This window comes from Choloepus didactylus, chromosome 18 (assembly GCF_015220235.1).
Source record: "Choloepus didactylus isolate mChoDid1 chromosome 18, mChoDid1.pri, whole genome shotgun sequence".
NCBI classification, from domain to species: Eukaryota; Metazoa; Chordata; class Mammalia; order Pilosa; family Megalonychidae; genus Choloepus; species Choloepus didactylus.
The window spans coordinates 69,837,269-69,959,164 of record NC_051324.1 but is presented as its reverse complement, the minus strand read 5'-3'; the positions used below and the strand labels follow the sequence as shown (position 1 = coordinate 69,959,164).

Here is a 121,896-nt window from a genome sequence, read left to right as displayed (position 1 = left end):
CACACTTGAAATGACCTTGAGCCCCACAAGGGCAGAGACTGCCTCTGAACCCCAAGTGCCTGCCAAAGAGCAGCTGCTCAGCAAAGTCTGAGGAATGGAGACAGAAGCGGAACCTCTGCTGAGCAATTCAACCCTCCTCTGGTGAGGGAGCCCCCACATCTCTGGGCATCACCCCTCCTCAGCAGCACCCCACAGTCCTCCCCTGATGCCCGGAAGAAGCCACCAGGTCTGAAACCTTGCGGGGTCTCCTCGCCTCGTGACAGCAGGAAAAGGCCACAGCAAGGGGACCCCTGGCTCGGACAGAAGGCAGGACAACTCGAGAAGGTTGAATCTCGCCCTTTATTCCAAAGCAGAAGGCGTGGTAGTGTCAGGCACAACCAAGAACAGTTTGTTTGGATTCAAATGGCTTCAAACCCAGCTTCTCCTGAGCACCCTCCTGCTGCAGGGCACGGGCCCTGACGGGGAGACAAGGCACTGGCTCATGGGCCTTTCCACATACGTGGAAAACATCTACGGCTACAAAATTAAAGCCGGTGGGCCAGTCCAGTGAAGAGGTAATAAGGTGTTTATTAAAAACTCTTTTTCACCCAGAGGCAGTTCAACTTTATAATTTAAAACCCAGCCCGCTACAAAAACAGGGAACGGGAGAATGACAAATGTGCAACATTGACTAAAGGACCAAGACAGACCAGGCCCCCCAGAGACGTGGCCCCAGAAGGGCCTGCAACCGAGGCCTGGAGCAGCAGCAGAGCAGAACCCGGGGCGCGGCCCAGCCCTGGCCTCGAGCGGGGAGGGGGCGCCCCCGAGGAGCCCTCAGTAGTGCGTGTTCACTGTGCAGCACGGACGCCAGCCCTCACTCGGCTGTGGAAGGAGATGGAGGGGCAGCAGCTCAGGGTCATCCGCAAGGCTGGGCACCGCTGCCCACCCTGAGCCCACAGACACGGAGGTTTCCGGAACCATGGAGGACACGGGTCAGGACTCGGAGGGGGGCCCTGCTGAGAGGGAGAAGGGTTCCTTCCTCCCACCCCTCCCAGGAAGCCTGACCGTGCCCTGCCATCCCCCCTACCTCCTCCATTGGTGAGGCTGTACCCCACGGCCACTCTCCGAGAATGCCAATCACCATAGCTCCTGCATGGCAAAGACGGGCAGTCACCACTCTCAGGGCACTCGGGGTGGGCACCTGGCAGCTCTCTCGGGGCCCCGGGGCCCAGCCCTGGGCAAGGTGACCCCTGAACAGGTGACTTACCCTCGGCCTCCCTCCAGTGTGCTCTGGATCTCCTTCAGGACTCCTACGGGGCCGGGGTGGGGAACACAGGGCGGTGAGAGCAGGAAGGCCGGGCCAGACTCGAACCCCGGGCCTCTGCCTGGAATACCCCTGCCCTCCCTCGTTTCCACCCCCAGACCCCGACTCACTCTCGTCATTGAGCAGCGCGTGCTCCATCACGGGGCCAGGCCTCCTCTCTGGCAGGTAGAGACCAGGTGAGGTGAGCCCTGCACCCTGCACCTGGCCCTCCTCTTCCCTGGCTCCCTCCCTCCAGGGTGGGGGGCTGGAAGGAATGTGCTTCTACTCCCAGTCCAGACACCACCTGCTCACCTGGGGGGGCCCTTCCCTCCTTCCCGCCCCCAGGGCTGGGCCCAGGTGCGGCCCAGGTGTGCTCAGGAAGTCCCGCCCCCATCCACCCCCAGGGCAGCCAGCCTGTCTTACCTTCTCCATCACTCTGACCCCCCGAGTTCCTGTGGGGTGGGGGTGGGGGAGAGTGTCAGGATCGGGCCCCGAGGCTCCCCATCCCAGCTCTGAGAACCCCGCTCCCATGAAGTGGGAGATGACCAAGCAAGAGGCTCTGGCAGGGGAGGGAAGGGCCACCTGTCCTGCCCACCTGGCTCGGCCCAAGGCCTTCTCGGGGCCTGCCCCGTTGCGGTGGGGCCTGTGCTTCTTGTTTTCCGCCAAGGCCACCAGACACCGGGGCTCAACCAGCCACTTGGTGGAGAGAGAGAAGCGCTCGAACTCCGAGGGTGAGATCAGGTAGAAACCTGGGGAGAGGAGGAAGGGGCCCGGCAGGTGAGACCAGCCCTGCCGCTGCCCCGGGAGATTCCCTCTCAGGGGCCAACAGGGGCCTAGGCCTGACCTTGGCGGCCCGGCCCTTCCCATCAGCCCTTGGCAGCACGGCTGGGGAGAGGGGACGCCCCGTCCAGCCCATCCTCACCCCGGGGCAGCGCCTGCAGTCCACACACCTTGTCCGTACTTGGTGAAGACGCAGGAGGCGATGCCGCTGACGTCCTCCCGGCGGATGCAGCTGTAGCGCACCTGCGGCTTGAGCAGGGGCAGCGAGACCACCTGGATGTCGCCCAGGTTGGTGAGCACGGCCAGGTGGTGCTCCCCATAGCCCTCGGCCCGGCAGCTGCCGAAGTGGGCCACGCTGACCCGCCGCACCCGCGAGCCCTCCAGCGCGGTCAGCTTCAGCTTCAGCTTGGCGCTCACCTTGGGCAGTGTGAACACCTGGGGCACGGGGCAGACAGTCACACCCACGACCAGGGCACAGCACCCCCGTGTGCTCGGCCCTGCGCCAGGCTGGCACGCCTCGCTCTCCCGCCTGACGCTGCCTCTGGGCCTCGGCCTGGGCCAGCCCCCACTGGGGTCCCCCCACCTTCCCAGCCAACTTCCCCCGGTCCTTGGCACCCCTGAGCTCAGATGCACGGTCGCTGGCACTCGGTCTAGAACGCCAAGATCACTATTTCCCCGTCTGGATCTTATAAGCCAGTCCCAGCCGTGGTCATCTGTGCCTAGGCCCTGAGACCCCTGGATGTTCCAGGGGTTCTTGGGGACGCTGCCCTCCCACCACGCCCAGCACCTTGAACTGCTCTTCAGACACGACGAGCAGCTGGTGGCTGCCCTGCATGTCTGGGCTCTTGGACAGGTCGTGGGCCACTTCCAGGGGCTCGGGAAGGGGGACGCTGCGTCCGTCCAGCACCACGATGCCCACCACAGGTGCCCGGTGCATCAGCTGGATCTCCTTGGCTGCGGAGGAGAGCAGTGGGGCTGGTGGGGTGGGTGGGGGGCCGGGTGCAGACCCCCCACCCATGCCCTCGTCCCGCCCACCACTCACCTTGCTCTGCCCGCACTGGCTCGTCCATTCTCCGCTCTGCGGGGGGCACGCGCAGGGAGAAGGCATAGACGGTTCCGCCATTGGTGCCGGCCCACAGCGAGGGGCAGTGGCGGGAACCTGCCAAGAGGCCAAGGTTCAGGGGGCCCCCCGGCCCTGGCCCTACACCCCAGCCTCACCACTCTCTCCCCAGGTGCCTGCAGTCAAGTCAGCAAACCGTAAAACCGAGATGTGGCCCTGCACATAGAATGTCCCCAACCCAGGACGGCCCAGCCCTGGACACCGCAGCAGGTAGCCTCTACCCACCCCTGCCCTTGCCCCAGGCACAGGGGTGCAGGGACGACCGGCCAGTTGAGCTGGTGCTTCCACAGGGCCCATTAGGAGCCAGCAGGTGCTGGGCCACGTGCATTCTGTGTGTCACCCCCAACCCCCACAGCCCCCATCAGAGGGGGAAACTGAGGCCCAGAGAGGATCAGTGACAAGCCCAAGGCCGCTCTTCTACCAAGCGGTGGAGCCTGGATATGCCCTGGGCAGGCTGACCCCGATGTCCAGGGGAAATGCCGCATGGGTCCCACCAGCCAGGCGGGCAGCTGCCTCTACGCTGTCCCCCTCGGGCTGGCCACTCACTGTCTCTCAGGTAGGTGTCGGCGAAGTAGAGGGTCCGGACGAAGCCCGTGAAGGAGTCCTCGGCCGAGCGGGCCTCGATCTTGCGCTGCACGGGTGCCAGCTCCATGTTCTGCAGGCCTGCCCGCTCCACCTTGGCGCCTGCCTCCTGCCCCTGTGGTGGGTGGGCCGCGTCTGAGCGTGGGGCTCTGGACCCCCTCCCTGGGACATGGGATGGCTCAAGGCTGCTCCCCCTGGGGGAGCACCAGCCCCAATCCGATGCCAGGCCCCACCTGGCCTGGAATTGAGGAGGCTTGGCGGACAGGAACGGCCCCGGGCTTGCAGGGAGAAAGCAAGCAACCAGGACTCGCCCCTGAGGCAAGCAAAGCAGGCTCCTCGTTCCCGTTTACACCGGGGGAGCCGAGGCCCAGCAGCAGGGGGATGTAGCCAAGGTCACCCGCCAGCTGGCAGAGGAGCAGGGCGGGAACCTCTGCAGCCGGGACCCGGAGGCTGTGCCCACCAGCTGCTCGGGCCTCACCTCCCCAGGGAGGCCAGGGGGCTGCCGCTTCCGGCTGGACACCCTGCTTCGGCGCATCCTGCGGAACGACTGACGCAGCGACTTCTTCAGGGACTTCACGCGGGACAGGGGGCCCTCCAAGGCCAGCTGGTCACCGGGGTGCAGTGTGCACCTGGGAGGGCACCAGCCGGGTCAGTGCTGCTGGGGCCCAGGACCCCCCATCATGTGACCCCCGGCCCCGCCCGGGGAGGGCAGCTCACTTGACAAAGACCTGCCGCCGCTGCTGGTGGTCGAAGAGGCCAAAGCCATGGCTGGTGCCAAAGGCCACGAGCCGCCACTCGGAGTGCAGGGCCAGGGAGGTGACCACGGCCGGGGGCTGGCACTGCACCAGCACGAAGGGCTGGAAGCCGGGCTCAAAGTGCACGGGCCCCGGGCGGGCGCACAGGCGCTCGTGGCCCTTCCAGCGGTAGCCCTCCTGGTCCTGCAGCAGGTCGGCCTCCACCTGCTCCACCACCTGCTGCGCCTCCTCGTCGTTCAGCTCCAGCACCAGCACCTGGGCGGGGCGGGGGGGCGCCATGACATCAGGGGCCCTGGCTGGTGGGGACCAGAAAGGACCCGGGATGCATGCCAAGGTCCGGGGCCCCAGCAGCACCCACCGTCCGAGGAAAATCGATCACCCCAAGGGCCTCCTTCTAACAGGATCAAGCCACCCCCATTTGTGGGTACAGCCTAGAGAGAAAGGGGTTTGGTGATGTCCCTGGGGTGCCACTGGGGTGGGGGAGCTTTCAGAAAGCTGGTTCCTGTCCCTGCTTTCCCCCCATCCTGAAAAGGAAATCTGGGGGCCCTGGATGCTGCTCAAAGTCACCTGCCCGACCCTGTCCTCCACCCTGGGCCTGTCACCTGTCCCGCCGTGCCAGCCACAGCCAGGTAGCCGCTGTATTTGCAGAGGAAAATCTTCTGGATGCCCAGCCGGGGGTCGTCGCTGTAGGGGTCGAAGGAGCCCACCTGGCAAGTGCACGGGGCCCTGTGAGCGGCCGAGGGTCCGGGCACAGCTGGCCCCGCCCTGCCCGGCTCCGGGCCGCACCTTGCGCAGGGGGGGCCACTCGTCCTCGCCCTGGGCGTGGAGGCTCCCACTGGGGTCCGTGTCGGTGAGGAACACCCGGACCGTGCTGAGCCTGTAGAGCAGCCGCAGGCAGACGCCTGAGGCGTCCCAGAAGCGCACCGAGCCGTCCTCGTGCCTGTGGGCAGAGCCGCCCGCCCGCTGTGAGAGCCAGCAGGGCCGGGGGTCCCAGGGCCAGGCTCCCGCCCCCACCCTGCAGACCCGACCTGGAAGGAGGCGCGTGGCACCCGAGTCACCTACCCCGTGAGCAGCAGGTCCCGCTGGGGCGGGGCGGGGGCCAGGCTGGTGCCCCCGTCGATGGGCCACTCCTAGAGGGAGACTCAAGTCAGCGGGGGAGGGAGGCCCAGAGCCTGGGCTGGTCCGGAGCGGGACCCACCATGCTGGAGAAGTGCGCATTCTGCCGGCTGCCGGCGGCGATGATCCGCTCCCACAGCTTCAGGGGGATGTTGGAGACGTGGTGGGAGCAGGTGATGGCCGAGCAGTGCAGGGAGGCGAGGTAGGGGGGTGGCACCAGCGGCCAGCCGGCCGCCCTCAGGTCGATCACCACCAGCTCCTCCTCGGCCAGCACCACCAGGGCGTAGGGGTCATCAAAGGCTGGGGGCAAAGGGCAAGGGTCAGGGGGTGCAAGAGCCAGTGGGAAGCGGAGGGTGCCCTGGCCTGGCCCCGCAGAATCAGAAGCTCCAGGGCAGGGGCCAGAGAGTTGAACCCGCATTAGGGAGATGCAGGTGTTCAGCCAGATTGGGGGCTACAGCCTCGGGTGCCACAGACACCTTTGGAAACAGCCAGAAAGTCCCAGCTCTTGACTGTTGAACAAAATCTTTTTCTCCCTCCCAGGAGAGGCATCTACCCAGAATCTGGGCTCTGCCTGGGGTCCCAGGGGTCCCACAGGTGAGCCTGCCAGCCCCTCTTCCCTGGTACCCCCTTGACAGATGTTCTGAGAGGCTGGGGGACCAGCCCTGGTTCAGGTGCGCCTGGTGACACTCTTCCCAGCAGGCAGTGGCTAGCTGTGAGGGGCGGCATTTAATTGCTGCACAGCCACAGGCAGGCCTCGGGAGCATCCAGCCAGCACTCAATACATGCCCACCAATGATTCAATGAAGCCAGCCCCACACTACAGTGCATCCTGGGCAGGGTGCAGCTGGGGACCCGTCTCAATTGAGATGACCCCTTCTTTTCTTTATCATCTGGCTCCCCCAGACCAGGCTCATCTCCCCAGGTTCCCACCAGCCCACCCTCTGGGGCACCCACGCCAGAGCAGAGGCCCAGCTGACAGCCTCGATTCCTCCTGCAGTCAGCATGTTCCGGAAGCCTCACCTGGCAGGGTGCCCCTCGCGGGCTGGCATGGTGTACCCAGAGCCTGGTACCACCAGCCCTCAGGCCCAGGGAAGCCCCCGTAGCAGTTCCCGGGGACGCTGGCCCTACCCTCGCTGCCTTGCATGGCCCTTGGGGGTGGCCGTGGTCTCTGCCTCGGCGTCCTGCCCCCTCCCATCTTTTCTTGAACCCGAGACAATTAGGCTTTTGTCCCCAGCAAAAAGCTCCGGCCTAGGTCCTGTGGCCACAGTCGAGTCGCGCTCTTCATCTTTCTTGAACTGCCCAGGCCCCCCTTCCTCTGCTTCCTTCTCGGCTCTGCTCCCACCTCACTGGCTGCTCCTTCTCAGTGTTTCTTTGCCAGGTCTCCCTCGATCCTCTGTACCTGTCCACGTTTTAGAGCACCCTGGGCTCGGTCCTGGGACAGCTCCCTTCTCTCCCCCGCCTCACTCACTCCCCGGCAGCCTCATCTGGTCCATGGCTTTACGCATCTCTGTATCAACGATCCAAGTTTATACCTTCCATCCAGTTTACCCACCCAGCTCCTCCCACCCCGTCGGGACTGCGAATTCGGGACACAGAGAATCACGTCTCCACGATTCTGCCCCCGTGGGGTTCTCTCCTGCCCCCCCAGCCCCGCTGTGGGAATCAATCAACGTGCCAGGGGCACTCAGGGCAGCCAGGGCTCAGGGGACCCCAGCTCGGTGCAGCAGGCCCTGCCTGGACCTCTGCTCTTGCCAGGTGGGCTCCTTCGACTGCTCCAGCAATGACCCCCGGCTGGGCTGAGGAAGAAGGAAAGCAGGCCTGGGGTCTCCTTGCATTGGGGCTGCTGGAGAGCACAGCCCAGCCCTGTCCTGGGGCCTCTGAGTCTTTAGGAGAGGAGCCCCCCTGCCACCCCCAGGCTCCCTTTCTGGTCCTGCCTGTCACCCATTTAAGAGGTGACTCAGGACCTCAGTGTTCTGCCCAAGCCCCAGGAGGCCCACCCAGCGCTCAGCCAGACTGAGACCTTAAGGGAGGCTTTGAGGCAACAAGGACCCTTCACCATGTTCAAGCCAGGACCCCCTTGCCTAAGCTGGTGGGTGTTAAACTGATGACACTGACCTGCCCCATTTGTGCTAAGTCCCCCCAGAGCTCAGGGAAGGGCCAAGAGAGCTTGGGGACAGGCAGGTGTTGGCGGTGGGGACAGAGCCCAGGCTGGGAGGGAGGGAACGCGGGTGCTGGGGGCTGCTGGCCTTGACACATTAAGGAGGGAGCAGCGGGATGGGGCCAGGAGGGTGGCAGGCTTGGGAACAGCTGTGCAGGACCCTTCTGTTCATTTACAGACCCGCCCTGTGTCCCTGCACTTCCCAGGCCTTAACCCCCCAACCGCTCCCAAAGCTCGCCCACCAGCCGCGGGGTCTGCCTCGGCGAGGACCGTGAAGTCGATGACTCGGGAGGTGAAGTCGAAGGCGGTCTGCTGGCCATCGTGGGCCACCGAGATGCAGTGGCGGTCCCCGAAGCTGGCCCGGGGCATGCCGCCCTGGAAGATGGTGAAGGGCAACCTGGTAGACAGAAGACAGGGGGTAGGCCGGGGCTTCCCAGTACAACCCACAGGCCGGACCAGGGGCTTGGAGTTTTCTGGAGCATGGAAGGCAGGGCCCAGCCTCTGCGGGCCGCCTGGGGAGGAGGGCCAGTCTCAATGAAGAGTGGACCCCGTCTCTTCCCAACTGCAGCAGCCCAGGAGAACCTGGGGGTGGGGAGTGGGGGCACTAGGCAGACGTGCCTTTATCCACCTACATATCAGGTCTCCCCAAGAGACTCCGAAGAGATTTCAAACAATTTGAAACCTGCTGCTCTAAGCGCCTCTCTGGGAGGACGGGAGGGAAGAAGGGGACAGGACCCTGCAGGAGCCACCGAGAAGTCCAAATGGCCAGCGAGTCTGCCCTTCTCTCCCATCCCAGGAGCCCGAGACCCCACGTGGGGCCCCAAACTGTTCACTGGGCACTGTCGCCCCTGGCAGAGGCCCGAGCAGCCTTTCCAGCCCTCCAGGAAGGCTCGGGAAAGGGAAGGGGACAGAGGGCTCATACCTACCCCTTCCGGGTGGTCAGCCAGAAGATTTTGGTAATAGCTTTGCAAGGAAAGGGACCTGAAAGGAAAGAGATTTGCTTGAACGGATCCCCCCACACTCAGACACGCAGGAGTGGACCCCTCACCTGGGCAGGGACCCCTCACGCCCATGCCCACGCCCATGTACCAGACCTCCACTTGGGACTCTCGCTCCCAGAGGTTCCCTGAGGCCACACCGGGCACCAGAAAGCCTGCTGGGTGGCTTTGGACCCAGCCTTTACCCTCTCCGGGCCTCAGGTTTGGCTTCTCTGAGTCATGCTCCTACCCTTGAATCCAGGAAAGACCCACTGGGAGTAGAGATGACCTGGCTTTGCACCCCGAAAGGCGACTGTCGGGTGGGGGGCAAGGCAGGGCCCTTCTCGGCGACCAAGTGGCACTGACCGTAAGGCACGCAGCTGGGCAGGGGTTCCGGGTGCTGGGTGTCGCCCGACACGGGCCACTGGCAGTAGCTGCCGTCGGAGTGGCAGCTGACGATCAGACGGCCATCCCGCTGCCAGCAGACGTTCTCCAGTTGCTTCAGGGGGGGGAAGCGGAAGAGCGGCAGGAGCAGGTCAGGGAGGCAGCCCCTGCGCCCGCACCCCCAGGCCTGGCACAGTGCCTCGGGCTCCCAGGGGGTGCAGCCAGCGGGTGCGACATGGGGGTACCTGGCTGCTGAGGAAATGGTCAAGCACACAGCCAGCCTGCAGGTCCCAGAGGACGAGGAGGCCCCGGCTGTAGCCGATCAGGATCCGGTTGGGGTCTCGAGGGTGCTCCTGCAGGGCCTCCACCATCTCAAACACCCGCCGGTGCCGGGCCTCCTCTGGCAACCTGGGCGAGGGGAGAGCTGTGAGCCCACGCCGCCCTCCACCAAGGGAGCATGGCCCGGCCGGGCCACGGCATTGCATGCTGCGGCGGGTGCTGAGTGTCCCAGCATGGAGCAATCACCAGGACACCACCAGAGGGAGAAAAGCAGCGGGTATGACAAGACGGTGGTATTTATGATTTAAAAAACCTCACAGGGATGCAAACATATGAGGTAAACCTATGAGAAAAGGCAGGGGAGAATTCTGGAAAAGATTTGTGTGGTTACCTCTGGGAAAAGGGCACGTGGGGGCTACTGGGGGTTGGCCACATTTTATTTCTTTACCCAGGTGGTAACCTCACTTTACAAAAATCCACTAAGCTGTACAGTCATATCTAGCACATTTGTGTAAGCACGCATTATTTCATAATAAAAGTTTTAAAAATCTACCCACAAAACAAACTCTCTATGTGAACTGCTCTGGCTTTTGAGCCTTGACACCCTCCGGCTTCTCCAGGCCTGGAATGCTGATGTAAAGTCTGGAGGGGCAGCAGCCAGAAAAGACCATGAGGCCTGGGACGCAGCCCCGACACTGAGGACGGAGTGCGGACCGTGAGGGTATCTCTACGCCAAAAAACAAAAGAAAACAAAACTCTCCACATTTATATCTGTCCCCATATGTCACTGGCCTCTTGGGAGTTAGAACTGTAAGACTTTAACCTTACTGTAAAGGTTTAATTTTTTCAAAGGATTCTATCATGATGTACTACTTACATAATTAAAAAACTGATTTTAAAATAAAAGTAAACAATTCAAGAGTTACGCCATCTTGAAAAATACAGAAAGGCTTCAAAGAGAACGTCAAGAGGACACTCCATGGCAAGGCCCAGACTTGCCCTCCTGAGTGTGCGCCCAAACCCACCTTCGATCATCTATTCCAAAACAGATTATACTGCAAACGCTCTTTCGTAATTTACTTTTCCCCCCATCCAAAGAGCCCACGGCCATTTTCTCCTGTGTTTAAACAGTCCTCAGGATATGCCTCACGAATGCAAAAATGCCCTTAGGAAAACTGGTCAGTTAGATGGCTTCCAGCTTTTGTCATTAAAAAAACAGTCCTCTAACGGTCACCCTTATGCTCGTACCTTTTGTCACTATTTCCCCCCTTGGATGGACACCCTCTCAGACAGATGCTAGACCAAATGGGTGGATGTTTTAAAACGTTTGGATTTAGACAGGTGAGGAGGATCCCCGAGTACTTGGGCTGGGAAAGCCCCCTTGGCTGCCAGACCCAGGGGAGGACCCCTCCCCAGCTAGAAGCCCACCAGCGGGGTGGGGCGCGTGGGGGGCAACAGCAGGGCCTCGGTGGGCAGGCGGGACACCACCACATGCTGAGCAGCAGTCCCCCATCCTGCCCACTGTCCTGCAAACCATCTGCTCCTACCCTGCGCTGCTCGGGGGAAGCACAGAGGGCCGTGATGAGAGGGAGCCGGCCCACTACAGGGACCCTCCTCCCAGCAACAACCTGTGTCCGGGCAGACGGGCTCACGGGCTCAGAGGCTGGATGTGTGTCACCTGCCTGCCCAGCCCCCAACCCATGGGGCAGCAGCCAGCCTGGTATCGCCCGCCCGCCCGCCTGAGCCCGAAGCAGCTCCTTGTCCCAGCTCTCTGGGCTCCTCCCTGCCCTCTGGAACCACAGATGGCTCCTCCACGACTGAACCAGAGGAAAAGGGACTCCATCTCCCCACTGTGTGGGCCCAGACCCCATCAGGCTCCCTCTCCGCTGTAGACACCACTGCCAAGGAGCAGAGCTTCCGCAACTGTCTCAACAAACCTACGGGGCCGTGGCTGTCAAGGCTCTCGAGCCCCAGAGCCCATGTACAAATGGAAACTTCGCACAGAGCCCAGAACACGTGTGGTAGACGGGAGCGCTCCCTCCGCTGCTGAGCCCCTGGGGTTCAGAAATATACGCTCTCAGTGCAAAGGACACTGGACCGAGAGAGAGAGAAGTCACACAATCACTTGAGTCTTGGTTTCTTCACTGTAAAATGAGGTGACAGGTTACCCCCAAGTCCGCCTTGTGGGGCTACAATGCTAACATATTATGAGGTGAGGGATTCTCAATTTTGGAGTCAGAGGGGAGCTGTGACTTCCGCTTCCCACCCCTAGAGTCGCCCCAGGAGAGAAATTAAAAGCCGGTGAGAGCCGTGACTGGAGGCCAGAGGGGAGGCCATGCCTCAGCCGAGGACGTGGACGGACAGGCCCGGGGTCCCGGCTCACCGCTGCAGCACGGCATCCGAGCTGATGGTCCGGTTGTCCAGCACGCGGAACGCCGGCAGCTGCACTGCGAACACGCTGCCGCTCTCAGTGCCCAGGTAGAGCAGCTCGCGGGAGGAGTGCGGCAGGACCACGGTCACCTGGGTGGCACTGGGGGCAGCCCTGCCAACGGGAGGCCTGCTGTGAGATGCCAGGGTCGGGGGAGATGCCCGGGACGGGGTCCCCCGACCTGGGGCTGCCCTTGCTGTCCCCGAGGAAGGCTGTACTTGGGGAAAACAGGTCCACGGGGCCTTTACCAGGGCCCGCAGTGTCTCAGGCCAGGACAAACTTTGAAACTTTCTGCCAAGATGGGAGACAGATGGCAGAGAGCTTGGACCAGAGGCAGGAAAAGACCCCAGACCCACCAGCACGGACACGTGTGGGGAGGGTGGGAGGCAGGGAGGCTGCAGCTGCCCGCCCAGCACAGCAGCTGCAGACGGACAGACACCGGCTCACATATCAGGCTCTACCAAGGGCTCCATGGGTCTTCAGAGGGTGCGGGAGAGGAAGGGGCCCCAGTCCTTACCCTGGGGGACCCCGCAATGTGAAGCTCTCCTCTTCCTGCAGCTCCGACACCCCGCCCTTGACCTTCAGGCTCCAGAGGTGCAGGCTGTTGTCATCCAGCAGGGTGATCAGCTGGCACTAGGGAGGAGCAGGGATGGGCACGGGGCAGGAGGACACGAGCGTTAACCAGGAGGGACGGGCATCCTCCGTGACCTCTGCACCCTGGGGCAGCCCAGCCTGGGCAGGCTGTTTCAAAGAGCCCCAGGATGAGAGAGAAAGGCCCCAGCTGCTCTTCGGGCACCCTGTGAACCCCCAGCTGCCGGGGAGAGGGAAGTGGCCCCAGGTCCTCTCATCTGTGCCAAATGCAGTGACCAGGCAGCCCTCCCCGGCCCCCTCACCTGGCCAGGCAGGAAGTGGATCTGCACCACAGCATTGTTCTCCCGGTGCAGGCCCATGAACTCCACTCCAGGGGCCCCGTAGCTGGCAGGAGGCTCAGGAAAAGCTCTAGAAAGCTCGGCACCATTCCTTGCCTGCCCCCGAGGGCCGGGACTTGTAGGCCCACATGGCAAGGGGTGTGTACACCCTGGCAGCAGAGGGGGCCCACCCACCCCCACTGGACAACAGGACCTGGTCCAGGGCCTGGGCTGGGGAAGGACACAGCAGTGGCCCTGGCCGAGAGTACTCGGGCTCTGAGGGTGGAGCCAGCTCCAATGGGAAAGCGTTCCCAGCCAGGCAGGTGGGGGCAACTCCCTTAGACAGGTGAAGCCTTATTTTGGCCACTGCTAGGCTGCCTCCTCCCACCCCCCACCTGAGCTGCAACAGATCCATCAGGCACTGTTTGCTGGCACCTGTGAGAACCCCCCAACACCCTCCCACCCCGAAACACACCCCTCACCCCCTTCCCCCAGCAGCCATGGCCCACGTGTCTTGACACCAAGGACTGGTAACCAGGATATGGCCATGGCCTGGCAATGATTAACCAGCCGAGGGAAGGCTACACCCTCCCGTGTATACAGTCCCTCCAGCCCAGCCCAGGCCGGCCCTGTGACCCAGGGACCCCCGCCTCGCCCCATTCCCCATGTTGCCGAAAAGAGGACCAGGAGGGAGGTGCAGCTTTGCTGGAGAAGGTGCAGCCCAGCTCTCCAAGGGTGGTACCCTGTCACCCAGCTCCCCTAGATCCCACCCTGGGGGCTCAGGTTGGATAGGGGTCGGGGTGGGGCTCCAGGACTCCTGGCCCAGCTGGGGGAACCAGAGGCCCGAGGAGAAGTCCAAGCAGCCGCCCTCCAACCTGAACCCGTGGGCCTGCCTCGAAAGTGACCCGGACGCCTCGGCCGGCCCAGAAGCCATCCTCTCCTAAAATACCCCACTGGACCCCACCCCCAGGCCGGGCGGAGGGATGGGAAGGATACAGCTTGACGGCTCCGGAGCGGGTGCCGATGGCCAGGATGCACAGGCAGGGGCTGAAGCCGAGGGCGCTGGGCTGGTGCGGGAAGCCATGCTCCACCGTCTGCAATGAGAGCCCCAGGCGCATCTCAGGCGCCATCCTCTCCACCCACGGGCTGGGGGCCAGGACGGCCGAGCCCCCCGTGGAGCCCCTGCCAGGCCTCTGGGGCAGCTGCGGCAGGAAGGAAGAGGTCAGTCCTACTGCCGGGCCTCGAACCATCCAGGCCCAAACTCTGGTGGCTTTCGGATCCCGCCTGTGGCCTGGTGGCCATCCCGGTGGGCTCCTTCTCTCCGACGCCATGTCAGCCATTTGATGATTACAGGAACTCTCGACTCAGTGCCTCCACCGTGCACAGTGCAGTAACTGACTCAGACCTCCTAAAGGGGCCTGGGGGGATGCACAGGGGGATTGGCAGCATGCAGGCACAGGTCCCTCTGGAGGCCTACTTGCACCGCAGCTCCTGGCCTGCCCCTGGACCTGGCCGTGCCCATGATGGCCCTTCCCAGCTCTGGCTCCCTGAGGCCCTCCCAGCCCTAAACTTCTGCTCTCTCCCAAGTACCCTCCTTGTCACTGGGAGTTCTCCTTCACATCTTCCCAGAGAGACTGTTTCTGTAGTGTTGGATATGCTTTTTGCCTTTTCTTCTTCTTTTGGTTTAATACAACTTCAACACTTAGTTTGCTCATGAATCTGTAATTTGGCTGGAACAGCAGGAAGGCGGGGGGTGGGCGGTGGGCTCAGAAGCCACGTGCACCCGCACGTTTGGCAGTTGATGCTGGCTGTGAGCCAGGACCCCAGCAGGGGCTGCAGACAGGAGACCTGGCTTGGGCTTCCCCACAGCACCTCTCGCTACAGGAGTGAGGTGCATGCAGTGTAGGAAATTTGCAACATGGAAAGGAATTTGAAAAAGCAAACAAAAGCGCCCATACTCCCACAACCAGAAGCAACCCTAGTTAGCATCCCTTATGAGTCCCTCTGGAACTTATAAATGTATACATGTGTGTGTCTATATTTAAAACATGTTCCTTACGTTTAACATATTTAAAAACACAACTAAGAACATGCCAGGTGTACATACGTATACGCACGTGTGCATACACATACACGTATAGCCCTGCAGCCTTTCCCCACTTAGACCCATTCCAGGCTGCTGAAAGCTCTAAAACTGTTCACCTTTTGAAAGGCTGGAGAACGCTTCCTGTGGGAGGTGCCCTGACTCACCAGGCCTTGGTTTACTGACCGTTCACTTTATTTCCAGCATTTTTGTAATTGCCAGCCGCACGTTGCTGACTGTTCTTGGACTCGTCTTCGCCGGCAGCTCTGGGCTGGTCTTCAGACAGATGTCCCCGAAGTGGAGTTACAGGTCATAAGGTGTGAATGTAAACGCTTGAGACTGAGACTGACAAACCATTTTAATCAGCGACCCCCAACCCCACCCCACCCCCCAATGGTACTGAACCTATAGAGCTAGATCAGAGGAGAGCAAAGCTTTAAAGGCATTGAAAAAAAAAGAGGAGATTCTGCCTTACAGAAAAAAAGCTGCACCGATGAGGCGGTCTTGCCAGGCCCCGGGCTCTCTTGCTCCTCCGCCGGCCTCAAAGCAGAGAGAGGAGAGGGCCGGGGACGACTGGCCCGACAGCCCAGCAAACTCAACTGCTGCCTGCTGTCCCCACCCCCAGCCCAGACTGCGGAGCCAGGCAGGAAGGAGATCGCCAACCAGTGCCTGTTCTGGGGTGTCTGGGGCCTAAGGGGTGCAGGGACCCCCAAGTCTGCCCTCCAAATGCATACCTGGGAAGACAGACATGTCAGGCCAGAAGCCACAAAGCCATCCCAGGCCCCTGCTCAGCTATGTAAAAAATGCAGAGCCTGGAGAAGCCCTGGTCAGATACCAGAGTGTGTGGAATGTAAACACTTCCCAGGAAACGGAGGGCAGGGGACAGGATGGGGCACATGGGACGAACTTCCCCAGGGGGCCCCGCTAGGCCTCGGCCAGCCCCAGGTTGCTGGGGCCTCAGGAAACCGGCAGCCAGGACTGGGGAGAAGGTTCCGGGACAGCAGCACCCTCCCATCAGCACTGGCGGCAGCTGGGGTCTCTGGGAGGGGGCTGGGGGAGCTTCCTGCAGGAGACCCCCACCCACAGCTGCACCTGGGGTGGCTGAGCGCCCACGAAGTGGCCAGTGCCACAGAGGAACTGAATTTTAAATTGCATTTCATTTTAACTGACAAATTTAAAAACCGACACTCAGTTCAGTTACTGGAAAACTTTCAGGTTGGCTTGAGACTGCTGGGGTTCTAAAGAACGGGGTGGAGTCAGTCGGCCTAAGCTCGAACCCCCCTCTGCTGCTTAAAAGGTGTCTGGACTTGGGCCTGAGACCCCCTTAGCCCCCCAGCCTCGCTCCCGTCGGACGAGGCAACGACCGCCACCATCAGGCCTGTCCACGCGGGGACACCCGGCAGCGGTGGGGAGCCTCAGTGCCCCCCCACACACGGGCCCACCCATAGGGCCCACAGTCCTTCTAAGGTTTTCCAGCACTCCGTTGGGTCCCTTGGGGCATCTTTTCCAAGCTGCCAACTCCCAAGGGGCGAAGGCTCCCTCCAGGACAAAAGGAGAGTGAATTTTACAGGGACCTCACCTGGACCCAAGAGTTTGGTCAAAGGCAAATAACATGGCACCCAGGCTCCCAGGGCCTTCCCCAGGTCCGGGGAGGGGAGGCGGTGCCGTTTTAACACGCAAATGAGACCACAAATCCCTGAATGAGGCAGAGAGAGGACAAGGTGAAAGGGGTCTCCAGGACAGGCACCTGGGCTGGGCAGAGGGGTCTGGAAGTTGAGGGACATAGGGGCATCTTACTGGATGCAGGGAAGGAAGGGGGTTTAGATTTGGGGAGCGGACCAAGGGAACAGGGCAGGGCTAGATGCCCAGGACTGAGTGGCCAAGGAAAAAGGCAGGACCTCTCACCTGCGGCCTGTGTGCCAGCCCCTCCTCCTGACCCTGGATGCCCTTCCCACTCCCTTGTGCCCCCACCGCCTGACCCCCACTGGGGTACAAAGTCCACGGGGGCAGAGCCACCTCCCACCCTCAGCTCCTTTAGGTTTTAGGAAGGTCCCAGGTTTCTGGAAGAGGAGGGCCCAGCCCCAGCTGCCCTAGTACCTCATGCTCTGCCGGGAGACTTCAAAGACCCACACCACCTCGGAATTGTCCCTCCACCCAGGAGACGGGACGCCAAAAGGTATCGGGACAGAGTCTGGGCTTGAGGACAACAGGGACAGCCTTGCATGGAACTCGGGGGCTCAGCCCTCCCAGCTTAGAACCGACCACCTCCAACTCAGGTTCAAACTAGGAGACTGACCAAAGCCAACAGGTCAACCTGGCAGCCACCGGCACCATCTCCCCCAGCCTGAGCTTGGCGTCTGGCCTACCCGGGCCCTGCCCCCAGCCTGCTACCTGGCTCAAGTGACTTCTGCCAAGGGAGGGGACAACAATGAGCTCTTTTGACAGAGAGTTGGAAAAGGAGAGCAAAGATCTGCAGGAGCCGCCAAACTGCAACATTAGCCCCGTGGCGGAGAGAAAGCCCCATCTGTCTCAGCCTGGCGCTAGGACCCCATTTTGGGTTTCCGGAAGGGAGAGAGCTGAGGTTGTCCATCAGAGACGGCGGGGCCTCTCGTTCCCTGGGTGTTGCCTGCCCTCGAAAGGGGGACCCTGCCCAAGAAGGCGGGCCCGGAGGAGTCCCCAGTACTGTCAGGGGTTGGGAGGCGGGGAAGGCTGCCCGGGCTTTGGGGTGCACACCCAGCCGGCTGCCCTGGGTGGCTTTGCTGATACTGGGTGTGGTCAGCTCAGATTCCTGGCAGTGGCGGTGGGGCAACCTGGCCCTCCCTGTGCCTTTGTCACCTGACACCAGGGGCCCTGAAACGCAGAAGCCAAGACAAAACAACCTGGCCCTCCTCGGGCCAGCTGGTCAGGACACTCTGTTCGGCCTGGGGTGGGGGAGAGTGGGCAAGGGTGGAAAGGGCCCGAGGCGGCCCGGTGGCCAGTGCAGCACCTCGGACTGGCCTGTCCACCTTGGCCAGCTGGTTCAGACAGGCTTCGGATTCACGGGGAAGGAGCAGACCCAGAGCTTTCACGGTACAGGGTTTATTACTGGACAAGAAGGTCACGACCCCCTCCGGGTCATTTTCTCCCTTCTGAGGTGCCCGGTGGGTCTCCAGCAGGTCCCATGGTTCCATTTGGTCCTCCGAGGCCCTGTGCTGGCACAGCTGGCTGATATGTCTGTCTGTCCATCTCTCCCCATGGCCCAGAAGCCCCCCCCACACAAGGACCCAGAACCCCCCTCACTTAGCAAATGCAGGGGAAGATCCTGAGGCTCAGAGAAGTGAAGTCACCAGCCCAAGACCACACAGCTCAAACGGCAGGTGGAACGGGGATTCATGCCACGGAGGCCCTCACCCCAGCCAGTGCCCTGTGTGATGGCCCCAGGCTGTGCAAGCCCCAGAGCCTCAGTTTCCTCACCTGCAGATTGAGAATGACACATGTCTGTGAACTCAGCACATCAACCCTGTGACAGATGCAGGGACTGTCACGATGCCCATTTTACAGATGAACCAGAAACAGAGAGGTTATATAACGTGCCCACGGTCACACAGCGAGGGTCAGGACCTAGACCCAGCGGCCCCCTCCTACCCTCTGCCCCATGTGGAGCCCCTCTGTTGCCGGCACACAGCACTGGGTAAGCTGGAGGGCCCCTCCAATGGCCAGGAACTGGCAGACAGTTTCGAGAACTTGTCCACGGTCACACCTCCTTCCCAGGTGCCAGAGCCAAAGGAACAGGACGTGCCGTTCCCTGTGCCCCTGGGCGATGCCCCAGCCTTCCTCTTTGAGGCCGCTCGCTTGGTGGGGGTTGGAAAACAGTGTGGCCAGGAGGTGCTGGAGGCAGAGGCCCAGCCCACACAGCTCAGAAGCTGGTGTCTGACCATAAGGTGCTTGGGGCAGGCCTGTGACAGGGCCATGGTCCCAGCCCACCCCCTGCACAGGGCCCTGCATCCTGGCACCCCCAGGACAGAGCTCTCGGAAAAGGGGGCACCAGGGTCACAGTCTGGGGCCTTCAGCAGACGGAATCCTCCAGGTGACTCCCAGCTGAGAGCAGCAAGACTCCTCATACTCGACATCAAGCCAGATAACGCCCACGAAGCCGCGCTGTCCAAAACCACAGCCGCTCACCACGTACGGCTCTTTACATTTACACTGTAACTCATCTCAGCCTCACAGTCACTCCAGGGAGCTGCTGTCATCATCTCTGATTTAGAGATGAGTTACTGGCCGGGTCCTGTAACTGGTGACCTGCAGAGCCGGGCTCTGGACCCAGGTGGCCAGGGGCGGGGCCAGTGTGCTGACCACTGGGCTAAACTGCTGCTTGGTGACAGGACATCCTTGTTGCTGCTCTTCTGTCATCACCGTCCCTTGGACTTGCCCCTCACCCTCCTGGACTCCCCACCTTGGCATCCCTGCAGCCACCCTGGACACCCCCTCCCTCCGCTGTCTACCCCCTCTACCCCCAACATCGCCTCCATCACCAGCCAGGGATGCTATTAAACATCCTACAACGCACAGGGTACGCCCCACAACAAAGAATTTCTGGGCCCCAACCATCCAGTGCCCCGGTAGAGACCCCCCCTCCCCCGTTCCCACCCCCTCTGTCCTCAAGGCCAGGGCTCCTTCCTTCCGGGCTCTGTGAAGTCATTAAGAGTCTCCTGATTGTTCAGCTGGTAGTTATCTTTTCTAAAATCTCAACTGGATCCCTTACTCCCCTGCTCTGGGATCAGCCCGACTTCAGGGTCCAGCCTCCCTGGCCGGGCGACCCTTCCCCACCCCAGGGCCCCAGGACGGGCTGGAGAGGAGGATGTGGGGGGAACCACCCAGGGTCTGGCCTTGACCCCCAGTCCCACCCTCCCCACCCCACCACCCAGAGCCCCGGTGAGACCCTCTGCAGCTCCCTGATGCCCTCCCCTCCCCCTCAGAACCTTCCTTCTCTCCACTCCCACAGGAATTCCAGGCCATCAGCCCCCGGCCACAAGCCTTGGGCAGTATAAACAGTAGGTGCTCAAAGTCTGTCTCCTGCATGTGAATGGGAAGGCAGAGGCAGGTGGGGGGCAGGGACAGGGTCCACAGGGAGAACTTCCAGGTTACAGCGCAGGAGCCAGGCTGGGGGAGGGGTGGCCCAGTCTGCCGACCACCAGCAGGAGAAGGGGGGGGTGAGTCTTCCACCAGGCCCCACCCTAGCCTCACCCCGCAGCCCAGAGAGAACCTGGGGGGTGGGGGGGTTCGCTCCTCTTTGTGCAGCCTGTCTATCCGGTTTTCCCCTGGAATCGGTCACCTTTTTGGGGTGTGAGATCCCGGCATCACCACAGGGGGAAGGCACATGGGACTGGCCCAGAGTCCCCCGGGGGACACCCAGGTCCCCGAGACCCGCGTCCAGCACCCACGGGCTATTCCCGAGAGCAAGGTTGGGTGTCCCAAGCTCCCCCCCCCAGCAACATTCTCAACACTCGCACCCCCATTTCCCGAGGCCCAGGGGCCCTCACTGCAGGAAGGGCCGAATCCCAGCCAGCGACACCTGCCCCACAGGCCGGGGAAGCCCGAGGGAGCCACGGGAATGTCAGGACGCCCGGCCCACCTCAGCCAAGACCACAGGGGACAAGTGACAAGCCCTGGGAGGTGCCCCCAGAACAGCAGCGAACATTCCTGGACCACCTTTTCGGTGCCAGGTACCTAATTTAAGTATTTCCATTTAATTAATCCTTGTAACAAGCTGAGAGTGTGGGGAATGGCAGGTCCCCTGGTTTCTAGGCGACTTCTCAAGTCAAAAAAAAAAAAAAAAAAAAAAAAAAAAAAAAAAAAACAACAAAAGAGAATTTCCTGTGAGACACACACACACCGGCCCCTCTGGGTGAGGGGGCGCCCACCGCAAAGCCCCACGGGAGGTGGAGTCCATCCCCACCCCCAGGGAAGCTCCCCTTCCCGCATTCCCCTTTCTGGGGCGGGGAGGAGAGAGGCCCAGATCAAAGCAGGGGTGTGAGAAGGTTAATTACCCCCAAACTGCTCCAGATTGCCAGGTGGCTGCTCGGCCATAAACCATGCTCTCCTCCCTCTCCAGGCCAGCACCGGCCTTCCCAGGCACCAGTGTCCCCTGGAGAGGCCCTGTGGCATTTTGGGGACCCTCCCTGGGGTCTGGGGTGACAGGTCACCCTGGCTTGAGGGGCCTTAGGAGCAGGTGTGGGGCTGAGGTAGCTAACTGCCAACTCTGGCCCGCTCTCCCCGACGCCCCTCCCGCTCACCCACTCTGGAGCTGGCCAGGGGGAACCGTGCACGCAGCCTGCAGAGAAAGCTGCACTTTCCTTCGGGAGCAATTTGAGGAGAACAGCCCCACCTTGGGGCTCCTGGGGACCCGACATCACAGTAACCTTGCAGGGTTCAAGCTCTTTTTACCTTTCACAGCCCTAAGTCTCCTCGAATACCCTGCTGGCAAAGTAGGCAGGGCAGACAGTTTCTATAGTTTCTATTCTCATTTAACAGATGAGGGAAACTGAGGCTCAAAGAGGCAGAGTGAGCTGCAAAGGTCACAAAACCAGTGAGAGACCGGGTGGGACTGCATCCTACTTACTGCTTTTCCCCAGGAAGCCCTCTAGCCAGGCCTCATCTCCAAAGTCAGATTCCCTAGAGGCATTTCAGGTAGCGCCAAGTAAGTCGCTTAATACAAGGGTAAAGGAAACCTGAGCCGCCCCCCAGGACACAGCTCTCCCCCGGACTCAGCCTGTGGGAGCTGATAACTCACGCTCAGACTCCACAACCCTGCCCAAACCTGGGTCTGCAGGAGCCAAAATGTCCAAGCAACCGCAGTGTCTATCAGCTGATGAAGGGAGCAACAAAATGAGGTATAAACATACAATGGAATATTATCCAGCCATAAAAAGGACTAAAGTTCTGACACATGTGACAACATGGATGAATCTTGAAAACGTCATGCTGAGTGAAATAAGCAAGACACAAAAGGACAAATATTGTATGACTCCACTCATATGAAATATCTAGAATAAACAGATTCACAGAGCCAGAGAGTAGGGGCTGGGGGACAGGGGAGTGGGAGTTATGGCTTAATGGATACAGTCTCTGGGGTCATGAAAGAGTTTTCATAATGGATGGTGGTGACGGTGGCACAACCTTGGGCATGTAATTAATACCACTGAACTGTACAGATGAAAGCAGTTAATAGAGGAGATTTTGTGGTCATATATCTGCCACCACAATAAAAATTAAAAACAAGCTCACAACCCTGGTCCGTCTGTCTCCGCGGCTTCCCCTCACCTTGTTGAACTGGAAGAGGTCCCGCTTCAGCCTCTCCCGCGCAGGGTCATGTCCGGATCTCAGGAACCGCCTCATCTTGTGTGGTTTGCAGCCCCCACCAGAGACCTAGACGAGGAGACAGAGGACGGTGGGCACTGGCCTGCCCCAGGGCACAGAGGCCACCCCAGGACGGGCAGCGGGGGCTCTCCCAACTCCTGCAGGGGCCACCCAGGACCGGCCCTTTCACACCGCCAACCACCCCCTGTACCGCCTGCCTCCCCAGGCCCCATCGGCGCCGCAGGGACCCGGAGCCCAGGCCTGGCCAGAGCTGGTTAATCCTTTAACACTCGCTCCTGGCAACCTGTGGCCTTAAAATGGTAGCAGAAGCTGGGGGAGGAAGCCATTTAGCCTGGCTTCATCGGAACAAGGAGGGCTGGCAGGGCCCCAGGTTAATTAGCTTAATTGTTAACCTGTTTTCTGAAAAACCATAAAACTCCAGCTAAACAGAAAGGGAAGCTTCACAAGCCCTTCTCCAGAGAGAGACAAAGAGAGAGACAGAAAGAGAGGGAGGGAGGTGGACAAGCAAAGGCTGTCCTACTGTCCGTGTTGGTTCCCAGATGGGAAGACAAATGGGGACTAGGGGGAGACAAGAGAACAGCAGGGGTACTTTGGCGGGTGGGCACACCTGATCAGATTATTTCTACCTCCATGGAACTGTCAGTCTAGGCGGCCCTGCCCAGCCAAGGCCTTCAGGACCCTGAGTGGGTGAGGAGACAGAGCGCAGAGAGCGGGGTGCGGCTCCCCCATCCAGTCCTGAGTGTGGAGCAGGGCCTGACCCCACAAGGCAGCTGGGGATCGGCCGGTCAGCCCCATCCCCACCAACTCTGCTCTCGCAGTTCCAACCCCCGGAGCTCAGGAAGGGTGCTTTCCCAGTGGGCCCAAGGGGAAAACCATCAGGAGCATAAATCTACTCCCAATAAAGAAACAAGCTGGAGGCCCAAAAAATGTCCACCCACCACAGAATACATTCCCAAACCAAGAGAAGCTATTTCTGGATTATCCTAGGGGGAAGCAGTCCGGCCTCCCATGGCCACAGCACACCATCTGCCAGGCCTGTCCTCTAGGCCTGTCCTGGGGACACTCGGGGGGCCCAGGCCCACTGCAGAGATGGATCCAGGCCTCGTCGAGGGGGCAGGGGGCTGAGGGAGGGAAGCAGATCCAGTCCTGCCCCGGAGGAGCTTACCCTGGACTAGGGCAGGTGAGGACAAGCGAGTGCCACACTGAGTGCTCGGACTGGGGGTGGGGGGTGGGTGGGGGGAGCACCTGGCCCAGAACGGGGGCCGGGGGCAGGGTGGGCCCATGGGAGAAAAAGCCGGCTAAGACCTGAAGGATGCCCTGAAGATCCTGGCTTCTTGGGAGGTGGCAAAAAATCACCAGAGCAGGACTTTGCATATGAAAGGCCCCCGTGAGGCTAAGCCCGGGAGCTCCCCGGAGGCAGGAGGGACCAGGGAAGGCAGCTACACCCTGGGGGAGAGGGCCACCCTGGGGGAGAGGGCCGGGAATGGCCGGCCACTCTGCATTCCTGCCCTAAAAGCAGCAGGACCCGTGGCTCTGGCGAATGAGAGGAGCCGCAGGGCTGGGCACTTCCAAACCAAACACCGCCCCAGCCAGGAGCCAGGTGGGGACCCGGCGACACCAGCCTTCGGAGGGAACCAACGAGGCCACCCCTTGTGGTGGGAGGGGGAGGGGGCCGGGAGAGGTTGGTGCCCCCCACTCCGGGGGGAGCCAGAGCCGGACGAGAGCTGGGCAGCCTCCCACGTCCCTGTGGAAGAGCAGAGTGGGGGTACTCCCAGGTGCCCACTCGCCCGAGGCCCCCAGGGGGGCTCAGAGAACACGGGCTGGGAAAGCCCAGGAGGTTCCCGGGGTGGGGAGAGAAAACAGACACAGGGGCCCACGGAGCTTTCTGCCTCCAGGAGGAACAGCTGGGCCCGGCATTCCAGCTGCGGGGGAGGGCAAGGCAGCTCACGCAGCAGCCGCTCCAGCTCCTGGGGGCGCGCATACCCCCTTCCAGGGACAGCCGCCTCTGAGTCAGAGGTCAGAGGGAGGGTCCTGTGGACTCCAAGGCAGGGGCAGACTTGGGCTGCTGCCCGGGCGCTCTCAGGGTGAGCAGCGGGCCCCCCATGCTGAGGACCCCACACAGGCTCAAAGGAGACAACACTTGGGCCCCAGAATCTGAGGGAGCACCTGCCCCTCCCACCCCCCACCCAAACATCTGGCAGTTCCGGGTGGGAGTCCGAGTGGGGAGCAGGTAGATGGGAGGACTAAGGAGGTAGAGGCGCAGACCAAGGTTCAGCACCTGCCGTCCGTTCAAATGGCCCCCAAAGCAGCTGCCGCTCTCCAGGTGTTGCCCGGGACCCTGGGCATGCTTTTACCATTATCGCTTTTTAAATTTTTGCTCAAGTAATCTCGAGCATGCATTGTGGAAAAGGCAAATAACACAGATGAGAGAATGCTCCCCAAATTCCCCCACCCAGAGATAAGCCGAGTAACACGCCGGTGCACACCCTTGCACTGCTGTGAGTGAGACTGTGAATGGGGGGCATGGACCGTCCTTCCCCACCCCTGCAGGTCCCTGAAATAATCCTCGTTATTCACAGCTTCCCTGTTTGCAAATTTGCTTACTCGCCAAATGCATTTGTAACCCCAAAATGGAGCCGCGTGGCCCTTTGGCGGTCACTGGCTGAAACCTTGAGTCATGCCGGTGCGTATATTGCCAGCTCTGCCTTATTTCAGCTCACACACATAACAGCCGTCCTCTTCGTGATCTGTTTGGTGCCATGTTTTCTGCAGTTTTGTGCTTTATACTGTTTTTCTGTTTAAAACGGCCCAGGCGTAGTGCTGAAGTGCTGCCTAGCATTCCTGTGTGCAAGAAGGCCGTGATGCGGCTTTCGGAGGACATACATGTCAGACAAGCTTCATTCAGGCAGGAGTGATGGTGCCCTTGGCTATGAGTTCAACGTCAGTGATGAACAATTTAGATTAAATAAGGTGTCTTTAAACAGAAACACACAGAAAAACAGGGTTGTACATTGATCAGTTGATGAAAACGTGGGGCCTAGAGGCTTGCAGGGCCCTAAACCTGAATTGCCCTGCAGAACGATGGCTCAGTATTCCCTAATTCAGCGTTTGCGGCGACTTTACAGAACACAGCTCCCGCGAATCACAAGAATCTACTGTGAATGGCGCATTCCCTGCTTGGCAGATGAGGAAATGAAGACCACAGAGGCTAAGTAACTTGTCCAAGGTCACCAAGAAGGAAGTGGCAGGACTTGGATTTGACCCCAGGTCTGGCTAACTTCCGACTCTAAGGGCTTTGGGAAGCAGCAAAACATGGATATTAAAGGACAGACGATGCCTAATCATATCCTGTAGTGAAAAAGCACAGACATGCGCAGACTCACACACCCATAGGACCTCGGCTCAATGCCAGCCAAGTGGTTTGGGGCCTGGGGCCTGGCCACTGCTGACAGGGTGCTGGGCAGGGCTGGGTGGCTTCGCATGGACCCAACACCCAGCTTCTGCTCCTCACCCCAACCAATCCCTTGGTGAGCACGAGTAGCCTCCCAATACAGAAATAACTGCACAGGTCAAAGGCATAAAAAACAAAAAACAAAAAACAATATCCTCTCCTAAAGAGGGTGGGAGGCAGGGAACAGGTCTGGGCCCAGCTTAACTCACCTACAGCCAGTCCCTCAGCTCCACCCACCCCAGACAAGTGGGTTCTCTGCAGAGAAGCTTTGGGAACCCAAGCCCCGTGGGTCATGGAACAGATCCCACACACAGCCCACTCCTGGAGGAAGAGCCCAGGGCTTTGGAGCCAACGGGGGATGCTCAACCATCACAGCACAGCCCCTTCCAAGCTGTGTGGCCTCCTAAGATAGCTCAGTGACCCATCTGTAGAGCGGGGTGGCACTCCTTACTGCACGGGTCGGCTGGAAAGAATGACACGGCTGCCGGATACCAAATGCTTGGCAAGGAGTGGGCACTGTCCCGGGTCTGGGGATACAGACCAGCCTTGACAAAGAGACAAGATCTCTTATTTCACCAAACTTACATCCTAACAAGGCAGATACCAGGATCCACAAAACAGAATGATTTCAGATCAAGATAAGGGCTATCAAGAAAATAAAGAAGATGCTTAGATAGAGTGGCCAGGGTTTGGGGAAGAAAACGATCCGGTGATCAGAAGGTGTCAGGTGAACATTCCCGAGTCAGGGGCTAGGTGCTTGCTGTCCTCTCTTCCTCCAGGTACTCACGTGTCTCCCTCCCTCACCTCCTTCAGGTTTCTACTCAGATGCCACCTTCCCAGGGGGGCCTTCCCTGACCACTGTCCGAGAAGACAAACTCCCCCGGCATTCCCCATCCTACTTCCCTGCCTTGTTTTTCTCCTTAGCACTTGTCATGATTTAACCTACTGGATATTGTACTTTCTGGTCTTTCACCTGTGTCACCCCCCACAAGAATATAAGCAACGCAAGGACAGGGACTTTTTGTTCTCCCCGATTATCTGCTGAAGAAGGCAGGGAGGGGGCGCCAGCTCCACCCACACCCGTATGATGGGAAGTGGTCAGCTGCGTCCACATTCGGGGACAGAGGGTCTCGGGCAGGGGATACAACAGGTCCCTCAAGACAGGAACGAGCCTGCCAGTTCCATGATGAAGGCCAGGGAGAAAGGGGGGGACAGAAGGAAGGGGGGTCAAAAAGGGTGGCCTCGGGGGCCAGGCACAGAGCTGACCTGCTCTGCACCCCCACCCCACCCCCCTCCTGCTTAGCGCTCGGGGTCGGCCGGGCCACCTGCTCAGCCCCACCCCAGTCTGTCGGAAATACCTTCTGGCCCCCTCAAGAAGCACATCAAATCATCCCTTCTAAGAATTGTTCGCCTGATTCTCACTGTCCTCCTCAGCACCCGGCTGCACGCACCTTACGCTAAAACCGTCCCTCAAAACCATCAAGGACAAATGCTCGCCCCAGTCTCGTTGAGCTGGTCACTAAGCTGAACGTCCAACAACAGGGGACCGGCTATGTGTGCTCGGCCCCGGACGGAAAGCTGCAGTCGGCAAAGGGGCAGAGGACTCTCCAGTGACCAGGAGGCACAGATACAATGTATCCGCAAGTTGGGTCTAACTTATTTTTAAAGAGGAGGTTGCAGGCCTGGGGGGTGGGGGTCATTGTGCCCTTCACCAGGAAGGCGCCCCCGGTGCTGTACACTGCAGCGCAGTCTCTGGAGCATCACCCACGGAGTGCGGATGACGACAAGTGCAGGAGCCACGGGCCAAGGAGCCCCCTCTGCTTCCCCAGGCCCCGAAGCCCGACGCCTGGAAGGGTCTGGGGCAAAGTCTCCGGGTTTAAGGAGCCCCAGGGTCCTGGCCCCCAGCAGTGGAGACACCACCCAAGAGGAGGGCTTTCTAAGAAACGTGTTCTCCAGCCCCCCAATCTCAGCCTCTGTGCTGCCCACCATGCCCTCTGCCCGTGACCAGAAGGACCTCTGAGCCAGGACGTCCTTCTCTTCTCCCCAGGAAACCTCCACCTGGGGGGAGCCCCGGATGCCCCTCTGTGGCCCGACCTCTCTCCCTCCTCTTCAAAATGGAGCTCATGACAGCCCCCCAGAACCCTCCCTGCCCGGCCCTGCTCTGTGCCCTCAGCAGCAGGCACCGGGGCTTGAAGCAGGGTCACGCGAGGCTCGCCGACCTGGGGCTCATTCCTACCCATCCCTTCCCATCTCACTGCTCCTGTGGCCCGTCACTGCCACCAGCCACCACAGCCTTCCTAGGTCCGGGGCAGGTCTGCCCACACCCTGATGCCCACCCTGGGGAAAAAAACAGGGCCGCTCTCACATTCACCCTGTCTTCCCTCCCATCCTTTGTCCAAACCCCGTGGCTGGACAAACGAACCCCCTCTCCACCACTAGAGCCCAGCTGAGAGCAGGGAAACGGGGGATATCTGCTCGGGGTGGGCCTCTCTTGGAGCCCCCTGCAGTAAGTAGATCTGACTGTGCCCAGGGGGGAGGAAGGGGGTTCCCAGCCCAGACTGCTCGCCCCACCCTGGCACTGTACAAGGCGTCCGGGGCAACCTGTGCCCATGAGACCAAGGCTTGGCCGAGCTGAGCCAGTCCACCTGGCCGGTAGGTGCTGACCAGCCTGGGGGGCAGTGGGGTAGGGGCTACACCCGGTGACCCAAGGACCCTAGATTCCTCCGGCCCAACAGGGAGCACATGGCATGATTCCGTCTCCCGGGCTCCCCTCCCCTCCCCTTTGCACTGCTGCCCACAGCCCCACAGCTGATGCAGACGCTGCCCCCCCCTTCCCCGACATCCTGTGTGGGCCTGTGTTGTGGCTTCGGCCTCCTGTTTGACGGATGTGAGGATGGCCTTGCACCTCCCACCAAGGCGAGCGGGAGGGCAGGGCTCTAGGTGGCCGAGGCAGCTGCTGACCCCTTCGGCACCAGTCCACGCCAACACAGATGCCCACGGCGGCTTTGCAAGTGCCCCTGTCGCCCTGGGAAACCCAATCTCCCACAGGCAGCAGGCAGGGCCCCCGGCCAGCAGCTTAGCAACCAAACCTTGGCTGAGAGGGTACCTTTATGCAGGTGGGACTGGGAAGGAGAGAGAGAGGGAGAGAAAGAGAGAGGAAGAGGGGAGGGGAAAGAGAAAGAGGGAAAAAGAGAGAGTGTGTGTTGGGGGAAACTCAAGAATTACTGTTGTCTCCACTGTTGTCAGGTAATAAAAAAGAACTGAGAACTCACTACTTTGCACACGTTACATGCACCATCCCATTTAATTCTCGTGACAATTCCCCGTGAAATAACCAACTCAGAGAGGAATTGAGCAAAAGCAGTTACTAAGAGCCCTAGTCCCAATTTGAAACTCAGTCTTCCTGACCCCAGAACTCTGTTCAGCTCCTGCCTCTCTCCCAGGACAGAGGAGCCGGCCAAGGGTAGGCTGAAGGGACCACTTGGCAGCCTCCACCACCTTCCATTCTAGGGAGCCACGACCCCCCCACACACACACACAGCCCTGGGGGCTCTCCAGCTGCCCCCCAAGGTTCCTCCTGCAGGGGGTCCTTTCTGATTGCTGATTCTAGGCCCGTGAGGATGGGGTGGGAAGTTGGGGTGAAACCCCAGTTCCTCATGCATCTTCCCTTCCCAACTCCCCGTCTGGGGGCCTCAGTGCCTTCTGCAATCCAACACCAGATGCCCTCCGGGAAGTGCCCGATGGACGTGGGCAGCACAAGGGAAAGCAAAGCCATCCTGGGGTGGGGGTACACAGGCTGCCCGGGTCCATCCAGTTGAGCCCCATTCCGGCGACTCCTCCCTACCCCCAAACACGAACAGCAGCTCCAAGGAGCTTCCGGAAGATGTCAGCTCCCGGGGGAGAGGGCCCATAGCTGTACCCGCAGCGCTCAGTGCCCCTGACACACAGGTTTTATTTAAAGCGCTCCCTCACCTACTTTGGTCTTTGTCCTAATGGCACCTTCTGGCTGAGGCCCACCTGACGGTCCTTTTTAAAGTTGCAGCCAGCCCCCCACCAAGGGGGCTCCCAATCTCTGCTCTGTTCTCACTCTATAGCTGGTGTCCCTTTAGCACATATTTATTATTTAAGTTTGCTCACACTTCTCCCACCCACTCGAGGACGTAAGCTCCACGTGGACGGAGATCTTCGTTTACACAGCCCCCAAGGGTCTAGAACTATGCCCGGCACACAAGAGCCGCCAAGAAGCACCTTTGGAGTGAATGAACGAACAGTTAGGACAGAACAATCCAACTAGGCCAGAACTGAGCTGAGGCCCCACAAGGTCCCACAGGGAACTTCTCTACCCAGTTCTCAAATCTCTGGCCAAGGCCAAGGCCACGTGGATGCAGCACCTGTCATCCTGCTGGTGATACCCTGTGGGCCCCGCCTCAGACCGAACCCTAGAATATTATTTACTGGAGTCACACAGTCCCCTGCACAGGTGTCCCTCTTGTCAAACCCTGGGAACACTGAATTACGTGTCTCACCAGAAGGTTCTGGTCTCAGCTGAATTCCTGAGGGACAGAGTCAAGTACCCAGCAGCTTCTGTCCCCACACCCAGACGAGCCTCTCCTAGCTCAAGAATTCACTGTGGTTCCTGGGAAGGGGAAGCAGTGGAGTGACTCCTGAAACGTCCAGCATCCTCCAAGAGGCAGGGCAGGGAGGCTCGGCCACCCCAAAGGGTGTTGGGCAAAGCCCCATGGCAACAGGCCATGGGGAGGGTCTCCAGGGCTGGGGCAGGGCAACAGCGCTGGTGGCCCCACTAAGCCAGGGGGAAGGCCCACCCCCCACCCCATCCCCACCCCATTTCTCCCTGTGAACTGCTCTTGGACAGAGGAAAACAAAGTTGCTAAGCAGACCTGGCCGTGCCTCCACCCAGAAGGAGCCCTGATAACTCTATCGCCTGAGCATGATAAGGAGGCATCTCAGACAGAGCTGAGCACTCCGGACAGATGAATGGAGACGGCCAGCGCTGCCCAAAGCAACCAACCCCAGATGGAGCCCCTCAGCCTCCAACTTGGAGGTCTCCCACAGCTGCCTCTGACACACCTGGAAACGGCAGCAAGGCTGAATAATCACCCCCCCACCTCTCCCAGGAAACTAAGCCTTCCCACACTGCTCCTGGAGACTTCTGCCAGGCATGTTCCGTGTCCCCAGCGGGGTAGACAGGGGTCAGAGTGATGACAGAGGCTCCAAACTCTCCAGCTCCATGCACCCTTCTCCATGGAGTGGGGGACCTGGAAATCCTGGCAGCAGAGGACACCCCTTCTCTAAATGAGGTTGAAAGTAGGCAGGATGGCGTTCCCCAAAAAATCTTGATGGCGATGATGTGGCACAGGAATTTGCAATCCCCATGCTCCAAAAGGGTGCACAGAGTGTGTACAGTCAAGTCCCACCTCCCACCCGCAGCTCAGGAAAGGCCGGTAGCCGGGTCCAGTGGCCAGGCCTCCCCGTGGCTCTCCCTTAGGAGCAGGGGAAGGACCAAGGTCTGCTGGAAATCACGCATGGTGAGGAGAGGCCGCCCCATCTACCTCTGCCTCCTCTCCCCAATTCCTGAGGAGCAACTTCCCAATATAAAAAGTTCTGACCTTCAGAGGCTTTAAAAGATCTCAAAAACTCTGCTCATTCCTGGGATGGAGAAGCCAAATTCCTTCTTAACCCATCAGGCACCTCCAAAAGGCCTGTGGAGTGACTGACCCTTCTCCATGCTGAAGCTAAGACGCTCACCTTTACCAGGCCAGCGAATTCATGACACTTTGCATCCTCTCGTCAACATCTGTAAAAATAGGGTTCACCAAGGCCTGGCACAGTCAAATGACTGAGCCAAGGTTATACAGCAAGAAAATGGCAAGGCCACATCAAAACTATACTTGAAGTCTGTCGGGAAAGATATTTTATAAACTTAATATTTTGTTAGAGGGAAAAGACTGGGGGACAAAGTGAGAGAATATTTTCCCTCCTTAATTTTGTACTTTCCTATAATGTTTGATTTTTCCTACCGTGTGCCTCAATTACCTTTTTTTTTAGTTTGTAAACTAATGGATCATCTGGGATTATAGGCCGGTTTTTCCTTATGTTTTGGGGGTGATGAAAATGTCCTGGAATTAGATAGAGGTGGTTATACAACATTGTGAATGTACTAAAAGACCACTTTAAAGAAGACAGAATGGTAATTTTTACGGTATGTGTATTTTACCACGGTTTTTATAAGTTACTCAGTATTATTTTAAAAACACAACTAGTAATCTGCAGCCCAAGAGGGCAGGGAACTTTCTTCCATACTCTGCCACCTTTCAGAAAGAGTGAGGACCCAGAGTGACCCCAACCCTTGGAAAAGCTGTCCAGTGCCCCCCACCCCACCCCAAACTGGCCCAGTCTAACTTGGAAGAGGTGAGAGTCCTGGACAGAACCCCCAAAGCTAGGTTTGAATCCTGACTACTTAGGACATCCTAACCATCCACAGACCCCATCCTCCAAGGTCCCTTCCTGCAGCTGGGCTCACACAGACCCAGACTGTTTTCCTCAAAAGCCACTTGCGACCTTGGCTTCCCCTGGGCCGGGTCACAGCTATTCTCCTGCCACACTCCTCTGCTCTTCCTCCCCGGTTTCACTGTGGTCCCGACGTGCCCATCCCCTGCCGCTGGGACTCCCCTCTGCAGCCAGAGAGCACCTTGAGTTGCCAGCTCCTGCAGGGGGTCCCAGAGACCAGGAAAGGGGCGCTGAGCCGAAGCCACCCGCGGCACCCCAAGCTCACCTGTCTCAGGTGAGAGCCTCAAGGAGCTGCCCCGCGGATCCCCTGGTTACGGTCAACTCTGCCACAGCCGAGGCCCGACCTGTCCCCGAACCCGGCAGCCGGATCACACCAAGAGTAAACTTTGCACACTTTCTTTGGCCAAACAGAATTTTCCACTCCTTGCCAAGTCGGAACGTCCCGCAGCACAACCCCCAACCCCTCTGGCGGGGCAGACAGACAGGATCTGCGTGCAGGCGCCTAAGGGTGTCCCAGAGCCGCCCGGGGCGGAGAAAGGCCCCGAGACCGAAGTCCCTCCCGCGGGCTTCCTGGGTCCGGGGATTAGAACGCACAAAGGGCCGGGAGGGGGAGGCCCCAGATGGCAGGGGCTAAGCCGGGAGTGACGCGCTCCGGCCGCCGCGCGGGGACAGGCCACGGAGACGCGCGTCGCCGGGCGCCCCCGGCCGGGCGCTGGGCACGTGGAGCCCGCGGCCCGGGGACCCGTCTCGGCCGCGCTGCGCCCCGCACCCAGCCGGCCGCGCACCTGCTCCCCAGCTCCCCAAAGCCGACGCTATTGTGCAAACCCGAAACCCAAGTTCCGGAATCGCGGTGGACTGGGCAGGGAGGATTCCAGCGGCACTTTCTACAGGTGACTTTCTCCCGGAGCGGCCAAGACACCGGCACAAGGGCGAGGCTGGCGGACCCGGGCGCAGCCCTGCCTGCCCGGCCCGAAGCAGCCCAGGGGTCTCGGCCCTCCCCCGCCGCCCCGAAGGTCGGGCGCCCCCAGGGGGTGCGCCCGGCTCGGGGGGGTCCCGGCCCGCGCATCACCTGGAAGCCCCGGCAGGCCCCGCCCGAAGCCTCGGCGTCCCCGGGCGCCTGCCGCCCGCTCCACTCGCTCCGCCGCGCGGGCCCACGGGCTGCCGGGCGCCCGTCTCCTTCCTGCTCACCTCGGGCGCCGCGAGCCGGGGGCGGGGCCGCTGCTATTTACATAGAGGGCCGGACCCGCCGGGCGCCGCCGAGCCCCGCGTGCCCGCCCCCGGCCCCGCCCCCCTGCGCCGACGGGGCGGGGACGCGGCGGGGCGGCCCTCGGGGGCTGCGCTCCGGCCAATCCCCGGGCCCCGGGAGCGCGGGGGCGGGGCCGCGGCCCGCGTGAATATGCACGAGGCGCTGCCGGCCCGCCCTCGGCCTCACCTGCGCCTACCTGCGCCTACCTGGGTCGTAGGACGCCGCGCCGCGCCCTGTGTCCCGCCGCCTCCCGCAGGAGGAAATAGTCCCCGGCCGCGCGGCCGCCGGGGGACGCTTTCCAGGCCAGACCCCGGCGGGCAGCCGGTCCTCCCGCAGGTCGACCCCGAGCCGCCCCTGAGGCAGGGGCAGAGCCGCGTCGGCCCCGCTCAGAGGGCGCGCGGCGGGCGCGGGGCCCGGTTTCGGAACCCAGGAGGGGGTGCTATGGGGCTCGGGACGTCGCCGCGAGGCGCCTCCCCTCGGGGCGGGCCCCAAGTCCGCGGCGGCCTTCCTGGGACGCGCCGCCCCGCCTTCGAGTCTGCGGCCGAGGCGGGCAGGGGCCGGTGGCCTCCCGAACGGCGGCCGGAGTTTTTAGCACACGCGAGGGAGGGGGCCGGAGGGGCGAGAGGCGGGAGCGCGGGGGGGGGCGCAGAAACCGGGACCGAGCAGGGTCCTTCCACCCCGACCCGGCTGCTCAGGGAAGGACCCATGGAGCCGCGGCCTCTGCGCTCGGACTCCCCTTCAGAAACCCAAGCAGACTGGAGGTCTGGACTCCTGTCCCCTCTGGCGCTGGCCTCCAGATCTTCCTGCGGGACTCAGGTCCCAAACCTGAGAAAGGCACTCTCTGGGTAGGCAAAGCAGCGGGTCGGGATCAGGAGGCCAGCGTCGCGGCCCAGCGCTCCCAGACTGGAAGTGTGTGGGAGGTCCAAGTTGACCACAACAGGGAAGCGAGAAGGAACCTATTTTTTAATGGCTTTGGCTTTTATTGCAAGAAGCACGCACCCCTTCATTTAAAGGCACAGTGTCCTCTCTTCTGTCCCACCTCGCTGGGTCTCTGAAATCTAGTCCTGGGTTCCGACGAGGTCACTGCAAGGCAGCAATCTCAGGCCCGGGACTTGGAAGCCACTGCAGTGGTCAGGGAGGGGGCAAAGCTTCACTCTCCTGCAAGCATCAGACACCCAGGGTCAAGGCCCAGCCTGGTCCCTGCAGCCCCAGGGTCCCCAGGGCAGAGTCTGGGTGCAGAAGGCAGCTGAGACGGTCCCTGAGAGCGGAGTCCAGGTCCCCAAAGGGGAGGAGCTTCATGGTCAGTGCTCCAGATCCCTGGGCAATGTGAAGTCCCTGAAACTGTAGAAGGAGATGTCTCCATGATCCATCAGGGCAAAGATGAGGGGGACGTCCCCACTCTGGTAGGACAACCGCTTCAAAGTACAGAGGTCTGGGACTGGCTCCTCAAATCTGCAGGGATAAGGGTTAGACTGAGACGCAGCCCCTCTGAGGCTCCCAGCGAAGGCAGATAGGAGTTGGGGGAGGGCTGAGGGGAGGATGGAGGGGCGGTCTAAGAATTCTGGCCCCTGGGTTCTCCTCTGCAAATTACTTGGCTCTGAAAAGTTCTCCAAGAAAGGGCCAGAGCCCTGGTTGGGGAGGGGGCTAGAAGATTGAGCAGCTCACCCCTCTGCCTGTAAATCCTCCTAATTCTCTGTTGGGGAAGCCTTGGACTAACATGGTAAAAGAAACTATCCAAACATCCCAGGAATGAGATCTAAGAACAGGACAACTTGGATTCCAGTAGCATTAACTGGCTGTGTGCTCTCACATGGATCACTTAACCCCTCTGGACATCATGTTCCTCTGGGATCGGCAAATGAGCCAGGAAACTGGGGGCAGCGCACTCTCGTACCTGCTGACACACATCCGAGCATAGGGCTGGCTGGGGTTATTCTTTCGGAAAGTGGCCACGGCGTCAGCCTGGTAAACATCGAAGCTGATCTCCAAGCCCCCAGACTTCTCACGCAGCCTGGAGACAGAGCAAGAAATCTCAGGCAACAACTCTCTGCCCCCACCTGTCCTTTCCACCCCACCAGTCCTAGGAAGCACCTAAGGTAACAGAGCTGGCTGTGGGGTACCACTTGTGAGAGGGGTGGGGGGTGGGTACAGCTGCTCCATCTCAGAACCTTTGGGATAAACTCACCTCTTGTCTACCACTCCTCCCTCTCCCCTAGACACACATGGGCATCGGCTGTTGCTCGGACCTAGGCGTGTAGGGTCCCTGGAATGAGCCCCCAGGTGGCACCCAATTTCAGGAGTCAAATGCCAGCCACCAACTCCTGCTGGCAGCTCAAGTGCTGTGGAGGCAGGCGCTGCCTGGACACTCACCAGGCCCCTCCATCAGCGAGGTGCACAGTCTGCAGCACGGAGAGATGCTGGAGGGCTGCGGCTATGAGAACAGTGAGAACAAGGCGTTGGGGGGTGAGAAGAGTCAGCCATCTGCAAACTCCCTGAATCTGCCATCTAGTTTAGGGCAGCCAGATTTAGCAAATAAATAAAGTCCAGGTGTCCTGGACTTTTAGCTGGCAACCCTAATCTGGTTACTTAAAATTGGCCATGTTCCCATAAGGGTTTTAAGGAGTTCTGAGTTCATTAATAAATTTAGCCTGGAATGTTCTTGCCCTATGAGTTCCCTAAGCTTCACAGCAAGAGCAGAGAGTTAAATCTGCCTTTTATCTAGCCAAGATGGAACTTTCCTCATTCCAGCCTAATGGGGTCGGGAAAAGGGGGCCGCAGCTAGCTGGTAGCAAAGCCATCCAAGTGCACATTCTGACTTGAAGGGCAGGTCATAGTTTCATCCCTCCTCTCCTCTCCTCGATCACTGACTTGTCATCCCTAAACCGTCTCCCACAGGCCCTTCTGCTGCTGCCCGGGAGTGCTGGCGGTCCTCGTGGGCTCCCCGCCACTGGACAGCGCTCTCTCCCCATCTTTCTTAAGCCTGAGGCAGTCCTGGTCAATGCGAGCCCCTTTGCAAAGTCTTGCGACTCGACAGCTGCTGGGGGACTGAGGGAGCTGTGGCAGGGTGAGGGGTACCTGGGGAGTCGGCCTGGCCGGGGCTCAGCAAGGGGGTGACGGGCTGGTCCCACAGGTGTGGGGGGCAGCTCTGGGTCCGCTGCAGGCGCCGCCTCTGCAGCAGCTCCTTGTACTCCCGCCAGCTGGAGCAGCGCTGCACCTCCGGATCCGCGTTCACATCCTCCCGGAAGTGCTGGGCCTCTGCCTGTTGTGCCTGTTCCCGCCGGGAGAGCTTGTCCTTCCGCTGGTTCAGCTTCTGGCACCAGGACTCAGCGTCCGCCTCCCGCCCAGCGACGTTGGCTGGGAGAAGCTCTGGGGCTGGAGCAAGCAGGAGGGTGTGGCGGCTGTCTGGGGCCACGTTGGGGAAGGAGATCTGCTTGAAGTTCCAGCGCGGCTTACAGGGCCCCTGGACCCCATTCTCCACTTTGCCGCTTTCCCGGCTGTTCCCTACCCCCTCCCTGGCCAGACCAGGCCAGGCCTCCAGGGACCCCAGAAGCTGACAGTGGCCCTCAGGGCCCTTCCCAAGGCTTGACTCTTGAAGGTTCTCCTCTGAGCATCGGCTGATCTGTTTGCAGGGAGGTGGGCTTGAGGTTGCCAGGCTCTCACGTGTCCCATCTACTCCATGCAAGGGGGTCTCTGGGGACTTGGGCTTCTTAGGAATGGACCTGAGGATATGGAGAGGAAAAACACATACCTGCTCCTGACTGCTGACGCACACCCAACCTGCCGCACCAAGGACAGGTGCCCACGTCTCCCAGAGCCCAGGCGGGGGCCACCCAAACCAAGCTCCCAAGCTCATGCATTCTCCAAGGTTCTGAACACCAGTACTCCCCACTGCCTCGGCACCCGCAAAGCTCCCTGGGGCCCATCTGTGGCGGGGAGCTTTACCGAGAACTGGAGTTCTTCCTCTTCCTCTTGCCCCTCTGATCCACCAGGTGCTGGGCGCTGCCATCCAAGTTGAGCTGCCTCTCGTAAGGGGACAGGACAGAGCTGTCAAGTGAGAGCAGGGCAGGCTGAGCACCACCTTCTCAGCCGGGTGCTCCCATGGAATCTGTGAACACAGCTCCTTCTCCATTATTGCCTTCTTCTCTGGCATAGTTTTTTTAAGGTTCTAAGTCTATACTGTCTAATAAAGGTAGCCACTAGCCACAAGTGGCTATTTAAGCTATTTAAGTTAAATTTAAGTCAATAAAAATTAAGTGAAACTAAAAATTCCATCTCACAGGTATAAAAGCCACAAATATTGGACATTGCAGAAAATTCTATTGGACAGAGCCATTCTAACGAATAAACTCTAACTTATGTGTCCACAACTGGACTTTTAGGTTGTTTCCAAGTTCACTGATTTTGCAGCGATGCTGCTCTGTGTAAGCTCCCTACTAAAGGCAAGCTCCCTGGGGGCAGAGGCTTGTGCTCTCTGCCATGTCCCCAGCTCATGGTACAGGGCCTGGCATGCAGTTAAGTGCTCAGCAAATGTTTGTTGAATTAATGAGTGAATCAACATTCTGCACATGTCCATGATTATTTTCCTAGGATGTATTCTGCTCTCAAGAATTACAGGATGTGCCTGTTTTAGAGCTTTTATAACCCAGTTTGAACTTGTAAAGGCTGGACCAGTTTCCACTCTAAGCCTGAGAGTTTATGGCTTTTTGCAACTCTGGATCCCTAAGGTGAGGAACATCGAACCTAGTTCAAAAACCATGAAACCCTACTCAACTGTAAATTCCCCTCTCAGTTCTCCACTTGTGCATACACTCGGTAAGTCTGCCTGCCCACCTACTAAGTGCCAGCCCTGCTCGCAGTGGACTGTAGATGATCAGTCAAAACCACCAGACCCAGGTTCTTGCCAACATGCCTCTCGAGACAGCCATTCCAGCAGAGGCCCCCCAGCCCACACCCAGGGAGCAGCAGCTCCAGCAAAGGTTTCAGGTAGGGAGAGAGGCCATTTCCCCACCCTGGGTAGCCAGCTGGGTCCCAGGTCTAGATCGAATGGAAGAGAAGTGAAATGGGGATTTACCTTGGCTGGAATCGTCGAACCACATAGCCCAGTCTCTTCAGGTGGCTGAAGACCTCAAGAGAAAAAGAAAAAAAAGGTAAAGGCCAGACGTCCACTCTTACATTTAAAACACTTAAAGTTTCTCCAGAGATAAGCCATGCCCCAGCCCCGCTCCTGCAATACCTCCAGATTCCAAACTCTGGTACTGTTTGGCCACTATAAACACACTCCCCAAAGTAAGGTCTCAGTTTCCAAATCCCTGTCCTGCTCACTTACCTTGCTCTGGGTACAAATGACACTTAGTTGTTTCTTAAACTTAAGCAAATCCCCAAAAGCTGATAGTGACGGACCAGGAAAAGACACTGCCCTAGAATATCCTGATGCCAAAGCTGATGAAGCAAAGCTCCTGACTACTATCTGGACAAGAAGATGGGAGAAGGTAGTGGACCTGCCCCCACCTCCACAGACATGAGTGGGGTGGGGTAAAGAGCCACATGTCTGTCCTTGTGTCTGTATCAATATCAGAGGGACAGATCCAGGAATGCCCCCCATCGTGATCTCCCAGCACCCATCAGCAGAGCTGACCACTCTGCGGGCAGCCAATTCAGCATCCGGCAGTCGGCCTAGTGGCACGGTCCTTGGGCCTTCAGTACATGTTGTGGTGACCGTTCTGCAAGGCAGAGCATCGAGTGGCACCTATGACTCCTGCCTAAAAGGAATTTGTTTCTTGCTGCTGTTTCTTATATTCATACTGCCTCTTTTTCTTATTTAGTGTCTTTTGGGCTCTGTGGTGGTGGAATGCTCCCACACCTAGCTACATTAATGAGCCAACGGCTTACCCTGCATTAGCTTCAGCGTAAGTGAAAATGCCTGCTCCTTTCTTAGAAGACAATAGGTCACCCTTTCTGCTCACTCCCACTGGCCACCTGTCAACTGGGCGGCAATCCCCCTTCCCAAGCTTTGAAAGAGTTAGCTAGAAGAAATAAATAGCTTTGAAAGAGTTAGCTAGAAGAAACAAAAAGGTAATGATTAACAGATTTAAAAAACATGAACACAAAAAATAGTTATAGGTTGCTGGGTACTAAATAACAGGAACTGCTATGCCTGTGCCCAGACACTGTGCCTTGCTACGCTCCAGGGAGTCTGTCCCTGCTAGTCCACTGATCACTGTGTAAGAATAAATAATGTCTGAGATTTAGCCAAAATATTCCAGTATTGTATGCCTGAATGCTAGTGCGTATGTTACAGAGAATTATAAAAATAAAGCTCTGATGTTCTGCTTGGTCGGAGATTCCATCTTCATACCCAGACACAACAAGGTGTCCGTCTCCTTCCTTCGCCGACTCCAGCCCCCCTATCAGGACCCTGACCGTTGCTGAGGGTTAGGCCAGCCCTCGGCAACCCTCTCCTTGGAAGACTTTCTCTCGGCTTCTGCGATGCTACCTCGCCTGGATTTTCTCCCGTATCACCAGATGCTCACTGGGTTATTTCTGGTCCCTCAGCTTCCCCAAACCTCCTCTGTTGGAGTGACCCAGCCCACTACTCTGGCCACACTCCCACACATCCACGGCTTGAAACACGATCTGTGTGTTCACAACAACCACATTTATGTCTCTAGCCTTGACCTTTCCCCGCACTCAGGGTTTACGTATCCAATTACCTACTTGATATCCTCACTTGGATGTCCACAAAGCCGCTTTGCCAAATAAAACTCTTTGACTCTGGCCCCCAAATCTGCACTGGCTCTTGCCCAAATCCCAGGAGTCATCCTTGGTTCCTCTTTCCTTCATGCCGAAACCTAATCTATTCGCAGAGTCCTATCCGTTCTTCTTCCAAAATATTTCTGAAATTCATCCTTTTCATTCAGCTCACTGGTACCCCTCCCCCTACCTGGGCTACACCCCATCCCATTTCTACTCTTTACTCTCTGTTCTCCCCACAACAGCTAGAATAGCTATCTTTTTAACATAAACTGGGTCACGTCACTGCCCATTTCAGCCTTCTAATGTCTCCCTGTCACACTGAATTAAAATCCAAGCTCTTCCCCAGGACCAAGAGGCCCCATTCACTCTGGTTCTCACCTAGCTCACTGACCTCGCATCCCTGATCCCCCATGCTCCCTCCACTAGCCACAATAACTGTGTTCCTCAACCTCCTCCCTCCACCTCCAGCAGATCTTCTCTCAGGACCTTGGCACTCGCTGGTCCCCCTGCCCAGGGTACAATATCCTCCAATATTTGCAGAACTAGCCCCTCCTCATCAAACAGGTCCCAGCCTAAATGTGAGCCTTTCAATCATCCCTTTCTGACCTCCAAATCTAAAGTAACATCCCCAATTCTCTGTCTTGCCCCCCTTCACCTTCTGCCTAGCACTCAGTTCTCTATGAGATCAAGAGTTCATTTCCTTGTTTACTTATCATCCAGTTGCCACCACTAGGATATAAGCTCCTGACAGCAGGATCCATGTCTGTCTTGCGGCTCTAGCAGGTAGCACTGGACCCGGCACCTCACAGGTTCTTGTAAATACTTGCAAATACTCCTTTGAATTCGATGGATGAATAGCTCTTAACCCAGAAGGGAATGGCAGATACCTGGTACTGCAGGAAAGTCACAGTGTCCTCGGACAGCAGCAGCTGGTAGGCCTCCTGGATGGACAGCGGCAGGTCTTGGTGGAAGAGCTGAATGGAGCCCTGGAACCAGTGGGCGCCAACAGCTCAGTTTGTAAGCCCTCGCCTGTGGTGGCACAGCCATATGGTGCAACTTCTCCCCTGTGCTATGCCCACACCCAGCATCACAGCAAGAATAAGGCCAAACAAGAAAAGGGGGCAGCACCATTAAATGGAAACCCTAATCCCTGTCCCTGCATGGCATTTGTGTCTCCCATTCTAGAAGCCAGACCACAAGCTCCTTGAAAGTTGAGTATACTTTTTCCCCAATAAAAACATGACCTTCAGATTTCTTGGTCCCAGCCCCTTCCCAGGCCTCCCAGGGCCCCCCCACTCACACACTCCAGAAGATACAAAGCCTCTTCGGGGTGAAGTCGCTGCCGGCCCTGCTCTGAAAAGCCCATGGTCTGCCAGAATTTACCCTGTGTGGGAGCCCAGAGAAAGTCACAAAGGAGCCAGGAGGGCAGAGACGGCGAGTGCCCTGTTGCCGAGCCCCGTGCTCACCGCAGGAGACTTCAACTCCACGAAACCTTCTTCCGGCCTCCACTCGGCGACCACCAAGCTGCCCCTGGCGAGGAGTGGGGAGGGAGCCGTCTCAGTCAACCGCAGAAGTCTACCGGGCCCGCCCCCGCCCCCGTCCGGGTCAGTCCCGGTCCCGTTCAGCTCACAGGCGCTCCACGCGCTCCTCCGCCAGCAGCTGCCAGAGCTCCTGGCGGCACAGGCGCAGCCGCTCGGCCTGGGCCGCCGATCCGTCGGGGAGGAAGTCCTTGGGGCCATGAGAGCGCTGGGGCAGCTTCTGGGACCGCGAGCGGGCGGCGAGGAGCTCCCGGGCGCTGCGGGAGGAAGGGACGCGGGGTCGGCGCCGCGCAGTCGGGGCCGCCGCGCCGGGTCCCGGACACGGGTTTTCCCTTCCCGCCTCATCCCGGGCGCGTCCCCCCCGCGGCCCCGAGCTCCCCGCGCCTCCCCCGGGCCGCGCCGCACCTGAGCACGCGTCCCGCGGGAACCTCCACGGCCGCGGGATCGACTTCGGGCTCCATCCGGCCGCCGTCTGCGGCTGCGCGCGCCCCGCCCACCGGCGGAACTCCGCGGGGCCCTAGCGCCCGCCTCTCCCCGCCTTGACTCTAGGAGTCCCGCGACCCAGCCACCAGGCTTCCCTTTTCTGGCTGTCCTGGGTCCTAGCGCCAGTCGTTAAACGTGTGACTCGATTTCCCGGGCGGAGCTTGCAGGCTTCTGGACTCGTAGGATCTCCCGCTCTCCCGTCCCCAGCACCCCTCTGAGCTGCTCTTTAGTAAAACTTTGGTAACCCGATGTCCGGGGGACAGTTGCATCATTAGCAAGTGTGTGACCCGCCCCGCCGCAACTCTGGGCCGCTTATTCCCCACCGCGGCGGGTGGCGCAAGGAGGAAAGAGGAGGGGGCTTCCAGAAGGGAGAGGTGGGTTCCTGAATTCCAGCTTCGCAAGCTGAAGGCCCCTGGGAGGCTGTCAGGTGCGGCCCCGAGGGGTCGGAGTCCCTTCAGGGTCTTCCGTCGGGTCCCTTCCGAGGGGCTCAGAAGCGTGAGTTCCGAGGGCCAGGAGTGGGGGCGCTGTCCGGCCCACAATGGTGCTGAAGCGCCACCCCGGCCCTCCTCCACGAGCACCTCCTCGAGGCTGGGGTCCCCGCAGCCGCCACGATGGGCCGCTCCGACACCATCCACTAGGTGGCGCCGTTGCTCCGGCCGGCGGCTGCGGCTCCGTCACTGCGGCCGCTGGCGGAGGTCGCGGCGGGAGACCCGGGAAGTGCGAGGGGGCAAGGGGAAGGGGGGCTTCAAGTGGGGTCCCCGGGTCTCGATTCCCCAACCCCTTCACCTCCCGTCCTCCCTCCCACCCTGTCACATCCAGAGTACCCCTCGGTCTGGACTCTAAAGCCCCAGGTCGCCACAGCTTCACAACCCGGTCCGAGCCGCGCGAAATCACGGCGAAGTGGGGGGTAGGGGGTGGGAGGTGTGTGTGTGTGTGGGGGGGTCTGCTTCACCTGGGCGCATGCGCGGATCCCGCCAGCACCCGCAGCCTGGCCGGGCGCGAGAGAAGGCGGGGCCTGGTGCGGAGGGGGCGTGGCCTCAGGCGTTGACTGACAGCTCGAGTGCGCGGCCGGGACGGTCCCTCCGATCCCGATCCGGCGGGAGGGAGGGGGGAGGGGCGGGATTTCCTGCGGGAGGCGCCGAGCCGGCCTTGGAAAAGGAGGAGAAGGCGGAGAAAGGGGTAGGGGGGGCAGTGGGATCCGCCGTCCGGAGTGCCAGGGACCCAGCGGGGCCAGCCGGAGCCGGGCAGGGCGGCCGGGAGAGGTGAGGCTGCGGGGCCCGGGCTGCGGGTCAGCGCCCTCCGGGGCGGGGACAAACTAACTTTTCTTGCGGCATCGGCGGGCGCCTCCATCTCTCTGCTCCTTCCGTCCTCCCCGCGCCCCCTCTTTCCGTCCTCCCGCATCAGTCGCTCCGGCGCTTGGCCCTCCCGGTCCTTCCCGCCGCTTTGTTCCCCCGATTGGCCTGGGCTGGGCCGACTGGGGGGTCGCGGGACGCTGGAGGGGCGTTCCGGGGAGCGGGGGAGTTACCAATGTCGCCTGCCGGCTATGAGGGGCAGTGCCCTCTGGGTTGGGCTTGGGACGCTTTTGGGGGTGAAGGGTCCCCCAGCTAGGGCCCCAGGCCTGCGCGGGTCTCATGCCACAGGACTGCGGCTGCGAATTCGCCACCACTGAGGAACAGACGTTAGCTTTCTGCAGTGAAGTCGGGGGTCTGGGCCTCGGGCTCAGGCTTGGGGGACCAAGGAACCCCATTTTCCAATGGTACCCAGCTCTCGTCTCTCTTCTCCATGGGGCAGCTCCCCCATCCTGGACAAGGGGTGAGGCTAGGTCAGCAACAGGTGCTGCAAAGCCTCTGGGTCCAGCGGGCAGACCCCGATCGAAATAGGGGTGATCGGCTCCCCACTCCACCCCCTCAATTCATAAAATACCCCGGGGCTAGGGCATCTGGCTACTAAGGTAAAGATTAGGTAGGGAGGAGTCGGGGGCAGGCTCCTTCCACAGGGAGTGACCCTGGGCGCCCGCCTGTGCCTTCCCGCCTGCCTGTGCCTTCCCGCCGCGGCCCCACCTCCCGGCCAGCCAGTTGTCTGTGGGTGTCGGAGCCTCGGGCTGCGGAGAGCAGGCTGCTGGCCTGGCCTGCCCCAGTGTGTCGGTGTAGCGTGCTGCCAGGGCCTCTCCTGCCCAAGGTTGAGCTGCTGCCAGGTGCCTGGGGCACGGGTGACTCAGCCTCCCCCTCCCAGAATGCCACCTCCCCCCGCTCCCTGCATATTCCTCTGGTGGCAGCTCCCTTCCTGCTTTGAGGGGTTCAACCCCGGGTGGTTTGGGGGCTCCCTGACAGCCCTGTTCTGCTCATGATCTGAGCCCTGCTTCTGGACCCTTGCAGGCTGTGGCCCAGCCTTCAGTGGAGACCCCTGAGAGCCGTCCAGGGCTGCTGCCCGAGGCCAGAGGGAATGCTGGCAGATCTCTGGGTGGGCAGTGGTGCTCCCGAGCCAAGCTGGGAAGATTGGCGTGCCCAGTCCCGGCCCATCCCAGGGCCATCGGAAGCTGCAAGCTGATATCCGTCCAGATTTCCACGCAGCCTCCACCCGCTCAGAGATCGGCTTTCCTGCTTGTGGTGGCAACTCACGGAGCACCCGCCAGTGCCTGACAAGGAGCTCGCTGCCTGTGCACGGACGTGCTCCCCCGAATCCCTGGCCCTCTGAGGCACCGAGGCATGGCGCCCTGACGCCTCGGCTTGGAACAGTTTCCCTGCCTCTGCCCTGGACTCCCGAGCCCAGAGCTCGGCCCCAGGGCCGGGATGGGCCGTGAACAGGACCTGATCCTTGCCGTCAAGAATGGGGATGTGACCGGCGTGCAGAAACTGGTGGCTAAGGTCAAGGCTGCAAAGACCAGTGAGTACCTGGGGTGGTGACCGTCCACCTGAGACCTGCCCTGAGTGCTCAGGTCACAGAGGCTTGGGGGTCACCGTGACCTGGGGACCTGGAGTGGAAGGACTGTCTTGTTCTGGGCAAGAAGTACTTCTGTTTAGGGGAGCCAGAGAATAAGTTAGGTCCTCTTGCTCTGTGTCCCTAGGCAAGTTGCTTAACCTCTCTGGGCTTCAGTTGCCTCACCTATAAAGTGAGAGGGTTGAAGTACGTTCATCCAAATTTTTATTGAGTGCCTATTGTGTGTCAGCCTCTATTCTAAGCACTGGGCTGCAGCAATGAACAAAAGAGATAAAAAGTCGTGACCTCGTGGAGTTGCTTTCTGGCAGGTGGTTTTACAGATGTGTTCTTGGGAGCTTTGGCGTTCCTGGCAGAGGGTTGGGAGAGACTGAGTAAATAGAGTTCTGTCCCTTTCATACACTTCACTTCAACCACAGCCTTTCTGCATTTCTGTCTTCCTCAGTGGGATACCAGTAAAATATCTTTTAAAAAGCTAGTTCCACTGCTTAAAAAAAACCTTTTCTCTCTTCATCGAAGCACTTGCTAAAGCCTCTTTCCCCCAGACATATCTGCCTGCGTCCCCTGGGGGGTATGGCCCAAGCTCATTTTTTGGAGGCTCCTCCACAGCCTGGGGCTCTCATCCTAGCAGGGTTGTGGGGGCTTGATAGGTGGCCACGCCTGAGGAGAGCAAACAGACTTCTGGGGTCCAGGGTGAGCTTGCAAAAGGCCGCTGGACTTGGCGCCCTGAGTTCTAGCCTGGGAGGGGCAGGAGGTGGCTGCTGCCACTGGACTGGGGCTGCGGGAGGAGTTCCCTGGAGGGGAAGTTTCTGGTCCCAAGGTGCACGGTGGCCCTGTGCATAGGAAGGAGACCCCGGGCTCCCGGAAGGAATAGGGCTAATCACCCCCACACACACATATACACCATTTGGGGCATGTGAAGTGCCAGAAGGAAGGATTTTAAGGGCCTGGGAGCTCTGGCTCCCCAGGAATTGTGCACACAGGTGCTTGCACCCACTTGCACGCTGGGACCGGAGACTCGGGGTGGAGAGATGGGGCTGGGCAGGGGAATGTGGATAGAGGGTATGCGGGAGGGGAGGGCCCAGGAGAGGGCCCTGGAGGCCGAGAGTGGGAACCACTCCCCCTCCCCCCGCCCCTCCCATGTATTTTTTGGCGACCTGCCCGGTCGGGTCTTGGTTGAGCTGCTCCTGGCCTCACAACCTGGGGCCTCAAAGCAAGGCCCTCGGGAGGGCAGGCGGGCGGGCTCCCCAGGCTGGTGGCGGGAACTGCTTGCGGGCTCTCCTAGGCTCCGAGATGGTCCCCTGTGTCCAGTGGGAAACATGGCAGGGTGGGGGGAGAGCAAGAGGTCCCTTCCCACAGCCCTAAAGGGGAGAGTGCACCCCTTTGCGGGGCTGCCACACGATGGCAGGGCCCCGGGCACAACTCCTGAAGCCCTGGCACTGTGCCTCCCCCCACCCAGTCCCCTGAAAAGCCAGGGAAGCTGGTGACAATAGTGAATCGCAAGGTGATATTTGCAAATCTTGCAGTTTACAGACTACTCAAATCCCCTCAACACTCAGAGAGGGTCAGGGACCTGCCCAAGGTCACACAGCCACTGTGTGGTGGGTCAGAGACAAGCCCCTGCCCTCCGCCCCGTGCTCCCCACTCAGTGGCCTGTCAGAACTACCTGGGGAGTGTTCTAAGAATGCAGGCCCCCTGGATCCCCCCCAAAGGAGAATCTTTGCAGAGGGTCTGGGACTCTGCAATTTAGAAAGTTCTCCAGGTGATTTTAAAGCAGCTCTCAGAACCGGGGCTCGGAACTCCTGCTCCCTACCACAGAGGGGCAAGGAGGCTGCCGGAAGACAAGCTTCAGGGCTCCCCTCTGTCCTTCTGGGCATGGCTAGAGCTTCCCGGCATTCCAGAGAGAGCAGGAAAGAGGTGCCCCTGGCCGCCTGCGTCTGCTCTCCGGTCACGGGGGCCACAGTGCCCTGCTCCTGTCCCAGGGCATCTTCGGGGAGCAGGTGGCTCAGGGAGAGGGGTCCAGGTGCCCTGACACCCCGGCCCTCGCCCCGGCCCTCCCCCACTCCCTTTACTGAGCCGTCCCCTCTGACTGAGGAAGTGGAGTGGGCCGGGGTGGCCAGCTGAGCTCACATCCTCTGCCTAGGCCTAAATCAGGAGGGGCCCGTCCACCCGCAGGGCCCGCCGGCCAAGGAAGAAGGTTGTGCGGCAAGGGGAGTGCCTGGAGCCCCTCCGCCCTCCGCCTAGGCCCCTGTCCAGTCACTCAGAGAACCCCCCACCCGCCCTTCCGGGCATTGTTCTGGAAAGACGGGAGCCACCCAGTTCCCGTCCCTCCTGTCACGTTGTCCTGCCCCTCTCCGGAGGGGCTGCCTCCTGCCACCGTGCTGTCCCGTCCCAGACCGTCCAGGCTGGCGGAGGGCTGGGCAGAGGGAGGGACTGGCTGTGTGTCTTCCTTGTGGACCTCGTCTTCATCGAGGCTCAGAGAGGTGCCGCAGCTGCCCAAGGTCACACAGCCAGCGGGAGGCAGAGCGAGAATTCGAGCTGGCGCATCCTGCTTTAAAGCCGTTGTTCTCTCCCATGCCTGAATGGCTCAGTGTAGCAAGGACTTTCCAAGGGGAAGACTGGCAGGCCTGTGCTGTTTCCCGGTAGTTTCCTGGCCCTCCATGGCTCTCTTCATCTTTCTGGTGGAGCGTAATTCAGCTCAGCCCTAAATGTAGCTGTCCCCGCCCTCCCCACCCCATGCCCCCCACTGTGGGTTGGTCCCCGCCAGCTGGAATGAGGCCTTGTCTTGCCCAGGCTGCCGGGGTATTCAGGGGCCCACCAGGGCCCGGGGGCAGGCCTGGGCCGGCATGCTTGGCCCCCTGCCTGGCCTGGGTTGAGCCAGGCCTCCTCCTTCCCGGCAGGGGTGGGCTCTGCGCAGGAGGCAGGGGCTGCCCTTTTGCGCTCCTCCTCCCCCAGTTGTCAGGGAGTGCCCCCATCCCTGCCGCGGCTCAAGGATGGAGCACACCTGCCTGCCTCCTGTCCCTGAGAGAGGGAGGCCCATGCCCCCAGCTCTTCTGGCTGCCACCCAGCAAGAGCCCCAGCACAGGAGCCCCTGGGTGCAGAGTCAGCAGTGACTCCCAGGGCACCTGAGAAACTGCCGGGTCCCAGGGGACAGTGGGGTGGCGCTCTACCAGGTGCTGATGGAGTTTAGCGTCTTGGTAATAATGGCTAATGAGGACGGAGTGTTGAGTGGTCACAGCTCCCACTTTGCCGGCTGACCAGAGCTGGGTAGTGACCTCTGTGAGCAGGTTCCCTGATCAGCCCATTTTACAGATGAGGACGCTGAGCCTGAGGGCTTAAGTGACTTGCTCAAGACCTCATGGCTAGTCCGTGGCAGAGCCAGGGGCCCTGCAGGTCTGTGCCCGCCGCCTGCACCACCCAGCTGCGCCCAGGGATGGCCCAGCCCCGGCATCTGCCCTTCTGTCCTTGAGCACCCAGTGCCCCGCCCTCCTTCCCCCCCAGGCCCCCCCCCACCCAGCGGGACAATGTGACTCCCTCCAGGGCCCTTGCAGGAAGGAATGCTAGCCATGTGCCCCGTGGGCCTGTCCGGTGAGGGACAGCACGCCAGCCCCCAGCCCGCCCCTTCGGCTCCATAAACCAGCCGGGCCAGGGCGCAGCGGCTCCCTGTGCTCTGTGCCCGCCGGCCGGCAGGTGGGCAGTTGGTCAGGGTGGGGAGCCATCGGGACAGGACGGGTGAAGGGTCATGGGGCAGGTGCTGTCCTGCGCCCCACGAGGTCAGTGGGCTTTGGGAGGTGCGGGGTGAAGGCAGGTGGGGCCATTTGAGGGGTGCACTGACATTCTCTGCCCTGACCCCCAGAGCTCCTTGGCTCCACGAAGAGGCTCAATGTCAACTACCAGGATGCAGATGGGTGAGGAGAGCCACGGGGATGGGGTGGGAGGGAAAGACCCCGGGGCCTGAGTCCCTTCCCCTGGCAGACTCTGACCTTGAAGGGTTTGCCGAGCCTCAGGGTGGGAGGTGGGGGTGGGGGGTCCTACCTGCTCACCTCCAGCCTGTGTAGTTAGCCCCGAGCCAGGGGTTGGGGGGCCCCGGTGCCTCTCCGAGGGGCCTCCTTGGGTCAGATTCCTTCTGGGCCCCCTTTTCTCCCCGGAGGGTGGGAGCCCCTGGGCCCTGCTCCCACAGCCCCCTCCCCTGGGCTGGCTTGGGGGAGACAGACAAACAGGCCTCTCAGCCCAGACACTGAGCCCTTTCATGGCGCGGCCAGCGCTCCGCGCTCCCACGGCGGGGCTGCCTGTGGGTGGGGCGGGGGGGTTGCCAGGCCGCAGGGGGCAAGTCACCCAGCCCTGCCAGCCCCTCGGGGTGGGTTTGGGGTGTGGAAGGCTAGGATTTAGGGGGCGGGGGACCACTCATTGACACACCCCCTGTCCCCCTACCTGCCAGCTTCTCCGCCCTGCACCATGCGGCCTTGGGGGGCAGCCTGGAGCTCCTAGCCTTGCTGCTGGAGGCTCAGGCCACCGTGGACATCAAGGACAGCAACGGTGAGACCCCTGCGTGCAGCGTCACCCGGCAGGCCCCCGTGGGCAGGGCTCGCTCCTGCCACTTGGTAGCAGCGCTAAGGAGCATTTGCATAGCTTCTCCGGGCTTGGGGATGGCATTTACCTCTCGTCCGTCTGCACAGCCATCTGGGGTGGCGGGTGGTGCTGTCATCCATGGGGGCAGAGCGGGATTCTGGCCTCAGCCCCACGTGGCCAGCCTCTCCCAGCCGGGGTGGCTGCAGTCTCCACTCAGGGTCCCCCACCACCTCTGCAGGTATGCGCCCACTGCACTATGCGGCCTGGCAGGGCCGGCTGGAGCCAGTGCGGCTGCTGCTGCGGGCCTCCGCGGCTGTGAATGCCGCCTCGCTGGACGGGCAGATCCCGCTGCACTTGGCTGCCCAGTATGGGCACTACGAGGTGGTATGTGAGCCCGCCCGGCTGCAGGGGAGCCTGGGGCAGGGTCGGGAGTCAGCATGGGGGTAGGTGAGGAGGCCGGTGGGGAAGCAGGGTCAGCAGTGGGGTTGGCGTGGGGGGCTGGAGTAGGCTGGGCCACACACTTGCTCCCCATCCCCAGTCAGAAATGCTCCTCCAGCACCAGTCCAACCCCTGCCTGGTCAACAAGGCCAAGAAGACGCCCCTGGATCTGGCCTGTGAATTTGGGCGGCTCAAGGTGAGGCCCACGGCCCCCAGGGTTCCAGCTCCTGGGCTCCCAGGGAGTCCCGGGAGGGGGCTCTTACCCCGTGCTGCTTGCACAGGTGGCCCAGCTGCTCCTGAACAGCCACTTATGTGTGGCGCTGCTGGAGGGTGAAGCCAAGGACCCCTGTGACCCCAACTACACTACGCCGCTGCACCTGGCTGCCAAGAACGGCCACAGAGAGGTTATTAGGTACCGGCCGGTTGCCCCTCCCCACTTCCTCTCCCCCGTCCCCCAGCAGGGCCCTCCCTGCGCCTCCTTTCACCCTTGCCCCACATAGGTCTCCCAGCCCCAGCAGTGGCTCCCTATGGACCCCACCCCCTCCTCCTCTGTGACCCCCTCTCCCCACGGCAGGCAGCTCCTGAGGGCTGGGATTGAGATCAACCGCCAGACCAAGACGGGCACGGCGCTGCATGAGGCGGCACTGTATGGCAAGACTGAGGTGGTGCGGCTGCTCCTGGAGGTGGGTGCGGGCACTGCGGAGGCTCGTTCCCCGATCACTCAGCAGGTGTGTCCGAGCCTCCGCCGGGCACCCACGCCGGCTGGCACCTCGGGAGCCCCTGGCGCAGCGCGGGGGAGGGCTCCGGCACTCCCGTGGTGTTTGAAGCAGGAAGGGGCCTGCGTCCTTTCGAGCGGTGCCGGCAGCATGGTTAAGAGTCAGGCCTGGGAGTGGCTGACCTTTGGCCTCTGGCTAGCTGGGTGACCCCACGCTTGCCCCTGACCTGTGTCTGATCTTCAGGCTTCTCATCTGCAAACTTTGAAAACGATAAAGGTCCTGTCTCCGGGGTAGTTGGGAGAATCGAGGGAGAGCTGGGGGTGGGGTGCTCCATCCGGGCTCACACTTGGCACTGCATGCAGGGAGGGGTGGACGTGAACATCCGCAACACGTACAACCAGACGGCGCTGGACATCGTCAATCAGTTCACCACCTCGCAGGCCAGCCGCGAGATCAAGCAGCTCCTGCGGGGTGGGTGCTCGGGAGAAGACCGGCCTGGGGGCTACCCGGAAGTGGAGGGGGCTGGGGGCAGCCAAGGACCTGGGGGAGAGGGTGTGAAGGGGGACAGGCTGGGCTGGGAGGCCCCGAGGCCCCCCCCACCCCAGTGACGCCTGCCTACCCCCTCCTCCCAGAGGCCTCCGGGATCCTGAAGGTCCGAGCACTCAAGGATTTCTGGAACCTCCACGACCCCACTGCCCTCAATGTCCGGGCAGGGGACGTCATCACGGTGAGGGCCCTGAGGGGCTGCTGTGCAAACCCTCGCGGCTGTGGTCTCCACACGCGTCACCCCATTTAGTTCTCCCCGGTCCGGGTGAGGTGGGCACGAGGATCATTTCCACTTTCAAGATGGCAGAATCGAGGCTTGGAGAAATCCGAGCGACCTGCCCAGGCTCACACGCTGGCGGGCGACAGGCTAGGGCTTCGAACACAGGCTGACTCTGGGGCTCCTGTTTGTGTCTCTTGGAGGCACGCACTGTCCAGAGACCCTTTGACTTTGGAGGCCGGGGCAGACATGAGCAGACTGGGGCATCTGGGCCAATCCTTGGGGAGAGCGGAAGAGGGGCCCCGGGATGCAGGGCCAGCTGCCTGCCCCGCACTCGGTGGAGGGAGTGACCGTCCGTCCTCCCGCCCGCCACAGGTCCTGGAGCAACATCCTGACGGCCGCTGGAAGGGCCACATCCACGAGAGCCAGAGGGGCACAGACCGGGTGGGCTACTTTCCCCCGGGCATCGTCGAGGTGGTCAGCAAGCGGGCGGGCATCCCCGTGCCCCGTCTACCCTCGGCGCCCACCCCCCTGCGCCCAGGCTTCTCCAGGACACCGCAGCCCCCTGCCGACGACACCCTGCACCCTCTTGCTTGCAGGCAGCTCCCTCGGGCGGGCCTCGGCCCCGACAGCCCAGGTACGCCCTCCCGAGGGCACAGTTTGGGCTCCTGGCTTCACCGGCTGCCGGTCAGCTGTTGGCAGGGCCAGCTGGGGCGCTGACCCCTCTGCTCCGGCCCCAGCAGCAGGTGACAGGAACAGCGTGGGCAGTGAGGGCAGTGTGGGCAGCATCCGCAGTGCCGGCAGTGGGCAGAGCTCCGAGGGCACCAATGGCCACGGCCCAGGCCTCCTTATCGAGAATGCCCAGGTAGGAGGATGGGGCTCTGGGGCCCAGGCGGGCCCATCCCCCACTGCCAGTTCCCCGAATGCCAAGTCGTCTCCCTTTCTGTCTCCAGCCGCTGCCTTCCGCCGGAGAGGGCCAAGCGCTGCCAGGACTGTGTCCCCCGTCCCTGGCAGGTAGGAAGGGCAAATGGGCACCTGGCCTGGGTAGGAGGGTGCGGAGGGAGGCCAAGGGCTTGGCAGCCCTTCATGCTGCTGCCTCTCCCTCCCCTTCCCTCCCTCCTCAAAGACCACCTGAGCCCCCACCTCTCTGGGGAGCCAATCTTCATGCAGGACGTGAGGCCCGAGCAGCTCCTAGAGGGGAAGGTGAGACCTTGGCTAGGGGGACAGCATGGGCCCTGGGGCTGGGTTGATGGTAGGGCCTGGTATGACCCAAGTCCCCTCAGGCCCGGCCCAGCCTCTGGAGCAGGGCTGTGGAGAGGACAGGGCCTGAGGCTGGGCCTGATGGCCTGGGCTGGGGCCTCGGCCAGCCCCCAGCAGTCTCAGCTCCTGCGATTTCAGCCTGCCTCCCCCTGCCCCACCAGGATGCTCAGGCCATCCATAACTGGCTGAGTGAGTTCCAGCTGGAGAGCTATACGGCCCACTTCCTGCAAGCCGGCTACGATGTGCCAACCATCAGCCGCATGACGCCCGAGGTGGGGCCCGCAACCCAGGAGGGCGGGGAGGGGGTGTCAGCGGGAGAGGAGGGGCCCTGACGGCTCAGCTCTGCGTGGCAGGACCTGACGGCCATCGGGGTGACTAAGCCTGGGCACAGGAAGAAGATCGCCTCAGAGATTGCCCAGCTCAGCATCGCCGAGTGGCTGCCCAACTACATCCCGGTGAGCAGGCGGGTGGGTGGCCAGGCTGGTGGGCACGGGGGCTCGGCCTGGTCCTTCCTGGCCCAGGGCAGAGGGCAGCGGGGAGCGGGCTCTGAGCGCGGCGCTCTTGCAGGCGGACTTGCTGGAGTGGCTGTGTGCGCTGGGGCTGCCGCAGTACCACAAGCAGCTGGTGAGCAGCGGCTACGACTCCATGGGGCTGGTGGCCGACCTCACCTGGGAGGAGCTGCAGGAGGTCGGCGTCAACAAGCTCGGTGAGGCCTGCACTCGAGCCCTGGGGCCAGGCGGGAGTGGCCCTCCCCTGCCCCAGCTCACCCTGCTGCCCCGCTCCGTCCCCTCACAGGCCATCAGAAGAAGCTCATGCTGGGGGTGAAGCGGCTGGCCGAGCTCCGACGGGGTCTACTGCAGGGGGATGCCCTGGGCGAAGGTGGGCGCCGGCTGGCCAGGGCCCCGGAGCTGATGGCCATTGAGGGGCTGGAGAACGGGGATGGTCCGGCCACCGCCGGGCCACGGCTCCTCACCTTTCAGGGCAGTGAGCTGAGCCCGGAGCTCCAGGCGGCCATGGCAGGGGGTGGCCCCGAGCCGCTCCCCCTGCCCCCGGCCCGCTCCCCCAGCCAGGAGAGCATCGGAGCGCGCTCACGGGGGTCTGGCCACTCACAGGAACAGCCTGCTGCCCAGCCCGGCGGGGGAGACCCCAGTGGCCCACAGGAGAGGAACCTGCCGGAGGGCACAGAGAGGACCCCTAAGCTTTGTTCACCGCTGCCCGGCCAAGGGCCCCCCTCTTACATTTTTATGTACCCCCAGGGCTCGCCCTCCAGCCCAGCCCCTGGGCCGCCTCCTGGCACACCCCGGGCCTTCTCCTACTTGGCCGGCCCCCCTGCCGCCCCTCCGGACCCGCCTCGGCCCAAACGCAGGTCCCACAGCCTGAGCCGCCCCGGCCCCACCGAGGGGGAAGCGGAGGGCAAGGCCGACGGGCCCGTGGGCAGCGCCTTGGGCAGTTATGCCACCCTGACCCGGAGGCCAGGCCGCAGCGCCCTGCCTCGAGCCAGCCCCAGTCCGGCCACCGCCCGAGGGGCTCCCCGCAGCCAGTCCTTCGCCCTGCGGGCCCGCCGCAAAGGCCCCCCGCCCCCGCCCCCCAAGCGCTTCAGCTCTGTGTCGGGGCCCAGTCCCGAGCCGGCCCCCCTGGACAGCAGCCCCGGGCCCAAGGAGGGGGCCGCGGCGCCCCGAAGGCGAACACTGAGCGAGCCCACCGGCCCCTCGGAGCCGCCCGGGCCCCCTGCCCCACCAGGCCCCACGTCGGACACAGAGGAGGAGCCGGGACCCGAGGGGGCGCCCCCTTCCCGGGGCAGCTCCGGAGAGGGGCTGCCGTTCGCCGAGGAGGGAAACCTGACCATCAAGCAGCGGCCGAAGCCCGCTGGCCCCCCGCCTCGGGAGACGCTCTTGCCCCCTGGGCTCAATTTCAACCTCACGGAGTCAGACACTGTAAAGCGCAGGCCCAAGTGCCGAGAGAGAGAGCCATTGCAGACAGCGCTTCTGGCCTTCGGGGTGGCCAGTGCCTCAGCCCCCCTGCCCTCCCAGACCCCCGGTGAGGGCCCCTCAGCTTCTCCCAGCTCTCCCCATCCTGACCTGCCGGCTCAAGGAGCTCCAGCTGCTCCTGCTCCCAGCCCCGTCTCCGTGGCCCCTGCACCCCCCTGCCCGGCATCGGGGCTGGAGATGTCAGCAGGCAGTCACAGGAATGGGGAGACAGAGCCCCCGGCTACCCCTGCTGCCCTCATCAAGGTGTCCAGAGCAGGTACGAGGCCGAGGGCCTGCCAGGGGGAGGGCATGGCCTGCAGGGCACACGTCCAGCCCGCTGGGTCTCAAGCCACCTTCCTTCCCCTGCAGGGACGGCCCCCAAGCCAGTGTCGGTGGCCTGCACACAGCTGGCATTCTCTGGCCCAAAGCTGGCACCCCGGCTCGGCCCCCGCCCGGTGCCCCCGCCAAGGCCCGAGAGCTCCGGGGCTGTGGGCACAGGCCGGGCCCAGCACAGACTGGAGCAGACAAGCTCCTCCCTGGCTGCTGTGCTGAGGGCTGCGGAGAAGAGCATCAGTGCCGAGGAGCGAGAGAGGTGAGGGGTGCCGGGTGCCGGGTGCAGGGTGCTGGGCAGGGAGGGGAGGGGGCCAGGGAGGAGGAGTGGCTCCTCCCTGAAGCTCGGTCCTGGTAGCACAGGAACCCGGGAATGTTGGGGGGAGACTGGAGGAGCACAGGGTCTCCTCACCCACATCCAACCCACAGGGAATTCCAGGGACTGTCACCTAGAGGCGCGGGAGCTTGGGCAGATCACGTCAGCCCTCTGGGCCTTGGTGACCTCAGCTGTAGGGAAGGGACGGGATGGGACCTCCTGCTGCCCGGCAGGGGCTGACCTCCGTGTGTAAACTCAGATGTCCCACGCAGTACTTGGCTCCTAGCCAGGGACTCGTCCCAGCCCCCATCTCTGGGCCTGATGGGCACACCCCGGCCTTTCTGTGCTGCAGCCCCCCCAGCAACTCGGCCAAGCACATCCTGGATGACATCAGCACCATGTTTGATGCTCTGGCTGACCAGCTGGACGCCATGCTGGACTGAACGAGAGCCACCCAGGACCCTCTGGCATTGCCTGTCTTCACCCGCACGTCCACTGCCTCTGCCCGGGGATGGAAGAGGCTCCGGCCAGCAGGGCCCCTTCCTGCTCCACCAGCAGCTGTCAGCGCTGCAGCCCCCACCGTGGGGCCGAGGGGACTTGTTGGGACCTGACCGGCCGCGGGGCCTTGGCAGCATCTTGGCATCCCACCCCACCCCATGCAGGGTGTAATCTGACTAGGTGGCCTTGCCCCTGCACAGGGAGGCAGGGGTGGTGGAGAGGCTTCTGGGGGGCCTCCTCTGCCCCTCACCCTAGGTGTTGGTATGCCTCTTGCCACCTGCTGGGCTACCCTAGTGTTCTGGGAGACTGGAGGGCAGTGTGGCCTCGCCGGGCCTCCCGCTGCCCCATGTCCCCCATGGCAGGTGTGCCCAGGACATGTAAATAAGTGGCAGGGACGTGCCCTCAGGTGGCAGTGCCCAGGCCAGCCCCTGGCCCTGAAGTCTGCCCCTAAAGTCTCCCCCTGGGTGGCAAGGCTGGTGGCAGTGGGAGGCAGGGGGATTAATAGATCCCTTCACTCAGAAGTCCAAACTCTTTCAATTGTAAATGTTATTTTTTAAGCAGAGAGAAACGCATATATTTTAAATGGAATTTACTGTCTCTTAACAGCCTGGGAGGATGCGTGGGGTTGGGCCTCCCTCCAGGCTAGCAGCCTGCCCCAGCCAGCCCAGCGTGACTCTGTAACCATTAACCTCTCCCCCAACTAACGCCAATGAAAGTGTCATTCCACGTGGCAGGGCTGTGTGTTTGGATCTGTGCGGCAGGGATTGCGCCCGAGCTGGCCCGAGGGTGCTGCCAAGGTGGAAGGGGGGAGGCTGGGGCCCTCCCTTCTGGCCTTTGGGGCTCCCCTCCCTGGGCCGAGGCCTGAGGTAGGGCCCCTTCACGCTGCCTCATGTACCAGCCGCAGGCTTTTGTTAAGCAATTTACAGTTTTAATACAAACCAGTCTACATTCATCCTTAAAAGGCTCATTTCCAGTAGAAAAGATACACCAGTAAAAACATTCTCACATAGGAGAACTAGGGCAGGGGTCAGAGGGAGACCCGGCCCAGATCCCCCAAGCCTGGTCCTCACTGCCAGCTTGAGAGGCACGGGAAGAAGGGTTCCGGGGCAAGCTGGGGCCTCTTCTCCATTTTCAGGTCCTGGGAGCATGAGGCAGCCCCCACTCTCCAGGCCCCTGCCCCAGAATAACAGGGTGAGGGGGGCACTGGGGGCTGTGCCACCCCTGCCTTAACTGCCCGGCCTAGGGGGGCGTTCGGGCCTCCCACTGCTGCTGCTGCTGCTATCCACTGTTCGAGGCTGGGCCTGTACCCCAGAAGAGGGGGCACACTGGGTTAGGGGACCCTCAAGGGTCATATGTACAAGGTCATACATTCAAGAGCACCCCTGGCCCACCTGGGAAGAGGTGAGGACCATCCCGACCGGCCCAGCCCTGGGTTCTGCGGCTCTTCCACAGCAAGCCCAGGGTCAGGAAGACAGCAGGGCCCGACACCGAAGCCGAACCTCGAAACCCCTGGGGCGCCTGGTTGGCTGAAGGGGCCTGAGAGCAAACCCTGAAACATTCATGATATCAGCTCCCCAGATTCAGAAACGGGTCCAGCTCAGCCCCGGGGACCAGGGCACTATAGCCACCAAGGCCAATGGCTCAGAAAGGAGAGTTCATGCCCAGTTTAGTTTCAAACTGCAGCTTCTGTCGCTTCTGGTAGCGGACACGGACCCTGGGGGGGTGGGGGGAGAAAAGTAAGGTTAGCCTAGACCAGAGCAGGACAACTGAGGAGGATGGGATGGGCAGTGGAAAGGTGGGGGAGCCCTAACGAGGAGGTACCGGCTTTGGGGAACAGGCCCGGGCCTGGAAGGCGGGGCCCTGCTGGCATCTCACCGAATCTCATGCAGTTTCACAATCTCGTTGGTGACCACCACCAGGACGAGGGACAGGCAGCCCAGGAGCCAGGTCAGCAGAGGCACGTCCTCCAGGCCAAAGTGGACGCGGCTGTCCCTGTGTGTCCACAGCTGCAGGTCCACCGCCGTCTGGACCACCTGGCCGAGCAGCCTGCGGGAGGAGGGCACAGCCCTGACTGAACCCCGAGTCCTCCCGCCCCTTCCCTGCCTTTCCCAGGACTGATGTTGCCCCAGAGGGGCACCGTTAAACCTCTGGCCCAAATGCCACCCTCTGATCACGGCCCCGCAGACGCTACCCTCCTCCCCCCTCGCCCTCCGGCCCAGGGACACTCACACCACGGGCACCGTCACGGCCCACCAGAGGTTGGTCAAGGGGCTCTTCCTCCACAGCGGCTTGGTGCGATGCACGTGGGTGATGGAGATGAATACTGCAGAAAGTGGGGTCCATGGGGGAGGACGTCAGGACACCCCCTTGCCGAGGTCCCGGTCCCCATGTCATCCCCACCCCCCTCCAGCTATTGCTGAGCTGGTGCGGCCCCCATGGCCCCCATTTCCAGGGAGACCCCTCACCAGTGTGCAGGACGATCAGGGCAGCGGTGAGCTTCTGAGCCAGCAGCAACCCATTGGCAAAGTCCTCAAACCAGTGTGGAGCTGTGTCAGCATCACTGCCAAACCAAGGGTGGGCTCAGCCTCCTCTGGGACCAGAGGGAAGTGGACAGGGCCGGGGGTCGGGGTCGGGGGGCAGCCCAGGAAGGGGGCAGTGGGGAGCCTGGGGGCCTACCTGCGCAGCATGATGGACACGCAGTCACTGAGGTTGTGGGCCCGGGAGCTGTCGCAGAAGCTCTGCAGCGTGAACCCAAAGCAGACGAGGCAGGAACTAATGGTAAGGCTGAACTTGAGCAAGAAGCAGAGCAGGAAGTAGTGCTGGGTCTGTGGAGGGAGGGGGGCCCATCACCTACATGGAGGAGGGCCCCTCTGCCAGCAGGTGCCAGGCCCGGCCCCAAGCCCGCTTTGCCTTTATCCGACAGCCCCTGCCTCTCAGCGAGGCGCTTTCTCAGCTCGGTACCACTTTCTTTTTGATCCAGGGGCAGACCAGGGGTCAGTTCTGACAGAATCTCCCATCCTGACCTCCCCAGAGGTTCCAGCCTAGCCCGTCACCCGCCTCAGGCCCCTCCGCACACTCATTCCTCCCGGAGAGGCCCAGGCTCCCCGGGTTCTGCCTTGCTTACCTTCTTAGGAATGGAGTGAAGATTCTTCCCTGTAGCCATAGACATGATGGAGCTATGGGGGGGTTTCCCCAGCAGGGAGATGCTGGAAAGCAGAGACTGGGTGAAGGGACAGTGGCTGTCTCCTGGGCCCTCACACCCTCTCTAAGGGCTTCCCTTGAGGGAGTCTTGGGAGTGAGGCCACGTCCAGTGGGATGATGGGTAAGAAAGCGGGAGACTTCCTCCTGAAGACTCCTGTTCCAGAGGAGGTGGCGCTGAGCAGCCCTTCCAGAACCCTGGCTGCTGGGGACCCTCAGTGGCCGCAGCCTCTCACCTGAGCAGAGGGTAGCAGAAGCAGGACAGCCACAGGATGTCGGTGGTGCTCAGCAGCGGCGGTAACTGGACCAGGCAGGAAAGGAACTAGACCAGCAGGAACCCAAGGAGCAGAGTTAGAGGCGGGCAGAGACTGAGACCCTGTGCCCCAGGGCTGCCTCGGCTGTCCCCAGACAGATGCCCACATCCTAGCTGAGAGGAGCTGGTGCCGGACGGAACCTACTTCACCAATGGGGGCCGTCACCCAAAGCCCAGGGATTTCACAGAGGCCCTGGGGGACCCTTGGCTGGCTGGTGCCTGGGCGAGGGCGTGGGTGGGGAGGGGCAACACCTGTGCTGACCCACCTCACCTGGATGACCACAAGGGTCAGCTGGCACTGAAGCAGGAAGAGAAAGCACTTCCGGATGCCGTAGGTGGCGTGCCGCGCCTGGGGACCGAGAGGGACAGGTTACCCCTCCCAGGCCCCGCAGCTGACAAGCTTCAGCCAAGAGCCAGAAGCAGCCCAGGGCCACGAGGACGCCTCTGAGAGCAGAGACCCCTCCTGGGTGTCCCGAGCCACCCCTCCTAAACCCGCCAACCCCCCCCCAGCAGGCCTTGCAGCGCCTCCCTGCGCCCTCGAGAGGCCGGACCTGCTCAATGAGCCGGATGATGCTGATGGTCTCCTCCTGGCGGAAGCTCAAGGAGCAAGGCAGGCTGTTGAGCTGCCCTGCAAGCTGCAGGGGGGAAAGGCCGTCGGAGGCCTGGGCCATGCTGACACTGGTGGCGTAGCCAAAGGTCTCCCAGGAGCAACGGGATGGGTACAGGGGGTCCAGGGCAATGCTGCTCGGGGAGGGGGGCAGTGCCCATCAGCCACACTCTGCCAAGACCCCGTCTCCCCCAGGACTGAGCACCTGCTCCCTCTCCCCACCAGGCCAGGGGCAAGACCAGTCATGGCACGCATGACCCCACCGCCACGAAATGCCCAAGGCTGGGGTCTCCAGGAGAGAAAGGCTGGCCCAGCGGCTCGAGGGTGTTGCCCTGACCTGACGTCGCTCTGGAGGAAGAGGCAGCTGTTGCGCAGGTTGGCAGAGCTGCCCAGGCAGCAGGTCACCTCTCCGTACTCCTGCATGATCTTAATCATCTCGCACATGGCTGGGGGGCAGAGCGGGAGGCGCAGGGTCAGGCAGGAGGAGGCCCTCTAGGGCACTGCGCAGAGGCCCATTGGATGGGGGCAGGAGGCCAGGGAACATGCCACCCCCATGGTGTCACATGAAGATGGCCAGTCCTGCCAGGATGGGTACACCCATGGCTCCAACTTGGTCCCAGCCCAGGTTCCTCCAAACCCTGCCCGGGAGACCAGCACCCCCCTCCCAGAGCCCACAGGGTGCCCAGGCCCTAGCAGAGCTCTGGGGACAGGGCCACCATACTCACTCTCAGGGGTACAGTCAGTGAAGAGGGGCACAAGCAGGGGCACGTTGTCAATGTTTTGCAGGTGGGGCCGCACCTGGTGGATACCCCGGGGCAGCTTGGCCTGGAGGGTGCAGGGGCAGGTGGGTGGCCTCAGGGCAGGGGAAGGATCCCTCTGCTTTGCCCACCTGCTCCCTCCACAGTCCCTTCTCCCTCTTGGACCAGCTGGGCAGCCTCTCCGGTGGTGGGGCAGGGGTGGGTGGGGTGGGGGCAGAGGCTGCCACGTACCCGGTTGCAGTCCTCCAGGAAGCTGGGAATGTCGCTGTCCGTCGGCTGGAAGCTGATGAGGTCAGAGTGACCCTCCTCCTCCATCAGGAGGAGCCCTTCCGTGTCATCTCGGGACACTGTGGGGACGAAAGCCTGACACTGACCCTCACCTTCGGGCCAACCCCTGGAGCCCCCCTTGCCCTGCAGAGAGCACAGAGCTTCCTGCCTCCATTCCTCCCCCGTCCACTGCTGTCACCCGCAGGGAGGACAGGGCCATCCTCCAGGGGAAATTCCTTCTCAGGAAGGATCTGGGGCTCCAAGGAGGGGACAGGTCCCACCCACGCACCCTGGTTCAGCTCATCGTGCAGGGAGCCTGCGTGGCTGGGGCTGGAGGGGGGGATCTCGGAGCCAGGCATGTCACCGTTGGGTGTGAGGGAGATGTGGCAATTCCAGCCTGTCTCCAGGCCCATCTTTTCAGCAAACACCTGCAAAGGGCGGCTGGCAATGAAGGGAGGGGCCCAGAGGCCAATGGGAGAAAAGGGCAGGGACGGCAGAGAGGGTAGTCCCTGGTTCCCTTCCCACCTTGCTTTTGAGCTCATCCTCCAAAGAGAAGTAGACAAAGCGGATGCAGGCGTTGACCAGCCCGTCGATGAGGCGCACGACGTCCAGCCGGGCCTGGTACTGGGACGACACCATGCCCATGAAGATCTGGCCGCTCAGGGCCTGCATGCAGTCCTCCTTCTCCAGCACCTCCCCGAGCCCCTCTGCAGGTCAGCACAGGCCCGGAGCCCACCAGGAGGCAGCCCAGGGCCACACACAGAGGCGCCACACCCATCAGCGTGCACAGGGGTCCCGGGGACCACACACAGCCACACACACAAGGCCAAGACACACAAAGAAGCCAACAGACACAGGAGAGAAGACAACGAAAGGTGCCATCAGTCAGGGCCAGTCCTGGGCAGTCACAGCCGAGCAAGGGTATAGCATTTCCCAGCCCCGTGCCCTCAGCTAGTGCTTCCCTTCATGGCCTCTTGGGTGGGGAGATCCCGTAAGTTTGGGTGCTTGGCAGGGAGGGGAGGGAGAGTCTCTGTCCATGAAGGGACTGTGGCTGACCTTTTGTCCGATCCCAAAAGACGAATGTTCCAGAAATGCAGGCTACTTTATAACTTTCGAAGAAAGCCCTTTCATCTACATTATCCCACTTGAGAGTCACAACAAAGCCATGAGGTGGCAGAGTAGGTGCCTTTTCATGAATGAGAAAACTAAGGGCTCGGCCCCGGCCACATGGGCAGTGAGTGCCATGGCCGGCCTTCCAGGTCCAGGGCTGTGCCCCCTGCCCCCTTGGCTTCAGTCCACCCCGTGCCCATCTGCAGGGCCTGTCTCCCAGGCTCCCCCAGCCACTGGGCGACCCAGTGCTGGCCCCCCACGGCCGCGCACAATACCATCCGAGCTCCAGCTGTTGCGGCGGGTGCTCTGCTTGAGGGGGCTGGTGCTGGGCAGCTCGCACAGGGTGAAGAAGCTGCCCTGACCCGGCACCTGCACCAGCTCGATGCATTTGCCGTTGAGCTGCGAGGACAGGGCACAGTTCATGGGCTTGTAGGCGAAGGCGGAGCAGTAGCCGGACAGGCAGGCTCGCTGGTAGAAATCCAGCACTTTCTTTCTGCCGGACAAGCGAGGCAGGAAGGGAGGTGAGTGACCGGGTACTGCGATGGCCCCAGGCTGCCTGGCCCTGCCACTGGCGAATGCTTCGTCACCCACCTGTCGGAACCGGAGAGAGGGTAGATGTCCGCTCCGTCCCAGAAGTCGGTGCACGCCTCCAAGACCACATCAGCAGTGCCGTGGGACAGCATCTGTTCAGTGCCTGGGGTGGGGTGAAGGAGGTCGGACCACAGGGGCCCCAAACCACCCCCTGCCCCTAGCTGAGACCGAGCAGGGAACGCACTGCCTTCATGGAGAAGGTGCCAAGGAGCCACCAAGAGGGGTGGAGCCTCCCAGTCAATTGGCCTTTCCAGAATGCACACATCGTTCCCATCCTTCCGTGCACTTGAACCCCAGACAACCCCCTCCTCTGTGGCCACCCCCAGCCCAGCCCCAGCACCCAGATCCGATTCTTGCTGCATTCAAGTCCTCGGGGAGCAGTTCAGTGCTCAGCAGCCCAGCCCCCTCCCAGAACCAGACAGCAGGGAGAAGGGAGAGGGGGGCCTCGCCACACCAAGCAATGGAGGGCTGGGCCTGCTGCGGGCCCAGGGGAGGGCTCACTGGTGGTGGTGTCCTTGATGAAGAGGCTGATCATGTGGCTGAGGGGGGGGCGCCGCTTGGTGGCACAGGAGAGCCTCCCCAGCGAGGTCTCCTTCACCGTCTCGGCGCTGGGGAGGCGGTACAGGGCCAGGTGGTTCTCCTGCTTGAAGAGCTCCTTGGCCCCGGGAGTGAAGCCTAGAGGAGGGGCCCGGGAACTTAGGGCTTCTCGGAGGAAATGTGCCCCACCTGCACTCCCTGCCTGGGCAAGGACTGAAAGCCCGTCAGCCAGGGCTGGTTCATTCTGGACTTTCACCCCAACCGTCACTTATTTTTCCAGATTAAGAAGCTTGGTCAGGCACAGAAGTTTCTGGTTAAAGAGGACAACTGGGAGATCAAGGAGTTTACAGTGCTCTTGACTGGCAGGTGCCAGGCCAGGGGCTGGTGTGTTTGGGGTAGCCAGCCTGGAAGCCACAGCCCGCCCGTGGGCTCGCCCTGCCAGCAGATGGCCGTACCGATGAGGCGGGCGAGCTCGCAGAGGCCCCAGGGCACGTGCACGGGCAGCGCCGCACTGTGGCTCTCCTGCAGGGCGACGTTGCACAGGTGGTCTGAGAAGCGGCAGAGCCGCTCGGTGACGCTGGCATCACACAGGTTCAGCAGCACGTTGAGGCCCAGGGGCTTGAGGGAGGTGAGGTGGAGCTGCCAGTTGGAGTCATCAAACTGGATGCAGGAGGGGTTCTGCTGATCCTGGGACAGGCGCAGCATCTCCAGGTGGCAGTCACACACCAAGTCCTCTGCTTCGTAGGCCTCGCCCTCCATCCGGGGCTGGCTCTGCAGGAGACACAGGAGGGAGAGGGGATGCCAGGCTGGGGGACAGCAGCGGGGAGGAGGCTCCAGCTCCACCTCCTCTGAAGGCAGGGGACGGGGCTCCTTCCGCCATCCTTCCCAGCAGCAAGGGCTCACACTAACGCACCCATCTCCCTCCCCAGCCCTCTCCCCGTCCTCCTTGGGCTCCGGTCTGGTCCGGTACCTACATCCCAGCAGAGGGCCAGAGCTGACCCTGAGAACCCTAAAAAGAGCAAGGACCAGGCCAAGAAGGACATAATAAAGGATCATTTTCAGCCCAAGAGAATCCTTCAGCAGGAGCCACTGGCTTTATGCCTTTAGAAGGCTGTAATTGGGCAACAAGGGACTAGCCCCAAGCAATTGCCTTCATGGAGAACCAGAAAGGGAGAAATGGGCCCAATTACAGAAGACTGTTCTGACTGGCCGCACCTGGGAGACTCTAGAATGGAGGATGCAACCTCTGAGCCCTCACAGGCTCCCATCCGTCCAGGCCAGGTTGAGCCCCAGAGCACGAGAGGCCAGGACCCCTGCAGCCAGCCGAGGCGGTGTGCCCCCCCGCTCTCACCCTATGGAGCTCTTCCTCGCCACCCTCGGTGTCCCGGCTGAAGCTCACATTGGAGCCTGATGGGTGCTGGCTGCGGCCATGTGGTCTGTGGTGAAAGTGGGGCTCTGCAGGCTTGGGACCATCACCAGGCGAGTTGCCAGGCTCCTGCTCGTTGGAAAGGTGTAGGGTATTGCTCAGGCAGCCAGCCAAGAGGGCGTCTCGTTCATGAGGCTGAGGAGAAGAAGGAGCACGGGCCTCAGACCAGGACCCTGGTGGCTGCCCTGGACCAGGGAGGCAGCGCCAGGCCCCCCTGCTGCCTGCTCTGTGGCTTCTTTGCCTAGACGGCACTGGAGCAGAGCCTGATGGTACCTGGGCCCTCCTCCTCCCTCCCAAGCCTCACCCTCTCTGAGGCCACTGGCCGGGCTCCGAGGGCTACACAGCCTGGCCCAGAGATGGGCCCCTGGGAGCCGGCCATACCTCCTCCTCTACCTCGGGATGGCAGAAGGAGCGGGTAGACAGGTCATCGGTGAGGTCCTCGTGGCTGCTGTGGGGGTGCTCCATCTTCCCACTGAAGAACAGCACCGTCTCCGGGCTGGGATTCGGCCACGACAGGATCCCCTGCTTGTCTACACAGCACAGCACCTGCAGGGAGAGAGACGAGGCTTGGAAAGGGGCTTTGGCATTGGCCCAACCCACACAGGGGCCACTTAAATGGCAGTAAGGGCAACCCAGACCCAGGTGATGGGAGGCCCATACCAGCAGGCTGCCCTCACCGTGACAGAGCCCAGGCTGTGCAGCAGGCTGGAGCTGTGGCTCAGCGTTGGCGAGGTCCCCTGGATGACCCTCAGAAAGTGGCCCCATATGCAGCGCAGCATTTCCTGGTGGGAGAAATGACGTCTATGAGGCCACTGGAGGCTCAGCCCTCGTCTCCCTGGAGAGGGGCTCCGGCACCCAAAGGTGGAAGAGTCCGGGGGGGCACGGAGAGTCAAGGTGGGGAAGCATTTGCCCAGGGCTGGGCCCATCGTGTGACAGGCCCGGGCCCAGGTTCTGTCCGTGAGCCAGGGGCACTGCTGGGCTCCCAGAGCTCGGCCAGAAGCTTGAAGGCCACAAAGCAGAGGAGCCCCAGGGTCCTGGGGAAGGGTCTGGGGGGGCTGGAGTTTATGGCCATGGGGGCCTGGGGCTGAATCCACGTGGAGTCAGCATACCTGAGGGGAGACGACTTCTGTGTAGCTGCTGAGGGTGTCCTCTGAGAACTTGGCCAACTGCACAGAGAAAGGGGGTAAAAGCCTCAGTGGGAACCAGCCTCCAAGCTGGCGGAGGAAGCGGGGAGCTGACCCCGAGCCAGTGAGGCTCCCAGCCCTTAGTAAAGCACACCCGGGCAGTCCCCGAAGCCCCTGGCTGGTGGCAGCCAGGATGGGGTCATCCCACTCCCATCTCTATCCCAGAGCCTGGCCGGGAGGCCCTCGTGCACAGAGAGGGCCAGAGCCCTTGGGGAGGTGCCCAGGGCCGGCCAGCACTCACAGCCCGCGGTGGGGTTAGACCCCTGTGCCTGTTCTCTGGGGCACACCCACTCCCTCTTTGGTTCCTGCACCCGACCCCAGCTGCCTCGGAGGTGGTGGGAACAACGCACCAGGGAGCTGGGCGAGGCCCTGCTTGTCTGGGCCAGGACGCGGGCTTCTCCGCAGGCGGTGGCCAGAACCCAGACGGCTGGGAAGAGCAGGGGGAGAATGGGCAGGACACCGTTCACCTGGAAGAGTGAACCACACGGAAGGCTCTGGAAGGGCTACTGGCCCAGGGGGAGGAAGGGTGAGAGGGGACTCCCCAGACTTGAAGCCCTGCCCTGAGTAGAAGGGGACAGTCGAGGGGCAGGCAGGCAGGGAACGGGAAGAGGGAGGCATTCTTGAGCTGCTGGGCCCCAGAGAACGCCCGGCGGTACAGGTGGATGAACACAGCCACCTCGGCGGAAAGAGAAAAGCTCAACGGGAAGGAAAGGCAGTCCTCACCTGCAGCTGGAGCAGGGTGTGCTGCCAGGAGGTGACCCCGGGGGCGTGGAACATGAAGCGCAGGGCGTTGGTGATTAGGAAGCTGGCCTGTGGGGTGCGGGAGAGGAGCCGGCTTCGAACCTGCCCCGGCGCGGCCCCGGCTCTGCTTCCCTTCCTTTCCCTGCTCACGCATCCCCTGGGGTGGCCTGCTCCCTCTGGGACCACATGGTCACCTGAGTTGGCCCCGAGGCGCAAGAAGACCCAATATCCCTCTTTTCCCAGCTCTCTCCCTCCCGAGCGCCCCGGCTGACGCACCAGGACCACGGGCACGGCGTAGTGCAGCATCACCGACTGCACCGTGAACCGCTCGTTGTCCAGGGCGGTGACGGGACGGGACAGCGCCATGGCCAGGCACCATCTGTGGGTGAGACAGCCCTCAGCCCTGCGCAGAGGAGAGCAGAGACCCGCGCCCCACCATGGAGGGATTCTCGTCTCTCAGCCAGAGGCTACTTCATGGCTTCACCAGGTCCTGGAATTCCATTACTGGGCCCCGGCCGAGTGTTCCCCTGGGAAAGTGGCCCCTGGTGTTCAGACTGGGAGGGGAGCAGAAGGCCTAATCTAAGAATTCTCCCAAGAAGGTGACAAAGGAGCCCAAGGAGATGCTTGGCCCTCAGGAGGGCCTCCGCGTGAACAAGGCTCCTTCCTCGGCAGCCCACCACCCTGCTCACGGGCAAGAGAATCGGCGTCAGCGGCACAGCGGCCCTACCTGACACTGTCAATCACGGGGGTCTCGAGCACTCGGAAGAGCCGGTGCTGCTGGGGGCTCTGTGGCCCTTTCTTCACCTCTCCCTGGGGAGACGGGGGTGGCGAGAAAGGGGGAAACAGGTCTCCTGGCTCCAAGACAATGTGCTCATCATCCTGTCGGCAACCAAGGGGAGGAGGGCGAGGTCAGTTAGGGGCTCAGGTGGAAACCACTCTTCCGTGGTAACTCCAGCCAGCTGGAGACCCTCTCTGGGTTAGGGGCTGTCAGTTAGCAGAGAGTTGGGGTGGGAACTGCAGAACTGGATTCCCAGGAGCCTGGGGATCTGGGAGAAGAAAATGAAGAGGAGGAAGATGTCTCAGCTCTGTCTTAAAGCCCTTGCCAAGAAGCCTAGGAACTGGCCAGGAAGCTTCAGGATTAAGCCCTGGGCCCTGTCCACCAATTCCCGTGGATGTCCCCACTCTTTCCAGGGAAGGAGAAAAGCCTGGAGCTACCTTGATCCCCCTGAGGGAGGCGAACGACTCTTGGCCCGGCCTCAGAGCTATGATGTCCCCTTCCACCAGCAGGCTCACTGGCAGGTTGACCAGGTGTCCGTCTCGGTAGGCCCAGTGCAGGGACCAGGAGGGTGCAAAGGGCATGTGGAGGTCCGGGTACATGGCATTTGGCCAGGTGATCTCCTTGCCGTCCCTGAGGGCATCTGGGGAGAATGGAAAGGGGGAAAACCTCACCGACTACTACACTCAGGCCCACTCAGCCCACACCTAAGGGGCTTTGCCTGCTCTTCCTTCCCAGGGAAGGTCTGCTTCAACCCTCTCCATTCTGGATCCATCTCCAGAAAACCTTTCCCAACCTCTCCAGCCCAGCCACCTCCACCCACTCGACACACCTAGAGCTCTTATTCTTAGAACCCCTCATTCCACTCAAATGTATTTCACAAACATTGCTGAGAGCCCTGGGAGGGGTACAAAGGTGAGGAAGAGAGGTAGACAAGGTTCCTGCCCTGCCCTCCAGCTATGACCTAGCTGCAGAGAGACCTGTAGGCAAATAACTCCACACGAGGCAAAGGTATTGAGTGTGTTGAGGAAGGGCCCAGTGCTCCTGGAGCACCGACGAGGGAACAAATATACACTATATCGGGCGGGGGCCATCAGAGAAAAGGCAGTATGTGAGAGGGTGGGAAAAGGTAGTATTTGAGATGATCCTTGAAGAATGGGTGGGATTGTTTTTTAAAGGTCTAATGGTTTTACTTGACACAATAAAACTGGTGCCAAACCACTTTTGTTTAATCACTTATAATCTTTTGGTCCAAATACATAAAATATGCAATATTTATAGCATTTTCCTTTTTTGAAAATGCAACGCTTTAAAACACATAAAGCACCTTCGTAAAAACAGTCTACGGGTTAAGTACAGAAGTAGGAAACCCTACCCATCCCACAGCTCACTAATGGAGTCAAATATGGAGTCACTGTTATCTCAGTTTACAGCTATTACAAATAATCCCTGGAGAAACAGATCTAAACTTACTTTTTTTGATATCAGTGTGTGGAAGTTTTAACTAAAACATCAGGTAACGTCAATATTCTTTGAAGTGTCTTCCCAATCTTAGATACTGGAAAGGTGGAATGAGAAACACTGCTTTGACTTTTTTTTTTTTACAGTATTAGTAATGGTTTAAATTATTTTCTTGGACACCAATCATCATTTAAATATGAGCAAATCCAACTACCGGAGAAGCATTTCTCAGCAAACATGATAGAACATTCCAATAAATTCCACGAGACAGGATTCACAAAAACAAAGCACATGCTGCTGACCAGCTATAACACTATTCAGCAGTGATGCATAACCTGCATTCATGGTTACTTGAAAAAAATGCTTTGTCAAAAAAAAAAAAAGGTCTTTTTTCTCCTTGCTTTTGTCTCCTTAACCCTGGTCTATAATCATCTCCACATCTCAGAAAGTAAAAGTAAAAAACTAGCCTCTCGACAGGATCCCTGATGACATTAATGTAAATTGGCTTCCTCTTCACACCAAACTTTGCGAAATCCAAATAAGAAACCTGTCCATTATAAAGCTCTGGTTTCATCTCTTTCCAAGAAGCTAGATTCTTTACAGAGGGCACCTGATCGGGCAGTGGCCTCACGGGATTGTTTTTGGTGGTAGGGATGTGAGGGATGCAGTATTTATTCTTTGCATACAGATCACAGGCAACACTGGTAAAAGAGGCGCTTGCAGTTGGGGGACTCTGTTAAAAACAATCACCCCATCCTCTTCCTCATCTGAAGATGCATTGGCCAAGGGCCACCCAGTGTATGTCGCTGCTCAATTTCTCGGGCTTCTTGTCTTGCGATAGCCCTTTCTAGCTCCCACCCAGACTCCTTCAGTTTCTGGATCTGGTTCTCCAAGAAGAGCAGAGCCACTGCCAAGGCCACCCCTGCCAGCAGCGGCACCTAATCCTGAGGGGGCCCCAGGAAACCCGCTGCTCGGGATCAAGACATACCGATGGTGGGTGGGGGGCAGGGAGCGGGGCCCTGGAGGCCAAGGAGACACCCGGAGGGGCCCAGTGAGCTGGGAGACAGCAAGGAGAGCATGACAGTGAGAGAATCACTGCGCCACCCCCTTCTCGCCTTCCCGGTCCCCGCCCCCAGGCCAGCACCAACGCCACCAGCACCCGCTTCTCCTCAGCCCACCCAATGGCCACCCCTCCAGAAGCCCGCGCAGCAGGCACATAGCCAAGTGGCCACGGGCCTCCCTCCACTGCCTCGGCCCGACTCTGCTCCCAACTGCCCGCCTCCTTCTTTCCTTCCTCCCTCCCTCCTTCCTTTGCTTGCACGCTGCTCGCTGCTCCATCCACCCAGCGGTCCTCCCAATGGTGGGATTTTGTCAGCTGGAGATGAGCAAGCGACCAGCAGTCCAGGCAGAGGAAGAGGGGACAAAGGCACAGAGGCAGGGATGCCCGCGGCGGGTGAGTGACGTGGGAAGGGACACAAGAGAAGAGGCTGGAGAGGAAGGTGCAGAGGTGCTGGGAAGCCATGTGTGGCATCTGGGGTGACTTTGGTAAGCAAGAGGGAGCCCCTGATGGTTCCTGAGCAAGAGGAGATGCTCCCAGGGAGGAGGCCATCTTTCCCAATTGCCTTTGTACTCCCAGTGCCTGCCACACGGCTGGCACTTAAGGAACCATTTCAAAAGAAAGAAGAAATCCTCACATTTTAACTTCCGCTACCCAGGACCATTAGGGAAGGGCATCAGGAGGGGAGGGGCTGCTTCTCCAACAAGACCACATGCTTCTGGGGCACGGAGCCCCACCTCTCAAACCCAAGGCCCTCTGGGTCCCCAGCAGGAGCTCAACAAGACCCACTGGGTGGGAGGAGCAGCAGAGACTGGCTCTGACCAGGGCCCTCCTCTAGAAACCAGGCTGCTCAATCTCGGGCTCCCGGCCCCGGCCCTGGCCCCCGCCCCATCCCTGCAGGCATCTCAGGCTGCTCTGGTCCATCCGCCCACCTGGTGAGGTCACGGTCCCACCAGACAGGACACTCTCGGAAGTGAAACCCGCAGTGTCCTCCTGCCAAGGGAGTATGTCCTCTCTGTGGTCTCCTGGCCTGAGCAAGTCCACAGCGCAGCCCTTAGCCTCCCTGCCTGCCAGGCCACTGCCTCGGCACCCACTGCCCTGCTCAGGACAGCAGATGGTGTCCTTCAAACTCTCGATGACAAGAGCTCCGGAATGCTGACCACAGACAACCCCTGTGCTGGGGCCCCTGGCTGGCTATTCAGGCTCCAGTGCATCGCAGGGCCTTGGGGCATCTTTCCCCACCCCATGTGCCTGACCTTGGCCTCACCTTGGATTTGCTCGATGATCCCACGCAGCCGCCGCTCCACTTCCCGGCGCTTCAGCCGACCCTGCCGCCCAACGAGGACGAGGTTGAGAAGCAGCAGCAGGAACAGCGCGGAGGCGTTCACCAGCTCCACCCCGTGGCTAGTTGGAGAGGCAGAGGGTGTACCCCCGACAGCAAGAGGCTCTGCTCCCCAGGGGGCTCAGCCAGCCCCAGGCCCGAGACCCCGCACCCACATCCCAGGCCCTTGGGAAAAGAGGGTCTCATCTGACAGGCCCCTGGCCCCAGTCAAAGGACCAAGGAGATTCCCATATAACCCAGGACCTGAAGTGGGGGCAGCTCAAGGGCAGCAGCAGCCCCATTGCCCCTGGGCTGTCCTGGGTGGGATAGCAGAAACCACCTCCAGGGGCAGGAGAGGAAAAGGCCCAGAGCCCTCAGAGTGAGCGGTCTGGGGAGCAGCCTCCCCCGGGGGGGGAGGGGGTTGTGGGGCACCATGGTACCTCCCCCGGGGCTGCAGGGCCCGTGGTACCTCCCCGCGGGCTGGCTCCCATGGCAGCCCAGCAGCAGCAGCACAGCCAGCAGCATGAGCGCGGCACCCGGCCAGTGGAAACAGGAGCAGCGGTTACTGTGGTGCAGGAAGCTGCTTCTCCACATCTCCTAAGTGGGGACAGGGAGGCTGAGCCGGCCGGGAACAGGGTGGAAGGAAGGAGCTGAGATTCTCCCTCCAGCTGGAGCCCAGCCACCTTCTCATGTGCATGCGCCCACCCTTTCCCGCGCCCCTGGCCTGCTCTGTCTTCTGGGCTGGGGTCCAGCCTGTGGGGCTCCTGCAGCAAGTGGGGTCAGGGCATCTCTCTGCAAGGGAACCCCAGACTTCCTTCTGATTTTTCGGTCAAGCCGCCCGGGGTGACAGGGCACGTCACCGCCTTGGGAGTGGGCTTCTCTCGCTTCTCTGCCTTCCCCACTGGGCTTGGGCTCCCCGGGGAGAAGCTTCACCTTCCACGTAAGACATTTCTTCTGCTCCCTCAGGTGTCCTTCCAGCACTGCTTCCAGCTGCTCCTTCAGGATGCTGAGGGCCTTCCAGGTGGACAGGCCCAGGGCCAAGGGGGGCTCGCCCTGGAGGGAAGCACCGGGCACTGCAGCCTCTCCCTGGGAGTCCCCGGACCACTGCCCTGGCGAGCTGCACACAGAACCCGCCCCTAACCTCCCAGAACCTCCCTCTTTGAATCCTCACTTTCTCTTTCTCCCTTACTTCTTGTCCCTCAGGGTATAACCATATTCACATCTCCATCAAATTAAAAAGTGTTCTGGAGTACACAACCCCCTTCTCTTCAAAGCCCGGTTTTCCAAAACCCCAAAATTCACCTTCCGCACGCCTCTCAGCACATGGCCATCAGCTCACTTCCACCCTGCTCAGGCAGTTCTCATCACTGACCTCCGGATTTTTAATGGTTCCAATTCTTACATTTCACAGACCAGAAAAAAAATTTTTTTTTTTAATCGTGAAGGAGGACTAACAAAGAGTGCTAGCTTATCACTGTTTTAGGAAAGATATTTTAAAAAATTATCATCTTCTATTATCACCACTTCATAAAAGAAAGGATATCTTAACACTAAACTATTAGGAAGGACATGATAGCAGAAAGAATACAGCTTTTCCCAGGAAAGGCCCCTCACTGACCACATCTCACTCCTGTCCTCCAAGGCCGCGTGAGCCTGGCTATGGACAGGAAGCGGTGTCCGGGGGGCACTGGGGGATGACTGCGTCATCCTGCTCATCTCACCGTCCTGCCCGCCTTGCTGTCCTGCCCGCCTCGCCGCCGGGCCTCCTCCTACTGACACAACCCATTCATTCACTCTCTCCTGCTTTCTCCTCCTTTTCTGCTTTTCCTTCATCTATCCTACAGTGCCTCCAGGACATCTTTCCAAATTTATGTATGTTTCCAGGGCAACCTCATCCACATTCATGGATTCGCCTACCACCTACCAGCTTCCAACTTCTAGATTTTACCTGAATTTACGCCCATTTGTTGAATTGCCTAATGAATATCCCCTCACAGATGTTTCAGAGGCACCTGTAATTCAATATGTCGGAGACACTGAACTGGCCAGTTGGCCCTTCCCAGCCAGTCAGCTCCTCCTCCTGCCCTTCCCTTGGCACCCAGCTGCCTGAGCCAGAGCCTGGGAACATCCCAGACTCCCACCTCCCCTCCTCCAACTTCTCCCTACCCCCTTCCTCCCACACACCCCCAGTCTCTACCTTCAGTCTCTGCCCTTCCAAAGCAATCACAAGACCTCAGCTGGAGCAAATGCACAGCTGGCCAACTGACCTCCTTTTCCCTTAAAATAAAGCCCAAACTCCTGAGCACGATCCATGAGGCCTGTCAGGATCTGCCAGCTTCTCCAGCCTTCTTTCTTGCTATTCCTTACCCATTGCTACATTCCTCCAGCTCGTCTTCAAACACCTTTATGTAATTACCAAGCTGAGAGCCACACCCCCCACCCCAGACAACTCTTACTTCTCCTTCAAGACTCACCTCTTCTGGGAAACTTTCCCAAAACCCAGTGACTGCACCTAAGCAGGGAGGTTTGTATTCCGACAGCACCCTGGGCAGCCTGGCTCACAGCCTGCCTCGTACAGAATTGTAATTATAGATTTACTTGTCTGGCTCTCCCACTAGACTGCAAATTCCTTGAAAACAGGTACTGAATTCTTCCATCTCCACCCCACCTCCCTGCCCCAGCAGGTCAGACGGGGCCTGGCCCATAGGAGAAGCTCAGGGAGCACTTGCTGAACGAATGGATGCCTGAGTGAACGACAACACGTAGGTTCACTGATCCCAGTGAGACCTTAATCGGGGTCGCCAACCCACGATCTGCAGCAGAAAAACCTGAAGCTTCTAAAAAGTCCTGCTCAATAGACAGGACTCCCAGGGGTGTAAACCCCCTGGTAACATGGGACATGACTCCCAGGGATGAGCCTGACCCTGGCACTGTGGGATTGACAATGCCTTCCTGACCAAAACGGGGAAAAGAAATGTAACAAAATATGTTTTCAGTGGCTAGGAAATTTTGTATGGAGTTGAGAGGCTATTCTGGGGTTACCCTTACGCAAGCTTCAGTTAGATATTGCAAACTGATATACCAAGCCTCAACCAACAGTATTCCTGAAAACCCTAAATAATACCCAAACTTTTCTATTTTTGAAAAATTATAAATGTAGACAAATAAAATAATGAATGCCCATTACCCAGATTCAACAATTATCAATTCATGGGCAGTTTTGTTTCATCATCTATACCCTCACCGACTCCCTGCTCCTATATTGTTTTGAAGAAAATCCCAGACATATTTATTTGAAAACATTTCAGTGTGTCTCTAAATGTTAAAGACTTATTGTCATATGTGTATGTGACATGCTTTCTTGTTTGTTTGAATGAAGATCCGAATAAAGTCTACTCATTGCTAAAAAAGAAAGACTACCCAGGGCTCTATCTGAGACTATAAAAGTTTCACTCACTAAATTTATTTTTCAGAAACTTAAAACTTCCAGATTGTTCCTATGGTAGATAAGCCCAGAAACCCAGGGGTACCAGTCTCTCCAAAAACATCAACCAGTTGCATCCCCCTTCCCCATGTCTATACCCCTTTCCAAGATGAAGAAGTTGGAATGGTCATTGCCCAAATATCCCTGAAGACGGAGAAGATGATCAAATGAGAGGGAGGAGTTGTAACAGAGAAGACAGAATTTAACAACTGATTTTGACCATCAAATCATTATACAGAGATTTCTTTTTAGTCTTTAATGCACTGGAACAGCTAGAAGGAAACATGAAATTGTAGAACTGTAACCCATACCATACTTTGAAACTTTCTCTATAACTACTTGTTAAATAGTACCTTGAAATCTATCACTTTTCTGCATTTACATTATATTTCACAATAAAAAATGTTAAAAAGAAATAAAAAGTAAAATAAAAAGACCTACTTAAAACTTCTGGGGCTGAGGCTGATCCCAGGTTGGATCTGACGCCCAGGTCCCCAGCTCCAGGGGTTGCAGGGAAAGAAGGCCCCCAAGAAAGGCAGCACCTGAATGAGGAGCGGGTCTCTGCGGGGGGCCACCCGGAGAGCACTGATGTGAGCCCCAAGCAGGAAACGCTCCTGGGGGCCCCAAGAGAAGGATGTGTGTCCAGCTGTGCCCGTCTCCACACCCATGCCCTCCCCGCAACCCACCCACCTCTCGCAGGAAATCCACCCCCACCAAGACTAGAAGGGGCCACTGGGACTGAAGGGCCGAACCCCACCTGAGCGGCGCCCCCCAACGCTGGGCTCAGCGCCTGCTCCCTGGGCCCAAGGCCCGGCTTCCACAGTGGGCCTGGCCCGCAGACTTGCAGCTCCCTTGCCCAAATCTCACCTAATCCCCGCTCTCCACAATGGCTTTGCGGGATTATGAAGATAAGAGCTGCTTCTTCCCAGAGGGGATAAACTAGTTATTTCAGCCTCTGGGAAGGAGTCCTGCTCCCAGCCTGGGTGAATATCGGGCTGTGCACCCCGAAGCACCCACCTCCCTTGGCAGGGTCCTGTGGCCTCCCCACGGGGCCACGGTCCAGGACAGAGGCAGTGAGAAGGCCTGTGGCTCTGCCTCCTGACCGCCTAGCACGGAAGGAAGGGAGTCTCCAGGAAGGGACATGGGGAGCGATGAAGAGGAAGAGGAGACCACAGACTTTTCTAACCCAAGGAGCTGACCCAGAGGGTGATGGGTGCTCTTCCTACCACGAGCCGAGCCGAGGGGAGAGAGGAATCCAGAAGGCCCGGCAGCAGCACAGCAGGGCCGGGGTGAGAATCCAAGGGCCTCCCATCCTTCCTTCCCCTCTCCCCCATCTGCCTCTCCTCCACCCCACCACCGTGGGACGCCGGAGCACCCAGGGTTGACCTACCTCAGCCAGGTCTCCAGAAGCCAGACAGTGAGAAAACGAGGCAGGAGGGGCCTGCAGAGGGGGAAAGGCTGCAAGCCAAAGCGAGGGGGACGGGAGAGGGGAGGAAGGGCTGGGAAACCCCATGGGGCTGCAGGTTCACCTGGAGACGGCTCCGTCAGGAAAGAGGGCCATGCCCAAGACGGCAATGAAGTCCAGCGAGGCTGAGAAAGACTGAGAGGAGCAGCTGGGGAGCCGGTGTTTAGATCTGGAGCTTGTTTCAACTCCCATCTGCTCACCAAGCTCAGGAGAGTCTAATGACCCCCCTGCTCCAGGTCACTGGCTGCCTTGACTGTGGCCTTATTCTGGGCAGCACCCAAGGCCAGGACGCTTCCACCCAGCCATTGAGTCACTCTCTTCCTCTCTCTGTCCCCAGGTACCCAGACCTCACTCTCTTCCTCCCACACCTGGAAGGAATCCACCCCCACCAAGACAAGAAGGGGCCCAGCAGATGCTCCAGGCAGGGCCAGCCGTGGAAGGCAGGGTGCCTCAGAGCTGAATCCCTATGTCTGCCCCCGCGTGTTGTGTCTGGCCAGGAGCACCCATTCCAGACGGGCGATTCCAGACAACACAGCGGAGGGAAAGTAAGCCACTCTGTAATTACACGCCTTCCAAAGAAAGCGCCTGCCAGCACAGGCTGGCCCCAAGGCGAGGACGCAGCCTCAGAGCCAGTCCACTCTCCATGGCCCTCCACCAAGCTTGGCCATGGCCATGGCCATGGCCACTCAGCACCCCACCCATCTCTGGCAAGGAGGTTATGGGCAAAATCACCACTTTCTCCCATCACGACTCAGTTTCCTCCCATGTAGCATTGGGGCCAAAGCGGAGGAAGTCGGGGGAAGACCCTGGTACTTTGCAAAGGAAATTCAGAATGGGCCAAGAGGAAGCTGACCTGCTGGTGGCTGGGTGGCCTCTGCCAGCATTTCTCAAAGGCTGAGCACCTCAGCGTTCCCGGGCACCAATGGAGAGACCAGCACAAGGGATTGGGTGTGGTTTGTTTGAGAAACAGGAACCCAAGTTCAACATAGTCAATCTGAGCTCCATCATATCCCCAGGTGTGCTTTCTTTGCCTACAGGAGCCAAGAGGGCGAGGGAAAATCTGCCCTGGCCGTAAGTACCCAAAGGCAACAACGGATGTTCAGGAATTCCCATCCCACCCCAATGCCAGCCACCTCCTGAGACATTCCTGGGGCGAGGAGCTGATGCTTTTCAGGTAGAGCCAACCCACTTCCACCATTCAACAGCTCAGGCTCAACCGGAGCAAATGGAGACAATTCTCGAGGCTCTAAGGAAGTTCAGACCCAGGAGAAGCTGGCAGCAAACACTCACTCACTGTGACCTGTGCTTGCTCTCCCTGTTGTAAAATTGGGGGGAGCCAGGTAGGGGACAACAAGAAGGCACAGGAGTTTGGGGAGATGACTGGGCTGGTGAAAGAGCTACCCATCAGATTAGAACCGCAGGGAATCTGCTACTGAACAGGGCCAGCTCTGCAAGGTCAGAAGCTGAGCAGTCTGGCTCAGTCTAAGGAGCCTATTGAGAGCCAACACACCTTGAGGCTCTGATGTCCACCTTGGTCAGGTTTCTCAGGTGGCCCAGACCAGAAGTCCCCAGGCCCACTGCCCTTGGGGAACCCCCCAGGGTCCTCTCAGCACCACAGCTGTCTTCCTTCCTACTTTACCCATTTTGGGAGCAAACAGAATCAATGTCCCCTAGGCTCAAGGAAACAAGCTATGAATTTAGCCCCTGACCTTATTAGTGGGTCCCCAACAAGAGCAGAGACCTACTAAGTAGACACAACCTTCCAGCCAGTGCAGGTAGAGAAGGGACACAAAGCTGGCCTCCAAACTATTCCCCCATCACTGAAGAAGAAATTCGGTAACTATCCACCAGGATAAATCTCTTCTGGGTTAGACCAGGCACAAATTGATTGTCTGCAGCTGGACCAAAGAAAGCTTCCAGAAGGGGTGCCTCCCCCTCTTCCAGGCTCATGCCGACATTCACACTTTCCCCCATCCTCCTCACCACCACCTGCAGCCACCAAGACACACCTAGAAACCACCCCGGCCTGGGTTCCTCACTGTGGTCCAGTGGGAAAGGTCCCCTTTCTGGCCCAAAGAAGGCTGGCCTCCTGGCCAGAGCGTCCTGCCACTCACCCTCCTGTCCCTGGAGACCAGGTCCTCGCATACCTTGGCGGGCTGTTCCCGTGGGAGGCTGGGCAGAGCGGCCCTTGGAGGCTCCGGCTCCAGTCCTGCTCAGAGAAGGGCTGCTGGGTGGATCCAGAGCCTGCCGGGCAGCTCCCTAGACTCACTGGCTTTCTCACTCCCATTCCTGTGTCCTTCCAAGGTTCTAGCTGCCTCGGAACCATCTGACTTGTCCTCCAGTTCTGCATCCCATCTTCAGGACTCTCATGGCAAATCGCTAACCCAAAGCCTCCAGCAGAAAGCCGGGACCAGGGCATCCTTAACGGCAATTTCAAAGCCAGGCTGGCGTACTCACTTTGTTGCATTTGCCCTGATGGGGCATCCAGAGCTCTGCCTGTTTAAAGAGCATCAGGGCAAAGCCTGAGCCACAGGGAGTCGGCTACGGTCACTGCCACCACCACCTTCAAACACAGAAAGAGAGGGAGGGGAGGGGAGGGGGGGGAGAGAAAGAGAGAGAGGGAGAGGGAGAGAGAAGAGGGAGCGAGCCGGAGAGAGTGTGAGCAAGGAGCTGGGGCTGCAGAGGGAGCTTCAATCTGCTGATTAATTCAGCCAATTTCCAGTCACGCTGCAGATTCGTGGAGGGAGGAGGCGGTGGCGGCAGCAGCACAGCACCGGCGGCAATAGCAGCAGTGGGCGGGAGAAAGGAGGAGAAAAGAGAGCAGGGAGGGGAGGGAGGTGAGCCGAGGGTTGTGAGGTGAAAGTTTATAGCAGCTCTGCCAGATGTCCCTCTGCCAGATGCCAGATGTCAGCTGGGCTGCCAGGTGGGCAGGGGGAACAGGGGGTGCACGGGGCAGAGAAGGACGCCTGGGGCAGAGAGGGGTGCGTGGACAGAAGGAGGAGCTACGTGGGAAATGGCAGCTGCCGGTCTCATGGGGGGCCCAGGGCACACCCAGTGCTCTTCCCAAACTACCTTTCCTGGGCCTCCAGGGCCCTGGCCTGGGCAAAGCCAGGAGTCCCACTGTGGGGGAGGGCTCCTCAGAATCACTCAAAGACCCCTCCAGCACGGAGCCAAGCCTGCAGCAGCTCTTTGCCCGGCTGGCACTGCAGGAAGAGGGGAGAGGGGCCTTGCGGGTTATTTATAGCAGCACATCCTGTGTGGTGGGGGAAGGACAGGAGAGGGCCGGCCGCCAGCCAGGGCGGGAGGACCAGCCAGGGCGGGAGGACGGAACTGGAACCGGAGCAGACTCAGCAGTGACATCTAGGAGGGCAGGGCAGCGGGCCGGAAAGCCAGCTGAAGGGTGGATGGGTGGGGGGGACCTCTGGGGACCCCCTCCAGAGTCCCAGACATTCCCACCGGGTGCCGTGGACTCTCAGCTACTCATCAATGCAAGGAAGCCCTCCAACCGTTGATGTGTGCCAGCCCCATTGGACGCACCTGCAGACCTGCTGCTGGGGCCAGGAGATGCTGGGCAGGGCTGTGCTGGCCCCTCACCTCCCAGGCAGAAAGGGGAGGCCAGTTACCTGGGGCACAAGCAGAGTCTCAGGGAGCAGTGGCTCCAGAAGCATCACTCTGGGCCCTGCAGTTTGACAGGTAGGAAGCTCTTAGCACAGACACCCTGGGTGAAGGAGGGACAGAGGCGCCAGGAGGGGACCAGGACACTTCTCCACCTGAGTCCAGGCCATCTCCAGGATGGGGCCTCAAAACCCCAGGGTGAGAGAACAGCCTGGCTGGCCCAGCGACCAGGAGCAAAGCTGGAGCCTGAGCATGTTTCTCCCAGGCCCTCTGTTTCCCAGACAACACCACCTCGAGCTGCAGGGAAGGGAAGAGCCTCTGCTGAGGACAAGCGGGGCCCTCCCCTCCCCCTCCCCGGGGCAGATCCCTGTGGGCCTCTGCCAAGCCCCAGAGCTGAATGGGGACAGAAAGGAGGGGCCCTGCCACAAGGTTAAGGGCAGGAAGTCTCCAGCAGGCACAGACAATGGGAGGGCAGGGTCGGCTTCTGTGCCAGGCACCAGGAGGGTGGGGTGGGAGGGGTTGGGCGGCTGCTGCCTGTGCAGCTGAGCTGTACCCTTAGAAAACCCAAGAGGCCCAAGAGAAAGCCTCCTGTCCCCTGTCCCCTGCTCCCAGATCACACTTCACTTTAGCTTTCTCCCAAGGCACTCTCATGGGGGAACCACAAGTAAGAAACCTGCTCTCTCCCTTCTGTGTGATGGGCCCCAGAAAGAGCAGCTCCAGGGATCAAATCCCAACCCAGTCCTCTCCTGGTCCTGCCTCCTTCCACAGGGCCTTGCTGCAGCAGCTAAAGAAGGAACACTGTGTGGGAAGCAGGAAGCCAGCCCATCCCTGCCACAGCACATCCACCACAGCTGGAGAGCAGGAGGCAGTGAGAAAGGAGGCTCTGAAAGCAGAGACTGAGAAAAGTCAGAAAGAGAAGCACAGGGGGTGGCAGGAAATCACCCAACAACAGCCACACAGATTATAGGCTTCGGCCAGCAGATGACAGGACACCTTTCCATCAGTCACTCAACCAGCTGTCCCCAACCTACTTCTCTCCAAGAAACCTGCTGACAGTCATGCCACAGGGATTGGTTTTCAAAACCCATTTATTTATACAACTTGCATGGCACCTCAGGCAGGAAACTCATCAGGTTTGACTACCCAACAGCTTGTACCAGCGATTTCCCAACTAGCTTGTAACACTCTCCCAGCCAGCACCCACCTCCCCATGGCCTAGGGTTCTACCAACCCAAAGAAAAATTCCAAAAATATGGGTAGATGCAGCTAATGCTACTCTCTAGTGCAGGACTCATCCATCCAGAAAGAGGAGGAGGAGGACAAAGAAAAGCCCTCCAGGAAAAATGGCCCCTAAGAGCTCTCCAGTCTGGGCTCCCAGGCTTGAGAGAGAAGCCAGACCCCTTCCTTCATAGAACTTTGTTTCCCCTTCTGCATTTGAGGTTTCCAGCTTCACCCAGGCAGGCCACCACATTTCACAACATCATAGACTACAGGAGCGGGCTCCCCAGAATTGAGCAGTGCACAGCCCTGGCGACTGTATGTGGCAGCTTTGCACCCAGGCAAGGGGGAGAGGCCAGTGGCACTTTCCCTCTGTGCCAGTCACTGTTAGGATGGACACCACCTGCGAAGCAGCCAGAGCAGTCTTTGAACAAGAGGCTGAACACACCTGCTTCAAGTTCAAGTCCACAAGCCTGTTCCAGAGCAGGTCCAGAGGCATGTGAGGCCAGGAGAAATGCAGTCCATCAGCCAGGCACCACCAGAGACCCAGCGTGTGGACCCACTGTTCTCTCCCCATACCTTCCCCAGATCTCTTTGGAAGAAAAATGGCTATCCATAAGTTCAAGTCAATAAATATGTACTAGGCCCTTCCTACCTGCCAGGCTCTGTGCAAGGAGCTAGGGATATTGCGATAAGGTGGGACAGATGATTTCAATGCAGTGTGGCAAGTCTGGTGGTGGAAGAACTATGGATGCGGAAAGGAGGAACCTCTGGAGGGAGGAAGGAGGCCATATCTAGAGAAGATAACGGGCCTAAACTGGTCTGGAAGAAAGAGTAGGAGAAGGCAGTCAAGATAAAGGGTGGGAGCAATTTTAGAGGCAACGGCCTGAACACGGCACGTACGCCCGAACTATGAGGTGTTCAGAATGACTCATGGTGGAGGTCAAGGCAAGGGGTGGCTGGAAGCTCTGGAGAGATGGGCAGGGGCAGGACTGCAGGTGGCACGGAGCATCCAAGCAGTTTTAAGTGGGTGTGACACAAGGTCAGCTCTGCATTTTCGGGTCGCTCATTCTGACAGCTGTGTGGAGGGTGGAGACCAGAGACGAAGGACAGAGATGCACTAGGAGGGTGCAGCAGACGTCCAGGCAGGAGACAAAAGACCTCCTCCTGGGCAGAGGGACATTGTGATTGACAACTCTACCCCCACCCAGGGACAGTGGACTACCTGGAGGTGGCGGCCGGGCCAAGGTCGGCCGGGATGGCCCCACGGCCTAGCCGCTCATCAGCAGCAGACTAAGCGGCTGGGTTTGGAGTCTGAATGGGGAGCTCTTCCCTAACCACAGAGAGTGCACATCCCTGAACTAGGCACAGCTCAGCAGGCTGGGGCACACAAACTAAACCACATGCCCCTAGGCAAGATGCGGGAGGACTGACTTGGGGCCAACCCAAATCAGAACCCACACTCCCAGGCAGTTGTAGTAACGGTTCTGTCCTTTATCCTTTATGCAAAGTTCCCGAGTCTGTGCTCTCCAGCCGAGTAATACTTCTCTCTCAGGGGGTCACAATTACAAACCCCCCAAACCTTAGATCCGCACCCCCACTCTCACTTTGGGTTTAAAGCTCCCAAATGAGGACCTCCTAGGCAAGCCCAAAGAGGAAAGGTCCAACAGAGATGGACATAACCACAAGGTAAAAGAATACAGCCTACCGGAAGCTTCTCCTTCAGGTCCATGGGCCCAGAGTACTGCAGGCATGCCCTGATGAATGTGGTCACCCCCGAAAGGAAGGCCCCTCCCCAACATGTACAAACCCCAGTTAATTGGTCACTGTCACAGCATCTGGGGAGAAAAGAAGAAAGAAATCACGTAAGTCCAAGTTGCTGTAATGGGCAGCTGTGTGTCACGACACTGTCATCTAAATGGGGTGGTGGGTGGGATGGAATCTGGGGCCCGGCTGCCCGATCCTAGCAGCCTAGCCTCCCCTGGGCCGTTGGCTTTGGACTAAATCCATCCCAGAGGCCAGGAGTGAGAGATCTGCAGAGGGGTGGCAACAAGCATTCCCTCTTTGAACCCTAATTTTGAAACACCCACGATGCTTTGTTCCAGGTGAACTGCTTTCCTTGCTGTGCTGGTTTGAAGCTGTTATGGACCCTAGAAGAGCCATGATCTTTTAATCCAATCTTTTGGGGTGGGACCTTTTGATTGAATATTTCCATGGCGATGTGAACTCATCCATTCAGGGTGGGTCTTGATTAGATCACTGGATTCCTTTAAGAGAGCTCATGGAGAGAAGGAGCTCAGGGAAGCTGAGAGAGACATTTTCGAGAGAAGCTACAATACGTAAACCAGAGTTTGCCCCCAGGAGAAGCTAAGAGCCGACACAGACCCAGACGTTTGGAGATGCAGACAAAAAGACATTTGGAGATGCTAAGCTAAGAGATGAAGCCCAGAGTTTGCCCCAGAGAAGCTGAGAAGACTCCCAGATACTTAGGTAGAAACGCCCCAGGAGAACCAAGTGGAAAGCCAAGAGAAGCTAAGAGCGACAGAAGCCCAGAGATGTTTTGGAGAAAGCCATTTTGAAATGCAACCTGGGAGCAAAGGACCAGCAGACACTAGCTGCACGCCTTCCCAGCGGACAGAGGTGTTCCAGATAACATCAGCTTTTCTTCAGTGAAGATGTTGATGCCTTAGTTTGGACACTTTTATGGCCTTAGAACTGTAAATCTGTAACCTAATAAATCCCCTATATAAAAGCCAATCCATTTCTGGTATTTTGCGTAATGGCAGATTTAGCAAACCGGAACACTAGCTGACTTCTGGCAGGCAGGAGAAGCCTTGCCTTATCAGCATTTTAAAATATTAGGGTTAGGATTAAGGAAAACTGGAATGTAGATGCAACTCAAATAATCTGGGGAGCAGCAAAGAGGATGGGAAGTACAGAATGGCTCCCTGCACAGCTGCCACAAGGAGTAAGGCAGCCAACTATTTTTATTTGTTGGGAAACACATGCCACACATACCAACTCCTATGTGATCCCAGATCCCCAAGCCTCTCGTGCAGGGTGCCCTCAGGGCGACTCAGCAGCACCTGGGCAGGTATCCACATGGACGGGGCATTCCAATCTACAACCCATCTGACCAAAGTGGGCTAGTTATCTGGCAAAATGAAGGTAACCCCCACTACCTCCAGCCCCACGCCCAACCCCTGACCCATCCATCCTGGCAGCTAAAACAACTTTAATGGTTTCAGGCCAGGGTGTGTTTGGGTTCAGAGTGACACTGAGTAATCAAATTTGGTGCCAGCTACCTCCTCTTGGAGAAAGCACTAACCTGCTGACTGGGGCAGTTCTTTTGGGGGCCTGCAGCAAAACCTCATTAAGAGGAGTCAGTCACAAGCCTGGGATAACTGATCCATAAAATAGCTGTCAAGAAACAATTAAAAAAAAAAAAAAACTACATCCAAAGAACCCCAGCCAGGAGTCCCAGGCTCTGCAGCCATCAACTCCACTCCAAAATCCCATTCTGATTCCTAGCAGGACGGCATTGATGCTGTCGTCACAGCCTGGTGTGGCCAAGTCTCTCCCTGCCCCTGCCTTTGCAGCCAATGCTTTCAAAGTCAGGTGAGCCACAGAGGGTCAGAGACAGACAGTGATGCTGGAAGCGGCCTTGCCGAGTGTGACAGTCTGGCTTCAGCAGCCACTGAAATGAGATCTAGGGGCCAGACACACTCCTCCCTAAGGCCACTCTGACTCAGGCTGCCAGGCCCTGTTTACGAGCATGGCTCAAGGTCATCATACACCCCGTGCCAGCCTGGTTGAGAGAAAGGCACGGGGAGCTCGATGGGGATGGTGCTTATTAACTCCTTCCACTAACACTAAAAGAGGAAATAACTGCGGCCAGCTGGAACCACAGCAGGACAGAGAGGGCAGCCAGGAAAGGGACATTTTTCTAAGACTCCGTGTTCCCATGATTCCATACATGGTGTTCTGGGACAGAGCTGCTCTTAAGCGGCTGATCTGAAACCAGCAGCTGCGTCCTTAAAGGGGCAGTGTTACTCCTGGCCCATTGTGGAAAAGGGCACGGGCTTCAAAGCCCAGTTCAAATCCTGGCTCCAACACGTATCAGACATGTGACTTGGCAAACTATTTGTTCCTCTGAGCCTCGGCATCTTTATTCATAGGATGGAAATGAAAATACCTCTTTCGCTGAGGGGCTGTATAAGAATTACGTGAAGTGTTATAGGCACATGGTCTAGTTTGGCATTTGGCACAAAGCAGGTGCTCAGTAACTTTTTGCTGTTACTGTCGTCAGCAAACAAGAAATATGGACAAAGTACTGCCTAGTTCAAGAACAGGGACTCATAATTAAGGTGGAAGAAAAATAAATGAAAGGCATAAAGACTGGAAAGGAATAAGTAAAACTATCTGTATTTGCAGAAGTCTAGATCATCTAAGCAGAAAATCCTAAGAAATCTACAAAAATGATATACTATAGTAAATAAGTGAATTTAGCAGGTCCACATAACACAATGTCAAAATGCAAAATACAAATATAACATATTTCTATATGCTATAATGAAAAATTGGAAAATAAATTTTAAAATCATCATTTATAATAGCACCAAAAAACACCCATGAAATACTTAGGGGTGACATTAACAAAAAGACTTGTATACTGTTGTGAGAAATTAAAGAAGCTCTAAAATGAATACAGATATATACCATATTCATGAATCAGAAGACTCAATATTAAGATGCTGATTGCCCCCAGGGGGTAAAGAATGTACAAATGGTATCATAAACAAAGCATTAAAGCTCCCCTCCCCTCTACATGGGACATGACTCCCAGGGGCGTAGGTCTCCCTGGCAATGTGGGACAAGACTCCCAGGGATGAGCCTGGCCCTGGCATTGTGGGACTGAGAAAACCTTCTTAATCAAAAGGGGGAAAAGAAATGAAACAAAATAAAATTTCAGTGGCTAAGAGATTTCAAATAGACATGAGAGGTCATTCTGGAGGTTATTCTTATGCATTATATAGACACTCCTTTTCAATTTCTAGTGTATTCGAATAGCTAGAAGGAAACACCTGAATCTGTTGAACTGTAATCCAGTAGATTTGATTCTTGATGATGATTATATAACTATATAGTTTTTATCGTGTGACTGGGTGACTGTGAAAACCCTGTGACTGACACAACCTTTATCAAGTGTATGGATGGGTAGATGAGTAATAAAATAAAGACAAAACTATATATATAAATAATAGGGTGGGGATGAGGGGTATGGGATGTTTTGGGTGTTCTTTTTTATTTTAATTTTTTTCTTTATTTTGCAGTAATGAAAATATTCTAAAATTGATTGTGGTGACGAATGCACAAAATATATCGTGATACTGTGAGCCACTGATTGTATACTCTGGATGGATTATACGGTATGTGAGTATATCTCAATCAAATTGTATTAAAAAAAGGAAAAAAAAAAAAACCTCCCCTCCCCAGATCACTGCTGATAACAAATCTCCACACCCCTATGTCACAAGACCCTGCAGAAACTCTGTTCCCACACCCTATGGAACGTCTTTGTCATAACCCTTAAAAACCATCCCCTGGCACCCCTCGCTCTTTGTGGAGCATGAAGTTCCATCTTTCCTGGCCAGCCACTGCCATGGAACCATCTCCCGTCCATAAGTCCTATTAAATTTATGCCTAACTTAAAAAAAAATGCTGATTTCCCCCAAATTGAACTATAAATTCAATACAATCATAATAAAGTCCCAGCAGCTTCTTTTGTAGAAATTGACAAGCTGATTCTAAGATGTATATGGAGAGATAAAGGACCTAGAATAGGGAAAACAATGTTGAAAAAGAAAAATAAAATTAGAGGACTTACACTACCTGATATTAAGACTGACTATAAAGCTAAGTAATCAAGACATTGGCACTGGTATCAGAAGAGAAACACAGATGAATGGGACAGAATAGAAAGTCCAGAAATAGACCCACTCCTATGGAAAATGACCCTTTAACCCTTAATGCATATCACACACAAAAATCAACTAAAAATAGATCACACATCAAAATAAAAGTTAAAAGTATAAAACTTCTAGATTCTAGAAGAAAATATAAGAGAAAATTTTGGGGATAAGCAAAGACTTCTTAGACCACAAAAAGAACATGAATCATAAGAGAAAACAACTGATAAACTGTACTTCATCAAAATAAAAAATTCTACTCTTCAAAAGAGGCCCTTAAAAAAATAAAAAGGCAAGCACAGACTAGGAAAAAAAATTTTTACATAGATCTGACTTATGTCCAGAATAAAGAATTCTTACAACTCCATAATAAGACAAACAACCTCCTGCCACACACACACAAAAAAATGGGCCAAAGATTTGAACAGATGCCTCACAAAGCAAGATACACAAATAGCCAATGAGCAGATGAAAAGATGCTCTACCTCATTAGTCATCAGGGAAATGCATTCAACCACAATGAAATGCCACTCCACACCCACTAGAATGACTAAAATAAAAAGATGGATATGAATTTGTAAATTGCTGGTGGAAAGTGTAACGTGGTACAGGCAATTTTGGAAAACAGTTTGGCACTTTCTTATAAAGTTAAGTATGTACTTACCAGATGACCCAGCAATCCCAATCCTAGGTATTTACCATTTACCAAGAGAAATGAAAATATATGTCCTCAAAAAAAAAAAAAAACAAACAACTGTACACAAATGTTCATAGCAGCTCTATTCCTAAGAGCCAAAAACTGGCAACAACCCAAACGTCCACTCACCAGTGAATGGATGAACATGTTGCACAATATCTACACAACACAATTCTACCCAGCAATACGGGGCTTCATTACCCACACAACAACATGGTTGAAGTCAAAAGCATTTGCTGAGTACATAGTCTAAGATTCTATTTATTTAAAATTTAGAACAGACAAAACTAATCTATGGTGACAGCAAGCAGATCAGTGGTTGCCTGGGGGTGGGGGAGGAAATGATTACAAAGGACATGAGGGATCTTTCGGGAGAGACAGAAATGTTAAATATCTTGAATGTGGGTGGTAGTTATGTGGGCTTATACATTTATCAAAATTTCTTGCACTACACACTTAAAATAATTGCATTTTTCCATGTGTCAATGCTGCCTCAATAAAGTTGATTTTTAAAACGTTAAGGTGGAATATAAGCACCAACTTAATCAGCTCAACCAAATCTTATAATTCCTAGCACATGCAATATCTGGGGGATATATAACAGAAGGGAAGATAAAGGAAACACCTTTATCAAGTGCCTACTGTAACATGGTGCTAGGCAAATGCACAGAGTTCATAAAGAAATCTAAGACATGATCTTGTTTTCAAAGAAGTATATGATATGGTCCCTTCTCTAGAGGAACCTAAAGCCAGTTTGGGGCTATTATGAAAAAAGAGAAATAAAAATCCAGTTGGCATTGAAATATTAAATGGGAATTACACACAACAGCTGCTGGAGGACTGCGGCGTCCAGGGAAGGTTTCCTGGAAGAAGCAAGTCCTGAGCTGTGCACTTAGGAGAGCTTAGGAGTAGACAACGACAATTAAACCCAATACATAATCCTGGGCTGGATCTAATAGCGGAGGAGAAAAGGCCCAAAAGGACATTAATGGGACAACTGAAAGAAAACAGGGAATACAGACTGAATGCTTTATATAAAAGAGTTTCTTGAACTTGGTAACTGTACTGAATGAGTTATGTAAGTGAATATCCTTGCTCTTAGGAAATATACATGGAAGTATTAAGTTTTTTTTTAAGTTTTTTTTTTTAATAAATTTTGCTTAACGTATTAAGTATTTAAGGAGGGTGATACATGCAACCTACTCTCAAATGTTTAAAAAATAGATAAATGATAGATGATAGATAGATGATAGGGAGGGAGGGAGGGAGGGGAAAGGCATGGAGGTAGGAAGGAAGGAAGGAAGGAAGGACGAATGATCATGGCAAAATGGTAAAAGTTGGCCAGTCTATGTATCTGGGTAGGGGTATTTTGGAGTTCTCTGTATTAGTTTTGTATGATTTTTTGCAACTATTCCATAAGTTTGAAATTAGGAAGGAAGGAAGGAAGTTAGGACCTAGCTAGCAAGCTTAGGAGTGAGAAGAGGAAGAGTAGCCCAAGGAATGAACTAAAAGTCACAACAAAGGCACTGCTCTGGTTTGCTAATGCTGCCATTTTGCAAAACACCAGAAATGGATTGGCTTTTATAAAGGGGGCTTATTTGGTTACAAAGTTACAGTCTTAAGGCCATAAAGTGTCCAAGGTAAGGCATCAACAAAGGGTACCTTCACTGCAGAAAGGCCATTGGCATCAGAAAACCTCTGTTAGCTGGGAAGGCACGTGGCTGGCGTCGCTTGCTCCCAGGTGGCATTTCAAAATGGTGTTCTCCTTTTCTATTTGGTGCAGGATCTGTATTTTCTAAACAGTATAGCTCTATAGCAGTTTGTTCAAACATCACAATTACATGGAATTTTGAATAGGAAGTGAGATATGGTAGGTTAGTATAGGTTAGAGTGAAATAGTGACACATCCCAAAGTAATTTGGGCAGAGAATAAAAATATATTTGCAGGGCCCCCCTGAGGAGCTGGGGGAAAATGCAGAAGTGTTGGACTTCCTCACCTGTACTGATCCTGATGTTGTCACAAACATTAGGACTGGAGGTTTGATGTGCTGAGCCCTCTATCATGGGACTTGTCCTTATGAAGCTCATTACTACAAAGGAGAGGCTAAACTTGCATATAACTGAGCCTAAGAGTCTCCTCCTGAGTACCTCTTTGTTGCTCAGAAGTGGCCCTCTCTCTCTCTCTAAGCCACCTTGGCAGATGAACTCACTGCCCTCCCCTTTAAGCAGGACTCGACTCCTAGGGGTGTAAACCTCCCTGGCAACACAGGCTACGACTCCTGGGGATGAATCTGAACCCGGCATCATGGGATTGAAAACATCTTCTTGACCAAAAGGGGGATGCAAAATGAAACGAAATAAAGTTTCAGTGGCTGAGAGATTTCAAATGGAGTCGAGAGGTCACTCTGGTGGACATCCTTATGCACTATACAGATAACACCTCTTAGGTTTTAATGTATTGGAATAGCTAGAAGCTGAAACTACCAAACTCCAACCCAGTAGTCTGGACTCCTGAAGACGACTGTATAACAATGTAGCTTACAAGAGGTGACAGTGAGTGTGAAAACCTTGTGGATCACACTCCCTTTATCTAGTGTATGGATGGATGAGCAGAAAAACAGGGAGAAAAACTAAATGAAAAATAAGGTGGGATGGGAGGATGATTTGGGTGTTCTTTTTTACTTTTTTTTAATTCTTATTCTGATTCTTTCTGATGTAAGGAAAATGTTCAAAAATAGATTGGGGTGATAAATGCATAACTATATGATGTACTGTGAACAGCTGATTGTGCACCATGGATGATTGTACTGTATCTGAGTGTATCTCAATAAAACTGAATTTAATTTTAAAAAAATGGCATTCTCCAAAGTGTTGCTCTTGGGGCGTTTTGTCCTCTCTTAGCTGCAACTACTCTGCGTCTGGGCCTGCATGGCTCTTTTCTAAGTACTCCAGTGATCCAATAAAGACCCACCCTTAATGGGCAACACCTCCATGGAAATAATCCAATGAAAGGTCTCACCCACAGTAGATTGAGTCACATCTCCATGAAAACACTGAACTGATAGGTTCCAACCTAATCAACACTAATACATCTGCCCCCACAAGACTGCATCAAAGAATATGGCTTTTTCTAGGGGACATAATAGATACAAACTGGCACATTCCACCCCCTGGACCCTAGAAAAACATATTCTTTCCAAATACAAAATACATTCATCCCATCACAGAAACATAAATGCTTTCAGTAACAATAGTTAAGTACAAGATCCTAACAAAATCAGTGACAGGTGTTGTCTGTCCTAAAGCAAAATTCCTCTCTGGCTGTGGACTTGGGAAACTTAGAACAAGTTATCTGCTTCTAATATACAAAGGAGGGACAGTCATAGGATAAACATATCCATTGCCATAAGGAGAAACGGAAAGGAAAATAGGGTTCACAGGACCAAAACAATTCCTGAAACCTGTAGAGCAAACTCTATTAGATTTCGAAGTCTGAGAGTCATTTATAGAACGATGTTCTTCTATCCTTGGGGCCTGAGAGAGCAGGATTCCAACCCTTTCCAAGGGCCTTCGGGGCAGCCTTTTTTTCTCCAAATGCTGGGGTGAGTGCTCCAAAATATCCACAAACTGAGGAGACCACCTTTTTGGCCCCACCCTCGTCAAACACTGGGGCACCACCCGGACTCTGCCTCTCCAGGGCAAAGGCTCTCCCCTCTCCAAACAGTGAGGGCAGAGGCCAGACTGTCACCATTCCCCAGGGAATGTGCTCCACCGTCTCTGGGGCCTGGGGTGGCAGCACTCTTCCTGAGCATCTAGGTGGAAGGCCCGTCCTCAACCTCCGAGGCAAATTCATCCTTTCCGTGTTCCTGGGTAGCTCTGCTCTTCTTGCCTGAGATTTCTTGACTCCAGACCTCAATTTCCATGATTCTGTCCTTGAAGAAATTTTTCCTTCCATTTGTTCCTTTACCATTTCCTCCAGTCCAGACTGGCAGTGGCTCCATATATACAGATCTCGCAAATATCTGGTTGGCTTGGCATGAAGCACACAGGGATCAAAACTGTCAGACAACAGGAGCTTCCACAAATCCTTTCTGGATAACCCCATCTCCAATCCTGGCTTGTAGTGAAACGGTGGTTGGGTTCCATGTTTGGTTAAATCCTCACATGGGGCTGTAGCTTCTGGGGTCTCAGTTTTTGGAAACCCAGAGTTTTTCCAGACCATCAATTTCTGGTATCCTCATACCCAAAAGTTCAGTTCTAAGTTTATCTTTCTCTGCTCTCATTTTACTATAAGCTGCAAGGAGAAGCCAGGCCACACTTTCGATATTTAGTGTCAAAATCTCTTCAGCTAAGTATCTCAGCTCGTCATTATCAAATTCTGCCTTCCATCCAATGCCAGCACTCAATTTTGCCAAATTCTCTGCCACTTTAAAACAAGGATCGCCTTTCTTCCAGTTAGCAGTGACACATTCATCATTTCTGTTCAAGGCCTCATCAGAAGTATCTTTAGACTCCAGATTTCCACAAACAGTCTCTTCAAAGCAATTTAGGCCTTTTCCATCAAGCTCCTCACAATTCTTCCAGAATCTTCCCTTATCCATTTAAAAAGCTTTTCCAATATGTTTGGTATTTGCAAGCTCAGCAGCACCCCACTCCCGGTACCAAAATCTGTTCTGGTTTGCTAATGTTGCCATTTGGCAAAACACCAGAAATGGATTGGCTTTTATAAAGGGGGTTTATTTGGTTACAAAGTTACAGTCTTAAGGCCATAAAGTGTCCAAGGTAAGGCTTCAACAAAGGATACCTTCACTGGAGAAAGGCCATTGGCATCGGAAAACCTCTGTTAGGTGGGAAGGCACGTGGCTGGCATCTGCTTGCTCCCAGGTTGTGTTTCAAAATGGTGTTCTCCAAAGTGTTGCTCTTGGGGCCTTTTGTCCTCTTTTAGCTGCAGCTCTTCTTCAAAATGTCACTCTCAGTTGTTCTCCAAAATGTCACCCTTAGCTGCTCTGTGTCTGGGCCTGTGTGGCTCTTTTTAAAATACTCCAGTGATCCAATAAAGACCTGCCTTGAACGGGTGGAGCAACACCTCCATGGAAGTAATCCAATGAAAGGTCTCACCCACAGTTGACTGAGTCACATCTCCATGAACATACTGAACCAATAGGTTTCAACCTAATCAACACTAACATCTGCCCCCACAAGACTGCATCAAAGAATATAGCTTTTTCTGGGGGACATAATCTATATAAACTGGCACAGGCACCAAGGAAGAAAAGCATGTAGCATTTTTTATTTGTCAATTGAGGGTGAAATTCACATAACATAAAATTAAATTAAAATGAACAATTTCGTGGTATTTAGCACATTTACAATGTTACACAACCACTACCTCTCTCTAGCTCCAAAAGATTTTCATCAACCCAAAAGAAATTCCATATGCATTAAGAAGTCAGTCCCCATCCCCCTCAGCAACCACTAATCTTTCTGTCTCTATGAATTTACCTATTCTGGATTCTTCATATAAATGGAATCACACAATATGTGATGGTTTGTGTCTGGCTTCTTACATTTAGCATAATGTTTTCAAGGTTCATCCACGTTACAGCATATATCCAGTACTTCATTCCCATTTATGGCCAACTAATAATAATCCATTGAATGTATATACCACCATTTGTTAATCCACTCACCTGTTGATGGACATTTGGGCTGCTTCCACCTTTTGGCCTTTATGAATAGTGCTGCTATGGACAGGCGTTGACACGTATTCATTTGAGTACCAGTTTTCAATTCTTTTGGGCAGATACCTAGAGTGGAATTGCTGAATCATATGGTAATTCTATTTCAACTATTTGAGAAACAGCCAACCTGTTTTCCATGTAGCATTTTTGAAGGACAGGGATTGGAACTTTTTGGTGAGAGGAAAGAAACAAAAGACCACAAAGGACAGGGACTTGGGGCCAAAATGTAGAGGCCCTTGAAGGCCAAACCCAAGTGGCCCTGAGGAGTCACTGGAAGTTTCTGAGTAGGCGCCACCATTTAGGAGCTGAGGAGCTGCCTGTCCTTGTACTCCCTTTTAACACAATCTCCATTAGCTATTTTTGCACTCTAGTCATTCCCAACACACCAAAAACACAATTTAGTGGATTTTTATTCCACTGAGTGGCTGTGCCCAAAGGGACTAATTGATGGATCAGTGTTAACCTGGAGCGAGGTTTTCAATAATAAGCCTCGGGTTCTGTCCTTGCTCGTGTCCCAGTCAGTATTTTTATCAACAATCTGGGTAAGGAAATAGATGGCATGCTATTCAAATTCTTGGAGCATAAAGCTGGAAAGGAAATTGAAGTCAAGATCCAAAAAGATCACAACTGACTGAAATAATAGGCTATAATGGGATAAATCCAATAGATGCAATTTAACTGGGAAATAGATTAAATCCTGTGCTTAGGTTCAAAAACTATGGTCTAAAACTACCACTATAAATGGCTTAAATACAATTTCAATATAAGTTAACATAGCTGCCCAAAGTTCATTCGCATTTAGGCTGCATCAGTAGACACGGCACGTCCCCAACAAGAGAGAAGTAAGCCTGATTCCACTATGTACATATCAGAGCACATCTGGAATGTTTTCTTCACTTCTACATCACACACTTTAAGAAGGATGCTGATAAAACTGGAAGGGATCCAAGCAGAGGCTGGAAAAATATGGAGATAATACACCAGGTTAAAGGGTATGGTGATAATATAGCAAGTTAAAGAGTATGAATGAGATGATGTTTTACAGTGTCTTCTAACCACAAAAAAACTATGAAATCAAGAAATCCAGTAGCTTCTACATTTAAAAAGATGCTCAACTCCACTCATAATAAGAGACATGCAAATTGATTACCCCAAGAGAACAAAGTTGGGGGACTTTCACCACCTGACTTCATGGCTTAAAAGGCTAGAGTAATCAAGACAGTGTGGTAATGGCATGAAGACAGACAAACAGATCAATGGGACAGAACAGAACACAGAAATAGATCCAGATATGTAAGGTCAATTGATTTTTTTAATGCAATTTTATTGAGATATATTCATATACCATGTAATCTATCCAAAGTATATAATCAATGGTTCACAGTATCATCATCGCCACAATCAATTTTAGAATATTTTTATTATTCTGAAATAAGGAAAAAATAAAAACAAAAAAGAGCTCCCAAACCATTTCATACCCCTTACCCCCCTATTTATATATTTAGGTCAGTTGATTTTTGACAAAGGTACAAAATCCATTTAAAGGCAAAAGGATAGTCTTTTCAACAAATGGTACTGTAACAGTTGAATATCCAAATGCAAAAAAAAAAAAAAGAACTTGGAAATATGATTTGCACCATGTAAAAAAATTAACCAAAATGTAAAAGCTAAAACTATAAACCTTCTAGAAGAAAAGAATGATAGGAGAAAATCTTTGTGATCTTGGGTTAGGCAAAGATTCCTTATATGCAATACCAAAAGCAAAAGCAAAATGCATAAAAGAGAAAATTCATAATTTGGATTTAATTTTAAATGTCTACTTTTTGAAAGACACTGTTGAGAGTGAAAAGACAAGCCACAAACTGGAGGAAAATATTTGCAAAGCACATATTTAACAAAGGACTTGTACCTAGAATATATAAAGAACTCTCAAAACTCAATACAAACAATCACATAACCCAATTTAAAACGAGCAAAAGTCTTGAACAGGCATTCGCTAAAGAAGATATACATATGAAAGGAAAATAAGCACATGAAAAGATGTTCAGTATCATTAGTCATTAGGGAAATGCAAATTAAGATAATAATGAGATGGCACTACATACCAATTAGAATATCTAAGATTTAAAAAACTGACCATAAAAAGTGTTGGTAAGGAGGTAGAGCAACTGGAACTCTCATATACTGCTGGCAGCAAAGAAAAATGGTACAACTACTTTGGAAAAAAGTTTAACATTTTCTTAAAAAGTTAAATTTATATAGTCATTCCACTTTCAGGTATCTAAATGAAAGCATATGTCCACACAAAGACTTGTACACACATGTTCATAGCAGCTTTATATGTAAAAGCCAAAATCTGAAAAACATATATCTCCATCAACAGGTGAATCCATAAACACATTTCATTTAATGGGAAACTACTCAGCAATAAGCAGGAATGAACTTTCTGTAACTCTAAACTTCTCTAATAAAAAAAAAAAATTAATTTAAAAAAAGGAACAAACTATCAACACATGCAATAACATGGATAAATCTCAAAAAATATATTCTAAGTGAAAGAAGCCAGACAAAAAATTCATAGAAAAAGAGCGTATTATATGAATCAATTTATATAAAATTCTAGAAAATGCAAATTAATCTGTAGGGAGAGAAGGAAGATCAGTAGTTGCCTACAAATGGGGGGAGGTGTCAAAGTAAGGTGGAAAGGAGGGATTTCAAGGGAGTAAAGGAAACTTTCGAGAGTGAAGGATATGTTAATTCTTTTGATTGTAGTGGTGGTTTCATACATGCATACACGTGTCAAAACTTATCCAATTGTACTCTTTAAATATGTGCAGTTTATTTTGTCAATTATACATCAATTAAACTGCAAAAAGTTACTCTAAGAGATGATTTTTTCACCTATTAGACTGTCAAAGCTCAAAAACCTTGGTGAGGAGGTGGGGAAAACAGGCACTTTCATACAAAGTGGATGGGAATATAAAATAACAATCTTTATGATCAACCCTCTGACCCAGCAATTACTCTTCTAGGAATTTACCCTACAGATATACCTGCATAGCTACAAATTGGTAATTTTTCAATGTTACTCTTTTCGCCTTTGTTTGAAATAACAAAAGATTGAAAACAATTTAAATGTGCATTAGGAATTGATTAACAAGTGATGGTATATCCATTCAATGAATTCTTATGCAACTCTACAAAAGAATGAAGAAGCTTTCCTGTACTACAATGGAATGATCCCCAAGATCACTTTTCGATTGAAAAAAGAAGATACATTGTAAAATAGACTTAAAGTCAAAAACCACTATAAGGGACAAAGAAGTCCACTATATACTGATAAAGGGGTCAATTCAATAAGACAATATAACAATTATAAATATATACACACTTAGCAGAGCTTCCAAATATATGAAGCAAACGTTGTCTGACTTGAAAGGAGAAATAGACAGTTCTACATTAATAGTAGGAAATGTCCAATATACTATTTCAATAATGGATAGAACATCTAGATAGAAGATCAACAAGGAAACAGAAGACTTAAACAGTACTATAAACCAACTAGGCCCAACAGACATATATAGAACACTTCACCCAACAGCAGCAGAATACACATTCCTCTCTAGGGCACATGGGACAGTCTCCAGGATAGACCATACGTTAGGTCACAAAAGAAGTCTCAGTAAATGTAAGAATATTGAAATAATACAATGTATCTTCTCCAACCACAATGGAACAAAGCTAGAAATCAGAAACAGAGGGAGAACTGGAAAACTCACAAGAATGTAGGAAATTAAATAACATACTCAAACAACCAATGAGTCAAAGAAGAAATCACAAGGAAAATTAGCAAATATTCTGAGACAAATGACAATGAAAATACAACATACCAAACCTTACGGGATGCAGCAAAGGCAGGGCTAAGAGAGAAATTTATAGCTCTAAATGCTTACTTTAAAAAAGAAGAAAGATATCAAATCAGAGACCTAAACTCATACCTGAAGGAATTAGAAAAAGAAGAACAAACCCAATGTGAGCAGAAGGAAGGACAGCAGAAAGATTAGAGTAGAGAGAAACAAAATAGGGAATAAAAAACAATAGAGAATCAACAAAACCAAAAATTCGTTCTTTGAAAAGGTCAATGAAATCAACAACCTTTAGCTAGACTGACAAAGAGAAAAGGAGAGAGGATGTAAGTAACTAAAATCAGAAATGAAACGGAGGCCACTACTACTGACCCCACAGAAATAAAAAGGAGTATAAGAAGATACTACGGAAGAGGAAGTACAGATGGCAGACTGGTGAGCTGTATGTTTTAGTTACTCCTCCAGGAAAGTAGGTAAAAAGCCAGGAACTGCGTGGACTGGACACCACAGAGCAATCTGTCTTTGGGCATACTTCATACAACACTCATGAAAACGTGGAACTGCTGAGATCAGCGAAATCTGTAAGTTTTTGCGGCCAGGGGACCCGCTCCCCTCCCTGCCAGGCTCAGTCCCGGGGGAGGAGGGGCTGTCAGCTCCGGGAAGGAGAAGGGAGAATTGCAATGGCTGCTCTTATCGGAAACTCATTCTACTGATTCAAACTCCAACCATAGATAGACTGAGACCAGACACCAGAGACTCTGAGAGCAGCCAGCCCAGCAGAGAGGAGACAGACATAGAAAAAAAAAACAACACGAAAAACTCCAAAATAAAAGCAGAGGATTTTTCGAGTTCTGGTGAACACAGAAAGGGGAAGGGCGGAGATCAGGCCTTGAGGCGCATATGCAAATCCCGAAGCAAAGCTGATCTCTCTGCCCTGGGCACCTTTCCTTAATGGCCCTGGTTGCTTTGTCTATTAGCATTTCAATAACCCATTAGATCTCTGAGGAGGGCCGTTTTTTTTTTTTTGTTTTTTTTTTTTAAATCCTTTTTGCTTTTTCTAAAACAATTACTCTAAGAAGCTCAATACAGAAAGCTTCAAAGAATTGAAATTTGGGCACGTCAAGTCAAGAGCAGAACTAAGAGAGCTCTGAGACAAAAGGCAATATTCCAGTGGCTGAGAAAATTCACTAAACAACACAACTTCCCAAGAAAAGGGGGGTGTCCGCTCACAGCCACCATCCTGGTGGACAGGAAACACTCCTGCCCATCGCCAGCCCCATAGCCCAGAGCTGCCCCAGACAACCCAGTGTGACGGAAGTGCTTCAAATAACAGGCACACACCACAAAACTGGGCGTGGACATTAGCCTTCCCTGCAACCTCAGCTGAATGTCCCAGAGCTGGGAAGGGGGAGCAGTGTGAATTAACAGAGCCCCATTCAGCCATCATTTGAGCAGACTGGGAGCCTCCCAACACAGCCCAGCAGCCCAGAACTGCCCTGGGGAGACGGCACTCACCTGTGACATAGCACAGTCATCCCTCAACAGAGGACCCGGGGTGCACAGCCTGGAAGAGGGGCCCACTTGCAAGTCTCAGGAGCCATACGCCAATACCAAAGACTTGTGGGTCAGTGGCAGAGACAAACTGTGGCAGGACTGAACTGAAGGATTAGACTATTGCAGCAGCTCTAAAACTCTAGGATCATCAGGGAGATTTGATTGTTAGGGCCACCCCTCCTCCCCGACTGCCCAGAAACACGCCCCACATACAGGGCAGGCAACACCAACTACACACGCAAGCTTGGGACACCAATTGGGCCCCACAAGACTCACTCCCCCACTCACCAAAAAGGCTAAGCAGGGGAGATCTGGCTTGTGGAGAACAGGTGGCTCGTGGACGCCACCTGCTGGTTAGTTAGAGAAAGTGTACTCCACGAAGCTGTAGATCTGATAAATTAGAGATAAGGACTTCAACTGGTCTACAAACCCTAAAAGAACCCTATCAAGTTCAGCAAATGCCACGAGGCCAAAAACAACAGAAAATTATAAAGCATATGAAAAAACCAGACGATATGGATAACCCAAGCCCAAGCACCCAAATCAAAAGACCAGAAGAGACACACCACCTAGAGCAGCTACTCAAAGAACTAAAGATGAACAATGAGACCCTAGTACGGGATATGAAGGAAATCAAGAAGACCCTAGAAGAGCATAAAGAAGACATTGCAAGACTAAATAAAAAAATGGATGATCTTATGGAAATTAAAGAAACTGTTGACCAAATTAAAAAGATTCTGGACACTCATAGTACAAGACTAGAGGAAGTTGAACAACGAATCAGTGACCTGGAAGATGACAGAATGGAAAATGAAAGCATAAAAGAAAGAATGGGGAAAAAAATTGAAAAACTCGAAATGGACCTCAGGGATATGATAGATAATATGAAACGTCCGAATATAAGACTCATTGGTGTCCCAGAAGGGGAAGAAAAGGGTAAAGGTCTAGGAAGAGTATTCAAAGAAATTGTTGGGGAAAACTTCCCAAATCTTCTAAACAACATAAATACACAAATCATAAATGCTCAGCGAACTCCAAATAGAATAAATCCAAAAAAACCCACTCCGAGACATATACTGATCACACTGTCAAACATAGAAGAGAAGGAGCAAGTTCTGAAAGCAGCAAGAGAAAAGCAATTCACCACATACAAAGGAAACAGCATAAGACTAAGTAGTGACTACTCAGCAGCCACCATGCAGGCAAGAAGGCAGTGGCACGATATATTTAAAATTCTGAGTGAGAGGAATTTCCAGCCAAGAATACTTTATCCAGCAAAGCTCTCCTTCAAATTTGAGGGAGAGCTTAAATTTTTCACAGACAAAGAAATGCTGAGAGAATTTGCTAACAAGAGACCTGCCCTACTGGAGATACTAAAGGGAGCCCTACAGACAGAGAAACAAAGACAGGACAGAGAGACCTGGAGAAAGGTTCAGTACTAAAGAGATTCGGTATGGGTACAATAAAGGATATTAATAGAGAGAGGGAAAAATATGGCAAACATAATCCAAAGGATAAGATGGCCGATTCAAGAAATGCCTTCACGGTTTTAACGTTGAATGTAAATGGATTAAACTCCCCAATTAAAAGATATAGATTCGCAGAATGGATCAAAAAAAATGAACCATCAATATGTTGCATACAAGAGACTCATTTTAGACACAGGGACACAAAGAAACTGAAAGTGAAAGGATGGAAAAAAATATTTCATGCAAGCTACAGCCAAAAGAAAGCAGGTGTAGCAATATTAATCTCAGATAAAATAGACTTCAAATGCAGGGATGTTTTGAGAGACAAAGAAGGCCACTACATACTAATAAAAGGGGCAATTCAGCAAGAAGAAATAACAATCGTAAATGTCTATGCACCCAATCAAGGTGCCACAAAATACATGAGAGAAACATTGGCAAAACTAAAGGAAGCAATTGATGTTTCCACAATAATTGTGGGAGACTTCAACACATCACTCTCTCCTATAGATAGATCAACCAGACAGAAGACCAATAAGGAAATTGAAAACCTAAACAATCTGATAAATGAATTAGATTTAACAGACATCTACAGGACATTACATCCCAAATCACCAGGATACACATACTTTTCTAGTGCTCACGGAACTTTCTCCAGAATAGATCATATGCTGGGACATAAAACAAGCCTCAATAAATTTAAAAAGATTGAAATTATTCAAAGCACATTCTCTGACCACAATGGAATACAATTAGAAGTCAATAACCATCAGAGACTTAGAAAATTCACAAATACCTGGAGGTTAAACAACACACTCCTAAACAATCAGTGGGTTAAAGAAGAAATAGCAAGAGAAATTGCTAAATATATAGAGACGAATGAAAATGAGAACACAACATACCAAAACCTATGGGATGCAGCAAAAGCAGTGCTAAGGGGGAAATTTATAGCACTAAACGCATATATTAAAAAGGAAGAAAGAGCCAAAATCAAAGAACTAATGGATCAACTGAAGAAGCTAGAAAATGAACAGCAAACCAATCCTAAACCAAGTAGAAGAAAAGAAATAACAAGGATTAAAGCAGAAATAAATGACATAGAGAACAAAAAAACAATAGAAAGGATAAATATCACCAAAAGTTGGTTCTTTGAGAAGATCAACAAGATTGACAAGCCCCTAGCTAGACTGACAAAATCAAAAAGAGAGAAGACCCATATATACAAAATAATGAATGAAAAAGGTAACATAACTGCAGATCCTGAAGAAATTAAAAAAATTATAAGAGGATATTATGAACAACTGTATGGCAACAAACTGGATAATGTAGAAGAAATGGACAATTTCCTGGAAACATATGAACAACCTAGACTGACCAGAGAAGAAATAGAAGACCTCAACCAACCCATCACAAGCAAAGAGATCCAATCAGTCATCAAAAATCTTCCCACAAATAAATGCCCAGGGCCAGATGGCTTCACAGGGGAATTCTACCAAACTTTCCAGAAAGAACTGACACCAATCTTACTCAAACTCTTTCAAAACATTGAAAAAAGTGGAACACTGCCTAACTCATTTTATGAAGCTAACATCAATCTAATACCAAAACCAGGCAAAGATGCTACAAAAAAGGAAAACTACCGGCCAATCTCCCTAATGAATATAGATGCAAAAATCCTCAACAAAATACTTGCAAATCGAATCCAAAGACACATTAAAAAAATCATACACCATGACCAAGTGGGGTTCATTCCAGGCATGCAAGGATGGTTCAACATAAGAAAAACAATCAATGTATTACAACACATTAAAAACTCGAAAGGGAAAAATCAATTGATCATCTCAATAGATGCTGAAAAAGCATTTGACAAAATCCAACATCCCTTTTTGATAAAAACACTTCAAAAGGTAGGAATTGAAGGAAACTTCCTCAACATGATAAAGAGCATATATGAAAAACCCACAGCCAGCATAGTACTCAATGGTGAGAGACTGAAAGCCTTCCTTCTAAGATCAGGAACAAGACAAGGATGCCCGCTGTCACCACTGTTATTCAACATTGTGCTGGAAGTGCTAGCCAGGGCAATCCGGCAAGACAAAGAAATAAAAGGCATCCAAATTGGAAAAGAAGAAGTAAAACTGTCATTGTTTGCAGATGATATGATCTTATATCTAGAAAACCCTGAGAAATCGACGATACACCTACTAGAGCTAATAAACAAATTTAGCAAAGTAGCAGGATACAAGATTAATGCACATAAGTCAGTAATGTTTCTATATGCTAGAAATGAACAAACTGAAGAGACACTCAAGAAAAAGATACCATTTTCAATAGCAACTAAAAAAATCAAGTACCTAGGAATCAACTTAACCAAAGATGTAAAAGACCTATACAAAGAAAACTACATAACTCTACTAAAAGAAATAGAAGGGGACCTTAAAAGATGGAAAAATATTCCATGTTCATGGATAGGAAGGCTAAATGTCATTAAGATGTCAATTCTACCCAAACTCATCTACAGATTCAATGCAATCCCAATCAAAATTCCAACAACCTACTTTGCAGACTTGGAAAAGCTAGTTATCAAATTTATTTGGAAAGGGAAGATGCCTTGAATTGCTAAAGACACTCTAAAAAAGAAAAACGAAGTGGGAGGACTTACACTCCCTGACTTTGAAGCTTATTATAAAGCCACAGTTGCCAAAACAGCATGGTACTGGCACAAAGATAGACATATAGATCAATGGAATCGAATTGAGAATTCAGAGATAGACCCTCAGATCTATGGCCGACTGATCTTTGATAAGGCCCCCAAAGTCACCGAACTGAGCCATAATGGTCTTTTCAACAAATGGGGCTGGGAGAGTTGGATATCCATATCCAAAAGAATGAAAGAGGACCCCTACCTCACCCCCTACACAAAAATTAACTCAAAATGGACCAAAGATCTCAATATAAAAGAAAGTACCATAAAACTCCTAGAAGATAATGTAGGAAAACATCTTCAAGACCTTGTATTAGGAGGCCACTTCCTAGACTTTACACCCAAAGCACAAGCAACAAAAGAGAAAATAGATAAATGGGAACTCCTCAAGCTTAGAAGTTTCTGCACCTCAAAGGAATTTCTCAAAAAGGTAAAGAGGCAGCCAACTCAATGGGAAAAAATTTTTGGAAACCATGTATCTGACAAAAGACTGATATCTTGCATATACAAAGAAATCCTACAACTCAATGACAATAGTACAGACAGCCCAATTATAAAATGGGCAAAAGATATGAAAAGACAGTTCTCTGAAGAGGAAATACAAATGGCCAAGAAACACATGAAAAAATGTTCAGCTTCACTAGCTATTAGAGAGATGCAAATTAAGACCACAATGAGATACCATCTAACACCGGTTAGAATGGCTGCCATTAAACAAACAGGAAACTACAAATGCTGGAGGGGATGTGGAGAAATTGGAACTCTTATTCATTGTTGGTGGGACTGTATAATGGTTCAGCCACTCTGGAAGTCAGTCTGGCAGTTCCTTAGAAAACTAGATATAGAGCTACCATTCGATCCAGCGATTGCACTTCTCGGTATATACCCGGAAGATCGGAAAGCAGTGACACGAACAGATACCTGCACGCCAATGTTCATAGCAGCATTATTCACAATTGCCAAGAGATGGAAACAACCCAAATGTCCTTCAACAGATGAGTGGATAAATAAAATGTGGTATATACACACGATGGAATACTACGCGGCAGTAAGAAGGAACGATCTGGTGAAACATATGACAACATGGATGAACCTTGAAGACATAATGCTGAGCGAAATAAGCCAGGCACAAAAAGAGAAATATTATATGCTACCACTAATGTGAACTTTGAAAAATGTAAAACAAATGGTTTATAATGTAGAATGTAGGGGAACTAGCAGTAGAGAGCAATTAAGGAAGGGGGAACAATAATCCAAGAAGAACAGATAAGCTATTTAACGTTCTGGGGATGCCCAGAAATGACTATGGTCTGTTAATTTCTGATGGATGTAGTAGGAACAAGTTCACTGAAATGTTGCTATATTATGTAACTTTCTTGGGGTAAAGTAGGAACATGTTGGAAGTTAAGCAGTTATCTTAGGTTAGTTGTCTTTTTCTTACTCCCTTGTTATGGTCTCTTTGAAATGTTCTTTTATTGTATGTTTGTTTTCTTTTTAACTTTTTTTTTCATACAGTTGATTTAAAAAAGAAGGGAAAGTTAAAAAAAAAAAAAAAAAAGGAAAAAGACAAACAAGGAAAAAAAAAATAAAAAAAGATGTAGTGCCCTCTTGAGGAGCCTGTGGAGAATGCAGGGGTATTTGCCTACCCCACCTTCATGGTTGCTAACATGACCACAGACATAGGGGACTGGTGGTTTGATGGGTTGAGCCCTCTACCATAAGTTTTACCCTTGGGAAGACGGTTGCTGCAAAGGAGAGGCTAGGCCTCCCTGTATTTGTGCCTAAGAGTCTCCTCCTGAATGCCTCTTTGTTGCTCAGATGTGGCCCTCTCTCTCTGGCTAAGCCAACTTGAAAGGTGAAATCACTGCCCTCCCCCCTACGTGGGATCAGACACCCAGGGAAGTGAATCTCCCTGGCAACGTGGAATATGACTCCCGGGGAGGAATGTAGACCCGGCATCGTGGGATGGAGAACATCTTCTTGACCAAAAGGGGGATGGGAAAGGAAATGAAATAAGCTTCAGTGGCAGAGAGATTCCAAAACGAGCCGAGAGATCATTCTGGTGGGCACTCTTACGCACACTTTAGACAACCTTTTTTAGGTTCTAAAGAATTGGGGTAGCTGGTGGTGGATACCTGAAACTATTAAACTACAACCCAGAACCCATGAATCTCGAAGACAGTTGTATAAAAATGTAGCTTATGAGGGGTGACAGTGGGATTGGGAATGCCATAAGGACCAAACTCCACTTTGTCTAGTTTATGGATGGATGTGTAGAAAAGTAGGGGAAGCAAACAAACAGACAAAGGTACCCAGTGTTCTTTTTTACTTCAATTGCTCTTTTTCACTCTAATTATTATTCTTGTTATTTTTGTGTGTGTGCTAATGAAGGTGTCAGGGATTGATTTAGGTGATGAATGTACAACTATGTAATGGTACTGTAAACAATCGAAAGTACAATTTGTTTTGTATGACTGCGTGGTATGTGAATATATCTCAATAAAATGATGATTAAAAAAAAAAAAAAAAAAAAAAAAAAGAAGATACTACGAACAATTATATGCTAACAAATTAGTTAACCTGGATGATGGACAAATTCTCAGAAACACACAAACTACCTACACTGACTCAAGAAAAATAGAAGATCTCAACAGATCAATAAAAGTAAAGAGATTAAATCACTATCAGAAACCTCCCGACAACAACAAAAAGCCCAGGACCAGATGGCTTCACTGGTGAATTTTACCAAACATTTTAAGATGGATTAACACCAATCTTGCTCAAACTCTTCAAAAGTACTGAAGAGGGAACACTCCTTAACTCATTCTCTGAGGCCAATATCACCCCAATACCAAAGCCAGATAATGATATTTAAAAAAAAGAAAAGAAAATCACAGATCAATATCCTTCATGAATATAGATGAAAGAGCCTCAACAAAATACTAGCAAACTAAATCCAACTGTACATTAAAAGAATTACACACCATGATCGAGTGGGATTTACCGTAGGTATGCAAGGGTAGCTCAGCATGAGAAAACCAATTAATGTAATACACCACATTAATAGAATGAAGGAAAAAATAAAAATAAAACACATGATCTTTTCAAATGATGCAGAAAAGGCATTTGACAAAATCTAGCAACTTCTTGATAAAAAACACTTGGAAAACTAGAAATAGAGGGAAACTTCCACAACATGATAAGCAGCATATATGAAAAGCCCACCGCTAACATCCTACTTAATGGTGAAAGGCTGAAAGCTTTCCCTCTAAGATGAGGAGCAAGACAAGGATGCCCACCATCACTACCGTTATTCAACATCGTACTGGAAGTTCTAGCCAGAGCAATTAAGCAAGAAAAAGAAATAAAAGGCACCCAAATTGGAAAGGAAGAAGTAAAACATTCCCTATTTGCAGATGACATGATTCTGTATATAGAAAATCCTGAAAAGTCCACAACAGAGCTACTAGAGCTAATGAATGAATTCAGCAAAGTGGCACAGTACAAGATAACACACAAAAATCAGTGGTGTTTCTGTTCACTAGTAATGAACAATCTAAAAAGGAAACCAAGAAGAAAATTTCATTTATGATCGGAAATAAAATATATTTCCAGAAAAAAGAATCAAATAACTAGGAATAAATTTAACCAAGGATGTAAAGGACTGGTAGACGGAAAACTATGAAACATTGCTAACAGAAATCAAAGAAAACCTAAATAAATGGAAGGATATTCTGTGTTTCTGGATTGGAAGACTAAACATTGTTAAGGTGTCAATTCTACCCAAAGCAATTTATAGATGCAATGTACTCCAATCAAAACGCCAGCAGCCTTCTTTGCAGAAATGGAAAGGCCAATCATCAAATTGATATGGAAGGGCCCCCTACATGGGAGCTGACTCCCAGGAGTGTAAGTCTCCCTGGCAATGCAGGATATGACTCCCAGGGATGAATCTTCACCCGACATTGTGGGATTGAGAACATCTTCTTGACCAAAAGGGGGATGGGAAACGAAACAAAATAAAGTTTCAGTGGCTGAGAGATTCCAAATGAAGTTGAGAGGTCACTCTGGTGGGCATTCTTATGCACTATATAGGTAATCCCTTTTAGGTTTTAATGCATTGGAATAGCTAGAAGTAAACACTTGAAACTATCAAACTGCAACCCAGTAGCCTTGACTCTTGAAGACGACTATATAGCAATGTAGCTTACAGGGGGTGACAGTGTGATTGTGAAAGCCTTGTGGATCACACTCCCTTTATCCAGTGTATAAATGGTTGAAAAGAAAAATGGGGACTGTTCTAGTTTGCTAATGCTGCAGAATGCAAAACACCAGAGACGGATAGGCTTTTATAAAACGGGGGTTTATTTCACTATACAGTTACAGTCTTAAGGCCACAAAGCATCCAAGGTAACACCTCAGCAATCAGGTACCTTCACCGGAGGATGGCCAATGGCGTCCAGGAAACCTCTGCTAGCTAGGAAGGCAGCTGGCGTCCGCTCCAAAGCTCCCGCCTCAAAACGGCTTTCTCCCAGGATGTTCCTCTCTAGCAAGCTTGCTCCTCTTCAAAACATCACTCCCAGCTGCACTCCCTTTCCTCCCCCCCATTCAGCTCATTTATATGGCTCCACCAATCAAGGCCCACCCTCAATGGGCCGGGCCACACCTCCATGGGAACATCTCATCAGAATCATCTCCCACAGCTGGGTGGGGCACATTCCAAGCAAATCCAACCATCACCAAAACGCCTGTCCCACAAAACTACAAAGATAATGGCATTTGGGGGACACAATACATTCAAACCGGCACAGGGACAAAAAAAAGAACAAATGAAAAATAGGGTGGGATGGGGGGGATGATTTGGGTGTTCTTTTTTACTTTTATTTTTTATTCTTATTTTCACTTTTTCTGGCACAAGGAAAATGTTCAAAAAATAGATTGGGGTGATGAATGCACAACTATACGATGGTACTGTGAACAACTGATTGTACGCTTTGGATGATTATATGGTATGTGAATCTATCTCAATAAAATTGAATTAAAAAAAAAATTCATATGGAAGGGTAAGAGGCCCTAAATAGCCAAAACCATCTTGAAAAAGAAGAACAAAGTTGGAGGACTCCCACACTTACCAATTTGAAAACTTTATTACAAAGCTATATAGTAATCACTACAGTGTGGTACCAGCACAAGGACCAATGGAATTAAATTGAGAGTTCAGAAATAAACCCTCATATTTATGGCCAACTGATTTTTGACAAGGGTCCTCAGTCCACTCAAGGGTGAAAGAATAGTCTCTTCAACAAATGCTGCTGAGAAAACTGGATAGCCATATGAAAAAGAATGAAAGTGGACCCCTACTTCACACCGCATTCAAAAATTAACTCAAAATGGATCAAAAACCTAAACAGAAGAACCAAAACTATACACTCCTAGAAGAAATCATAGAGAAACATCTTTGGGACCTTGTGTTAGGCAATAGTTTCTTAGACTATACACTGAAAGCATTAGCAACAAAAGAAAAAATAGATAAATGGGACTTCATCAAAATTAAAAACTTTTGTACATCAAAGGATTTTATCAAAAAAGTAAAAAGACAGCCTACAGAATGGGAGAAAATATATGGAAACCATGTATCTAATAAAGGTTTACTATCCAGAATATATAAAGAATGCCTACAGCTCTACAACAAAAAGACAAACACCCCAATTTAAAATGGGCATAGGACTTGAATAGACACTTCTCCAAAGAAGATACACAAATGGCCAATAAGCACCTGAAAATATGCTCAATATCATCAGCCATTAGGGAAATGCAAATCAAAACCAAAATGAGATAGCATTTCATACCCAAAAGAATGGCTACTATTAAAAAAACAGATAATAACAAGTGTTAGTGGGGATATGGAGAAATAGAACCCTTATACATTGGTGCTGAGAATATAAAACGGTGAAGACACCGTGGAAAACAGTTTGGCAGTTCCTCAGAAAGTGAAGTATAGAAATACCATATGGCCTGGCAACCCTACTTCCAGTTATATATTGAGAATTGTAGAACAGGAACTCAAGCAAATTATTTGAACACCGATGGTCATGGCCGCATATCCACAACTGCCAAAAGGTAGACGCAACTTGATAACAGATGACAAACAAAATGTGGTATATACATGCTGTGGAATATTATTTGGCCATAAAAAGGAAAGAGATTCTGATGCATGGGACTACATGGATGAACCTTGAAGACATCACGGTGAGTGAAATAGACCAGACCCAAAAGAATAGATATTGTATGATCTCACTAACATGAAATAATTAGAATAAGCAAAATCATAAATTTAGAAACTAGAATTCAGGTTACCAGGCATTGGGTTGTGGCGAGAAACGGGAAGTTAATGCTTAATTTATACAGAGTTTCTCTTTGGTCTGATGGAAAAGTTTAATAACGGATGGTGGTGATGGTGGCACAACATTGTGAACGTAATTAACACCACTGAATTGTATAATTAAAAGTTGAGAAAATGGAAAATTTTAGGTTGCATATATTTTACAAGAAAAATTTTAAAAACCAACCATAGAATTGTACAACACCAAGAGTGACCCCAAATGTAAACTTTAATGGACTACAGTTAATAGGATAGTTATAATAATATTGTTTCATCAATTGTAACAAAGGTACCATTCTAATGCAAATAGTTAATAATAAGGAAAACAGTGGGTGTGGGGGGGTTATATGGGAACTCTGTACTTCATGATTTTTCTTGTAAACCTAATATTCTATTTTTAAAAAATAAAGAAAAAACAAGGTACCAAAGGCACTCAATGTGTAGTAAGCTATCTTTTTTTTAAAAAAAGAGAAAAGTGTATTATATGAATATGCTTGCATATGCAAAAATAAACAAATGAAAACACCCTCTAGATACTGTGAACTGATTGTACACTTTGAATGATTGTACGTTATGTGATTCTATCTCAAAAAAATTGCATTAAAAAAAAAACACCCTCTAGAAAGACACATTGAAAACTGACAATTACCTTTATGAGTGGAGAGTGGCTGGGGACTTTCGTACCTTTTGATTTCTTGCCCTGTGATTTTCCAACCATGTGAATGTATCAATGTATCCCGAAAAAAGTCAGCAAATTTCTGAATCTGATTTTGCCATAGACTCTGCCTTATGCTGCTCTGCAATATTCCAACCCTTGGGCTCCATGTCAACTTTTTGAATGTTTATGCTCTTTGAATACAACTTTGAGTCCCTGTCCAGTATTTACTTTTTCCGAGTACTTTCCAATATTTTTCCCTTCACCTCCCTAGTCAGGAAGACATATTATGAATCTTTTTTTTCCAAGAGGACCCTGAAATGAAGATAACTGGATTCATATAATTATGCTAAAACTCCTGGTTTCCCTGATGCCCGTGTAAACCCTTGCAGGTTCTCCTTCCCTTGAGAGCCCCACCACCTTCCCCTTGGGCCTTTGGCACTAGCAAAACCCAAAGCTGTCAGTGTTAGACTTGCCCAGCCTGATGTGGGGATCCCAGCCAGGTGCCAGATGACAGACCACGGTTGCTATCTCAGCAATTGCAAGCAGAGCTTATTATTCTACAAACCCCTGATCACCAAACCACATATTCTGGCTGGCCAGTCCATTTGGAAGTAAAACATTCCTCTCTCAGCCCTGGCTACCCTGGAGTTCCCCTGTGCTGCTGTAAACAAATCCAGGCCTGCTGGGAAACAAGGGCTTAAATATACATATATATGGAAGGAGTCTATCTTTCGGGTAAAGAGAAATACTAGCATGAAAACAATACTGACACAATAACAAGATAAAAAATATTTACGCACATACCAGTGGAGACATGGCACCTGGCACGTGGCATTTTCTCACTTGAACTTCGGGCATGGACTTAGAGGCTCTGTGCTTTCCAACTTGGGCTGCTATTGTAAAAGCTCATACTTAACACATCGGGTTGGGTTAAATAAAGCCTTCGCTGTAGGTAATATTTAAATGAGTAAATTACCTCCCTCTCCCCATAGAAACTGTTTCCGAAGCCCAGTGTTAGGGAATGAGCAGTGGGAAGGAACTGACGGACTGCGACCTTCATTTCCCGTGAGTTCTGCAGGAGTTAAGCTTTCCAAAAGGCTGATTCTCAACACTTGGAACTGGCACTCCCTAGCAACTTCTCAAAATAGAAATGTGAAGCGCTTTCTGTTTTATTCCAGTTCACTGCCCAGGCCTGCCTTTCCCAGTCCAATCTTCCGACACTGGTTTACCACCAGCACCGGGTGGGGTGGGGTGGGTGGTGGTGAGAGTTCAAGGACAGTCATCTCAATTATTTGGGGGCTGATTCTCAAGGGAATGATATGTACTTCACCTCCTTGGTCCATGAACTACTCGGTAACACCCCCCAGTTTCCTGACAAAAAGAACCAGTGAACCAAGAAGCTAAAGCCACCACAGCAGCTAAAACAGTCTTGCAAAATACTTGGGGACTTGACTTGAACACGCTATCCTGTTTCAAGGTTAATGATAGTCTACTTTCTGAAGTGTTCTGGTCTTTACAGTGGTTTTCAAACTTTTTTATGCCATGGGTTCCTTTAATATGGCTCTAGATAATAAACTTTACCTGCTGCCATTATTTAAAACAAAAAACAAAAAACAAAACTACTTCCATGGGACACTAACATGCTAACGTTGGCTCTTCTCTTGCCATGATGACCATAAAGAGATACCATAGTGGTATTTTTTTCTTTCTTCGGTGGTTCTCAATCTTTTTTCCTACCTCTGTAACCAAGAAGTTAGGACTTAAGGATCGATTATTATTACTGAATCATTATATAGATATTCCTTTTTACTTTCTGGTATATTAGAGTAGACAGAGGGAAATACCTGAAACCTGAACTGTAATTCAGCTGCCTCGATCTCTGATAAATGATTGTATAGCCTTTATCTTGTGCCCTTGTGATTGTAAAAACCTTGTGACTAACCTTCACTTGTACCTATTTATCCAGTTTTTCAACTTAGAGTCTCATGACCACTGAAGACAGCCCCTAATGTTTATTAATGAAGGGTCTTGGGTCAGCCCAGAACTAACCCACCCCAAGTCCAAAGTTATCTTGATAACCGAAGCCAGATCTAACCAAAATGGGCCCACCTGTTATGTGCAGTAGCTTAGACTTTAACCTACAAGTCACCTATACCTCACTATAATACTAAAAATCATGCCCATCTTCATATCAAGGCCACCATTTTCTTACATACATTCTGTGCCTAAGCATATAATCAATCTGTACATGCTCAATAATTAAATCACTTCTAATTACATCATCTGGGGCCACTGTACTCATTATCCTAAAACCTGCCCATCTTTTTTTTTTTTTAGATGTATGCAGATTTGTTTTTTTTAATTAAATTCAGTTTTATTGAAATACATTCACACACCATACAATCGTCCATGATATACAATCCACTGTCCACAGTATGATAATATAGTTATGCATTCATCACCGCAATCTATCTCTGAACATTTTCCTTAAATCAGAAAGAACCAGAACAAGAATAAAAAATAAAAGTGAAAAAAGAACACCCAAATCATCCCCCCATCCCACCCCATTTGTCCTTTAGTTTTTATCCCCATTCCTCCACTCATCCATACATTAGATAAAGGGGGTGTGATCCACAAGGTCTTCACAATCACACTGTCACCCCTTGTAATCTACATTATTATATAATTGTCTTCAGAAGTCCAGACTGTTGGGTTGGAATTTGGTAGTTTCAGGTATTTATATGTAGCTATTCCAATACATTAAAGCCTAAGAGGTGTTATCTATATAGTGCATAAGAATGTCCACCAGAGTGACCTCTCGACTCCATTTGGAATCTCTCAGCCACTGAAACTATTTCGTCTCATTTTGCATCCCCCTTTTGGTCAAGAAGATACTCTCAGTCCCACGATGCCGGGTCCACATTCATCCCCGGGAGTCATACTCTGCGTTGCCAGGGAGATTTACACCCCTGGGAGTCGGATTCCACGTAGGGGGGAGGGCAGCGAGTTCACCTGTTGAGATCTGCCCATCTTTTGATACTACAAAACTATCAAAATTATTGCAATTTGGAGAGACAGATTTTGGACCGATAGGCCAACTGTTCTCCTGCTTTGCACCTAGCAATAAAACTCTTTCTCTCTTTGAAACCCCAGTGTCTCAGGAATTGGTCATTTGAGTGCATCAGGCAAAAGAAGCCACTGCCCTGGTCTGGTAATACCCCTATCCTGTTCTTACATACAACACGTTCCTAGTAACAACAACTCTAATTACACTACAATGATTCCCTAAAACGGAGAAATGCTCCTGACCCCTGCCCTCTCAACTAAGAATCACTGTAATATTGTATACCCCCCAAAATATAGACGGACCATAATAATTACCAACACAAGAAACCAGCCAGTGGTTACTTAAAATTAATGAATGCAAAAATGTATCCAGACCCTCATAAGTGCTAGATACCATTCCAGCCATCCTAAATATATCATCTCAGTCAGTGCTCACAACCATTCTGCAAGAGGCTCTGAGAAGTTTGGAAATCGATTCCTCCAGATCAGGCCTACAAGACAAATGGTTTTCGTGGATAAAGAACTCAAGAATCTGGATTTTAGGATTCTAGTCCTGGCTCTGTTCCCAGATGACCCTGGCCCTGCCCTGGGCCTCTCCAAATACTTAGCCTCCACATCTGTAAAATGAAAACGTTAAAACTCCCCCCCCCTCCCGCTTCCATCTTCTAAGACCACCCAGGGAATAACTGAGGTATGTCACCCACGCTGAGTGTCTTGGATAGAGCGTGAGAAAACTATCATCCCTTCCAATGCCCAAAATCACCTACCAGAGCAAAAGAGATTCAGTACAGAGCGCTTTCCCTTTTTTCCCCCAAGAGCAGCAGGACAACTGGGAAGAGAAGGTGGGATGTAGCAGCACGTGACCAAATCAATGAACGCGCCAAAGTGCTGCGGGTGGTTACACGCCAGGGAAAGAACCGTAGGGTTTCCCCCGCATCTCGCACAGGGCACCGTGGCACGCATGGAGCTGAGAACCAGACGTCAGAGGAATGAGGACACAGCACAGAAATCAGGTTATAGGATGAGAAGTATTATGTTCCCAAGGTTGCTTCTGAGGAATCTTGAAGAAACTGTAAAGATGGGGGGTAGGGGGAGCATGCTCCAAAACGCAGCATCGCTGGCGGGCTGGGGCGCCCCTGCCAGCCCCTGCCGAAAGCGCGCGAAGGAGAGGCAACCGTCTGAATTTGGGCGGGGGCCGGGGACTCCCAGACGCCTATAAATACACATGACCTCAGCGCTGGGAACCCTCCGCGCCAGGGCCCAGCCACCGCAAACCTGGGACCGAGGCAGGGAGTCTTTGTTGGTGCGAGGCTTTGATTTCTGACGAGAGACCCCAAGGAGCCAAGCGAGGGGCGAGGGCAGGAGTCTGGGGACCTGGGGGAAGGAGGTAGCCCAGAGCCGGAGGCAAGAGCCAGTGCCCCGACTACCCCCTGAAGGGATCCCCTGAGGCCACTCGCTGGGTGCAGACCCCAGACTCCTCACGCGCGGGCCACGAATCCAGAGGACGCGGAAGGCCGAACCCCACGCCCCTTGCTCCCCACTTTCGGGCAACGGGCCTTTCCGTACTTACCGGGGCCCCTAGGGCCTGTCTTCGTCGCCCGCGTCCTCACCCCTCCCTGCCCCCTCCTCACTTCGCGTCCCCTCCTCCAGGGGCCGCAGCCATGCCCATTACTGGCAACTCAAAGGGGCTTACCTCCCCGCTCGGACCACGGAGACGCGAGGCAACGAGCTAAAGTTCCTGGCGCCGATTGGTCAGGATCCGAGACAGGCGGGGCTTTTTGGCTTCTTATTGGCTGCATGGCGTGTTAGGCTGTAGCTGCAACCACCTCTCTGGGAGCCTGGCGGAATTGGGTGCTAAGTGATGCCGGCGAGAGGCCTCGCAGTCACTGTCCTTCTCTAGGTGAAAAAATCAGGCACTTTCTGGACCAGAAGTTCTGACCAGAGGCGAGGTCACGGCTGTCGCCTTGGTTACTTTTCCTACCGACTTATCCTGAGGAGGACAGAGTCAAACCCCCACCACCACCACCACCCCTTATTTTTAAAAAATAAGCCCCTTGCAAGAACGCTCCTTCTCGCTTTCTTCTCAGTTTATGGCTGGGAATAAATGCCTAGAGACGCCTTGCTCAGAGAGTCGTTGGAGGGAGTTCCTCAGGGACTAATATTGTATCCAAACCAAAGCTGGAGAATCTAAGGCAACACTGCAATTCCCCCTCAGCTGGGCTGAAATCTAAAGGGGAAAAAACAAGTTAAAAAAAATTTTTTTTTTCTGGATAATTAGAGAAATCACCTGGGAGTTCCCTCTTGGGAAAACAAAGCAAGCCTGTGGCAGTATTTACCTCTGTTTTTCCAGAGAACTAAGTCTGAGACTTGGACAAAAAAAAAAAATCTGTTTATAAAATTGGAAGAGGCCTTGGTTGACTCTGGGAAGTAAGAGTCCTTTCTTCTCAGCTGGGCAGAAGGTGCCATTTTAGTTCCTAATCTTGTGCGTTTGCTTGAGCCATTTTAGTTATTGCCTAAAAAACTAATAGAATCATATCACTATCCTGCACACAAAAATCTTTTGAGGTTTATCTTTGCAAATAGACGAAGTTCAATTCTCTCAGCTTGCCATTCAGAGCCCTTCAGACCTGCATTTCCAGGCTTAACTCCCCACAGCCCAAACTACTCCCTGCAATTACATAGACTCACCACCATCCCTTAAAAGCTTCTGGGACTTCCCCACTTATACTCCTTTATGCAAGCATTTCCCTATGTTTTGAAGGTTGTTCCCTAGCAATAAAGCCAACATTCAAATACATGCCCATCCTAAAGGTCCACCGCAAATGCTACCTTCCCAAAAGCCTCCCCTTACTTTGTCATTGAATCTCTCTCTATATATACTGCCATCCCCCTTTCTTTGTGTCTCCATTGCCACTTTTACAAAAATATGCTTTGTACAGCACTGACATTTTTGTAAGACCTCAAGCTCCCTGAAGGCAGCTGGCTTAGCCTTGCAGTTCCTACAGCACCATGCTTGGTGCTTTGTACCCAATAAATGTTTGTTGACTTTAGCTGGTCCGTTGCTTATATCTCCTGCCTTTCTACTTCATCCCAGATTTACATGACTGCATTTGGATTAACAAATGTGTTACATGGGTCACCCTGCCCTGCCCCACCTTGTTCCTCAGTCCGCTTTGGCCTTCACTTGCCTCTCCACTCCATTGGTCTTCGTGAATATCACTAAACAAACTTGAACTGAAGGCCTACCAGTTTCAGGCGTTGTGCAAAATTCCTACACCCCTTGGCCGCTCATTCTGTTATTCCTCCAGCCGTACAACATTGCTGAAGAAAGCTACCAACACATGCAAAGGGGCCCACTCTAAATTCACAGTAGCTAACCTTCCTGCACCTCCGTGGTCCCTTCAGCCATGTCTTGTTGATTGTCCAGCAACCCCAGGCATCTTTCCTGAAGCCCCTCTGGTCACTCCCTACGAAGGTGGACTTAATGAGAAGATTGAGGCTTCCAGTGGAGATTTCTCATCTATTTCATCTACTGTTCTTTCCCTCTCAATATATCTCCGAGGAAGAGATACTCATCCTCCTTTTGAAACCTAAGTCCTCATCTGTGTTCTCAGTCCCATCCCTCAAGCCTTAAATGTTATTTTCCACCTCTAGGCCTTATCTTATGCTGTTCCCTGTGCCTGAATGCCCTTCTCACCCCCATTCCATCTAGCTCCTTATCCTCCTTTAAGATCAGGTTGGGTTGTCCCTGCTCTGTTTCCTCATAATTCCATGTAGATAGCGGTGTCACTTCGTTTACCATGTTGTTTTTCTATATTTGACAGGAAAATATTAATAATTCATAAATATTCACAGTCTCTTTCCCTTCTCTGCCTACTAAGGAGGATTCTGTCTGTCGCTGAACAGTATCAGGATGAGAGGTGAAAGGTAGGGTTGAGAAGTACTGAGCCTTGAGTGATTTGATTTACTTTGGATAGGACGGGGAGTTACCAGCAGAGGAGAGATGGGTTTTAAAAGACGGCAGGGAGAAAGGCCAAAGAAGAGCCAGGGTAGGCTGGGTGAGTGAAGAGCTGGGGGAAGTATGGTGGGAGAGAGAAAAAAGAAGCTTTAGAGCCCAAATACCTTAGGTGAACAGGTGAAATACCTTCCACCTCGTTATTCTGATGCTGCAATAGAGACAGAATCTTGCTGAGCAGGCAGAAGCAGGGAACAAGGAAGAAGAATAGGATTTTTAGAAGATTTCTTGTAAGCTTTCACGTAATTTCTCCTTTGGCATTTTTCTCCAGAGACTACAATAAGACTTGAAGTTGCATTGCAATTGTTTTTGGATGCCAATTAATGTTTCTTTGTATACAATTGTGTGTAGAGACTGGACCCATCATGACTGGGCTTTATATATTTCATAGAATGATCTATTTATATGTCATTTCTCCTCCACTAGGCTGTGACTCCTTGAATCCAAGGACTGTATTGTTCATCTTTCTGTCACTATTGATTAACAAAGTACTGGGTACACAGTAGGTGCTCAATTAATGTTTATCCCCTCTGTAGGATCTTTAGTTTATTCCTTTCCATTGTATCTTTCCCCCTGGCTATATAAACACAGTTCTCCTCTCTCCTTAAAGCAAAAGGAGAAAGAGGAAAAGGAGGAGGAAGGAGCAGGAGAAAGAGGAGAACTTCAGTGTTGAACCACCTGGTCTACGTGACACTCCTCTGCCACTCAGCTAATGAATCAGCCCTCTGGAATGTCATGTCTCTGTTGTACTAGCCAGGGTGGCAATCCTCAGTGACTTCACCTTGGCTGTTACAGTAAACAGAGAATTACTACTTTCTTCATTTCATGACATGTGGAATCTTTAAGAGATTAGCTGGAAAATTCTATGTCATCTAGTGATAAGATGCACGTTTCATATGTTGTTAAACCAGCTTGGAATCCACACTTTCAGAACTGACCGAAAGCTTGATAATGCAGTGGTCCACCTGCCAATCAATCAACAAATATTTACCAAGTTCCTTCTGTGTGGTGGGCATGGGGTTGGATGTTAGGGATACAGTGGTGAACAAAGCCGAGAGGACCCCTCCCCTCAATTAGCTAATATTCTAGTGGGGAAGACAAGACCTCAGACAAACAATTCTGTTATCGCTAGTGTGCAAAGTGCTGCAAACGAGCTTCTATAACGGGGTTCTGACCTGATGACCCAGTCTTGGGTGGCTGGTGAAAGCTTTCCTGAAGAAGTGATGTTGCTTAGGCTAAAATCTCAAAGAACAACTCCAAGTTAGGCAGGCAAAAAGAATGACCACACTCATCCCGGATGGAGGGAACAAAGTGTGCAAAGGTTGCGATGAAGGAGGCTCTGAGTTTGAGAAACTAACCAGATACCAACGTGGCTGGAGCAGCAAAGCAGCAAACAGCAGAGCAGTGAGGAGATGGCTGGAAAGGGACTCAGAGCAGCTCACCACGCTAAGGAATTTGAACTTTATTCTGAGGGCACTGAAAAGCTATTGGGAAAAACAAACAAAATTCATAAAATAAAAACAAAAAGAACAACAACAAAAAGGAAACAAGCAAACAAAGCTGTTGGAAGGTTTTACCAACCTGATTGGCATTTATAAAAATGCTCAGTCCGGCTGCTGAGTAGAGCTGTCTGTAGAGAAGGGAGAGCAGGTTCGAGAAGCTGAGAGAGGAGGCTTTGCCGAGCCCATCTGCTAAGGTGGTAGAAGCATGGGTGGTGAGAAATAGATGCATTTGAGACATATTTAGCAGGTAAAATAAGCAAATCTTAGTGATTATTTGGATTTGACATTTAGTGAAAGAGGGAGGGATGACACCGAGGTTTTTACAGCCTGGACCTCAGATAATCTCAATTATAATGACAGAAACATCCCCTTTTCATCTCCAGGGTACCTAGAAAAGGCTAATTTAGAGCAGAGTTCTGGACAAAGCATCACCCAGAAGACATTCTTGTTTATCTCTATGACTTCACTCCATCTAGATGAAGATACTAGAGGTGAGTCAGCAAATGTTATTCAGCAGGACTGACTCAGGTTTTTTTAACAGGAGTGACATGCTGAATCACACACGGGCGAGCCGAAACAAGCTTCCCCTGAGCATCCCCATCATGGAACCATCCTCCCAGCTTAATCATTTGTTTAAAGGCGACAAGAAGTGGTGACAGTTGAAGATTCCTGGACTGGAATACTTTTTAACTTGGCTGAGCGAAACGCCACATCAGAAGCAGGGTCCCCTGCCAGAAATAACAGTGTCAGGAACTGCACTCTGCGGATGGCAGACACATTATCTATTGTTGTGGCAGCAGATGTTTCAGACTCGTCAACAAGCCCTGCCTGGCTCTTCGAAAGAGGATAGTCCAAATGATCAAAGGACACCAGCAGACAGTTTACACAAGGAGAAACACAAAAATAAGCAATTATTTTTTGGGAAAAGTTCCAATCTCCCTGATTAGTAAAGGACATTCAATTAAAAAGAACACAGAGGTTTCATTTCCCACCTAGTCAGTTAGATAAAATAATAAAATTTAATAATGGTGAAGATGTAGTGAAACAGCTATATTTATATATTGCTTATTGAATGCACTGTAAATTGTTACAATTATTTTGCAGGGCAACCTGAGCAAAAGGTACAAAAAACCATGAAATGATTTTTGCCTTACTTATTTCTTCTTATGGTGTTCTAGTTTGCTAATGCTGCCGGAATGTGAAACACCAGAGATGGATTGGCTTTTATAAAAAGGATTTATTTGGTTACACGGTTACATTCTTAAGGCCTTAAAGTATCCAAGGTAACAACACATCAGCAATCCGGTACCTTCACTGGAGGATGGCCAATGGATTCTGGAAAACCTCTGTTAGCTGGGAAAGCACATGGCTGGTGTCTGCTCCAAAGTTCTGGTTTCAAAATGACTTTCTCCCAGGATGCTCCTCTCTAGGCTGCAGTTCCTCAAAAATGTCACTCTTAGTTGTTCTTGGGGTGTTTGTCCTCTCTTAGCTTCTCCGGAGCAAGAGTCTGCTTTCAACGGCTGTCTTCAAACTGTCCCTCATCTGCAGCTCCTCTCTCAGTTCCTGTGCTTTCTTCGAAGTGTCCCTCTTGGCTGTAGCAAGCTTGCTTCTTCTGTCTGAACTTATACAGTGCTCCAGTAATTTAATTCAGACCCACGCTGAATGGGCGGATCAACACTTCCATGGAAATTATCCAACCAAAGGTCTTGTCCACAGTTGACTGAATTACATCTCCATGGAAACACCCAAAGGATTCCAAAATCTAGTCAACACTAATATGTCTGCCCACACAAGAGTGCATCAAAGATAATGGCATTTTAGGAGACATAATACATCAAACTTGCACATATGTTAACACAACCTTAGGAAATAATTCTAAAGCAATGTGTGTGTGTGTGTGTGTCTGTGTGTGTGTGTACGTGTACAGCAATGAACAAGTAAATGGAAAATCTCTCCCCTCGTGAGGCTCACATTTTAGGTGGAGGTGGGTGGGGGTGGGGAGAGTTGCTTACAGACAATAAGCAATTAAGTAAAATAATTAGTATGTCAGATGTTGGTAAGTGGTGTACAAAAAAAAAATCAGTCAGAGGTAGAAGAGGAGGTGGACAGGTTGTGCCCAGAATGGGGGTGGTTTGAGGTAGGGTGCACAGGGAAGGCCTCACTGAGGAGGTATATTTGAGCAAACACCTGATTTAATGCATTTTGCACTTCCTGCTATCTAGATACAGCAGGTGTGTGTAGATTGAGTTATGTACCCACCCCAAGAAACACGTGTTCTTAATCTTAATCCACATTCCTATAGATGTGAACTCATTTCTAAACAGGACCCTTTGAAGATGTATAATCAGTTAAGCTGTGGACTCATTTGTGAATAGGCTCTTCTAATAGCCTAATTAGGTGTGGCCAAACTGAATGAAGGCGAGTCTTAATCCACATGGATGGAGGCCTTCTTTAGAGAGGGAATTAGGGCCCAGCCAGAGGAGGAAGGTGCCAGAAGTCAGAGGAAACCAGAAGAGTAGACTCAAGGAGAGTGACAAGAGGCAGCACTGCCAGCCAAGGAGCCCTCAGGATTGCCCGGCCAGCATTGGAACACTACAGACTTTGGGGAGAAACCATGGTCTTGCCCATGCCTTGATTTGAAATTCCAGCCTCCAAAACCACGAAAGAATAAATGCTGTCGTTTGAGCCAATCCATTGTATGGTACCTGTCGTAGTAGCCTGGAAAACTAAGACAGCAGAGCTCTGAGTGGTTATGTTCTGGACTTTGGGAATATAATACAGCCCTGACATGTGCATGCTCTGGACAACTTTACTACTCATCTGAGCTGTGTTAGAAATTATCTTGAACGATGCCTTTTTTTCAAATAGTTCTTTCTCTTCAAGGGTCTGATGGCCGATACCTTGAATCTGTGAGTAGAGTGAGGGGGTGGAGTGTGGGGTGGTAATAACCTTTTGTAGTTCAAACAGAGGCTTCAGAAGTGTCAGCTCATAAATGTATTTATTTATTCAAGTGATGACAAGGTCCAAGGCATGGCCACTGGAGACAGGGGCTGAAGCAACGTTGAAGGTAAGCCTCTTTAGCGTCTAAGAGGTCAAGAATCTTAGAGGCTAATCTATTGGATGGCTTATCCATATAGGGTCATG

At 54.1% G+C, this 121,896-nt stretch overlaps 4 protein-coding genes and 1 pseudogene across 28 annotated transcripts; 1 reads left to right on the top strand and 4 right to left on the bottom strand.

The window, feature by feature from the left end:
• Positions 1–320: 320 nt before the first annotated feature.
• LLGL2 (LLGL scribble cell polarity complex component 2) lies at positions 321–33,777 on the bottom strand. 6 transcript variants are annotated; one of them, XM_037808636.1, is made up of 26 exons: positions 33,260–33,399; positions 22,155–22,259; positions 13,766–13,863; positions 12,755–12,836; positions 12,379–12,494; positions 11,817–11,975; positions 9,400–9,562; positions 9,137–9,269; positions 8,720–8,774; positions 8,036–8,190; positions 5,718–5,935; positions 5,582–5,649; positions 5,306–5,459; positions 5,122–5,226; positions 4,482–4,774; positions 4,243–4,393; positions 3,729–3,879; positions 3,105–3,221; positions 2,850–3,016; positions 2,233–2,497; positions 1,878–2,031; positions 1,706–1,734; positions 1,414–1,461; positions 1,247–1,289; positions 1,067–1,128; positions 321–861 (listed from the first exon to the last, which is right to left on the bottom strand). In XM_037808636.1, exons 2-26 carry the CDS (start codon positions 22,227–22,229, stop codon positions 854–856), a joined length of 3,069 nt encoding a protein of 1,022 aa, XP_037664564.1. In that variant the 5' UTR covers positions 22,230–22,259; positions 33,260–33,399; the 3' UTR covers positions 321–853. The 6 variants fall into 6 exon arrangements, with proteins under 6 accessions (XP_037664564.1, XP_037664560.1, XP_037664561.1 ...); XM_037808635.1 differs by lacking the exons at positions 321–861; positions 1,067–1,128; positions 33,260–33,399 and adding exons at positions 862–992; positions 33,643–33,777; XM_037808634.1 differs by lacking the exons at positions 321–861; positions 1,067–1,128 and adding an exon at positions 862–992.
• A 618-nt stretch (positions 33,778–34,395) lies between these two features.
• Positions 34,396–42,827, bottom strand: TSEN54 (tRNA splicing endonuclease subunit 54). Of its 2 annotated transcripts, none has more exons than XM_037810112.1 (11): positions 42,133–42,827; positions 41,820–41,984; positions 41,656–41,719; positions 41,490–41,573; positions 41,077–41,175; positions 38,508–38,560; positions 37,379–37,456; positions 36,512–37,155; positions 35,807–35,867; positions 35,331–35,447; positions 34,396–34,888 (listed from the first exon to the last, which is right to left on the bottom strand). In XM_037810112.1, exons 1-11 carry the CDS (start codon positions 42,186–42,188, stop codon positions 34,738–34,740), a joined length of 1,572 nt encoding a protein of 523 aa, XP_037666040.1. In that variant the 5' UTR covers positions 42,189–42,827; the 3' UTR covers positions 34,396–34,737. The 2 variants fall into 2 exon arrangements, with proteins under 2 accessions (XP_037666040.1, XP_037666039.1); XM_037810111.1 differs by having other exon boundaries at positions 37,379–37,480; positions 42,133–42,825.
• A 562-nt stretch (positions 42,828–43,389) lies between these two features.
• On the top strand, positions 43,390–56,732 carry CASKIN2 (CASK interacting protein 2). 3 transcript variants are annotated; one of them, XM_037808060.1, is made up of 20 exons: positions 43,390–43,472; positions 44,586–45,093; positions 49,001–49,052; positions 49,583–49,680; positions 49,952–50,097; positions 50,270–50,347; positions 50,433–50,563; positions 50,726–50,834; positions 51,230–51,338; positions 51,500–51,594; positions 52,006–52,267; positions 52,374–52,495; positions 52,584–52,644; positions 52,757–52,833; positions 53,052–53,162; positions 53,244–53,345; positions 53,458–53,596; positions 53,686–55,134; positions 55,227–55,449; positions 55,856–56,732. In XM_037808060.1, exons 2-20 carry the CDS (start codon positions 45,000–45,002, stop codon positions 55,944–55,946), a joined length of 3,549 nt encoding a protein of 1,182 aa, XP_037663988.1. In that variant the 5' UTR covers positions 43,390–43,472; positions 44,586–44,999; the 3' UTR covers positions 55,947–56,732. The 3 variants fall into 3 exon arrangements, with proteins under 3 accessions (XP_037663988.1, XP_037663985.1, XP_037663987.1); XM_037808057.1 differs by having other exon boundaries at positions 50,252–50,347; XM_037808059.1 differs by lacking the exon at positions 43,390–43,472 and adding an exon at positions 43,732–44,404 and having other exon boundaries at positions 50,252–50,347.
• Positions 56,733–56,907: 175 nt separating this feature from the next.
• TMEM94 (transmembrane protein 94) lies at positions 56,908–114,914 on the bottom strand. 17 transcript variants are annotated; one of them, XM_037808047.1, is made up of 33 exons: positions 79,369–80,160; positions 78,754–78,859; positions 76,222–76,272; positions 72,281–72,400; positions 71,817–71,944; positions 71,294–71,430; positions 67,949–68,151; positions 67,461–67,612; positions 67,010–67,136; positions 66,716–66,802; positions 66,343–66,459; positions 65,918–65,974; positions 65,486–65,590; positions 65,190–65,354; positions 64,734–64,943; positions 63,838–64,153; positions 63,347–63,520; positions 62,846–62,948; positions 62,530–62,747; positions 61,670–61,851; positions 61,434–61,572; positions 61,109–61,224; positions 60,845–60,944; positions 60,457–60,565; positions 60,064–60,253; positions 59,784–59,861; positions 59,436–59,521; positions 59,126–59,207; positions 58,678–58,826; positions 58,467–58,561; positions 58,231–58,324; positions 57,877–58,047; positions 56,908–57,715 (listed from the first exon to the last, which is right to left on the bottom strand). In XM_037808047.1, exons 2-33 carry the CDS (start codon positions 78,805–78,807, stop codon positions 57,643–57,645), a joined length of 4,188 nt encoding a protein of 1,395 aa, XP_037663975.1. In that variant the 5' UTR covers positions 78,808–78,859; positions 79,369–80,160; the 3' UTR covers positions 56,908–57,642. The 17 variants fall into 17 exon arrangements, with proteins under 17 accessions (XP_037663975.1, XP_037663979.1, XP_037663976.1 ...); XM_037808051.1 differs by lacking the exons at positions 76,222–76,272; positions 78,754–78,859; positions 79,369–80,160 and adding exons at positions 82,838–82,967; positions 114,806–114,914; XM_037808048.1 differs by lacking the exons at positions 76,222–76,272; positions 78,754–78,859; positions 79,369–80,160 and adding exons at positions 82,838–82,967; positions 93,486–93,601 and having other exon boundaries at positions 64,782–64,943.
• Positions 69,283–70,491, bottom strand: LOC119513798 (annotated as a pseudogene).
• Positions 114,915–121,896: the final 6,982 nt, after the last annotated feature.

Excerpts from the sequence above, each read along its gene's own strand:
- LLGL2 (XM_037808631.1), bottom strand. The coding sequence starts at position 14,109 with ATGGCTGACATGGCGTCGGAGAGAAGGAGCCCACCGGGATGGCCACCA. Across the intron at positions 12,837-13,765 it reads CGCTCCGGAGCCGTCAAGCT|CTACGGGGCCCCTGGAGTGG; the intron begins GTATCCTTCCCA and ends GCCTCCTGCCAG. Across the intron at positions 5,227-5,305 it reads AGTGGCCCCCCCTGCGCAAG|GTGGGCTCCTTCGACCCCTA; the intron begins GTGCGGCCCGGA and ends TGCACTTGCCAG.
- TSEN54 (XM_037810111.1), bottom strand. The coding sequence starts at position 42,188 with ATGGAGCCCGAAGTCGATCCCGCGGCCGTGGAGGTTCCCGCGGGACGC. Across the intron at positions 41,985-42,132 it reads CCCGCGGGACGCGTGCTCAG|CGCCCGGGAGCTCCTCGCCG; the intron begins GTGCGGCGCGGC and ends TTCCTCCCGCAG. Across the intron at positions 41,176-41,489 it reads CTTTGTATCTTCTGGAGTGT|GGCTCCATTCAGCTCTTCCA; the intron begins GTGAGTGGGGGG and ends CACTGGTTCCAG.
- CASKIN2 (XM_037808057.1), top strand. The coding sequence starts at position 45,000 with ATGGGCCGTGAACAGGACCTGATCCTTGCCGTCAAGAATGGGGATGTG. Across the intron at positions 50,098-50,251 it reads AGTATGGGCACTACGAGGTG|TCAGAAATGCTCCTCCAGCA; the intron begins GTATGTGAGCCC and ends CCCCATCCCCAG. Across the intron at positions 53,346-53,457 it reads GGCTGCCCAACTACATCCCG|GCGGACTTGCTGGAGTGGCT; the intron begins GTGAGCAGGCGG and ends GCGCTCTTGCAG.
- TMEM94 (XM_037808039.1), bottom strand. Across the intron at positions 72,401-82,837 it reads ACCTGAAGGAGAAGCTTCCG|GGCGAGCCCCCCTTGGCCCT; the intron begins GTAGGCTGTATT and ends GCTTCCCTCCAG. Across the intron at positions 58,048-58,230 it reads GCCGTGACGGTGCCCGTGGT|GCTGCTCGGCCAGGTGGTCC; the intron begins GTGAGTGTCCCT and ends CTCCTCCCGCAG.